The sequence below is a fragment of the Gossypium arboreum genome, chromosome 8, assembly GCF_025698485.1.
Source record: "Gossypium arboreum isolate Shixiya-1 chromosome 8, ASM2569848v2, whole genome shotgun sequence".
NCBI lineage: Eukaryota > Viridiplantae > Streptophyta > Magnoliopsida > Malvales > Malvaceae > Gossypium > Gossypium arboreum.
This window is the reverse complement of record NC_069077.1, coordinates 127659797-127803975: the sequence shown is the minus strand read 5'-3', so window position 1 is coordinate 127803975 and position 144179 is coordinate 127659797. Positions and strand designations below refer to the sequence as shown.

General features: G+C 34.0%; 5 protein-coding genes, 4 long non-coding RNA genes and 9 other non-coding genes across 21 annotated transcripts; 5 read left to right on the top strand and 13 right to left on the bottom strand.

Annotated features, from left to right (window-relative positions):
• The first annotated feature begins 18967 nt into the window (after positions 1-18967).
• LOC108453245 (transcription termination factor MTERF4, chloroplastic) lies at positions 18968-22206 on the top strand. Of its 2 annotated transcripts, XR_001866522.2 has the most exons (3): positions 18968-19308; positions 19755-21432; positions 21892-22206. XR_001866522.2 is itself a non-coding variant. In XM_017751245.2 (2 exons), the coding sequence occupies exon 2, from the start codon at positions 19785-19787 to the stop codon at positions 21357-21359; it is 1575 nt and encodes a 524-aa protein (XP_017606734.1). In that variant the 5' UTR covers positions 18971-19308; positions 19755-19784; the 3' UTR covers positions 21360-22206. The 2 variants fall into 2 exon arrangements, 1 of the variants encoding a protein (XP_017606734.1); XM_017751245.2 differs by having other exon boundaries at positions 18971-19308; positions 19755-22206.
• Positions 22207-22479: 273 nt separating this feature from the next.
• Positions 22480-24084, bottom strand: LOC108453247 (protein RESISTANCE TO PHYTOPHTHORA 1, chloroplastic). The gene is made up of 4 exons (XM_017751247.2): positions 23571-24084; positions 23264-23474; positions 22964-23133; positions 22480-22859 (listed from the first exon to the last, which is right to left on the bottom strand). The coding sequence occupies exons 1-4, from the start codon at positions 23841-23843 to the stop codon at positions 22833-22835; spliced, it is 681 nt and encodes a 226-aa protein (XP_017606736.1). The 5' UTR covers positions 23844-24084; the 3' UTR covers positions 22480-22832.
• Positions 24085-24761: 677 nt separating this feature from the next.
• LOC108453246 (sugar transporter ERD6-like 7) lies at positions 24762-28166 on the bottom strand. Its single transcript, XM_017751246.2, has 19 exons — positions 27971-28166; positions 27673-27882; positions 27525-27587; positions 27364-27453; positions 27226-27285; positions 27038-27103; positions 26895-26960; positions 26729-26804; positions 26542-26606; positions 26366-26458; positions 26181-26261; positions 26009-26093; positions 25889-25932; positions 25748-25810; positions 25601-25660; positions 25456-25509; positions 25310-25369; positions 25125-25239; positions 24762-25001 (listed from the first exon to the last, which is right to left on the bottom strand). Exons 2-19 carry the CDS (start codon positions 27856-27858, stop codon positions 24886-24888), a joined length of 1443 nt encoding a protein of 480 aa, XP_017606735.1. The 5' UTR covers positions 27859-27882; positions 27971-28166; the 3' UTR covers positions 24762-24885.
• Positions 28167-28756: 590 nt separating this feature from the next.
• On the bottom strand, positions 28757-31180 carry LOC128279499 (uncharacterized). Its single transcript, XR_008269697.1, has 2 exons — positions 30887-31180; positions 28757-29666 (listed from the first exon to the last, which is right to left on the bottom strand). It is a non-coding gene; the product is annotated as an uncharacterized LOC128279499 (long non-coding RNA).
• On the bottom strand, positions 30953-31171 carry LOC128279891 (small nucleolar RNA U3). Its single transcript, XR_008270083.1, has one exon. It is a non-coding gene; the product is annotated as a small nucleolar RNA U3 (small nucleolar RNA).
• A 19802-nt stretch (positions 31181-50982) lies between the features above and the next one.
• On the top strand, positions 50983-51089 carry LOC128280153 (small nucleolar RNA R71). Its single transcript, XR_008270333.1, has one exon. It is a non-coding gene; the product is annotated as a small nucleolar RNA R71 (small nucleolar RNA).
• A 21841-nt stretch (positions 51090-72930) lies between these two features.
• LOC128280303 (small nucleolar RNA R71) lies at positions 72931-73037 on the top strand. The gene has a single exon (XR_008270483.1). It is a non-coding gene; the product is annotated as a small nucleolar RNA R71 (small nucleolar RNA).
• Positions 73038-81143: 8106 nt separating this feature from the next.
• On the bottom strand, positions 81144-81362 carry LOC128279887 (small nucleolar RNA U3). The gene has a single exon (XR_008270079.1). It is a non-coding gene; the product is annotated as a small nucleolar RNA U3 (small nucleolar RNA).
• Positions 81363-82332: 970 nt separating this feature from the next.
• On the bottom strand, positions 82333-82458 carry LOC128280004 (small nucleolar RNA U3). Its single transcript, XR_008270186.1, has one exon. It is a non-coding gene; the product is annotated as a small nucleolar RNA U3 (small nucleolar RNA).
• Positions 82459-91473: 9015 nt separating this feature from the next.
• LOC108453818 (uncharacterized) lies at positions 91474-92611 on the bottom strand. Its single transcript, XR_001866636.2, has 3 exons — positions 92437-92611; positions 91815-92238; positions 91474-91732 (listed from the first exon to the last, which is right to left on the bottom strand). It is a non-coding gene; the product is annotated as an uncharacterized LOC108453818 (long non-coding RNA).
• A 4902-nt stretch (positions 92612-97513) lies between these two features.
• Positions 97514-97733, bottom strand: LOC128279890 (small nucleolar RNA U3). The gene has a single exon (XR_008270082.1). It is a non-coding gene; the product is annotated as a small nucleolar RNA U3 (small nucleolar RNA).
• A 552-nt stretch (positions 97734-98285) lies between these two features.
• Positions 98286-99433, top strand: LOC128279519 (uncharacterized). The gene is made up of 2 exons (XR_008269721.1): positions 98286-98740; positions 99120-99433. It is a non-coding gene; the product is annotated as an uncharacterized LOC128279519 (long non-coding RNA).
• Positions 98562-98780, bottom strand: LOC128279895 (small nucleolar RNA U3). Its single transcript, XR_008270086.1, has one exon. It is a non-coding gene; the product is annotated as a small nucleolar RNA U3 (small nucleolar RNA).
• Positions 99434-99594: 161 nt separating the features above from the next.
• On the bottom strand, positions 99595-99811 carry LOC128279893 (small nucleolar RNA U3). The gene has a single exon (XR_008270084.1). It is a non-coding gene; the product is annotated as a small nucleolar RNA U3 (small nucleolar RNA).
• Positions 99812-100158: 347 nt separating this feature from the next.
• Positions 100159-100376, bottom strand: LOC128279896 (small nucleolar RNA U3). Its single transcript, XR_008270087.1, has one exon. It is a non-coding gene; the product is annotated as a small nucleolar RNA U3 (small nucleolar RNA).
• A 3769-nt stretch (positions 100377-104145) lies between these two features.
• LOC128296436 (uncharacterized) lies at positions 104146-105136 on the bottom strand. The gene is made up of 2 exons (XR_008287054.1): positions 105059-105136; positions 104146-104370 (listed from the first exon to the last, which is right to left on the bottom strand). It is a non-coding gene; the product is annotated as an uncharacterized LOC128296436 (long non-coding RNA).
• A 10503-nt stretch (positions 105137-115639) lies between these two features.
• Positions 115640-117578, top strand: LOC108450681 (LRR receptor-like serine/threonine-protein kinase SIK1). Its single transcript, XM_017748409.2, has one exon. It carries the CDS (start codon positions 116135-116137, stop codon positions 117338-117340), a length of 1206 nt encoding a protein of 401 aa, XP_017603898.1. The 5' UTR covers positions 115640-116134; the 3' UTR covers positions 117341-117578.
• Positions 117579-120259: 2681 nt separating this feature from the next.
• Positions 120260-129006, bottom strand: LOC108453373 (LEC14B homolog). Of its 3 annotated transcripts, none has more exons than XM_053018004.1 (10): positions 128799-129006; positions 127696-128068; positions 127468-127587; positions 126351-126428; positions 125967-126140; positions 122461-122538; positions 121848-122023; positions 121362-121520; positions 121163-121223; positions 120260-120776 (listed from the first exon to the last, which is right to left on the bottom strand). In XM_053018004.1, the coding sequence occupies exons 2-10, from the start codon at positions 127912-127914 to the stop codon at positions 120585-120587; spliced, it is 1257 nt and encodes a 418-aa protein (XP_052873964.1). In that variant the 5' UTR covers positions 127915-128068; positions 128799-129006; the 3' UTR covers positions 120260-120584. The 3 variants fall into 3 exon arrangements, with proteins under 3 accessions (XP_052873964.1, XP_017606929.1, XP_017606931.1); XM_017751440.2 differs by having other exon boundaries at positions 127696-128110; positions 128799-129000; XM_017751442.2 differs by having other exon boundaries at positions 127696-128110; positions 128680-128800.
• Between the last annotated feature and the right edge of the window lie 15173 nt (positions 129007-144179).

Here is a 144179-nt window from a genome sequence, read left to right as displayed (position 1 = left end):
TCAAAAGATTACAAGTGATCAGGAGAAGAAACAAAATTCAAAATTCAGTTATATGTCAAAGCTGTTATTGCATTATGTATACATGCAATGATAACATAGCAAAGAGAGCCAGAACAATGGGCCTAAGCTAAATGAAGATCAAAAGGAATAGCAAATTAGCAAAATCCTGAGTGAATTAAGTAATTTTCTTTTCGTTCTTCTAAAATGATCAAAGCTTTTACCGGAGGAGGATTTGCTGAGTTGCCATGGCGAGTTTCATACACGATTGGTGAGGAACTTGGAATGGGCCTTGGAATTTGATTAGGATCAATCTTCGTAGGTGGTTGTGGCATTCCAAACATTCTTGGAGGTTGTGCTTGAGTAGATCCAAGAATAGGAGGAGCCTGGGCTCCTTAAAACAATTCAAAACATTCAGAATCTAATTAGTGATGGGAGTGAACAACTTCTAAACACCACTTACCATTTTAGGAGCAATGCCTTTATCAACACGATATTCACCATTAATGAGGTAATCAGGTTCCTTGATTACAGGGAAGACTCCACCTCCGATTCTCACCATCCACAAAAATTTATTTCCCAATATGTAATTAGAATACGATAATTGCACTTAGCAAATTCAGGACAGATTAAAAATGGAACTCAGGAAACCCAAAACAAAAGAATATAGCGACTGCATTAGCATAGAGACAGTAGAAGACCACTTTTATACACTCAAAACAAGTATGATTTCCTATTTCTTTTTTCTCCTCTTCATTTTGCTCTTGTTGGGAGGATTGGCAAGGGTTACATGTAAAAGTAAGGCATACAACTGTGATTTGCAAATAATGATTAAGTACACCTATTGATCAAAGTCCAAAAATGCATCCTCCTTCATACTTTAAAGAAAAAGAAGCTATAATCATTAAATGCTAGAGCTAGATTTTCATACAATTTATTATGTTTGCATACCATGCATACACAGAATGAGCCTCCCTTAATTACCATACTTTAAAGGTACAGATGAACTTTAACGCTTGAGATGCCATATAAACAAACAAAAGAAAAGAATATGAGGGTTCTAGAGAGAGAGGGAGAGCTTAAAAAAGCCCTGCGATTTGAAGAGAGAAGAAAAAATTAGAGGAAACTAAAAGCCGACACTTCGTTTCTATTTATAGAGATGTTAAATATTGATTTTGTTTCTTTTCTGTCAACTAAATATTTAATAAAATGATAATCTAATTTCTATATTCAGTCCATTATTTCGATTTTTAGGATTCATTAACTCAAATACTATCTTCACTTTAAATTTTATTATATTTACTACTAATATATAATAAAAGAGTTTAAATGAACAGTTTGAATCAACAGAAAAGAAAAGCTATGATAATTTTGAAGACTTTCATGCCTAGATGAATTAAGTTGAGAAAATATAATTTCAAGGCAAAGCATTTCAAAGATTACTACAAAGCATATCCTGTAACAACAAATGTTTCATCCAAAATAGTAAATCAAAAGAATAAAGCACCAAACTTGTATACTGCCCACCATTATAAGTCACTAAACGCAAGAAAAACAAAATGACTTAATTCATGGAATTCACGAATGTTAAAATCAGACATGAGTTTAAAACTTTACCTTCAAAAGGATGTTTAAAACTAGAATCCACAATAGATCAAAGCAGCTCCATTTTCAGTAGAAAGTCTCTGAATCCCGAACTGTGAATTCCAACATACCCCCTACACCACATAAAAAAGAAATGAAACAAATTAAAATCAAATTGCTTTACATTAAAACTAGCAGATTATATTAGAACATTGTTTTCCTTAAAAATATGTATAAATTAAAATGACTAACTTCTTAGCAAAATCAGCAGCCTTAGTGGAGGCAGAGTCAGGGGCTTTTTCATCTTCTTCTTCGCAATCGAGAAACTCTTCCTCGTAGGCGTTGTTGGCCTTTATCTCTCCCATTCTAATTAACCAATAAAATGAAACAAAAAATAATCAAGCTGATGCGTCATTGAGAGCACCAAAAATATCATATTCTTTGTAAAATAGGAAAAATAACAGTAAAGAGGAGGTAGGGTCGAATCCTCAAGGACCAAATTGTATGAATGCTCATTTCTTGAAATCCTGGACAATTTCCTGGCCAAGAAAACTTGTGTTCCTGAAAAATTAAAAAAATAGAATTAAGAATCTGGAAAAATAAAAACAGAATTTAAAGTGAATTAAAATTGCAAAATTAAATAAATTGCAGAAATTAAAATGAGGAATATAAAAATAGATAGAGTTGGGAAAAGAGAAAGTTTCTTATGTGGCAAGATTCCAGCCTCTGGTTGTCTCAATTCGCCTTGGGTTCAATCCTTGGCTTTTAAGTAACCCTTCTCGAGCAGGATAAGCCAGTTATAGTGGAAGAGGACGCCTACGACCACCAGCTCCAAGGATTAGACTTACGATTTTTAGGGAACCTGACTCTAGCTAATAATCGCTTTTGTCGGACTATCTTCTGCTAGATCACCTCTTCCCAACGGCGAATACCGCGTTGTTTTGTCTCTTGGATTCGCTGACTTCTGACGTAGAAAGCCAACGAACCGACTGTGCAACTTTCCCAAAACATACAAAGCGGTCGTTCCTTGCATAGGTTGAAAAGATCACCTATTAAGGGACATGGACGGAAGCATCAGCCCCGTAATGCGGAGAAGCAATGAATATCTTGTTGAGAAGGCTAAGCGCGAGTTCTAAGAGTCATGAACCTTTTTTGGGGGAATTTTGACAACCTTCGGTTAGATTGGTTTAGTGGCTCATGATTTTTGGGAAAGAAATAAAAATAATGGAAATGAAATTTTTATTGAAGAAAATATGGAGAGAACAAAAGATAGAGTTTTTGGGAGATGGAATGTTTCAGGAAAAAGATATATCAAATATGTGCCACTTCATCCCCTATTTATAGTACTAGAAAACCTAGTCTATTCCTAATAAAATTCTAAAAGATAAATACAAATAAATAAAGATAATTAAAGATAATTAAAGATAAATGAAAATAAATCATAAAATTTAAATCTAAATAAAAATCCTTAATAATTATCCTAATATAATTAAAATTAAAATAGAGTCTTGTGCTATAAAATCTCTTCTTTTGCATTGTAGTCCTTGGGTCTTCCATGTTTGCATTTTTGGCACCACTTTTCTCTTTTTTTACATGTTGGCCCATTATATCTTCAAATTGACACTTTTTACCCTTAAATTTTCTCTTGCCTCCAATTTAGTCCCTAAAAGATAAAAGACCATAAATAGCCCAAATTAGTAGCATCATACTCAAAATAAATATATAATTAGCACATAAAATATGACGTTCTAGAGTATTATCAAATTCCCCCTACTTAGCCCATGCTTGCCCTCAAGTATAGTTCCTGTCCACTGTGAAAATTAAATCCTGCCATGAAAGAAATTCTACTCCAAAGTTTTATAAAAATATGTCAAAATGCATACAAAAAATAAAGAGAACCTTTAGCTTGATTTAAGTAAAATTGAAAAAGTGTTCCAATTAACACACACAAAATTAAGATCGACTTGGGTTATTTCATGAAAATTAGGTAATTTACCGAACCTATCAAGACACCTAATTTATTTCTCCCTTTAGTCCCCAATTTTATTAATGCATATTTATTTTTTTCTTTTTTTTTCTTTTACTTTAATTTCAAATTTTTTTATTTACTTTTACTTAGGGAAAAATATTGAACCTTTTGACGTGAAGAGAGATGACAGCCAAGCACCTTACCTCGGTTACTCAGCCCAACACATTCTTAGAAATTAATTCCGGTTAGTGGAGTTTTACGTAACATGTCACACAACTTTTTGACGCGAAATAAGATGACAACCCAAGCGCCCTACCCCGCTTACTCAGCTAGTCACGTCTTAAGCTACACTCATAATCATGGAAACATTATTATTATTAAACGAAATTTTAATTTTGGAGGACTTAGGAAAAACAATCAAGTGTCAAAAATAAGTTTCAGTAACCACCTTAATAGTCATGAACATATTTTAAGCATGCAATTATATTAAGTGTCCTCTTTGTATTTAGACTTTATCAAATTTACCAAAATCAAGATAAGGTTAACTCCATTAATCATAATTACTTAAACTAAAAGAAATAAAACAGTAGAGATGAAATCTATCAAGCAAAATCATAATTAACTCAGTAGATAAGAATAATGCATGTGGGTCAAACAGTGGGCAAGTCGTAGTCAAATTCTTGGGCAAGAAAAGAGGCAAAATATGCTTAAAAAAATTATATGAGCAGCAACAACCAAATCAGCAGTTAAAATGACAGAAATAAAATCAACAGTTAAAATGACAGAAATAATGAGGAATGTCTCCCCCTACTTAAAACACATAGTCCTCGATGTGGAATAAATAAAATAGGAGAAAAGGTGTAGAGGAACTCCCCTGTTATTACTGCTGCTCACAGATGATGGCAATGAGATTCGCTAGTTGTGGCCAAAAGTGTCGAGTAGTAAATTTGTTTGATCAGAGATTTGTCATTCTCCTTTCTTCCTATCTTCGTTTCAGTTTACCTAGAAGAAGAGAATTTTATTAATATCTGAAAATAATAAATAATAAGATAATAAGATAAAATAAAATAAAATAAAAATAATTGGGTTGACTCCCAATAAGCGCTTGTTTAACGCCGCTAGCTTGACGCCCCAACTAGTATTGGGGCGGTTCCAGCTAAATTCTTTCGTTCTTATAAGCTTGGAAATTCTCATTTTTTAACACGTCTACCATATTTGGGTTTAATCGTCCTTGCGCCTCTTTCTTTGGTTCCGTATTTTCCTCCAAGGGGTTGATCCCTTTTAAGTCGGCAATGGTCTCATATTTCTCCAAAAATGTGCATTTGAGATGTTTGGGAAGTGGTTTTAATTTCAGATCTGGTGCCTGCACAACAGAAGGTAGAAGTTTAGTATTCATGGGAGCCAATAATTTATTAACAGATTCAAAATCATCAAACATCATTTTAGATTTATCTCCATAAGATGACTCAAAAGTTTTTTCTACTGATGAGTCAATTATGTCGACACGGTTTACGTCCAAAACTTCACTTGGGTGACTAATAATGCCATAAACGCTAAACTTCACGATCTCCCCGTCAAACTCCATCGTGAGGGTTCCGCTTCGTACATCAATCTTAGTATTTGTAATACTAAGGAAAGGTCGCCCCAACAAGATGTCTGAAGACCCAGAAGCATTATCCTCCTCCATTTTTATCACATAAAAATCTATAGGGAAGATAAGCCCATTGACTTTGACTAATACGTCCTCAAGGACTCCTTCAGGATGCACAATGGACCTGTCTGCCAACTGAATGATAACACCTGTCTTTGTCAAAAAACTCGCATTAAGTGATTCATAAACAGAAAAAGGCATGACGTTTATGGAGGCCTCTAAATCACATATAGCCTTCTTAATTCCTAAAAGGCCTATTTTGCAAGGTATTGCAAACATGCCCCTATCTTTACATTTCGCTGGCATTTTCCGCTATAACACTATAGATACATTCTCACCAACACTTACCCTTGCATTACCTGTTAATTTTCGTTTGTTGGTGCAGAGTTCTTTAAGGAACTTGGCATACCGCGGAATTTTTCTGATGGCATCCAATAGTGGTAAATTGATCTCGACATTTCTGAATGTTTCGAGGATCTCATTGTCTTCCTTACTTTTTCGACACTGGTTTAATTGTCCTTGGAATAGAGGTTGGATTTTTGGCAGTGGGGGTTTTGCTCGAACCTGTTCGTCACTTTCGAGATTTTCTGGGTGATTTTTTGGCCAAGATTCCTATCAGGAATTGGTTTTAGTACCTTTGCACTTCACAGCATCACTGCATTAGCGTTTTGCCTCGGGTTTGGTTCTGTTTGTGACGGCAGCTTCCCTTGAGAACTCATCTTCTCAATTGATGTGGTCAATTCTCTTATAGACACTTCGGTTTTTTGTTGAAAATCAAGTATGTTAGCCGCTAATTTATTGACCAAAGTTTCTAGAGAATTACCTGAATCTCATGGTTGTTGTGGAACTCAGTTCTGGTATAGTTGGTTGTATCGTGGGTTTGCCCCATAACTTAAGTTAGGGTGATCCCTCCATCCTGGGTTGTAGGTATTTGCGTAAGGGTCGTATCGCCTTTATGGTGGCCTAGGAAAATTTCCCACAGCATCTAAATGAGCCATAGTATCATCATTCAAACTAGGACATGCATCAGTTGTATGTTCAGGAGTAGCACATATTCTGCATAACCGGGCTGTCTTTGCTTTTTCTGCAACAAGAGAATTCAAAATATTAGCAATTCTATCTACTTTATCTTCTAAGGTTGAATTACTTAGCTGATGAACCCTTCTAGAGGGTTCAGGATTGGCTCGAAATTACTGAGAATTTGCAGCCATTGTGGAGATTAAATCTCTTGTTTGTTGTGGAGTCATGTTGACTAACGCTTCTCCACTCGCGGTATCTACCATATTCATCTCTATGGGTTTCATGCCTTCATAAAAGTACTGGAGCAAAGACTGTTCCGTTATACCGTGTTGTGGGCAACTTACACACAACTTTTTAAATCGCTCTCAATAGTCATACAGAGTCTCTACATCTTTTTGCCTTATGCCCACGATTTCTCTTCTTAACTCAGCTGCACGCGACGTTGGAAAAAACCTGTTGAGAAATAAACGAGACAGATCAGCCCAAGTCGTTACAGATCCAGAAGTTAAATAAAATAACCATTCTCTAGCAGAATCTGCTAAGGAAAAAGGGAAAGCGCATAGTTTAATTTGATCCTCAGTTACTCCCTGAGGTTTCATACTAAGGCAAACCATATGGAATTCTTTCAAATGCTTATGAGGATTTTCATTCTGTAACCTCCAAAAAGTTGGCAGTAGCTGGATCAAGCCTAACTTTAATTCAAAATCAGTATCCATAGTAGGATACGTAATGCATAGTGGCGGTTGTTCTGTCGGTGCTTTGGCCAGTTGCTGAATTGTTTGAGCCATAGGTTGAGGTGCTAAATTAGAGTTTACGTCAACCCTAGTGTTAAGCACTTCTTCTGCGAAATCGACTTCTAATTTTTCGCCTTCAAAAGTTTGAGTAGGGTTTTCGTTAACCCTAGACTCTGCTTCGTCGTCGATTCTGATTCCTGGCGGTGGATTACGCTGACTGCTTTTTCTTTAGCTTTGTTTCCTTGCGATTAGCTCTTGCAGTCTTTTCAATCTCCAAATCAAACGCAAGAGTTCCTGGAGCAGATCTGGTTATAAGAAACAAAAAATAAGAATAGTACGTTACCGATCCCCGGCAACGGCGCCAAAATTTGATGCTTCGTTGAGAGCACCAAAAATATCCTATTGCTTGTAAAATAGTAAAAATAACAGTAGAAGGGAAGTAGGGTTGAATCATCAATGACCAGATTGTACGAATGCTCATTTCTTAAAATCCTAGACAATTTCTTGGCCAAGAAAACTTGCGTTCCTGAAAAATAAAAAAAATAGAATTAAGAATCTGGAAAAATAAAAACAGAATTTAAAGTGAATTAAAATTGCAAAATTAAATAAATTACAGAAATTAAAATGAGGAATATAAAAATAGAGTTGGGAAAAGAGAAAGTTTCTTATGTGGCAAGATTCCAGCCTCCGGTTGTCTCAATTCGCCTTGGGTTCAATCCTTGGCTTTTAGGTAACCCTTCTCGAGCAGGATAAGCCAGTTATAGTGGAAAAGGACGCCTACGACCACCAGCTCCAAGGATTAGACTTACGATTTTTAGGGAACCTGACTCTAGCCAATAATCACTTTTGTCGGACTATCTTCTGCTAGATCACCTCTTCCCAATGGCAAATACCATGCCGTTTTGTCTCTTGGATTTGCCGACCTCTGACGCAGAAAACCAACGAACCGACTGTGCAACCTTCCCAAAACATACAAAGCGGTCGTTCCTTGCACAAGTTGAAAAGATCACCTATTAAGGGACATGGACGGAAGCGTCAACCCCGTAATGCGGAGAAGTGATGAATACCTTATTGAGAAGACTAAGCGCGAGTTCTAAGCCTCATGAACCTTTTTTAGGGGAATTTCGACAACCTTCGGTTAGATTGGTTTAGTGGCTCATGATTTTTGGGAAAGAAATAAAAATAATGGAAATGAAATTTTTATTGAAGAAAATATGGAGAGAACAAAAGACAGAGTTTTTGGGAGATGGAGTGTTTCAGGAAAAAGATATATCAAATATGTGCCACTCCATCCCTTATTTATAGTACTAGAAAACCTAGTCTATTCCTAATGAAATTCTAAAAGATAAATACAAATAAATAAAGCTAAATAAAGATAAATAAAGATAAATGAAAATAAATCCTAAAATTTAAATCTAAATAAAAATCCTTAATAATTATCCTAATATAATTGAAATTAAAATAGAGTCTTGTGCTATAAAATCTCTTCTTTTGCATTGTAGTCCTTGGGTCTTCCATGTTTGCATTTTTGGCACCAATTTTCCCTTTCTTTGCATGTTGGCCCATTATATCTTCAAATTGACACTTTTTACCCTTAAATTTCCTCTTGCCTCCATTTTAGTCCCTAAAAGATAAAAGACCATAAATAGTCTAAATTAGTAGCATCATACTCAAAATAAATATATAATTAGCACATAAAAATATGACGTTCTAGAGTATTATCGCAAGCTTTATTTCAAAAACTAAAATAACAACGAATTCATAGTTGGGTTTTTGAAATATTGTAGGAGAAAGAAACAGAAATGTAGAAGAATCCGTACCTCTGAGATTCGAGAAAAGATGAGATTTTCTTTTTTTACACTTGTGATTTTGATAAAGTCAAAAAACACTAAAACAGGGCAAAAAAATGAAAATTTTGGAAAGGGAGGGGGAAAATAAAGAGGGAGAAGATAAATCAAAACCCCAGATTTAGGGTTTGAAGAGGAAATAATTTGTTGAAGGACAGGATCGGGGGAGAGAAATAGAAGAACAGGATGAGAATGGGTGAGAAAGAAAAGAAAATCAGGAAAGAAGAGGAAATTGGGGGGAGAGAAACAAAATGACGTCATTTCAATCAAAACTAAAAATTAGCGGCGTGTATACCAAAACGGCACCATTTTCTTTAAAATAAATTGATTTTTTGTGGCGTTTTTATCATAAATGCCGCTATTGATTGCCTTTTTATAATTTTAAAATAAATTTGAAATTTTTATATAATTTTATATTTAATAAAACAAAAACTTAAACAAAAAATTTGAAAATATGAAAAAAAAACAAAAAAGATTTTTAAAAAATTCTCTTTTATAATTATATATTCTTTCAATATTTTAGGAAATTTATCTATTATCTCTTAAATAATTTAAATTATATTGATAATTTTAATACATTAAAATTAGTATTATCTCTTTTACAATTATATAAGAAATTATTTAACATGTAAAATTCAAAACAATCAGTCATATACTAAAAAAAACTTTAAAACTATTTTAAATAATAGTATTTTAATTGTTTTCACTCTTAACATATATATGAAATGGTTTAGATTAAATATTTTAAATATTAAAGCATTAATTGATTGTGTAAAATTTCATCATTTAACAAATCTCCAAGAAACCTTAAATCCTAAACCATTTAATATATATAAAGTTTATCTATTATCTCTTAAATAATTTAAACGGTAATCATAATTTTAATATATTAAAATTAATATTATCTCTTTACAATTATATAAGAAATTATTTAATATATAAATTAAAAAACTAATTAATCTAAACCCTAAATCTTTAACATCTATCCCTTAAACCCTAAATCATAAAACATAAACCCTAAACTCTTAACCCCTAACCCCTAACCCCAACCCTTAAACCATAAACCATAAACCATAATCTCTAAACCCATAATCCATAACCTTAAACTGGTAACTCCTAAAGCTTAAACCCTAAATTATAAACCCTAAACTATAATGATAATTAATTCAATATTTTAAAATTAATACTATCTCTTTTACGATTATATAAGAAATTATTTAATATATAAATTAAAAAATCAGTCATATACCCAAAAAACTTTAAAATTATTTTAAATAATAGTATTTTCATTTTTTCATTTTTAACAAATATTTTTCTATGTTTTTACTTTCAAATTTTTTCTACGTGTCATTATTTTTTGAAGAATTTAAATATTCAATTAAAATAAATTTTATTTTAATTAATATAAATAAACCAGTTAAATAATAAATAAAAAGATAAAATATTTTTTACGGCGTTTTTGATAAAGTGCCACTAAAGTTCAATTTATAGCAGCGATTTTCAAAAAGCGCCGCTAATGGTTGACCTATAGCGGCGTTTTTTAAAAAGCGTCGCTAATACCACTAAAGCTCAACATAAAACGACGACGTTGTGCTTAATTTTTTTGTGGCGTTTCACGAAAAGTGCCGCTAATCGTCTACCTATAGCGGCGTTTTTTAAAAAGTGCAGCTAATGCTCGATCTATATCGGAGTTTTTTTAAAAGCGACGCTAATGCCACTAAAGCTCAACATAAAAAGATGGCATTGTGCTTAATTTTTTTGCGGCATTTTTTAAAAAGCGTCGCTAATGCTCGATCTATAGCGTCGTTTTTTATCCAAACGCCACTAAAAACTTATTTTCTTGTAGTAAATTATTTGTTTAGTTTAATGTGTATTGTGATTTGTTATAATGTAATTTCATTTGTTTTTATTTATTTGACAATTTTATTGATTTATTGAAATGTTGATTAAATTTGTTTTTATATAATTGTTTTTAGGTTGTTTGAAAGAAACTAAATAGGTATGTCTCTATTTTATTTTTGTTGTCTCTATTTTATTTTTGTTGATCCGTTTGTTTTTTTATGTTTAAATAGTTTATGTTTATTTTAATTATATTATTATTGTAAACTAATATAATTTTTATGTAGGTAAAATATGGGAAATTATGATATATTTTTATTATGTCTTTTGTTACTCATGTATTTATTGTATTTTTACTATGTTTTTTGTTTCTCAAATTCCAAATTATTTATCGTGCTTTTTGCAAAAAAACTAAACAAATTCTTTTTTTTATAATTGCAAATTTACAAACAAATGAGTTCTTTGATTAATAATGATGATCACATAGCAAGTACTATTAATGATATGGTAATAAAATTATTATTTGTTACTCACGTCATTTACGGAATTAAATTAGATTATATTAACTATTTTTGCTAATTTAATAATGTCAGGGCCCGTACGGCGCATTGAGGGGTCGTGTTAATAGTGTAGGTTATCTTCTAGATGAACGCCTAATGTCATACTTGGAGTTAGCCGGATTCAGATCAGCGGCATTGATCTAGACCTTTGATCTGTGATGCGACTTAATATTCGCTTTGGTTGAGTGATAACGTCTATAGACCCATACATTTCATTTGTTGTGTGAGGATTGCACCATCACTCTACAGGATGTTACACTGTAGCTCGGGCTCCCCATCGACGAGAATACAGTCACGGGCATAAGTTCGATCTTTAGGCTGGTCACCCTTTGCTATAACTTACTTGGACATTCACCCAGTAAAGGAAAATTTACGGATTTGAGGTTTTTATGGCTAAAGGCCAACTTCGAGCATTTACAGAGTACTGCCAGTGAATGAGAGGTGATGTACACCGTTCGAGCTTACATTATGCACATTATAGGGGGGTGTACTCATGCCGGATGCAAACGACAGCAAGGTCCACTTGATGTACTTGCCCCTATTATCTGATTTGCATAACATCCGTTCATACAGTTTGGGGTCCATAGTGTTAGCTATGTTGTATCTCGAACTTTGTCGGACGACAAATCCTTCTACAGTAGACATAGGTGGATACCTCATATTGCTGCAGTCTTGGGTGCTTTACCGGATGTCACTCTTGGCATCGATTAGTCATCAATTATATGTATTTCCACTCGTGAATATGTGATGAATTTATACTCATTATAACTTGTCTCTACCAGTTTGCATTCTTATAATCTTAGTGGAAGTTAGCCGCGATGTGCCGAATGCAGTAAACGAATCTCCATGGCACACCAGAACACCTAATGGCATAAATTAATCCTTTCCCTCTATTGGAGATGATGCAAATATTATTACTAATAACATACCTTCGCAGGTTCGTAAGGAAGAATTCTCATGATTTTATGTTTTTCTTATCTAAGATGGCAAACGCTATCGGGGGCACGTTCTTGTTCTCGTCTTGAGAAACCGCAAGAAGTAAGATCTGTGTATATTTACCATATAGCCAGGTCTCATCTACTTGCACAAACGGCTTGCAGTGAGGAAATGCGCGCATGTATGGATCAAAAGTCCAAAACATCCGTTGGAAAATTCTTTTTCCCGGTTGTAGTTGGTCACCTAAACTGTAATAAGGTCGTGTCTGCAACTCAATGATAGTCCCCAGCACGGACTCTTACATAGTGGCTATCCATCCATATAGCTCATTATACGACCCATCGAAAAATCTCCGTACAATTGCTCTATTGCCATCTGTTTAGCTATCCATGCGTTCCAGTATGATACTCGATACTGGAATTATGTCTGCATTTCAGCAATCAGTACCAAAACTTTAATGGTCGGCATGTCCTTCACCACTAGCATGATGCACGTACAAATAGTTTTGGAATCAAGTTTTTGATGATCTTTTGTCATACGTGTTGAAGTGTATGTGTGAGGCCCAAAGAATTTTTGTATCTCCCATATTTGTGACTTCTGGATAAATACGGCTCGTACCCGCCAATTGCAGCCTTCACCAACCTCCAACACTCCCCAATATATAATGTCAGTTTAGACATGGTGAATATGTAGTCCACTGATATATTTATCCTATACCGCTTAATGGAAAATACGCACTCTTCCTTACTTTCAAATCTTTGGCCCACGAACAGCTCCTTAGGATCAGAATCTATGACCAACCAGTGAGCAACTAGTATTTTAAGGTACTCTGGAAACTCGACTGTATGCGACGCATTGGGGTCTATGAGCGACATGCGTGCCCCAGGATTATTGTGTATCACAATACGTCAAATCTGGTTCCCAACTAAAGACGCTTAACATTTCCATCGTCATTCATGCCTTCGTCATCAATATTATCCCGGACCTTGTCCATATTAGAACCACTATCACTATCGACATCGTTATCAGAAGGATCACTATTATCGTATACATCATCACCAACCACATCAGTCTTGGGTGCAGCATTAAGATCAATGTCGATCCCGCGTACAGTTGATTGACTATCAACATACGATATCAGAACCACCATACATGGCTCTTGAGCTCCATGTTCTTCACCTAATAGAGTGGGATTTTTAGTTGGCACCAAACCAGCTAACTCAGTAAATAACTGAATCGGTGCATTTTGATCGCTCCGATCCCCACAATAAAGAGTGACCATTGTCTCTATGTCTTCATTGTCTATAAGTTCCATTTCGATGAATTTTATGGGATCTGTCGAAACTGGAAACTTGTAGAAAAATTTCAATATCTTTCTCCCACAACGTATTACAATTTTTGCACTAATCATTTCCTTCATATCATCAAATGAAACATTTTTATTAAATCTCATTGTTATTTGTTAGTGAACATTCAAATATACATTCCACGGTTGTTGTCAAAATTACTCCATCAAAATAAACACATACGAAAAACTGATTATCCATCTTCAATACTAAATCTGTTAAAAAATAAATAAAAATTCTCAAAACAATTTTGAACAGAAAAAGAAATACTTACATAAAAAATGTAACAACCCGATTTTGGCCCTAGTCGGGACAGTGGTTTCGGAACCATTATTCTGAGGCTGAAGAAATTATTTTTAATATTATTTTATGTGTCATAGTATGATAATACAAGTGCATGAAAATTTTGGTTAATTAATTTTAGGGATTGTGAGCTTAATTACAAAAAAGGACTAAATCGCATAAGGGGCAAAAGTTTTGTTTTGCTAGCCAAATGTGTTAAATAGCTAGAGAACCATAATTGGGGGTCTTTAAAGTACAAATAGGCCTTTAAATTAGTCATAGTTAGTAATGGTTTGGTATTTGATGACAAAAGCAAATACTAATAAAATAAAACAAGTGGTCATTTCTCTTCTCCATTTCCTTTGTTTGCCGAAATATTGAAGGAGAAACCTCCATGGAAGCTTGAAATTTTCAGCCACTTGCAACCCTTACTAGTAAGTCATTTTGATGGTCATTTTTGTTGATTTTTATGTTTTGGGGACCCTTGTAGCATGAGCTAGCTAATGGGGGGATTATGTTGCAAAATGGTTGAAAGTCCAGGGTTTTTTCATGTGAATATTTATGTTATTTTCTGAATTTTTATGGAAGAAAATGAGTTATGGTTTTGTAATAAACAACTTTTGTGAAAGGATTTTCATGAAAACACCCAAAATGGACCATTTTGTAAAGATGGCAAAATGAGTGATAAGTATGAGTAATAATGAGAATTGTGGGCTTCTCTTATTATAAAAAGAATTCAGCTAGGCTTGGGTATTGAGGAAATTCGATAAAAATTGATTTACGAGCCTATGGGTAAAATAGTAAATTTGTGAAAGTATAGGGGCAAAATGGTCATTTTTTCAAAGCATAAATTATGAAATGTATTGGTTAATATGATGATTAAAATAGTGGATTTTATCATTATAGATCAAGAAAATTGAGATCCGAGCTTAAATCGGAAAGCACGAGGTTATGGGCTAAAATGGAATAATTGGCCGAAATTTTCATGTGAGGTAAGTTCGTGTGATAATAATAATGTAATGTTATAATTTAATATTAAATGCTTTATTGTTATTATTACATAAATTGTATGATTGATTATACGGATATTCTTGATGAAGATTCGACAAGAAAGTACATAAGTAAATAATGTGATGTTGTAGCATATTTTAATGCTTTGATAATATGTACATTTAAATGTCTTATTACTATCATGAAAGTATGAAATGTATGATGGAAGAATAAATGACACTATGAGCAAGTGCGACAACATTGACTTAGACAAGAAATCTCGTTTGAACTTCAAGAATAGTATAGGATACACGAGATATGTCATGAGAAATAATGTGGTCTGAACTCATGAGTTGTGTCTGAGTTTATGAGACAAGTGATATATGTAATGTGGGTCCGGGTGCTGACTATATGATCAGACCTGCGAGTAACTTGCTGAGCGAGCATATCATGTTGATGCTTTGGGGTCTGGGTGCTGACCTTGTGTACAGACCCGTGAATAGCTCAAATGCGAGCATTACATAGTATGTGGTAGCTTTAGCTACATACTTTACGCGCTATAAGTTGGTTCTAGCTACGCATATGGCACTATGTGCAAGTTTCCGTGTATCCATTAGTATTCCTAGTGTTCAACAGGTAATTTAAGGAATGATTTGATGATGGCCCCAATAAGGTATGTCATTGGTGAGAACGAACTTGAGTTATGTTACGAATGAGTACAGGTATGTACAAAAACTCAATTGAATATGAAATCCACGAATGGTAAGTCCATGAGTATTGTGAAATGATGTGTTAATTTGGTGAATTATGATATATGTTTATAAATGCACAGATTTCTAATTTAAAAGAAGTGAAGGTGTGATGAACTTAATCATCATCATTTTTGTACTAAAACTGTTTTGGACAGTAGCTGTAGTACAACTTTGAAAATTCACCAAAAATTGTGAAAATTGAATTTGAGGCTGAATAAAATATGAAATTAAAGCATATTGATCCTAGTTTCACATAGAAGAAACAGGTGCAAGAACATGAATATCATATTATGAGATATTTAAATTATTGTGAGACAGAGCCAGAATGATTTTGAAATCTCCTGTTATGATTTGAGAAAATCATTGAAAGTTGTAAAAAAATATTTATGGGTTATAATTTATATTCTTAGAATTCTTAATGAGTCTATTTCAAAAGAAATAGACAGGAATATCATCCGAGTTTCGTATTATGAGATAATTAATTTTTAGTGAAGAGGAGTCGGAACTGTTAGATAGCAAAAAATAGGTAATTTTAAAGAATAAAATATATTTATTGGCTAGACTAAAAATTCTAAAAATTTTATGGTAAGAAGATATATAAGTCTAGTTTTAGGGAAAATTAACATATCTTAATTTGGAGTTCCTTAGCTCTAGATATAAATAAATTAGTAACTATGACTCGAGAAAATAGCATAACCAAAAAAAATATAAGTAAAAGTGTAATTATAGTTTTATTACCTTGAAAAACATGTTGGAATATTTCTTATTATTTTCATATGGACTTACTAAGCGTAAAACTTACTCCCTCCTTTTCATTTCTTTAGTGTTGTCAGGTAGGCTCGGGGTTGGAAATCGTCGGAGGTAGCATCACACTATCAAGCTATTACCGTTGGGGTATTGATAAACCTTAAGTGTATTTGAGTGAGTGGCATGTATAAGGACTTATTTATTATGATATGCATTCTTCTGATTTGGCCAAGATTTTGGCTAAAATTGATTTGTTGTGTTTAGCCATGAGACGTGGCTTATTTAGGTGATGGCTTGTAAGCCTATTTATCCAAGCTATGTATTGATGCCTTGTGATGTGGTCATGTGATTATATTTGTTTAATGTGAATGGTTAGTGTTACGGTATGTATGCTTTATGAATGTCTTATGACCAAACGAAGTGGTCATAATCAGAGAATAAAAGTGTGATATGGCAATAAGTCAATAATACTGGAAAATGAAATTGGTGTGGAATGACTTAGGCAAGCATGTCGTTTGTGAATGTGAAATATTGTCAAGCATAGTATAAATGTATAAGTGATAATCAAAATGACATGTTCAATTGATTGTAAATTGGTCTGTTTAGACTTGGTATAAAATGAGTAAGCAAAACATATGTATGATGACATATGAATATTACAATTGAGTCTTAATGGAGGATGTTTAATTATCTACTTGATGCTACATTATATGTGTCTATAATGTATTTAAGTATGTGAGGTATTAATGGTAACAAAAGGCTTGGAAAAATAGCCTAAGTGTTGGCCATACGGGCAAAGACACGGCCATGTGTCTCAGTCGTGTAGAGGACATGGCCTAGCACACGGGCGTGTGGCCTGGCTGTATGGTTCAAATTATTTGTTGAAGTTACAAACAGAGAGTTACACGAGCTAAGGACATGATCGTGTCCCAAGCCACACGGGCATGTGTGACGACACGGCCCAACCCACACGGGCGTGTGACTCTCCAGAGCAAGAAAATTTGTTAAGTTATCCAAAGTTTATTGAAGGTTCCCAGTTTAGTCCCGAACCACCCCGATGTATGTTTTAGGCCTCGAAGGCCCGTATAAGAGACGATATGCATGTGTTTGAAAAGTTTTAATTTGGACGAAATTTTGTGGCCCGATTTTGTATGTTTGTGAATGTTTAAGTCCGGTAACGCCTCGAACCCTATCCCAGCGTCGGATATAGGTAAGGGGTGTTACAAAAAATTTAATGAATAAAAAAAGACTAAAATTATAACAATATGCAAAATTTTTCATTCATAAGCTTAGACTTTTTTAGTTCTCATTTCGTACATGTACAACCATAATTACTCTTTTTTTTCACATTCTCTACTCTCTAACATTTAACCACTTAAACTCATTTCTACGTTTTCTTCCATCTTCGATTCTGTATCTTCTTCTGGGAAATTCTTTTATATTAAATTCTGAATTCTCTTCAAATTCATCTTCTACAATCCAATTTGGAAATTCCTCAAGATCTTCTTCCTCTTCAACTTTATAACGGGTATTGAATTGATAAATTCTCTTGATAATTTCCTAACAACTAATTTATCCATCCATGGCATGTCAAAAACATTTTGCTTCCTAGTCAATTTTCGCAAACCTAAATTTTATCTTACTATTTTCCTTGCTACATAAAAGATTATAAACTTCACGAAGTATATAACTATATTCCAATAGGTTCGTGGTACCAATGTCTTCCAAAGTTGGTCTAAAATAATTTGATGCTCTCGTTCTATTAATGCCTCTCTAAGGGTCAAATATTGCACTTTATTCTTTCTAATCAGTTCATGACCCTTACGTAACACTTCTTGCATCTTTTGATTTACGGTAATAAGGTGTTGAACGATGTCTTCTTCTGGGTTCATTCTGTAATCTTGCAATTCTCTCATCATCTTATCAACTTTCTCTCTTTGTGCTAAAGTTGTTATCTCATCAGACAATATCATATTTATTACCATTTCTACCAATATCTGTGACACAAAATAATCTTTGGTGTCATCACTAACTAATAATTAATTTATAATAGTTACTAACAAAATAACTTTCAAATAAATTAAAAAAATAAAGATTACATTCATAACCTAACAAATCATAATAAACTCTAAACAAGCAATTAACCTAATCACAAAACTTACTAACAAAATTAATAAAATTTACATTCATAACCTAACAAATCACAATAAACATTAAACTAAACAAATAATTTATAATAGTAACTAACAAAATAATTTTAAAATAAATTAAAAACATAAAAATAACCATAAAAAACTACACAATACTAACAAAATAATTTATCCTCATCATAATCTATTCTATTTTAAAAAAAATAAAAATACTTTATCATTCCTTCTCTTCTGCTATTTTATTTTTAACCCTCATTCTCTTCTTTACTTTGGGACCATTAAATAGGGCCCTAAAAATTAGACCACTGGTGCCGCCTATCATATAGGCACTATCTCCTTGTACTAATTTTATATTTGTATACGGGCGCATACTAAATTCAAAAATTTTCTACAAGTTAGCCGCTTATGTAAATGGTACCACTAATAAAATAATATTTAAAAAAAATTAAAAAATAAATTTTAGTAAAAAAATGATAGTGCTGCCTATAAGAAAGGCACCGCTCTAAATATACTATTTTGATATTTAATCATACTGACATACTGATTTGGTATTAATTTTTTTTAATAGTATTCACGTGAAAAAGCCTAAAAATCACGATGAAAACCCAGTTCAATGCAGATTGAAGTAATCAGACCAAAAAGGCCTACAATAAATCCAAAATAGATTTTCAGAGAAATAAAAGCCTAATCCAAAAATTTTAGAAAGAAACCCACAACGTAGATAAAGGCAAATAGATAAATGTTAGAGGAAAAAATCTACTAGTAGCACCTGCCTTGCTTCCAAGTTCGCAACCCAGGGCCTTACTTTGGCTGCAGCCACACCGTTCCTCCCTTCTTCGGCCACCGGAGACCGACAACTCTCGTCTCCTTCTAAAGCTCTGAGTCGGTTACTCTTCCTTTCCTGGTAATTTTTGTTTCACTGTTTGTTAATTCTTCGGATATTGGAGTAAGATCTTTACTGAAAGTGGGAAAACAAATTGATATTGCAGTAAGAGAATTAATGAATTGTGAAATTTGGGTGATTATCTAATTTTCAGAATCCTTAATTCGAGAAAAGTATCTTCTTTAGCTTCTACTTCTTCTTCTTGGGTTTACTTTACCTTTATCTTTGATATTGGAGTCTGGGTACTGAAATGCGCCTAATTGCCATTTTAGCGTTTTAGCGTCTGAGCATCACCTTATTCTAGCTCTGAAAGTACAGATTTTGTTTAATTTTTTTCTAGTAAAAATGCTTCCTTTTTAGAGTTCTCATTATATAAGGTCATTTTCTTCTAAACATCTAAAAGACCTTTTCCGGAAATGATTGCTTCTTACAACCTTTAATTCATTTGGTCTGCGGTTTTTTTGTAGAATATTTCATATCCTGAGAACTGTGAGATTATGAAGATCAGAAGCTGTGTTGGCATTACAAAACCAAGTCTTCTGCTTGTACATTCTGAGTTACCCGCACTTACCTTCCATAAAACCAAGTTAACATGGACATCAACCCTTAGATTCCCAAGTAACTATGAGAGGACTTCTGGATCGGTTACTAGGTTTCATTGCAGTGTTGCTGGTAGAACTGGTGCTTCTACATCTGTGTGTTCATCTTCATCGAAGTCAAATACTGTTCATTTGAGCCGGAAACAAGTCAAACCCTCATCCTTGTATAGTCGTCCTAGTTTGTCGAACATGAAGAAAGAGAGGATAGCAAATCGCGCTAAGGTTTATGAGTTTTTGAGGGTACTTGGTATTATTCCTGATGAGCTAGATGGGTTAGAACTTCCTGTAACGGTTGAGGTTATGCAGGAACGGATTGATTTTCTTCATAAGTTGGGGCTTACTATTGAAGACATCAACAATTATCCACTGGTCCTCGGTTGTAGTGTGAAAAAGAACATGATTCCCGTGCTTGATTATTTGGGGAAATTGGGTGTTAGAAAATCCACTTTCACCGAGTTTTTGAGAAGATATCCACAAGTTCTCCATGCAAGTGTTGTGGTTGACCTTGCCCCAGTTGTAAAGTATCTTCAAGGGTTGGATATTAAGCCTAATGATATTCCTCGGGTCCTTGAGAAATATCCAGAAGTACTGGGATTCAAGCTTGAGGGGACAATGAGCACATCAGTGGCTTATTTAGTCGGCATTGGAGTGTCAAGAAGGGAAGTTGGAGGGGTCTTAACCAAATACCCTGAGATTCTTGGGATGCGAGTGGGCCGCGTGATAAAGCCATTTGTTGAGTATCTTGAAGGTTTGGGTATTCCTAGGTTAGCTATAGCTAGATTGATAGAGAAGCGACCTCACATCCTTGGGTTTGGATTGGAGGAGAGGGTCAAACCAAATCTTGCATCCCTTCTAGAGTTCAATGTCAGAAAAGCATCTCTTCCATCTATAGTAGCACAATATCCTGAAATTATAGGAATTGATCTAAAGCCGAAGCTTCTTGGTCAAAGGAGTTTGATTCAATCAATTATTGATTTGGAACCTGAGGATTTTGGGACCGTTGTGGAGAAAATGCCTCAGATTGTGAGCCTTAGCAACACTTCTATGGTGAAACATGCAGATTTCCTAAAGGGTTGTGGATTTTCCTTGCAACAGGTGAGGTCCATGGTTGTGGAATGTCCCCAGATCCTTGCTTTGAATCTTGACATCATGAAACTTAGCTTTGATTACTTTCAAATGGAGATGCAGAGGCCTCTTGATGATTTGGTTGCTTTCCCAGCATTCTTTACTTATGGTCTTGAATCTACTATAAAGCCTAGAGACAAGATTGTAGCGAAGAAAGGTTTTAAATGTTCTCTTTCATGGCTTCTTAACTGCTCTGATGAGAAGTTTAAGGAGCGGTTGAACTATGACACAATTGAGATGGAGGAAATGGAGACAATGCCTTCATTTGACATGAATTCACTGATGGAACCGAGGAGTGACGAGTCTGATTCTGACTATGAGGAGGATAGTGACGACGAGTATGCATAAATCCATTAGAAAATGCTTGGCTTTTTTCAGATAAGATGATTTTATGTGGGGAGCACGATCCAAATATAGAAAGGTAAACTTTTCTGTTAAGTTGAAACGCATTGATGAACCATCTTTGCAATTCTTAAATGAACATCACAGACCGTCTTAATCAAGTTGCCTCATATTTTACGTAGCCATACATAACATGTGAAATGGTTTCTGTAGGTCCCAGTATTTGTATTTGGAGAATTTGACAATTTCCATACCATTTATTTAATCACATAAACATTCGTGTACATTCTGCTAGTCTAAGAACGTTGTTGCTGACTTTCCCCAATTCATCATCAAGGTTGAATCTCTTAAATCCTTTGCAGCAAATAATATCTCTAGGTGTTGGCTGTATTATGGTGTGCATCACTGCCATAGTTGCATTTTCTCCTCCCCCTTCTATCTTTCTTATAATGTGTTCCTTTTATTCCGAGTGTTAAGTTTATCATTAGCTTTATATGTGCATTACTACCACTTACAAGAATCCACCATCATTTTTCAGCCATACCCTTACTGGAGACTGATGTTCTGTCTGCTGTAATGCATCGCTCATCCGGGCATCAGAGTTTTGTATCTGATTTTTTAGTAGATCTAGATACCTATAAGTAGAGGCTATACGTAGGCACCATAGTTTTAATGCATGATGTTTCAATTCTCCAATATGTTCCCAATTATTTTCATTTTGAGTTGTGATTTTTACCACAGAAGGAAATCAAGGTTTTTGTATTTTAGAGGTCAACTTCAGCAGTCAAATACGAAACATCTTGCAAGTTGTAGCTACTGGCTTAAATTATATTAAAACCATTTTTAGCAGAAATGATGTTCATTTCATCCTTTTCTTCTGATGCTTTTCATGAATCCTTTACAAGGAATGCTTGGTAAAAGGTAATTCTTTATTCGATGAATTAACTGGGTTTAACAAGTTGTCCAACATTAATACCTCGGTGTAGGTTCGGGATAACCAGTGGCCGGTTAATAATTGAGTCCATGAAACTCATTGCAGACTATTAGTTTTGGCTCATGGTAAAAGGTCCTCCCTATTTGTTTGATGCTGAGTAGAGAACTAGCTGCCCTAAAACGACATATAATGTTCTCCTATGAAGTTTATTCAAATACAAGCTAAAAATACACCATGATAATTTCAGGGATTCATCGATTTACATGACAGATAAAACATGTGTGGAAATTCAGAAACTTCAATCGTTAGATTCTCCAAAAGGACTTCTGAGTGTGCACATATATATCCTGGGAAACAACTAGATTCCAAGAATATCGATTAATTGATATCGGTTTGTAATTACATTTCTCAAGTGATATTCATCCATGTCTTGCCTCATTAATCATGTATATAATCTTCATCCTGGTTGCGAGTTGCTGCAGTGTCTCACATCCATCATGAGTATAATAGCACCGTTGATCCAAAGGTCACAGTGCACGTAGTTCCTACTCTATTTTCTGTAGCCATCCAAGCTGAAGGAAGCAACAAATATGTATTCAATAAGCAAAATGCTCAGAGAAAGAAACAACAATGATAGCAGTAAATAAAGGAGATGATGAAAGGGTAAAGTAAGTACCTTCCAGGCATACATGGCAAAGAAGGCTACGATGTCTGCAGACCAGACAACTGCAAAAGACTTCCAAAAGAAAGGGATTATAACATTGAGCAAAGGGACGATGAGGAAAAGATAATTAAGAGCTTCTTTTTCGTTCTTCGAACAGTCTCGAGCTCGAAGCGAAGGGATTGCTGCAAAGAAATAGGCATTAGTAAGTTAACTCTGTTGCTTGTAGAACATGCAATAACTGCAATTTGACACTTTTGAACCAGCAATAATGTTTGATAAAAGGTTCAAGACCCAGATAAGGTATTAACTCACTGAACATCCAAATGGACCACATCCCCATCAATCTCCAAATATCAGGTTCATTAGATGGAAATATGAGATTGAAAGACAAAGCTCCACCTAACAGCAATGAGACATAGCCTTGAACTTCGAAAACAGTATACAAGGTAGTTCCAGGCACAGCAGGGTTTTTAGTAGCAGTAGAAGCCCTTGGTGCAAAGGTTGCAGCAGTTTTCTGAACCACCTGTTGTCATATCACAAATAAAAAACATCCTCAAAATCAGTCCAAAACTTCAAAAAACCAGACAATAAAGCATCTAAAAGAAAAAAAAAATTGAACCTTTTTGAGGTCCTTGTCAAGGGGTGTAGTGGAAGTAGCACTGGAGATGCTTTTGCTTTCTTTTCTGGGTTCAGATTCTAAATTTTCTTCTTTGGGTTCTTCCTCAACTGTTCCTGTCTGAGCATCGACTTCATTTGTCGCATTAACATGTATTTGCAAGGCTTTTCTGCAACTGAGAAACTTGGGGTAGTTGTGTTTTAAGTTGAAAGAAGGTGGTAAAGGGAGCTTTGAAACGCCATAGTTGCAGAGAGGCGTTGACATCAACGAGTACATGTTGAATGTTCAAAACCCTCTCAATGTATTCTCATTGGAATCCAGAAATTCTTCAAGTTGGAACCCAAAAATAAACATAAAAAATAAAATGAGAGCATGGGATTGGGAGGGAAAGAGATAAGGAACACGAGGCTGATCTTTGCCGTTAAAACCGGTTCGATTCTCAAGCTTTTAAACGACCCAGTTCCCTCTCGGTCTACCCAAACCCGGACCGACCCTAGTTCATTTCCTGTTTAACCCGCAACACTATCTTATACCATAATAGCGTCATATCAATAGCAATTCCTCAGCTTTTGGTGAAAATCCTATCCAGTCCCTCTCAATTTCAATATTGAGCAAATTGATCCCTCTCTAAGAAAATTAGAGCATCTTAATCTCTTTCAATTTTGAAGGTGAGTGACAATTGATCACAACAATTAATGTTTTCCATCTATTGTACATAATTTTAATTGATATAATAACAAATTAAGCTTTCAATGTTTACATATTCTATCAATTTGATCTAGAAAAATTATTTGAAAAAATGAATACAATCTTATAAAATCTAAAAATTCAAAAAGAATATATAAAAGAAATTTAGCTTTAATAAACAAAATGTGTAAACTTCAAGGGCTAAATTTATTATTATACTAATTAAAATTATATAAAATTTGTAAGAAATTGTCCTTAAATGTTTATTTTGGAATTGAGAGGGATTAAATTGCTTTTGAGTTTTTTTTATCCCAACACATTACATAATAATTGCAAGAATTTATAATTAGTATGTTAGCAATCTAATTTTGCTGGACTGCAGTTCTAGTATTCCATAAGTTAGCAGACTCATATTTGTTTGACTTTGTTGCTTTAGATTTTGCTGAAACATATTTATTTCTTATTAGCAAAATCATCTTATGGTAAAGAAAATATAGCTCAATCTCATTTTCATTCTGCTATAACTTTTATTTGCCTCAAATGTAACATCCATTTTCGCTTGATCTTTGAAAAAGAATCCAGAAATGTGCTCCACTGAAGAATGAAATACCTGCTGCATTTTCTTGTTTCTCTATGCATTAATGGCTGCTTGAATTTGTTCCAGGGTTCTCCCCTTTGTTTCAGGAACCACTGTAATTACAAACACTATAGCCACTGCATTGATTGCAGCATAAATGATGAAGGTACCTGAAAAAGCCACCAGTTGCAGATATTATTCACAATTATCTTTCTGGATTGAGTCAATTACTGCATTTACTATAAGGAATTTAAAGATAAAAGGGGGGGGGGATAATTTTTTATTCTATTTACCATAGGAGCTCCAACTCATGAGGAAGTTGAATGTATATGACACTGCCCATGCACCAAACCAGTTCACAAGTGTTGCTAAGCTTCCTGCTATTCCTTTAATATTTATCGGAAATATCTGCGACCCAATCCAGATATGTGTTGGACATGAATATATACAAATACTTAACTCGGGTAGATTTTATTACCTCAGACATTACAACCCAAGGAACTGCACCCATTCCAGCTGAAAAAGATCCTATGTACATCTGATCAAGAAGAAAACGGTAAGCCATACGCTGCCATTGAACAAATTGAATGGATATATGGTTCAATAAAAGTTTTTGACATTTACCAATATGCCTGTTACGGCAAGAATGGGAACTGAACTTGGTGCCAAATTATGGTCCTGGTTGGCAACGATTATAAATATTTATTATATTAGAAATTGACAAGGACAAAGGGGAAATTATAGTTTAGAAGATAGTTAAAATTTTAACCTTAAGATAGAATGAAGTCCCAGATAGTATACAGGCAAGGACCAATCCTGTTGAAGAAACCTGTAATGAATTTTGATCCATGAAAAGGATTTGGCTCAGCAATTTAAGGACTTGAGTTACTATGAAATGTTCTAAATATTTGCTTACCAGTAATAGAGGCTTTCTACCAGCTTTATCAATCACAGTTGTGTTAAGTGCTGTAATTGGAACCTGGATAAATATGATTGTTTGTTACATCAATTTGTTGGAAAAATTATTTGTATGTCAAGGAAAAGGTGGAGATGAAACCTGAATAATAGCGTATGTTATCGTCGCTATACTCGGAGAAACACCTGAGACATTTGAATTACGATGTTAGATGATAGAAGACTCTTTTATTTGATGCACTGAGAGCTATAATTTTATTACCTGCTGACTCGAAAATATTGCTCAGATAAAAGCAGATTCCATTGATTCCCCCGAATTGTTGAAACACCATTAAACCAACTCCTATCTGATAAAACAGCAATGAAATAACACATTGATTAAGACACAATTTTGAAAACCTGTGATGGCTAATGTTTAAAGTTGGTATTGTTACAATGACTGATCGTAAGTATCTTCGTTGAAACAAATCGAGCATCTTGGCTTTCGGGAGCCGTTCGAGAGTCTCTATGTAGTCCTGTCAAGCGAGAAAATAAAGTTTGTTTTCTTAAACATTTTCACTATAATTGCTCCAACTCTTTTTTAATGTTAGTTAAGATGATAAGAGTTCAGATTAAGAACCCGAATCTCGGCTGCCTCCTCCGATATATCAGCACCCTTTCCACGAAGATCTTGTAGTGCAGCTTCAAATTCTTTTTCATGTCCTATCTTTGCCTGCATTGCCGTTTAATGTCACTAACTCACTATAATTCAAGGTAAAAATGGGATTTTCATCCTCTTTTCAGTGCTTATCATACCAGCCACCTAGGAGACTCTGGAATGAAAAATAGTCCAAATAGCAGAATTGCACAAGGAATGAGTCCTGAAATAACACCACGTATGAGTTCGACTTGTGTCATCTAGCATTACCAACACGCACGCATGGTTTTCCCGAAGAATGTTTGGTATCACTGTAGTTCGAATAGATGGATAAAGCAGTTTTACCAGTTAGTGCTAACGTCCTCCAAGTTAGAACCGTCCCTATTATGAATGCAACCGACACGGCACAGCAGATCATAAGCTATAGAAATAAGAAATAATCAGACAATCTTTGTCATCCATTTGTATTGGACATTCAGACAATGGATAAGATGTATTAAGATAATGTTACCTGGTTTGCAGTTGTTAGCGCTCCTCGAAGATTCTTTGGTGCGATTTCGGCTATAAACACGGGGACCTTGTCAAGAAAGTAATCATGGTCATTTAATGAAGAATGGTTTAGGAGGGAAATGTAGATGAGCTTCAGAAACTCACAACATATGAAAAGACTCCCATTCCATATCCTGTTGCCAATCTTCCAATGTCCAAAGACAAAGCCCCCTTTTTTGTTTTAACCGGAGAAATCGGAAAAAAGGTAATCAATGTATTTCTGCATAATTGGTTAATTCGTAGCTTAAGCAAATGATAAATTCAGGGGGTGAAGCAGTTTCAGAAAGTACAACCTTAGCAAAGAAAATAGCAAGCCACCCTGCAACACAGAAGCCAGTAGCTGTTCTCATTGCCTGCACATGTTTAGCTATGAACATGATACCACATCAACAAAATCTATGCCAAAGAACAAAAAAATTTCTAAAACTTACCCCTTTCCGACCGATAAAATCAGCAATCAGTCCACTCGTGATTGCACCAATCATTGCACCGAAAGTCAGTATAGAACCAAACACTGAATACTGCCGATTCAAAGATCAAATGAATCAGTTTTTAAGTTGCCTCTATTAGCGATTGCAATACATATATATACCTCTGCTAGACTAAGTGAAAGATCTTTCGTGATGGCAGTCTGAGTCGGCGAGGAATAGCCTGCCTGAAAATGATTTCAACATTTTATTACAACTAACATTACAAGCAAAGCTAGTTTTCCGGTGTAGAGAGCGGTGAGGGAGGCTTACACAGGATCCAAAGGCAAAGGAACCGCAGACCGCAACAAATGTGCTGAGGTAAACCATCCATAGACTAGGTTTGCCGCTTGTCTTTTCATCAGTGTATCCATTTTCTTCATCACCTATATTCTTCCCTTCTTCCAATAGAGGTATGGTTACATCTCCATGCACATTGCAATTGTCTTCGATGGCCATTGTCTCTTTCTCTAACTTAGAAACCTGGATTTTGATACAAATGGAGAAGAGAATAAGGTTGAAGCAATATCCTCAAGATGAAGAAGATGAGGAAGTTCCCTCATGGCAGTACCTTTTTATAATGAAAGCTCGCAAAATCCACGTCCCTTTTCTTTCTTATACGTATGAAGAAGGTACATAAATGGATGATGCAAAATGAATGAAAGCAGTGCAACAACTCTGTTTAGTATCCTCCATTAGACAATTTGAACTCTGTTTCTTTGTGGCTCACGTGGTTTGCTAGTTGTTTCGTTGGAATAATTATTCCTTATTACACAATTTGGTTTACCGGATGGAATATTAAAGCTGGTTGGGGTAAAATGATGTTATATAAGTATAAAATTATATTATTAATCCTTTAACTAAATAAGTGATCTTTTATTTATATTTTTAAGTTTAAATTTATTATATTTAATAATAAATAATTTTTATTAATATATTATGATAAAATTATTATTGTTTTTCTTGCAAATAAAGAAATGTAGCTTTATTCACATACTTCTTATTGTGTCAAGTTGCTTTCATATGGAAATTTGTTAAGTTTTATTAAATTTAATTAAAAAAATCCTAAATGTTAGGTTTTTAATTTATAAAATTTATAATTAATTTTATTTGCATATATTATAAAAGTTACAATTAATTTTATGAAAAATCAAGTAATTTCTAAATATTGTTTTAAATCTTGTTGGGAAAATTCTTATTAAGCCCCTCAATTGTTTGAAATTTTTTAGTTAAACCCTCAATTTTCTTTAAAATTCTTATTAAGCCATCTAAAAGTTTTAAAAATTTTAATAAACCCCAATTTAACACCAACATCCGCCACTGGTTTGACTAAATATGTATGAAAGATATAAAGATATTTACAGGCAACATAGCTGTTATCCTCTAACAAAAGCAGAATCATTTTACAAACAAACTTATGTCTTGTACATTTTCTTGGTTCAAATCTAGGCAACAAATTGGCTGCTGTTATCTTGGAACTGAGGATGAAAAAGTTGAAGGGAAAAGGCACTTGCTTCATGACATTCTCTTACCCCTTCAGTCCCTGCTATATGCAGAAAGTGGAGATGGGTCGTTATTATCAAAGAATCAGACACAACACAATATAATTAATAAATGGAGCTTAGGGTTACAGCAGTTGGGAAATGGTTTCTTTCCTTCTATCAAAACTCTTGTGTTCCAAGTCCAAGATCAATGGACCATGCTTGACGACAAGCACTTTCTTAAAATAACAACAACATGAACTAAAAATAAGACAAATTGAGCCGTTTCTCTCCACATGCATTGTGTTTTGTTTCATGGATGCACATAAAGACGTACCCATATTATTAAAAAGGGAAATAAGCACATGGTAGCGCTGACAACTAACTCTGTTTAATGCAATGCAGATTAAACCAATTTGTTTCAAGAGTTGTTTGAAGCCACTAACAAATATCACAAGAAACAAAAACAAGAGTGTTCAGTAGCAACAAACAGATCTTGCAAGCTGCAAAGCCTCACGGACCAATTTCTTTAAGGAAATATTGTGTCCTGAATTTAAAAAAAAGAAAAGAAAAGAAATTATGACATGAACAGAACACGTAGATGCATACATAGAATATTTTTATTTGAAAATAAAAGTTTTTTTTTAGTACAAATCAATAAGATAAAATAAAACAAACTACAAAGGGAGAATGAAGAGTTTAGGTTGCAGGGCGCTTAGCTGATTGCCCTTCTACAATCTCAGAGGCTGTAATGGAATAATCCCCCAAGTTTTGCTCCACAGGACACTGCAAATTAGGGAAGTAACAATATCAGATTTTGTAATAATAAGCGTGAAAATTCTAAAAAGAATGAAAAAAAAAACAAGAGGAATAGTCTGTCCGACAACTGTGTGACCATCCCAACCAGACAAGATAAGCTGAGAACGATCCTCTTCTGTGTAGGTGAACCAGCAAGGCATAACCGCACCAAATTCGTGGTTCATCAACCAGACTTGAAATCCTGTCTCCTTTGAACTTAAGAACACAAATGTAGGAGCCTATAAGTGCTTCGCTTTGGCCTAAATACTACTCTTTTAACATTTCCTTTCCAATGTGTTATTTTGTCCTCCACAATACAATTCATAAATTCTTTTTAAGGAAGAATTCATAGAACTAAGTTATAGATAAAACTATGATATTTATGAAATGATGTTCGGCCTTTAAACTTTATTAAAAAATTATTTTAACTTTCTATTTAAATTTTTTAATTTTTAGTTATAAAATTTATTTTTTATCAAATTACCTTAACATTAATGGAAAAATAAAAAAAACTTAAAAAATTAAATAAAAGTCTAAAATAAATTTTCTTATAATTAAAGGAAAAAAGTAATTAATTTAATTTATAAAACATATAAACATAAATTAGGTTTACATAACCCAAGTAGAGATTTTCAAAATCTTGGCACCCTATTGCTCCCATTACCATTCACCTATGCCTATACCCATAAATTTTTATTTGTATGTGGTGTGAATTTTAAGGTTAGTATAAAACACATATAACGAATAAAAATATATTTGGATTTGATCTATAATATATATGCTAAAAGTGAAATGCATATATTATGAATAAATTGATTTTAATTTAATATAATATATATTTAAAAATATAAAAAAATTGAATTTGTTAAATTCAAAAATAGTTTAAGAATTTCAAAATTCACTGCTAAATAAACATCTAATAAATCTATCAATTTACTCTATTTTTAAAATCCCAACTTCAAATTCTGAAAAATTAAATTTAGAAAATATTGGTGGACAGAAATAGAAGACATGAATAAATTAGATTGATAGAATGTTTTTCAGAATATGTGGAAGGAGTTAAGAGCTTTTTCCAGTGCTAATCCTTGATTGTTTCAAATAAAAGCTTTAAAAGGTCTTTGATAGAACAAAAGACAAAAGGGAGAAGGAACAGTTGATGTTAAGTTATGCAGATTTAAATCGTAACATTATTTGAGGATTTTGCTTACATTTCTACTGAAGCTTGAAAAATGGCAGGAATAATCCCCCAAACGGAGAAAGCAAAAAGGCTAGTTAGTCTGTCTGACAACTGCGCGACCTTCCTATCCGCACAAGACACGCCGAGAACGATCCTCTGCGGTCGAAGTGGAACCAGAATGGGTATCACCAGACCAGTAATCACGCTCAGATCACACAGTCGTGGTTCATCAACCAGACTCGGAATTCTGTCTCCTTCGAACTTTAGGACACAAAGGTACGAGCCTAAAAAACAGAGCCTGTTCAAGTAAGGTCGTGCCCATTCAAGCCTTGATTCTATTTTAAATACCACTGGACTTTGTCTTCCCTTTCCAATGTGGGATACTGATCAGCTTCTGACAAAACCAATCCGTGTTTTGTCTCTTCCGTAATTTCTCGCGGCTATCCATTCAACAAAGTTGGATATATCTATTCAGCCCTAAATACAATATAGTTTACCCAGCTATTACATTAACTTGAGTTACTGGAGTCTATTCATGGTTCATTAGCCTGTTTCATTCTTTCTTCATAGTTTTCTCTTTAGAAAATGCTTGTTTATCGACTAAGCTAATAAAATAATTTACTTGGAGCAAATAGAAATAAATTTCAAGGATGTAGTTGTTAGCAATGTGTAGGCCTTCACTCAACTGATGGGAAGTGAATACAGTCGATGATGATGGTAATTTGCTGTGGTTTGGTTATTGGAAGGTAGAATTATAGTCTTTGTTTTATGTATTATTCTCTTTTTAAAATATGAAATTCAATTTAATAATATAAATAGTAGACAAAAATTCGAAAAAGAAAATTTAGAGTTTGGACAAGTAAAAGTTTTGGAGAGAAAGTAAAAAGACAAAAGTTTGGAGGGTTTGGGGGAAAGTAAAATTTTTTAGAAGTAAAAGTTTTGGAGAGAAAATAATAGGAAAAGAAATTTGAGGGTTTGGGGGAAAGTAAAAAGGTTTGAGTGGGATGGGGGATTGGGAAGGGAAGTAAAATAGTTTGGTATTTGGTTTTTTCGAATTAATTAAGTTATTTTAATTCAAAAATTCAACTCGATTGGAATTCAAAATTTGAAAAAATTTAAATTGATTCGATTAACTTGATTTCGATTCGAATAATTCGAAATTCAAACTTTTTTATTTTTTTGAGTTGAATCGAATTTTGCTCACCCCTAATGAAAAAATACTGATATTTGAGTATAGGCCATCTATGAGGCTTGCAACTAATGTGTCACGAAACTAACTAAAACTTCGACTAAGGCAAGTACCCCTATCAATTAATAGTATAGTTATAGTAAGTAAAGATATTGTTCCCACGAAAACTAAAAGTACTAGTAATTATTGTCTTTCTATTATTTAACCGAATAATTCTAGTGATCAATAAAAAACTAAATTTAAGCAATTTAATTAACTAACAAACACGACAAAGAACAAATTAGGAAAATAATCGATAATGTGGTCTCAACATGTATAACTGAAGTAAGTTTTAAAATAACAAATCAAGGTGACATACTCGCAACCAAAAATAAAATGAGCACGAAAGAAATATATGATCTATAGGCTCAAAAGCTCACAAAAAATTATGGTTTTGATGTTAAATTTATGAATTTAAAATTTCAAGATAATGCTTCAGTTCAGGGAGACAGTCTAAAATAATAGTTTTTGAAAAAAAACTTATCATACTTGACACTCTCATGTTTTAAAGTGTAAATAGAAAAATGCACAAAAATCCACAAATTAATACCAAATAGAATCAATAAAAACTCCAAATTAAAAAAAAATGTTAGGTTTGAGAAAGTTACTTAAACACAAACAACAATTCAGGAAATATATCGCTTAAACATATAAAATCCTCCCCATACTTAAGATGTACATTGCCTTTAATATATAAACAATATAAACAAAATATCAAAAGAGAGGAAGAGAACTAAAATTGTCTTGAATTTGAATGATTTTGCTAAAATAGTGAAATTTGGAAATGTAAGAGATCCTAAATTAAGTACATGGTTCCAAGCACACTAATAAGAAAATAGAAAAAAAATAAAGAAGGCAAGGAGATAACAGAACAAATAGAAAAACAGTTGAAAAGCATAACAATAAAGTGCATAATAAAATAATATAAAACATATAAATCAGGAAAATAAAATAAAAGAAATAAAAAATAAAAAATAAAGTAGATGAATTGAAAGGGGAAACAATGAGTAGGGTTTGGGGTAGAAAGGAACAAAAATAAAAACTCTAACTTTAAAAAAGGGTGCACAGCCATGTGTCAGGCCGTGTGAGCTACAGAGGCGGGTGGTCACTGCCATGTGCCAAGCCATGTGAGCTACAGGGACGAGTGGTCAGGCTATGTATCTCTCTAAGGCTATGTGGCCTATTAGAAAATTTTCTCCAGTATTCACACAGTCTGTGACACGCCCGTGTGATACACAAGGCCAGGTTGCCAAGCCGTGTATAATCACATAGCCTTGTGTTGTTTTCGTTCACTTCTCCCACAGTCGTGTAGGTCACAAGACCGTGTCGCCATGCCGTGTGACTTCACTCAGACCGTGTGTGTCAATTTTTTTTACAAGATTGACTCCAATATTCACACGGCCTACGACACACCTGTGTAGTAACATACCATTTTTCAGTGATGTCGAAAACAATAGTTTCGGGACCATATCTCTAACGTGTCAATTTATAAATATTAATTATTTAATATTACATGGTCATTAGTGTCGTATTAAAATTTGCTTAAGAAATTTTATCGTTTGGATAGTTAATTAAGTAAAAAGAACTAAATCATAAAAAGTAGAAAAGTAATTGAAATTAGTTAAAGTTATCAAATAGCTATAGAAAAGTAAATTAAAGGATTAGGATGGTAATTAAACCATTTCTTTCCATAGTGGACAGTAATTAATGAAATTTGAATGAAATAATAAAGGGTATAATAGTAATTTAATTAATAAATAAATTTATAACAAAATCAAATAGGAAAAACAACTCCATCCTCTTCATTTTTTTCTTTCAAAAGCCGAAAACCTTAGAAACTTTGGATGTAACGACCCAAAATTCGTGAGCACCGGAAAAGTGTGTTATCGGGCCTCCATCTTAGTGAAATAAGTTCGAAAATAATTATTAAAAATATTTATGAGCCTAGTGGTGTGTCTAATTAGGTTTTAATTAAGTAAATTTAGCTTAATTTAGAGTAATTAGTGAAAATGATTAAATTGAATAAGAGGTAAAAGTTTAATTTTAAAACAATAGAAAGTAAAAGGGTCAAAATGGAAATATGCTATTAAGTAATGGTTGAGGCGGCATAAATGTATAAAAAAAATCTAAGATTTTATTTAGATTATATATATATATATATATATTATAATATTGTATAATTGATTATTATAATTATTAATTGTTATGGTTTTATATTATTATTAGTATTATTATTAAATAAATTAAATAGTAGAGAATTGTATGGTAATAAAAATATTGATATATTTGTAATAAATAGATACATGTGTACTTGTTATAAAATAATTTGTTTACTTAATATTAAAGTAATAGATAATTAGATTAAATTAAATTATTGATAATTAAATAACTATATCATAAGATTTTTTTATATGTTAAATAAAGTATGATTATGACAAGTGTAAGGTGATAAAAATATACATATGTAATGATAATATTTATACAATTATAATATTTTATTTAAATTAATAGATATTTATTATTTATTATTATTATAATTAAGAGATATTTATTAATTAAATAATTATAAAATAAGATTTTTATGTGATAATTAAATAAAATTATGACAAATGTAGGGTGGTGATATTGGACAAATGTAAAACTTGTGTGTGTACAATTGTTATATATATAATTGCTATTAAATAGATATTTATTAATTAAATATAATATAAATTAAATAAAGTAAAAAAAAGATAAAGCATAAAATAAATAGAAACTAAACAAGCAGATAGAAAAGCGAAACATTCGAAAACAGGGGAGAAAAAGAAAAAGAAAAAGAAAAAGGAAAAACTAGAGATTTGAAGCTCGAAACTTTGATTGCTAATATCGAGCCTGAAGCATCGGCCCAAAAAGGAAAAGGAAAGATCGTCGAGGATTAAATCCGAAGAAAATCTGGTTTCTATCACTATAACTCAAGCTTTATAATTAATATGTGTTTAATTTAATATGAATGTGTGGTAAGTATTTTTAAGGTAAGTATTTAATGAACTGATAAAATTTGTGATTGGGTATTAAAATTGATATTGATACTGAACTGAATTATGGGATCTGTATATTGTTTTGAATACCGAATTGAACTGTGAAATTCTTGAATAATGTTACGATATTGCATTGAACTGTAAAATTTCTAATGAAGTGAATTCTTGAATTCTTGTGAAAATTGATCAAAATAATAAATTATAATTAATATTGAATCAAAATGGAAATTGTACTCAAAAATGATTTAAATAACCTATTAACTAGTCGGGCTAGTCGGATATAGTTGGCATGCCATAGGATATAGAAGAGTACGGGTTTTTGCCGACATCGATCGAGCACTTATGTGCCGACTCATCATATCTTATCACGTTTCTTATCGATTCGACACTTTGTGTGTCGAATCTCATTATCATTCTTATTCTGATTCAAGACTTTGTGTGTTGAATCTTTATCATTATCGCTCTCGCTACATTCGATTCTTGATTAGGTACTGTGTACCGTTAAGGCACATTGTGTCGTACTAGTGTGTTGGTTGGAATCCGTGTATCCGCCGAGTCCGAGTCAAGTTAATAGGGACAAATGAAATAAATCTACTGATAAAACTAAATTTGAATGATATAGTATATGTGAAAGTTGAGATTTGAAATAAAGAAATAAGAATGATATACATATAATCGAATGATAATATAAAAACATTGAATTGTTCATTAAGTGATGATAATTGTAATGTAAAAGTATGTGTGTGATTTAATGTATTTAATTATAAACTGAATTATAGTGATACCACTGAGTATATGCATACTCGGCGTAAGGTTGTTTCCGTGCGCAGGTTGTAGAAGTCAAGTACTGAACCAGCATCCAAAGCCAGACCCGACTTCAGCGAACTTTTGGTGATGTATATTTTCTTTTGGTAATGTGGCATGTACATAGGATGTATATAAAGGTTATTATGTTTTGAATATAAATGGTTTAAAATATTAGTATTGCAAGTCTAAGAATTATAATGAAAAAGTCTATCCATTTCAATTTAATTAGTACAATGATAATTTTAAATTGATATTATATTGATTAAGTTGATTAGAAGGCATTTAGAATTGAAAATGAATGTGTGAAATAAATTGGTTGAATTGGTTATGTTTGAAATGAATATGGTTTAATTGCGGGGGTTTTATGTAAAAATAAGTACAAATCTTGTCAAAATTTATAAAATAATAATAATAATAATAATAATAATAATAATAATAATAATAATAATAATAATAATAATAAAATTGGAGTACTTAAACGAGTCCCATTTTACTTAAATGTATGATTTAGATTTGAATAGTTCAATATAGGGATTTAGTAATTAAATTATGCTATGAATATTATTTTATTTGTGAATTATTCATTAGTTGTCTGATACGTCTGGTAATGCCTCGTAACTTTGTTCCGGCTACAGTTCGAGGTTAGGGGGTGTTACATTGGAGGAAGCTTTGATTGAGCTTTAGTCCTTTGATTTGGTGAGCAAATCCCGCTCGTTTTTAGTAATTTTTATGTTTTTGAGCTTGTATTAGCTTGATTTAGCTAACTAGAGGACTAATTTGTAAATCTGTTAAATGTTTTGGATTATGTCATTGTTGAATTTGAGTTATTCTTGAAGCTTTATGGAAGAAAATTGAGTTTGGCTATTAGTTAGGACTATTTTGTAAAGTAGTTTTTATTATTATTTTAATGTAAAGGATTAAATTGTTAAAATGATAAAAATTCCAAGGACTTGTATGAATTAAATAGAAATATAGGTTTTAATGAGGTCCTATAAGATTCAGCTAGGTTGGGTTTTAAATAAAATTGGTTAAAAATTACATGTTTGGGGCCTAGGGACTAAATTGCATAAATGTAAAATGTTGGGGGTAATTTTGTGAAAATGCCTAAAAGGACTTAATTGCATAAAATTATTTAAATTTTCTGTTAGGATTAGTTAATTGAATGGAATTATTATTCTAGATCAAGGACGAGTTCATAATCGTGGAAAAAATAAAGTTGCAGAATAGTCACTGTACTTTTGGCATCGTTGTAGTTTAGTATGGTAAGTTCGTTCAGTTTAATCGTAAAAACATTTTAAATGCTTGTTATATAGACTTAGTTATTGAATGTTGATTAATAAATTAATGCTTGCACATGGAAATAGAATTAATGAGTTATTATCGCTTGATCACTGATGAAATGCCCTCAGCTAGATGAATGTAGGATAGAGTACGATTACCATGCCAACAGGTTATTTACGAGCGGTACGAGATTGGTATGAGGTGTGATGATGATTTCTAAATATCCTCTGTTCACTGAATATACTGAGGTCCTACATTTTTTGTGGACTATCTGTAACACCCCCTACCCGTATTCCGAGCCTAGAATAGGGTACGAGGCATTACCAAACTTAATATGATCAATCATGTAAAAATCAGCCATAAAATTTCTTCTAAATTAAAAACTTTTATACATATGTTTAACGTCCCTTATATGGGCCTATGGGGCTCAAAACATACATTCAGAGTGGTTCGAGACCAAACCGAAAACATATGAAACTTTTGCAACACTTAGAAAATTTTCACACTTTGGAGAGTCACACGCCTGTGTTTTCAACCCGTGTAACTCTCTGTTTATAACTTCATCACCTTGTCAGTCGTACACTTCATATAAATAACAAGAAACGTGTATGGGCTCATTTCTCATAAATTTCTCATATATATACACAATTTCACGTTATGTAATCATACAACATATATCAGCCATATCTCTTTAATCTAAATATATTTTTATAACAACTTATCTTGATTTCATCTTGTTTCATATTTAAGCTTAAATAACCAAAGTATTTGAAATATCATCTTTATGCAAATAGTACACATGAGGTATATAAATCCATAATTATGAATAAACACATTTATCAAACTTTTTCCATATTCATATACCAATGTCTTATGTCTCCATATATCAATAACCATCATTTTCATGAATTCCGAGTTCAATTTCATAATTATTTGTCTCGTGTTCAATTTATTCCATGTTGAAACTTTATTCATTAATACGTTTGAATTATCAATACATATGGACAGTACATTCAAGATGAACAATTATATAATCACAAATGAATTCATTTATCAACCAAGTTCTATACTCATATCTTATCATCTCGTACTTTCTGTATCACATAATTCCATGTAACACTTACCAAACTTTGTCAAATTAGTGAACGTCTTACGGAATTGAGTACTTCGTTTACTAGATGCCATAGTTCAACTATGGTCTTACACATCTTCATATATCGATGTCATAGCCCAGCTATGGTCTTACACGTAATCACATATCACATATCGATGCCATAGCCCAGCTATGGTCTTACACGAATCACATATCTCACTAATGCCATATCCTAGATATGGTCTTATACAGTAGCATATATCACACCGATGCCATATCCCAAATATGGTTTTATACGGAAATCACTTGTCACTTGTAGCCGAAGCTACCACTATTCACTGATCAGGTAGCCGGAGCTACCATTTTTCACTGATCAGGTAGTCGGAGCTACCATTTTCATCGATCGTGCGAAGCTACCACTTTTCACTGATCAGGTAGCCGAAGCTACCACTTTTCACTTGTCATTTGTCCTTGATCAGATAAGTGTAGCCGAAGCTATTACTTATCACTTTCACTTATCCATGATCAGATAAGTGTAGCCGAAGCTATCACTTATCACTTGTTGCCATGGTCCAACCATGGTCTTTTCCTTCAATTCATCTTGTCACTGAACTGAAATGCTCAATTTGATCATTTATTCAATTTTCATGCTTTTACATTATTCACGATTTTATCATCAATACATATGAAATAACACATCATGAAATTCATAAAATTAACAAATAATCACTAAAATTTAGCCATATAAACTCACAAGTTCAAATTTTGTATTATAACAATAATCATAATTTCATAATAAATATTCTAAATAATATCATTTCTAATACAATACTTATCGATTATAATCGGGCATGTGTTTAATTTATACACGAGTCATTCATATATTTTTTCTCCTCCTCCTCTCCATCCACATCCTTGGTATAAATAACACACTTGTAAGTAACCTTATCCATAATTTTCACTAATTACTTATGTGAATATTCAGACTATCCACCCGTGTTGTAGTCACTAAATTATTTATATCTGGAGATACAAAACTCAAAATTAAGATCCTATAATTTTCCCTGAAACTAGACTCATATATCTTCTTACCATTAAAATTTTATAATTTTTGGTTGGGCCAATTAATACAGTTTATTCATTGAAGTCTCCCCTATTCTGCTGTCTGACAGTTCCGACCCTTCTTCACTAAAAATTAATTATCTCCTCGTAAAGGATTCAAATGATGTTCCCGTTTGTTTCTCTTAAAAATAGACTAATTCAGGATTCTGAAAATATAAATTTAAGCCCCTAATTATTTTTATCAAATTTTTTATGATTTTACAAAGTCAGAATAGGGGAACCCGAAATCATTCTGACCTTGTCTCACAAAATTTATCATATCTCATGATTTACAATCCTATTGCTTACATAATTTCTTCTATAAGAAACTAGACTCAATAATATTTAATTTCATATTTTATTAATCCTCTAATTCCATTTCTACAATTTTTGGTGATTTTTTAAAGTTAGACTACTGCTGCTGTCCAAAACAGTTTTAGTGCAAAATGTTGATTTCCATTTTGCCCCAAATTTCACAATTCATACAATTTAGTCCTTGCTCAATTAACCCCTCAATTAAGATAATTTTCTCAATTAATACTTTTCCTAGACATTATAAGTTATTTCATAACTATTGAAATTCAGAATTTCTACATAAAACTCTAACTTCAAACTCTTTTACAATTACGTCCCAAACATTCACTTTCTATTCAATTCTTTTAATAAAATAAGCATATAAACAACTTAAAGCTCTAATTCCATGCCAAATCATCATATACTTCCGGAAAATATTCATAGCAACTTTCAATTTCTTTCATATAATCAAAAACTAATGAATTTAACAAGTGGACCTAGTTGTAACAGTCACAAAAACACAAAAAATTCAAGAAATAATCAAGAATTGAACTTACTTGAAGTAAAAATATGAAAAAAAAAAAAAGCTTAAGGGAACTCTTCCATGGTGTTTTTTCTGATGAGAATGCAGAAAAATAAAGAGAAATCTAGATAATTCCACTTTAGTCCTAGCTTTATTAAGTAAATTTTGCAATTTTTCAATTTTGCCCTTAATTCTCCTTATTTTCTTGCTGATTTCATGCCATTGCCGTCCAGCCCAAAGAGACCTTGGGTCTATTTGCCTTTTAAACCCTCTTTGTTTTATCATTTAAGCTATTTAATCATTTTCCACAATTTTGCATTTAATACAATCTAGTCCTTTTTGTTCAATTAACTATCAAAACTTTAAAATTTCTTGACGAAACTTTAATACTGACTTATTAACACTCCATAAATATTTATAAAAATATTTATGGCTCGATTTAAAATTCTCGAGGTCTCGATACCTCGTTTTCGATTCTAATTATTTTAATATTAATTTTTAGTACACTATTCACTACTTCAAAATTTTTTCTAACTTCACATTTAAATTATACTCACTAAATTAATAATATTTCCTACTCATTTTTCGGATTTAGTGATTTCGAATCACTGTTCCGACACCACTGAAAATTAGGCTGTTACACTATCGAGTTATATTACAGTGTTTATCTGGTGAGTTACATAGGTGGGCACACGAGCGTGTGGGGTAGTCATACAGGCGTGTGGGATAACCACACGACCATGTCTAGAGCCATATAGTCTGGGCTTTTTCATACGGCCATGTGACCCCTATTTTGGATTTTTTTATATTTTTTCCCAAATCTCTTGTTTTGTTTCGAATTGGTCCTTGATTGTTCCAAAACTATTTTAAGGCCATGTATGTAATATCCCGAATTAAGGCCTAATCGGAATAGTGGTTTCGTGACCACAAATCTGAGATAGAAATAATTATTTTATAATTATTTTGAGGTTTATGATATGATTGCATAATTGTGTGAAAATTTTGTGAAGAAATTTTTGGCATAACGAGTTTAATTTAAAGTTAGGGACTAAATCGAATAAGTTGCAAAACTTGCATTCTAGAAGTTTTTAGTATGAAATTGCTTTGAAATATTAATTAGGAGGTCTTAAATGGTACTTTGACCAATTTTAAGTTCATGGACAAAATTAGGACATGGAAGGAATTTTTTTTAAAGTTTATTAAGGAGGGGCATTTTGGTCATTTGGATATTAAATGAAATAAAAAGGGAAAAATAACACAAAATTGGTTATCATCTTCCTTAGTTGCTGCCGAATGCTCCCCCTCTCCATAGCTAGGGTTTCTTCAACTTTCAAGCTTCATAGTAAGTGATTCCAAGCCCGTTTTAATGATTTTTACGTTTTGAAATCCGTTAACTTCGGTATAGCTTATGATGGTAATATTTTGAGTTAGAGTTCATATTTGGAAAAATATCCATAGGTGAAATTTGTGAATTTTGATGTTTTATGATAGAATATGAGGTTTTAAATTATGTTAGACAACTTGTGCTACTCGGTTTTGAGTGAAAACGAGTAAAAGAGCTTAATCAGCAAAAATACCTAATAGTCATAAGTACATGTTAGAGTGAGAATTTGATGTTGCCATAGAAGGGAAAAGTGATCAGTATGTTATAAAACATAAGAATAAGGAATTAAGTTTAACTCTCGAGATTTGGGGAAAAAGTGTAAATATGCAAAAGTTTAAGGGTAAAATTGTAATTTTGCTAAAATTTGAATTAAAGAATAATTTGATAATGTGAGTATTAAATAAGCTAAATGTGTTATTTTAGATAAAGAAATACATGGAATCGAGCCCAATCGAGGAAAAGAAAAGATTGTGGACTAAATTGCAAAATCATTATATTTTGGTACCAAGGTAAGTTCATGTGTGAATAATGTAGCATAATTGTTATTTATAAGTTATTGATGTTAATTATATGATATGCTGATTTTTATTATGAAATATATGCTTTGTGGTTATTTTTGAATAAAATGCAAATTATGTGTATTATTTGTTAAATATAAAGTGCTACCGAGTATTGGTTTCGGTATTTTACGGAAGATGGCAAGGATATGTGTTCGATGAAAATCCCGTTTGAACCTTAGGAATAGATTAGGATACAAGTGACATGTCACTAGGATGGTTGACCATCCGAACTCGTTGAGTTGAGTCCGAGTTCACTTACGGGTGCGAATGTTCGAACTCGTTGAGTTGAGTCCGAGTTCGTGAGATGTAACTAGGCATCCAAACTTGTTGAGTTGAGTCCGAGTTCACTTATGGATGCGAACGCCCAAGCTCGTTGAGTTGAGTCCGAGTTCACTTAGGGGCGGGTTACATGATTTCTTGATTACATATGTGGCACTTATGTGCAAATTATCCATGTATCCGAGTTATATTCCGATGTGTTCAATGGGTAAAATTTCTAGTGAAATGGAAGAACACTTAAGATGCAAGTGACGTTTTGGTAAGTGTTGTGAAATGGACACTTTGGACAGGTATGTACTTAACCCTCGTGTTGAGAATAGATACAACAACGATAAGGTGGTAAGATGATGAATGATGTTTAGAAATGTGATATATGTTTTGGTGATACTATGCTAAGGTTGTTTGGTATAATTGTATTGTTATGTTACTTGTTATTTGCATATGAACTTACTAAGCATTTATGCTTACTCCCTCCTTTTTATTCACTGTAGTTTTGAACAAGTCGGCTTGGGAATCGGGGCAGGTCGAAGGTTCGATCACACTATCCGAAGGACACTTTTTGGTAAATGGCTTGTAAAACTTAAGTATGGCATGTATAGCAATATACCTATTTCGTGTAAATAATTTTGTGATATGGTGGTGATTTGGTTGAGAAAATTCTTGATAATGATAGGTCATGGAAATGACTAATTTAGACCATGTTTGATGTCATGGAAAGTTAATAGGTTATCTAGTCCATAAAAACTCATGAAAAGATGAAATTTGCCATAAATGACCATTGCAAAGAACAACGACGAGAGTTTGAAAATTTACTAAAAATCATAGAAATCGAATTTGGTTATGGATTAAATATGAAATTGAAGCCCAATATATCTATTTTCACATAAAGCAAACGAAACAGGTAAAGGAATTATATGTTAGAAGATATTTGAATTTTTGTGAGCCAGAGTGATTTCTAGATCCCCTGTTCCAACTTTAGGAATTCACCATAAATTGTACAAAAATAATTAGGTGTTTTATTTTATATTCCTGGAATCCTTATTGAGTCTAGTTTCAGGATAAACAAACGGCACAGTCATATAAATTTTTCACAGAGAGATATATGGTTCGTAGTAAACAGAGGTCAGTCCAGCCAAGTCCTGAAACAAGGGTAACTTTAACTAATAAACTGTACTAATTGACCCAACCAAAAATTCTAGAAAAAAATTATTAAATAGGTATATGAGTCTAGATTTAGGAAAAATTTACGATCTTGATTTCGAGTTTCTTAACTCGATATATGATTTTTCTTGTAACTGTGACGCAGGTAACTAGAAAGCTGTGAATATAGAAACAAATGATTCGAAGTTCTTAATTTGATAAATTATGTTCAGTAACACCTCAAGCTCGACTCCGGTGACGGTCTCAAGCGTGGGGGCGTTACAATGTAGGCTCGATTTAAGGCCTATAGATGTATGATTTATTCTAATCTTAATTATTTATGAATTGTGAAAAATAATTAGATAAACTTGATGCTACTGATTATTGATTCTTTTAAATTGTACGTTAATATGTCATAACCCTAATTTGACGACGGGCACGGGTTATGGGTGTTACATTTAGTGGTATCAAAGTTACAATTTAGTTGGTTCTTGGCTATACGTAGCGTAAAGGAGGTCTAGAAATTACATGCCATATAAACCTGTGATAGAGTGATAATAATTGATCCGATCTAACCTCTGTTTTCTTATAGATTTTAAAGATGTCATCTGATTTTGATCGTGATGAAAATAATAAAGTTAACAGTAACATTTTGACTGTTGATTTTGGAGCTAGCCATAGCATACCGATTCTACAAATGTCTGAAAACGGGGTTTAAAATATGTTCTTCATTTTGATAGGTTAGTGGTTCACTAAATTTATGAGAAATAATCTTATGGCTTAGCAACCTCCACCACCAGTAGTACCCTCTGTTGTACCTTTTGTGATATCTCTACGCCCTCCGATAGCTGAAATGAGTCGATGGGTCTCAATTGACAAAGTAAGAAAATATGGAGCTGAGGAATTTCGAGATAAGACTGAAGATGATCCGGCTAAAGTTGAGTATTAGCTGGAGAATATTCAACGAGTTTTTCGTGAGATGGCTTGTTCTCTTGATATTATCTCAGATGTGTTGTATCATTGTTGAAAGACAAAGCTTACAGTTGGTGGTCAATGTTAACAGTGGTAGTACCGAGAGATAACATCAGTTGGGAATTCTTCAAAATAGAATTTAAAAAGAAATATGTCAGCAAAAGATACCTGGAATGGAAAAAGAAAGAATTCCTAGAATTAAAACAGGGAAACAAATCAGTAGCTGAGTGATTGCGTGATTCGTAACAAGTAATAAATATTTATAATGAAGATCAAACCTAGACAAACTATTATCAAGACGAAAAGGCAAGCGCACCTATCGAACAATAGTATAATAATGGCAAGACCGGGATATCGTACCCAAGGGAACCAAAAGTACTAGTAATAACTATCTTTTTATTATTTAACCTAGAAATAAAGAGGGGTTGTTTATTAAACTAATTAACTAATTAAACTAAAGCAAAGAGAAAATTTGGAAAAAGACTTGAAGAAAAGTAATTGATAGAGACGACACCCAAGGAGGAATCCACCTAGATTTCACTTGTTATCTGACTCTGAACCAGACGATTTATTCACTTGACCTAATCCGTGAGACTCCCTAACCTATATTATTATCTCTTTCGAGACTAATAACGTCTAACCCTCAGTTGAATTAATTGAAATATCTTTCTTAATTAAAACCGCTAGGGAAGCAGTAAATCGATCTATGGACTCCTATATTAGGTTTCACCCTAATCTGGCAAAATCTCGTAACCTTATTTCTAGGTGTTCGATCAACTCCGCTTAATTATGCCAAATTTACTCTTAGACAGGGACTTTTTCTCCTCTGCATAAGCACATCAAATCATGAATCAATACCCGGAATATTAACTCAAGCATTAAGAACAAATCAAGTATTTATCATACAGTTCAGATAATAATAACAAGATCCATCATAGGTTTCAACCCCCTTAGGTATCTAAGGGGTTTAGTCCATAATAAAATAAGAGTACATCTCAAAATTATGAAAATAACAAAACATAAAGAAAACTCTAAAACCCCTGAAGGAATTCTGAGAGAGATCTTCAGTCTTGGAGTAGCTCCGGCTTTTGGGATGGATCGTCTGACTTCCTTCAAGTAATTCCCAGCGTGTGGTTTTATACTCTAGAAAAGTTCTGGAGGGAGGCCCCATTTCTAAGTCATACTTAGGGTATTTATATAGGCTTTGGATTGGCTTTCTTCCTCCCTAAGTATCATTTTCTGTGTAAAATAAAGCTTCTTGAAAAAGGGACACGCCGGTGTGCCACGGCCGTGTGACGTGATTGCCAAGCCGTGTTCGATCCGTTAAATTGCACACGGCTGTGTGGGTCAGTGGCCAGGCCATGTGAATCGTGAAAGCCTTGGTCGACACCCTCGAAAGACACGGGCGTGTAAGCTGCCCGTGTGGCAAGGCTTAGGCAGTGTCATCTTCTCAATTAGGTCCGTTTTGTCCCTTTTTTGCTCGTTTTTTGCTCCTTTTGACTCTTGGTGCTCTCCTGAGTACAAAACATGAAATAACCGGATTAAGAGCACCAAAATCCACAAATCTAGTAATAAACATCCATAAATATGCTAAGTATTTGGGGTAAAAATATGTAAAATTTGGCGTTTATCAAATACCCCCACACTTAAGCATTTGCTTGTCCTTAAGCAAAACTTTCATTTACTGCTAGAATTCATTCCTTTCAATCACATAATCATTATTGATAATGTTACAAATTATTCCACGGAAAATCATACAGTGAGAATTCAACTATAAGGGCATTAAAAGCTTCAAACAATCTAAGTCGAATATTTTGATAATAAAATCATAGGTAATCTCCTCCCTCTAAGTAATTAACTTTAGTCCTAAATATCCAAGAGTTGACATCCTCACTAAAGATTTACTCAAATCACTCAACGTGTTTAAGGTTCAAGATTAAGCACTCGATTGTCTAACATGAGAAGTTATTACCATAGGCTTGCATGAAAATCAAATCTCCACCACTTGTAAATGATATGATACACAAATCAAAAGGTCTTTGCATGGTTGTAAGGGGGTTTAGGTTACGGGTATGGATACAAGCTGAAAATAAAAAGGTTAGAATCAAGATAATTTCAATATATTACCCCACTATCAAAAACTTAATTACTGAGTCACAAACAAATATTTAGAACTATATTACATTAGCTCTTTTTTTTCTCATGACAATTTTAGCTTGCTGAGGATTACAATAATAATACTGAGTTTTTTTTTTAGGAACAAATCAAGTTAACACAATATAGAAATTATACTTCATGATTCAGTAACAAAAAATGGTGAACATAGTGAGGTAACAATATTAAAATTAATCTCGATAAAAAAAATTAAGTAAGAGGATTTCAACAATAATGGGTTAATGGGTTAATGATGAGGGTTACTCAATAAAAAGGGTTAGTAGGTTTAAGGGGGTTCACTAAGGGTTTAATTATGTGGGACGGCTTTTTATGGAGTAAGTGGGTTAAATCCTAAGTGCCTTTATCATCTCAGTATATCAAATCATACGTGTGATCTCGACATGTATAATCGAAGCAAGTTCTAGAATAACAATTCAATATTGACATACTCAAACTACAAAAGAAGTGAGCAAGAAAGAAAGCTATAAGCTCAAAAGGCTAAAAAATCTCACCAAAAATTTGGGTTTGTGATGTCATTCCTGTATACTTAAGATTTCAAGATAATACCTCAATTTAGGAAAATAATCTAAAAATTTTAGTTCTCAAAATATCAATTTATCATGCTAGATTCTCTAATGTCCTATAATCAAGTAATCATACATAATTCCCATGATCTAATTCATGACATATCAACAATAATCATAGATCAATCAAAATTCATTCGATCAATATTATGAGAAAATCACTTAAGCACAAGACAAAATTCAGGGATTTGAGAATAATGCAAAAATTTAGGCATTATGTTCATGTTCACCCCCCCACACTTAAGATGTACATTGCCCTCAATGTACAAAGATAGAATATTCAAAATAAAGAAAATCATAAGAGGGAAAGAGGTGAAACTTCCTGTTATATGGATGCGGAGCTTGATTCTAAAGCTGGAGGGTTTGGGGAAAGTGGTAACTACCACTGTTCTTGGCTAGATGAAGAAATTAGGTCGTTGAACATGGCACTCGTGGGGTATTGTTCCCTATTTGTTTCCTCATTCCGTAAAATATTCCTAGCAGCTTTGATTAGAAGTCTGTAGAATCATGAAGAGCTTATTAAGAGTGGGTGTGGAAGAGAGTGTAGTGGGATTACTTGTTAGAAATACCAGAAAAATGAAGAAAGTAAAATTTACTAATATAGATATGTCTTTCAAAAGAAAATAATAAAATTGAAATGAGAATAAAAATAAAAATAAAAAAATAGGAGGATTCAATGATCCTCATCAGCGGGGCCCTCAGGTGGTGGCATGGAGTGGCGATGTGAAAGTGTTGGCATAGCTGCTGCATCATGGCCTGCATGTCGTCCATCTGTCTATGACGTCGCCGATCTTGCTCGTGAATCATCTCGAACTATGTAGTGCAATACTGCTCGAAGTGAGCGAGTCGGTCGGAAAGGTGTGCCAATGAAGCAGCCGCATGAATTGGTCGCTCCCTAGGTGGCGTGGTAGAAGGCTCCTCGGGCGTGTGGCGTGGGGGTACGGCCGTGTGGAGGGAAAATAGAGGGAAAAGGGATGGGAAAGTGAGGATTAATGCAGGGGGAGTGGATTTTAGGATGGTTTGGGGGTTAGGGAAATGAGAATCTGGGGAATGGTGGCCGGAATAAGGATTAAGGAGTGGAGAAGGGGAGATTCCGGCTAGGGTTTTGAAAGGGGAAGAAGATGAACAGTGGTTTTCTTATATAGGGGAGGGTCATACGACCTAGGGCCACACCCGTGTACTCTGAAGGTGAGCCCGTGTTTTTCGAATTTTACAATTTAGGTCGTGCCCGGCTACTATCCCACGCCCATGTGTCTTGGGCGTGTGTGGTACACGGCCATGTAGCACAGTCGTGCCTAGTTTTGTTCGCTTCTCCTACGCCCGTGTATTAGGGTACCACGCCCGTGTATTGTTGTTCACGGCTTAACGGCACGGGCGTGTCTCACGCCCGTGTCGAAGAAACAGAATCGAGCCTTGCCCCTGACATGGCCGTGTTTTTCTATTCCCACACCTGTGTTCACCTATCAAGTTCACCCACGGCCATGTCGCACAGCCATGAGGATTTATCGCATCCCGGTTTTTGGGGAAATCATGCCCTACTTTCACACGATCGTATCGCACGGCCATGTCTCTTCCCCTATTTGCCCACGGCTTTAGGCACGCTCCTATACCTGGCCGTGTATGCTAAAAAACTATGCAATTCAAAGATAAAGTTAATGATTTAAAGTGCTAGAAATTAAAAATAAAGAAATGAAAATATGTTAGTGCTCGGGTTGCCTCCCAAGAAGCATTTATTTATAATCTAAGCTCGACTTACCTCTCTAGTAATAGTCAGGGTGGTTCGAGGAGTTTATACTCCTCATTCTTGCTATCAATCTCATCAAAATAGGGTTTTAATCGGGTGTTGTTTACCTTAAAAGTGCCGAACTTGAGGTGACTCACTTCCACCGTACCGAATGGAAAAATATTGAGTACTGTAAGAGGGATTTCCTCATTCGGTGTGGTAGTGACAATGTGAGGATCTGTGGCATCTAGTAAGACTTTATCGCCAACCTTAAGTTGATTTGGAGAGGTATCGGCCTTGTTTTGGCGTAGTTTCAGTCTATCATGTGTTCTCAGTTTGTGTGCTCGCCATTCGTCTAGCTCCTCTATCCGTAGCCTTCGTTCTTCATGAGTGTCTCCACTATCATTGCTGGAACATGGCTCGTGAACTTCTTTGAAACTCAATTTCTGCAAAGTAGGTTGTGTCATATTGTCAGTTTTAGTAGACTGGTGCGGACCATTACCTTCACTGTTTGATGTGATGCCAGAAGTACGAGCTTGAAGGGTGATCGTTTCGTCTCCCACACGAAGTGTAAGCTCACCTGTGCCAACATCAATAACTGTTTTAGCAGTTGCTAAAAAGGGCCTCCCTAAAATCAAAAAGGTGTTATTATCCTCTTCTATGTCTAGAACAACGAAATCAACGGGAAATATGAACTTATCTACTTTCACTAGTACATCTTCAATAATACCCCTAGGAAATCTTATAGTTTTATCTGCCAATTGAATGCTCATCCTAGTTTGTTTAGGTTTCCTAAGACTTAGTTGCTTAAACATTTTGTAAGGCATGATGTTAATACTAGCTTCTAAATCAGCTAATGCATGACTTATATCTAAACTACCGACTAAGCAAGGGATTGGAAAACTCCCTGGATCTTTCAATTTGTGGGGTAGCTTATTCTATAGAATAGCTGAGCAGACTGCGTTTAGCTCCACATGTGACGCTTAGTCCAACTTCCGCTTATTTACTAAAAGCTCTTTTAAAAATTTCATTGCATTTGGCATCTGCGACAAAGCTTCAATAAATGGTAAGTTAATATGTAATTTTTTTCAAAAGTTTGAGGAATTTACCAAATTGTTCATCTGAGCGGTCTTTCCTTGTCGCGTTAGGATATGGGACACGAGGTTTATATTTTTTATTCACCGTTTTGTTATAACTTACCTTACTTTTACCTTTGCTCACCACAGTTTCTTGCATCAATTCTGGCTCAGGCGCAATGAATCCTTCCTTATCTTGAGTACTAATTGCGTTGAGGTGTTCCCTTTGGTAGGTTCAGTATTACTTGGTAAGCTACCTTGTGGTTGTTCAGAGATTAGTTAGGCTAGCTGGCCTATCTGAGTTTCGAGTCTTTGGATCGATGCTTGTTGATTTTTAAGTGCTGTCTCTGTATTTTGGAAACGGGTTTCTGACATTGATATGAATTTTGAGAGCATCTCCTCAAGGTTCGGTTTCTTCTCTTGTTGATAAGGTGGCTATTGAAAACCCTAAGGATTTTGTGGCTTTTGATTCCCTTGACCATCCTAGGAGAAATTTGGGTGGTTCCTCTAACCTGTATTATAAGTATTACTGTATGGGTTATTTTGAGATCTAAAGTTATTGTGTGGGATTGAAGGATTGATATTCTGTATGCACACCTCCTCCACTTGAGTCACACCTCATTACTGGATGTACTTGTGTAGAACCAAGTAAACCATCAATCTTTTTATTAAGAAGTTCTACCTGATTTGATAGCATAGTAACTGAGTCGACGTTATAAATGTCGACTATTTTTGTTGGCTTAGTCCTCATGACTTGCCACTGATAGTTATTAAGTAACATTCCTTCAATGAATTCATAAGTCTCTTCAGGTGTTTTGTTGTTGATGGTTCCATCAGCAGCTGCGTCAACCATTTGCTGAGTTGAGGGATTCAGACCATTGTGGAATGTTTGTACTTGAAGCCAAAGTGGTAACCCATGGTGAGGGCACCTTCTCAATAAATCCTTGTATCTCTCCTATGCATCGTAAAGTGTTTCTAAATCCATCTGCACAAAAGAAGAGATATCATTACGTAATTTAGCCGTTTTAGCCGGCGAAAAGTATTTTAGTAAAAAAATTTCGGTCATTTGTTCCCAAGTAGTAATTGACCCTCGTGGTAACGAGTTCAACCACTGTTTAGCTTTGTTCCTCAATGAAAAAGGAAATAACCAAAGACGAATGGCATCATCATAAACGCCATTGATTTTAAATGTATCGCAAAATTCTAGAAAGTTTCCTAAGTGAGCGTTGGGATCTTCATCCTGCAAACCATCAAACTGAACAAACTACTGTATCATTTGAATTGTCTTAAGTTTCAGTTCAAGTATTTGCAGCTACAGCCGGTCTAACTATACTAGATTCAGTTCCTGTTAAAGAAGGTTTAGCATAATCATACATAGTACGTGGAACAGGATTTTGATTAAGCGTAATTGCAAGAGCTAGCTGATTGCCTTAGTTTTCAGCCATCTCTTCAGTTGGGGGTTGAGTATCGTCTTCTTGCTCGTTTTCTGTGTATCTTAAGCTGTGCCTTATTTCTCTTTGGTTTCTACGAACTATGCGATCGATTTCTTCGTCAAAAAGTAATGGTCCCGACGGGTTTCTTCTAGTCATAAACTATAAAAACCTGCCAAGAGAAAGAAAAAGTAAATTAATTAGTAATAATAATAATAATAAAATTAAATTGTAAGAAAAATAAATGGCTAAAGTAGTAAAAATTTAGCGTTTCTAATATTTTAGTTCCCCGACAACGGCGTCAAAAACTTGATCGCGTGATTAGTAACAAGTAATAAATATTTATAATGAAGATCAAACATAAACTAACTATTATCACGACGAAAAGGTAAGAGCACCTATCGAACAATAGTATAGTAATGGCAAGACCGAAATATCATACCCAAAGGAACCAAAAGTACTAGTAATAACTATCTTTTTATTATTTAACCTAGAAATAAAGAGGGGTTGTTTAATAAACTAATTAACTAATTAAACTAAAGCAAAGGGAAAATTTGGAAAAAAGACTTGAAGAAAAGTAATTGATAGGGACGACACCCAAGAAGGAATCCACCTAGATTTCACTTGTTATCTGACTCTAAACCAGACGATTTATTCATTTGACTTGATCCGTGAGACTCCCTAACCTATATTATTATCTCTTTCGAGACTAATAACGTCTAACCCTCAGTTGAATTAATTGAAATATCTTTCTTAATTAAAACCCCTAGGGAAGCAGTAAATCAATCTATGGACTCCCATATTAGGTTTCATCCTAATCTGGAAAAATCTCGTAACCCTATTTCTAGGCGTTCGATCAACTCCACTTAATTATGCCAAATCTACTCTTAGATAGGGACTTTTGCTCCTCTGCATAAGCACATCAAATCATGAATCAATACCTGGAATATTAACTCAAGCATTAAGAACACATAATTAAGAATAAATTAAGTATTTATCATACAGTTCAGATAATAATAACAAGATCCATCATAGGTTTCAACCCCCTTAAGTATCTACGGGGTCTAGTTCATAATAAAATAAGAGTACATCTCAAAAGTATGAAAATAACAAAACATAAAGAAAACTCTAAAACCCTCAAGGAATTACGAGAGAGATCTTGATCTTGGAGTAACTCGGCTTTTGGGATGGATCGTCTGGCTTCCTTCAAGTTATTCCCGGCGTGTGGTTTTATACTCCAGAAAAGTTCTGGAGGGAGGCCCCCTTTCTAAGTCATACTTAGGGTGTTTATATAGTTTTGGATTGGCTTTCTTCCTCCCTAAGTATCATTTTTTGTGTAAAATAAAGCTTCTTGAAAAAGGGACACGCCCGTGTACCACTGCCGTGTGACATGATTGCCAGGCTGTGTTTGATCCGTTAAATTGCACACGGCTGTGTGAATCGTGAAAGCCTTGGCCGACACCCTCGAAAGACATGGGCGTGTGAACTGCTCGTGTGGCAAAGCTTAGGTCGTGTCATCTTCTTGATTTGGTCCGTTTTGTCCCTTTTTTGCTCGTTTTTGGCTCCTTTTGACTCTTGGTGCTCTTCTGAGTACAAAACATGAAATAATCGGATTAAGGGCACCAAAATACACAAATCTAGTAATAAACATCCATAAATATGCTAAGTATTTGGGGTAAAAATATGTATAATTTGGCATTTATCACTGAGTACGAGAGAGAATTTGTGAATCTTAGTAAGTATGCTCGAGAAATTATGCCGAATGAGGAAGAAATGTGTATCCGTTTTGAAGATGAGTTAAATGATGAAATCAAGATGACAATTCATGAGACTGAGATACGACTTTTTGTAGTTCTATCTGACTGATCTGAAAAGATGGAAAAAACTTATAATCATGAGAGGTAGAGAGAAAAGAAGGCCCAGGAATTCAGCAAAATAAACTTTTCTAAGTCATTTTCTGCACCACTAATGAAGAAAGCAAAAGAAAATGATAACCGCATCACTGTGTCATCCGGGTTTTGTGAGCATAAATAAAATGAGACAGTATGATTCCAAGTTCCAGAATAAACCTGTTGATAGTATGGTCAGTGTCTGCAATGCTTCGAGACCGGTGTGCGAACACTGTAGTAAACCACATACTGGTACTCACTATATACTGTGTAGGGCCAAATTGGGTGCTTGTTTTAGGTGCAGGTCAACTGATCATTTTGTACCCAATTGTATGAAAATAGAGGGAAAGACTGATGATCGGAATGAGAAACTTGTGACCACGCCGCAGAAGAGCAAATGTCTTGGTTAGAGTAGCAATGTAAGGGTGAACTGTAGTGGCACTAGAAATATAATAGCCAGATTTGAAATTAAAGCACCTGCGCGAACTTATGCTATTTGAACAAGAGAAGAGGTTGTCACGCCTGATGTCATTACTAGTATATTTTGTCTTTTTGATGTTACTGTATATGCTTTGATTGACCCTGAGTAAAAATATTCGTATTTTTGCACTTCTTTGGGTACGGATAAAAATTTACCTGTTGAGTCAACTGAATTTGATGTTCAAGTTACAAATCCACTAGATCAAAGTGTAATAGTTAATTTAATATGTCGTAAGTGTCTACTAAGAGTTCAGGGCTGTGAATTTCTCGCTGATTTAATGTTGCTACCCTTTCATGAATTTGATATAATTCTGGGAATGGACTGGTTAACGTTACATGATACTGTGGTAAACTATAAACTGAAACGGGTTGATTTGAGATGTTCGGAGGGCGAATTGATTACAGTTGAGTCTGACAAAGCAAACAGTGTTAGAAGAGTTGTTTAAACTATTTCTGCACAAAAAATTATTCGTAAGGGTTGTGAGGCATTTCTGGCTTATATATTGGATACTTGAGATTTTGGGTCTAAGCTACATCAGGTACCTATTATTAATGAATTTACAGATGTATTTCCTGAAGAGTTATCAGGATTGCCACCAAACTTGAAGTTGAATTTGTTATCGATTTGATACCCGAGATTACACCTATATCCATTCCACCGTATAGAATGACGCCAACCAAGTTGAAAGAACCTAAAACACAATTGCAAGAATTGTTAGACAGAGGTTTTATCCGGCCGAATGTATCTCCACGGGGTGCACTAGTGTTGTTGTGAAAAAGAAAGACTGTTCGTTGAGATCATGCATCGATTACATGTAGCTGAATAAAGTGACAAAAAATAATAAATATCCTTTACCTTGTATTGGTGAGTTATTTGATCAGTTGAAATGTACAACTGTATTTTCTAAGATAGATCTCTGATCAGGATATTACCAAATACGAGTAAAAGACTATGATGTGCCAAAAACTGCTTTCCAAACTTGATATGGCCACTATGAATTTTTGGTAATGTCTTTCGGATTAACTAATGCTCCGGCTGCTTTTATGGATCTGATGAATCGGGTTTTTTAGCCTCAGTTGGATAAATTTACGGTTGTAATTATTGATGATATATTGATTTACTCTAAAATAGAATCTGAGCATGCTCAGCATTTGAGAATTGTATTATAGATTCTGCGCAAGAAATAGTTGTATGCAAAATTCAGCAAATGTGAGCTTTGGCTTCAAAAGGTTGGATTTCTTAGACATGTGGTTTCTGTAGATATGATACGTGTTGATCCGAGCAAGATTTCTATCATTCTTAATTGAAAAGCTCCAAAAAAATATTTCAAAGGTACGAAGTTTTCTGGGATTAGTAAGTTATTATCGTCGCTTTGTTAAAAACTTTTTTATAATAGCTTCACTGATGACTAAGTTGCTATAGAAGAATGTTTTTTTTTTTTGTTTGGTTAGATGAGTACTAGTAGAGTTTTGTTTGGGTAGTTCCTCTCATGTGGCTTTAACTGATAAGAAGCATAAATTATTACTTTCTCGGCTTGCATTAATACATAACCTAGTCCGCTAAGTGAAGCATCACTGTATACAATAAATTGTTTTGTTTATAATAGCTCCAGTACTAACACAACCTAAATCTGGGAAAGAATTTATTGTATATAGTGATGCTTCACTTAGCGGATTGGGTTATGTGTTAGTGCAAGCCGGGAAAGTAATAACTTATGCTTCTTGTCAGTTAAAGCCACATGAGAGGAACTACCCAACTCATGACTTAGAGTTAGCTGTTATTATTTTTTTCTCTAAAGATTTAGTGTCACTACCTTTACGGTGAAAATGTCACATATTTACAAATCATAAAAGTCTAAAATACTTGATGACTCAAAAAGTGTTGAATTTGAGACAGCAACGGTGGCTAAAGCTATTAAAAGATTATGATATTACGATTGACTATCATCCCAGGAAAGCTAATGCTGTTGCAGATGCATTAAGCCGGAAGCCGTTATTTTTCTTGAGAGCATTGAATACGCATTTGAAACTAGAGGGTGATGGTTCTATTTTAGCTAAATTGAGGGCTCAACCGTTATTTCTTCAATGAATTCAAAAGTTACAGGATGACGACCCGAAGTTATTAGCTAAACGAGAGAAAATCTAGAATGACTCGACTACGGGATGCACTGTAGATGCTGATGGTATGATGTATTTCCATAACAGGTTGTGTGTTCCAAATAATCCAAAGCTAAAACAAATATTTTATCAGAAGCTCACACGCTCGTGTGTATGAACCGTGTAACTCTCTAATTTGGATCACACAATTGTGCCGCAGGCCGTGTGCCAGTCCGTGTAACATTAGAATTACCCTCACATGGTCATGTCACAGGCTGTGTGTTTGCCTATGTGAAAATAACACCTATACTATTTTTTTTAAACACGCTTCAAACACAAACCCATGTGGGCTGCCGTGTGCTTCACATGGCAATGTGACAGCCTGTGTCCTAGGCCGTGTGATCCCAAAAATGTCCTACTTCAAGCTCAAACTTCACTCAATTGCATAGGTACCTAAACCAAATGATCACAAGGCTTCAAACACATACAAGAACATCCAAAACATGCTAATTCAATCCATTTAAGACCTAACCAATGGGTCAATAATGAAATTTCATCTCAATTATCCAACATTTCACTACTTTAGTTTCATCACACTAGTCTCAATATACTCATATTCAACTTACCTTCAATTCACTTATATTATACCTAATTCAAGTCACACTTACACTTCCATGATTGTTCACTTATACTATAACATGAAATTAAACGTACATACCACATTTAAACTATCATATCACAACATCAAAATACATCATCAAACACAATACATGTACTTATGACCATTACAAAACATAATCAGATTTCCTATTACATGCTATATAAGCCAAGATAGATTCAAAAGTTACCAATAATTCCCTAGATAGTGTGATTTCTTCGTGCTAATCTGGTCACCCGATCCACAAAATGTATCTACAATTAAACAAGACAAACACATAAGTAAGCTTTTCTAAAGCTTAGTAAGTTTGTTGATTGAACAATAAATCTTACTATATTACGTATAATAATTCAATTAATAAAATTTATAAACAATGTTTTTGACAACAAAGTCCTTAACAGAGTTCTAGGCGATAAGGTTCTTAATAGAGTCCCTGTCAATCACAACTCACAATAGGTGAGTAATGCTCAAAACACTAGTACAAATTAATTTCCACATTTCAATAACATTCAGAGATCATTAAAACATAGCCCAATGAACGATAAATAGATACGAGTACACAGTTAACCATCCAACACACTAGAAGTTCGTATAAGCCAAACCAACCAACACAAATCAATATATGAATAATTCACTATCTCATATTCCATATACATGCATTAGTTCATCAACCAAACATTTATCAGCTCAGAATATCTCGTTAGTGCTCAATTTTATAACGATCTATTACTTCATTACTCATATACTTAACATCATTATAATGTTCAATCCAAAAAAAATTAATTAATTCAATATACATTTAAATGCATTAGAATTAAACCGAATAAACTTACAGGACTGATTTGCAGTAACAATCCAAAGTAGCTCAATTCAATTCTCAATATCAATTTCTGAAAAGCATAAATGTCCACAAGGAAATCACTTCAAGATACCAAGTACAAAACATACCATTCGAAGTCTTTAAATAAGCAATTAATCCAATAATTATGACCTAATGAACGACTAACAGTACGAGTACATAAGTAGTCCAACCGAAACACACCAAATGTTCACAAGAGCTAATCCAACCAATAATACACCTCAAAACTGAGTGCCTAGCCCGTAGGCCAACATCCCTCCAAAACACACCTCGACACTAAGTGACTAGCCCGTAGGCCAACATCCCTCCAAAACACACCCCGGCACTAAGTGCCAACCCGAAGGCTTTACATCCTACCCCAATAACATGCCAGAATCAGGGAGTAATACACGATGGCTCAAAACAAATGCTGAACCTCGGTATACTCAAAAAATATATATAATTCATGTAACATCTCCTCTTCTTCAATCCCTATATAACACACCATGTAATTAGTTGTACTTTATCCCGCGTTCATCCGGGCCAAACCTAGTAATTTCACATCATTAATATAAAATTAATATCCATTATTCCATAGCATATCATTGTACAATTCATATAGATATTAAATTACAAGTCGAACGAACTTACTAGACTAAACTGCAGAACGACCAAGTACAGGGGCTATTTGGTAAATTTCCTTTTTCCTTAGTTTTTCACTCGTTTAAGATCTAAAATAATAATACCATTCAATTTAGTAATTCTAATAGAAAAACTAAATCATTTTATGCAATTAAGTCTTTTTGAAATTTTTAAAAAATTGCCCCTAACGTTTTACTTTTAAACAATTTAGTCCCTAAGCCCAAAACATGCAATTTAACTATTTTTATTCAGTTTCAAGTTTAGAAAAATTGTTTAGAACCTTATTAAAGCCCATATTTGCTGTTATTTCACATCAAGTCCTTATACTTTTACTAATTTCACATTTTAGTCCTTAAACATTAAAATTACGAAAAATTACTTTACAAAATAGTCCTATCTAGAAACCAAGCTTAAAAATTCTACCATAAAATTTCAAGAACATCTGAAATTCATCAATGACACAATCCATTACATTTGACAGTTTTACAAATTAATCCCTAGGTTAGCTAGATTAAGCTAATACAAGCTCAAAAACATAAAAAATACTAAAAAGGGACGAGGTTTACCTCCTAAATTGAAGACCCCTAGTTGGCGAAGGTTTCTTCCTTCTTCCCCCATGGCTAAAAACAATTTTGAAAAGAAAAAAAATAAGAAGATGATAGCTTCAATTTAGCATTATTTTAATTTTAACCTTTTATTTTCTTAATTTATAAATTTAACTTTTATAATATACCTATAAAAGTCCAGATTTGTCCATCGATCGAAAATATGGTATAATTACCATCTAAGGAGGGTTTAATTCACAATTGATCCTTCAATTAAATTAAATTCCAACTAAATAAACTTAATTACAATTTAATCCTAAACTAATTAGGACTAAAAGAGGAAATAGCCCAAAAGCCATTAGATTAATCTCCACCACCGCTTGGAATTTTTTACCGTGGTTTAATTACCATTTTGGTCCCTTTTGTATTTTAAATCTATAGCGATCAACTTTTACCTCTTTTACAATTTAGTCCTTTTGCCTAAATTAAGCAATCAATCGTAAAAATTACTAGACCAAACTTCAATTCACCTATAATACAACTGTATAAATATTTAATAAAAATATTTGTGACTTTAAAATACGAAAATGAGGTCCTAATACCTCATTTTCAAAAACCTCTTGACTTTTGAACAAAACCACTTACACTAACTTTTAATTCAATAGTTTAAAATCATCAAATCATAATTCAATATAAAAATAATTATCGACTCTTATAATTTAAATACTAATTATACGAACTTACTCGTCGGATTTTTTGTAACAGCCCGATTTTGGGGCTAGTCGGAATAGTGGTCTCGGGACCACAAATTCAAAGTCAGAAAAATCATTTTATTATTGATATAGGGTCATAGCATGTTTATATTAGTTCATGAATAATTTGGTGAGCTAATTTTAACGTTTGTGAGTTCAATTGCGAAAAAGAACTAAATCGCATAAAGTGCAAAAGTCCTAATTTGATAGCTAAAGGTGTTATTTTATTAGAGAATCAAAATTGGGGGATTTTAAAGGGAAATTAGACCCTTTTAAATGAGCATAGCTGGCCATAGAGTCAAAGAGGAGACAAAATTTTAAAATTTGGTGGGTTAGGTAGCTTATTTTGACTAAAATAGAAATAGATAAAAGAAGAATGACATCATCCCTTTTTATCTTCTTCCTCCACCGAAATTTTCATCAAAGAATGGGGTTTTAAGAGCTTGAAATTTTAGCAACTTTAAGTCTTCACAAGTAAGTGATCCTAATGCCTTTTCTTAAATATTTTTGTACTTTTGAGACCCTTAAAGCATGAGCTTTCAAATGAGGGTACTATTTTGCAAAATGATTAATAGTATAGGGTTTTTCCATAAAAGGATTTGTGATGCTTTCTAATTTTTCATGAAAGAAAATAAGTCTTGGGTGTATTTCAAACAACTTTTGTGAAATGTGCTAGTATAAAAACACCTAAAAGGGACTAATGTGAATAAGTTGTAAAATAGATAATAAATGTGTGAAATAGTGGGAATTTAGAGTTGCTATAAGACTAAAAGAGGTCCAGTTAGTCTTGAGAAATAAAGAAATTCGATAAAAATCGATTTTTGAGCCTAAGGGTAAAATGGTCATTTTGTTAAGGTCTAGGGGCAAAATGGTCATTTTACCAAAGAAGTGAATTTTCGATTGTCTAATTTTATTTAGTGATTAAATAAGTGTATTTTGCTATTATAGTCAAGAAATACCGAATCCGAACCTAGACCGAGGGATAGCCAAGCAAATCGACTAAATCAACTAGTCGCCACATTTTATAATCCGATATAAGTTGTATGTAAATAATACAACTACTTTGATAATATATGTGTTTGAATTGTATTGAAATTATTATAGCATAAATTGCTTGACTTGTAGAAATGAGAAAATGTGATGAGAGTAGAGATAGTAAAATTCCATTGGAACCCTAGGGAAATAAATTGGATATTCATGCCATAATGCTGGGGTCATTTGTGAGAGCTAGTGTAAGACCATGTCTAGGACATGGCATCGACATTGAGACAAGTGCTAGTGTAAGACATGTTTAGGACATGTATCGACCTCGAGATGTAAGCCAGTGTAAGACATGTCTAGGACATGCATCGGCTACGAGATGATAGTCAGTGTAAGACCATGTCTGGAACATGGCTTCGACTTGAGATATAAGCCAGTGTAAGACTGTGCCTAGGACACAATATCGGTATCTTACCCCGCGTTTGAGGCTATGGTATATCCGATAGCATTCCGAATGGTTCAATGGTAGAAATTCTGATTTCTAGTTAATGAGGAAAGTATAACCGTGATGTGAGTGATACAGGTACCTATTGGGTATGTATAAAATGTAAGCCACATTATATGCTATATGATGTGTCTTGAGTATTGATGAGTAAGTTTTGCTTATGCCCACTTGTGTATTATGATACTTGTTGATGAATGGCAAAGTATTGTTGTATAATTATTTATATGCAACTTACTAAGTTTTATGCTTACTCCTTCTCCTTTCCTTTTCCTTATAGTGTTGTCTATCTAGCTCAAGGATCAACGAAAGTTAGAGATATCGATCACACTATCAATCGAAGCATTCGGTATAGTTTGATTTATACTTTTGAATATGGCATGTATAGGGGACTAGACTTGAGTTTTGTGTTCTTATTAATTTGGCCACATGTGTTGGCTTGGGATGAATTCCTCATTTTGTATTAAGCCTTGAATGATGGCTAATATTCAATTTGATATATGCAAATAAAGCTATGTTCATGGATGAGTAGGATGCACAAATGAAATGTTGTCTATTGTGGCTGATTTTATTGCATGAAATAGTTTGGTACTGGTTTTGGTTGCTTTTGTGTAAGTAAGGGTGGCAAAGAGGCTTGGTAAATAGCCTGATTTTGTTCACACGGGTAGACACACGGATGTATGACTAGGCCTTGTGTGACACATGGCCAGCATCATAGGCATGTTGTCCAACCGTGTGTCCCCTGCACGTAAAATTTACTAGTCAGTATGCATGATAGTAAACACACGGGCAGAGACACGACCGTGTGTCTCAGTCGTATAAAGGGCACGGTCTAGCACACAAGCATGTGCCTTAGTCGTGTGTCTCAGCCGTGTGAAGGGCACGGTCTAGCACACAAGCATGTGTCTTAGCCGTGTGACCCTTATGAAATGCTGATGTCAGAAGCAGAATGTCGAGGTTTTTGCACACGGGCTAGGACACGGACGTGTCATGGCTGTGTGAAGGACATGGGCCAGGGACACGGGTGTGTGACGGGCCGTGTGAAAACCCCTGTAGGTGTGCATTTAGAATTAATTCCATGCGGGTGATGGACACGGGTGTGTCCCTATTTTGATTAGGCCGTGTGAGACATACGGGCCATTAGCACGGCCATGTTGGAATGGTCACATGGGCCTGTTGCCCCTCTCATGTAGGCGTGTGCCCCTATGTCAAGTGATATTTTTCTATAGTTGTCAAAAGGACTCAGATTGGTATCGAATGATTTCCGATGTGTGTTTTGGTCCTCGTAAGCCCATATTAAGAATATATTCATAAGTTTAACAAAGTTTTAAATTTTCCAAGTTATGAAAATTCAGAATTGGTGGTAAGTATGAGTTCAAGTTAGGTAATGCCTCGTATTCCGTCTCGGCATAGGATACGGGTATGGGGTGTTACATTTAGTGATATCGGAGCATGGTTTAGTCAGTTCTAGGACTAACCTAGCGAGAGTACGAGTCTAGCTATACTTGCCACAACTGTATACTGATAGTGTGATAATCTCTGACGATTATATATTATGTTTTTATATAGTAAATGGATCCTGATAGAGCCACGGCGGATGACGTAGAGAGTAATTCACCAGCTCTCGCTGAAGGGACCGCGCCAGATAAGAGTGAGCCCGTGACTATAGGCCAAGGCAGAGGGGCTAGAGAAGCCTACCTCCGAATGATGGATGCTTGGTACACGGAGTTTGTTCATGCGAACCCGAACACTTCACCTCCCCCACCTCCTCCGATTCCTCAGTATGCTTTAGTAGCTCTGCAAGGTACGGACATAATTAGGAGAGAGAAGCTTCCGGTAGACAAGATCCGGAAACAATGGGAAGAATAATTTCGTGCAAATCTCGATAACAACTCGGAGAAAGCAGAGTTTTGGCTAGAGAATACCATTAGGGTATTCGATGAATTGTTATGCACGCCTGAGGAGTGCGTGAAATGTGTCGTATCACACTTGTGAGATTCAGCTTGCTAGTGGTGGAGCAAACTCGTGTCTGTGGTACCAAGAGAGAAAATAACGTGGGAATTCTTCCAAGAAGAGTCATATTAGCCAGAGGTTCATAGACTAGAAAAGGAAAGAATTCTTAGAGTTGAAGTAAGAAAGTAGGACAGTGACAGAGTACAAATGAGAATTTGTGAAACTCAGCAAATACGTGCGGGAGTACGTGTCTTCAGAAGCCGCCATGTGTAAGAGGTTCGAGGATGGCCTTAATGAAGATATCCGAGTGCTTGTTGGTATTTTAGAGATAAGAGAGTTTGTAGTGCTCATCGAGAGAGCATGCAAGGCAGAGGAGCTAGTAAAAGAAAAGAGGAAAGCGGCTATTGAGTCACGGGATTCAAAGAAGAGACAGATGGGGAAATCACATCAGTCTTCATCTAAAAGATCAAGAGAGTTCGCTACCCAATAGAATGCTTCAGTGGGGCTTTCGAATAGAATCAAGAACTGGTAAAACGTAACTTCTAGAGCTCAGACCACTTCTGTTGCGAGCGTCGGTAATGCTCGGCCAATTAGGCCAGAATGTTTGCAATGTGATAGACGTTATTTTGGTGAGTGACAAGTTAAAGAAAAGGGGTGTTTTAAATGCAGTTCACTGGATCATTTCATCCGAGACTGTCCCGATATAGGAGAGGGAGAGAAAAAGCAAGAAGTGAATGCAAGTAGTGCTCCATTGAGAAGTAGACCGCAAAGGAACCCTGAAAGCGGGGCTTCTAGCAGAGGTGCACCCAGAGATGCTACAGTGAGGTCCGAGGGCAGAGCACCTATAAGGACTTAGGCTATTTGTGCCCGGGAAGAGACAGAGTCTTCCGACGTGATTAGGGATACCTTTTCTATCCATGAAATATCTGTTGTTGCTTTAGTTGACCCGGGGTCGACCCACTCCTATATTTGTATGGAATTGGTACCTCGTATGAAGATGTTAGTAGAGCCCACAAAATTTGTGATAAAAGTGTCTAACCCTTTAAATAAACATGTGATTCTTGGGATGGATTGGTTGACTTCTCATAATGTTGTAGTGGACTGTGGGAGAAAAGTTATTGAGTTGAAATGTGAAGACGGGAATGTCCTTTGGGTTGGACCAATTGAACCAAATAAACCACCTGTGGTGATATCGTCCTTGGTTGTCGAAAAATATTTGAGGAAAAGATATGAGACTTATCTCGCTTTTGTGTTGAATTCTCAAGTGTCTGAGCCGAAGATTGAATCGGTACCAGTGGTTTTTGAGTTTATAGATGTGTTCCCGAAAGAGTTACCAGGATTACCACCAGCTATGGAAGTTGAGTTCGGTATCGAGTTGGTCCCTGGTACAGCACCTATCTTGATCGCTCCTTATAGAATGGCCCTAATAGAGTTGAAAGAGTTGAAAGTACAACTACAAGAGTTAACAGATAAAGGTTTTGTGAGATCTAGTTCTTAACCGTGGGGCGCACCAGTGCTATTTGTGAAAAAAAAGACAGGTTGATGAGGTTATGTATCGACTATAGAAAGCTTAATAAGGTAACTGTGAAGAATAAGTATCATTTGTCAAGGATTGATGATTTATTCGATCAATTAAAGGGAGCCACGACATTTCCCAAGATAGACTTGAGGTCTGGTTATTATCAGTTGAGAGTTAAAGAGCAAGATGTACCGAAGACTGCTTTTCAGACGAGATACAGGCATTATGAGTTCCTCGTCATGCCCTTTGCTTTGACTAATGCCCCGGCGGTGTTTATAGATTTGATGAACTGTATTTTTCGACTGTATCTGGATAAGTTTGTAGTCATTTTTATTGATGAGATATTGATTTACTCGTGTGATGAGGGTGAACACGCAGAGCATTTGAGAACTGTGTTACAAACCCTGGGAGACAAGAAATTGTACGCCAAGTTCAGTAATAGTGAATTTTGGGTTAAGGAGGTCGGATTTTTAGGAGACATTATGTCGGGTGATGGGATTAGAGTTTACCCAAGCAAGATCTCGGCTATTACTAAATGGAAACTGCCAAAGAATATGACTGAGGTTCGAAGCTTCTTGGACTTGGTCGGGTACTATAGAAGGTTTGTTCAAGGGTTTTCTATGATCGCTACTCCAATGACGAGGCTATTACAGAAAGATGTCAAGTTTGAATGGATAGAAAAGTGCCAACAAAGTTTCGAGAAGTTAAAGGCTTTGTTGACCGAAGCACCAATGTTAGTGCAACTGGAGTCAGGTAAGGAATTTGTGATATATAACGACACCTCCTTGAATGGTTTGGGGTGTGTGCTCATGGCAATGTTATAGCCTATGCCTCAAGACAACTAAAACCACACGAGAGAAATTACCCGACCCATGACTTGGAACTAGCAGCTATAGTGTTCACATTAAAGATTTGGAGACACCATATGTATGATGAGAAATGCCGAGTATTTACCGATAATAAAAATCTTAAGTACTTGATGACTCAAAAGGAGTTGAACTTACGGCAATGATAATGGTTAGAGCTATTAAAGGATTATGAGTTGATTATCGACTACCACCCGGGAAAGGCGAACGTGGTCGCCAATGCATTGAGTAGAAAATAATTATTTTGTGTTGAGAGCATTGAACGCTAATTTAACGTTGTTAGATGATGGTTCAGTTCTAGTATAGTTGAGAGCTAGACTGATGTTTTTGAAAGAAATCCGTGAAGCTCAGAACAGTGACAAAGATTTGTAGGTTAAGAGAACTCAGTGTGAGTCGGGGATTGAATCAGATTTTCGAATTGGCTCCAATGGATGTCTAATGTTCAAAGATAGAGTTTGTGTACCCCAAAGATAATGAGCTTATTCAGAAGATTCTTTGAGAAGCACATAGTGGTTGTTTGTCCGTCCACCTGGGTAGTGTGAAAATATGTAATGACTTGAGGAAAATGTACTGATGGTCGGGAATGAAAAGAGACATTTTAGAATTCGTTTCCAAGTGCCTTGTGTGTCAGAAAGTGAAAGCTGAACACCAAGTACCTTCAGGTCTACTTTAGCCTATCACGATCCCCGAGAGAAAGTGGGATCGGATTACAATGGATTTCGTGGCGGATTTGCCATTAACCCCGAAGAAAAAAGATGTTGTTTGGGTTATTGTGGATAGGCTAACAAAGTTAACATTTCATACTGGTGCGTACTGACTATTCCATTGAGAGATTGGCTGATTGTATATTTTCGAGATTGTGAGACTACACGGTGTACCCTTGTCGATTGTTTCAGATAGGGATCCAAGATTTACTTTGAGATTTTAGAAAAAGTTAAAAGAGGCCCTGGGAACAAAGTTGAGTTTTAGCATGGCATTTCACCCGCAAACCGACGGTCAATCAGAAAAAGTGATTCAGATCTTAGAGAACAAGTTACAGTGTTGTGTTCTGGAATTTTAAGGTAGTTGGGAAAGGTACATACCATTGGTTGAATTCGCCTACAACAATAGCTATCAGTCAAGTTTGAAGATGGTGTTTTATGAGCCTTTATATGGACGAAGGTGTCGAACGCCCTTATATTGGACTGAACTCAGAGAGAGTCAGATTCACGGGGTCAATTTAGTCAAGGAGACTGAAGAAAAAGTTAAAGTGATTCGTGACTTTGAAGGCTGCCTCAGATAGGCAGAAATCCTATATGAATTTGAAATGGAAGGAGATCGAATTTCAAGTTGGTGATCAAGTGTTTTTAAAAGTATCCCCGTGGAGAAAACTTCTCAGATTTAGTAGAAGAGGCAAGTTGAGTCCTCGTTTCATAGGACCTTATGAGGTTATCGAGAGAGTACGACCAGTTGCCTATCGATTGGCCTTACCACCAGAAATGGAAAAAATTCATGATGTGTTTCATGTGTCCAGGTTACATCGATATATCAGACCTTTCGCATGTGATCACGCCATCAGAGGTTGAGATTCATCCAGACATGACTTATGACGAAGAGCCGGTCAAGATATTGACTCGTGAAGTCAAACAGTTGACGAATAAGAGTATAGCACTTGTGAAAGTTTTGTGGCATAGACATGGAGTCAAGGAAGCCACATGGAAACCTGAGGAAACTATGGGAGATCAGCACCCGAACTTATTCGCCGGTAAGATTTTAGAGGACGAAAATCCCTAAGGGAGAAGAAATGTAACAACCCAATTTTGGGGCTAGTCAAAATATTGGTCTCGGGACCACAAATTTGAAGTCATAAAAATTATTTTATTATTAATATAGGGTCATAGCATGTTTATATTAGTGCATGAATAATTTGGTGAGCTAATTTTAACGTTTGTGAGTTCAATTGAGAAAAAGGACTAAATCGCATAAAGTGCAAAAGTCTTAATTTGATAGCTAAAGGTGTTATTTTATTACAGAATCAAAATTGGGGGATTTTAAATGGCAATTAGACCCTTTTCAAGGAGCATAGCCAGCCATAGAGTCAAAGAGAAGACAAAATTTTAAAATTTGGTGGGTTAGGTAGTTTATTTTGACTAAAATAGAAATAGATAAAAGAAGGAGGATATCATCCCTTTTCATTTCTTCCTCCACCAAAAAAATTTTCAGCAAAGAATGGGGTTTTAAGAGCTTGAAATTTCAGCAACTTTAAGCATTCACAAGTAACTGATCCTCATGGCTTTTCTTAAATATTTTTGTACGTTTGAGACCCTTGAAGCATGAGCTTTCAAATGAAGGTATTATTTTTCAAAAATGATTAAGAGTATAGGGTTTTTATATGAAAGGATTTGTGAATGTTTGCTGAGTTTTCATGAAAGAAAATTGAGTATTGGGTGTCTTATAAACAACTTTTGTGAAAGGTGTTAGTATGAAAACACCTAAAAGGGACTAATGTGCATAAGTTGTAAAATAGATAATAAATGTGTGAAATAGTGGTAATTTGGAGTTACTATAAGATTCAAAGAGGTTCGGTTAGTCTTGAGAAATAAATAAATTCGATAAAAATTGATTTTCGAGCCTAAGGGTAAAATGGCCATTTTGTCAAAGTTTAGGGGCAAAATGGTCATTTTACCAAAGAAGTGAATTTTCAATTGCCTGATTTTACTTAGTGATTAAATAAGTGTATTTTTCTATAATAGATCAAGAAATATCAAATCCGAACCTAGACCGAGGGAAAGCCAAGCAAATCGACTAAATCGACTAGTCGCCACTTTTTGTAATCCGAAGTAAGTTGTATGTAAATAATACAACTACTTTGATAATATATGTGTTTGAATTGTATCAAAATTATTATAGCATAAATTGCTTAACTTTTGGAAATGAGAAAATGTGATGAGAGTAGAGATAGTAAAATTCCCGTTGGAACTCTAAGGAAATAAATCGGATATTCATGCCACAACGATGGGGTCATTTGTGAGAGCTAGGGTAAGGCCATGTTTGGGACACGGCATTGGCATTGAGACGAGAGCTAGTGTAAGACATATCTGGGACATGCATCGGCCTCGAGACGTAAGCCAGTGTAAAACATGTCTAGGACATGCGTCGGCTACGAGATGATAGTCAATGTACGACCATGTCAGGGACATGGCTCCGACTTGAGATATAAGCCAATGTAAGATCGTGTCTGGGACATAGCATCGGCATCTTACCGCACATTTGAGGCTATGGTATATCTGATAGCATTCTGAATGGTTCAATGGTAAAAGTTCTGATTTCTAGTTAATGAGGAAAGTATAACCGTGTTGTGAGTGATACAAGTACCTATTGGGTATGTATAAAATGTGAGCCACATTATATGCTATATGATGTCTATTGAGTATTGATGAGGAAGTTTTGCTTATGCCCACTTGTGTATTATGATACTTGTTGATGAATGGCAAAGTATTGTTGTATAATTATTTATATGCAACTTACTAAGCTTTATGCTTACTCCTTCTCCTTTCCTTTTTCTTATAGTTCTGTCTATCTAGCTCAAGGATCAACGGAAGTCAGAGATATCGATCACACTATCAATCAAAGCATTCGGTATAGTTTGAGTTATATTTTTGAATATGGCATGTATAAGGGACTAGACTTAAGTTTTGTGTTGTTATTAATATGGCCAAATGTGTTGGCTTGGGATAAATTCCTTATTTTCTATTAAGCCTCGAATAATGGCTAATATTCATTTTGATATATGCAAATGGAGTAGATGGCTAATATTCATTTTGATATATGCAAATGGAGTTATGTTCATGGATGAGTAGAAGGCACAAATGAAATGTTGTCTATTGTGGCTGATTTTATTGCCTGAAATAGTTTGGTACTGGTTTTGGTCGCTTTTTTGTAAGTAAGGGTGGCAAAGAGGCTTGGTAAATAGCCTGATTTTGACCATATGGGTAAACACACGGGCGTGTTTCACAGCATCATGGGTGTGTTGTCCAGCCGTGTGTCCCCTGCACGTAAAAATTTTGAAGTCAGTATGCATGATAGTAAACACATAGGCAGAGACACGGCCATATGTCTCAGCCATGTGAAAGGCACGATCTAGCACACGGACGTGTGCCTTGGCCTATGACCCTTATGAAATGCTGACGTCAGAAATAGAATCTCCAGGTTTTTACACACGGGTGTGTCATGGCAGTGTGAAGGACATGGGCCAGGGGCACGGGTGTGTAACAGGCCGTGTAAAAACTCTTGTAGGTGTGCATTTAGAATTAATTCCACACGGGTGAAGGACACGGGCGTGTCCCTGTTTTGATTAGGCCATGTGAGACATACAGGCTATTAGCACGGCCATGTTGGAATGGTCACACGGGAGTGTTTCCCCTCACACACAGGCGTGTGCCCCTGTGTCAAGTGACATTTTTCTATAGTTGTCAAAAGGACCCGGATTGGTCCTGAATGATTTTCGATGTGTGTTTTGAGCCTCGTAAGCCCATATTAAGAATATATTGATAAGTTTAAGAAAGTTTTAAATTTTCCAAGTTATGAAAATTTGGAATTGGTGGTAAGTATGATTTCAAGTTAGGTAACGCCTCGTATTCCGCCCCAACATAGGATACGGGTATGGGGTGTTACATTTGTGGTTCCGAAACTATTGTTTCTGACACCACTGAAAAACGAGATGTTACAAGAATTAATTAATTGAATGAAATTATTATTCTAGATTAAGAACGAGTTGATAATTGTAGAAAATAGAAAGTTACAAAATAGTCTCTATACTTTTGACATCGATATAATTTAGTCTGGTAAGTTCATTCGGGTTAATTTTAAAAACAATTTAACTGCTTGTTATATGGACTTAGGTATTGAATGTTGATTAATGAATTAATGCTTATATGTGGAAATAGAATTAATGAGTTATTATCGTTTGATCACTGATGAAATGTCCTGAGCCAGATGACGTAGGATAGAGTACGATTAGCATGCCAATAGGTTATTTGCGCGTGGTACGAGACTGGTATGAGATGTGACGATTATTTTTGTATATCCTTTGTTCACTGAGTATACTAAGGTCCTGCATTTGTTGCGGACTATCGAGTTATATTACAGTGTTTATCTAGTGAGTTACACGGGTGGACACACGGGTGACCATATGGGCATGTGGGGTAGTCACACGGGCGTGTTGGATATCCATACGGCCATGTCTGGAGCCATATGGTCTGGGCTCTGCCACATGGCCATGTGACCCATGTTTTGAATTTTTTTTTATTTTCGTCCCAAATCTCCTGTTTTGTTTCTAATTGGTCTCTGATTGTTCCAAAACCATTTTTAAGGCCACGTAGGTTCAATTTAAAGCCCATAGATGTATGATTTATTCTAATCTTAATTATTTATGATTTATGATATTTAATATGATAAACTTAATGCTACCGATTATTGATTCTTCTAAATTATATGGTAATATGTCGTAACTCTAATCTGACGACGGGTATGGTTTATAAGTGTTACATGTGTCGCCAAGCTGTGCGAATTATCCCAGACCATGTGGTCCCTTTTTTTTATATTTTTCTCTCCCTTTTTTCAAGTAATAAAAATAAAAGCATTAGCATGCAACATAAAAAATGAAATAATAATAACAACTAAAAAAATAAAAACACTCGGGGTTTCCTCCCAAAAAGTGCTTATTTAGAGTCTAAGCTCGACTTCTCTTTTTAAGCTCACAGTTAATTCAGATTTTGGAGCTGGAGCTCCTCTTTCTTATTATCAATATCACCACCAAGATAAAGATTGAGTCGATAATCATTTACCTTGAATGTGTTGTAATCAGGGTGTGTTACCTCAATGGTATTTTGTACCACAAATGGATTCGACCATCTTGACTTGAGCTCTTCAGGGAACATTCATGGCTCTAAATTGTCCAGTAGCACTTTGTCTCCAAATTTGAATTACTTTCTCCTCTTTAAATGCTCATTATGGTTTTGTTTTCTTACTCATTTGTAAGTTCTTGGGTTTTTATCGTCCTTTATTCGTCATTTATTTAATTTATCGAGCTATACCATTCTTTCTTCACTTGTCCCTTGACTTCTATCACCTTGAACAGGATACGGTTCTAACACGTCGTCTTTAGTGGTTTCCTAAAAAGAATGTTGAGTTGCATGATTACTAACTTTATCAAAATAACGAGTATCATTTCGCTCACTAGAAACTCTCACAACATCAGGTGCTTGAAGAGTAACCTCTTTATCACCTACCCTTAGCACAAGTTCACTATAACCCACATTAATAACAGTTCTAGCAGTGGCTAAAAAGGGTTGACCTCTCAATATCCTCATCCATGTCTAATAATGAGATCAATAGGGAATATAAATTTATCGATTTTAACAAATACATCCTCAGTAATACCCTTAGGATACTTATTTGACCTAACAGTTAATTGAATACTCATCCTAGTGGATTTTGGTTTCTTGAGACCAAGTTTTTTGAACATTTTATAAGGCATTAGATTTATACTAGCACCCAAATCAGCCAATTTTTTTTTTTTTACATTTAAGCTACCAATAAAACAATGAATAGTAAAACTCTCTGAATATTTAAGCTTGGTAGGTAGTTTGTTTGGAGAATGGTTGACCACTCCTCATTGATCTCCACAATGAACAGTTTGTCTAACTTCCTTTTATTTGTTAACAACTCTTTTAAAAAAATTTATTCTTTGCCATCTGCTAATGGACTTCAACAAAAGGTAAGTTTATATGCAAATTTTTCAAAAGTTTAAGAAATTTACCATATTGTTCATTAATGTGGTATTTCTTCAACATTGTCATATATGGAATTGGTGGTTTGTATTCTCTAACCATTGACTTGTGTCATTTCTTGCATTCCTCAACCCCATCATTTTTCTCATAGCTTCTAGATTCAACTTATTTTTAGACTCGACTAACACTTTTCCACTTCATAAAGTGATTGAGTGGACTTGCTCTTTTGGGTTGGCTTCAATGTTACTAGGTAAACCTCTTTGTTAACTCTTCGAAACCAATTTAAAGAACTGGTTAATTTTATTCTCGAGGCCCTAAATAGATGTCTGTTGATTCTTTAAAGTCGTTTAAGTGTCTTGGAATCTTGTTTCTGACACTGAAATGAATTTCGTTAACATCTCTTCCAGATTTGGCTTCTTTTCTTGTTGATAAGGTTGCTAAAAACCCAAAGGGGTTGTGACCTTTGATTTTCTTGACCATCCTAAGAGAAATTCGGATGATTCCTCCATCCTAGATTATAATTATTGTTATAGGGTTATTCTGAAGTCTAGAATTGTTACCCATAAAGTCGACCTGCTCATGCTCCATGTTAGAATCGAAGGGTAAACATTCCAGATTGATCTCCACTCCAATTGCATCATATCACATTACCGAATTCATCTGCTTACCCATACACAAACCATCAATTTTCTTACTGAAAACTTCTACCTAACTCGTTAACATAGCAATTGCATCTCTATTAAAAATATTGGTTGCCTTAGTCGATTTTGTTATTATGGCTTGCCATTAATAGTTATTCAATGTCATCTCCTTAATAAATTATTGGGCTGCCTCAAGTGTCTATTATTCAATGTTCCACCAGCTATTGCATCAATTATCTGCCTAGTCGAGGGATTCAAATTGTTGTAAAAGGTTTGAACTTGTAACAAAAAAAGGTAACCCATGATGAGGGCACCTTATTAGAAGATCCTTAAATCTCTCATATACATCATATAATTTCTTAAGCTCAATTTGGGTAAAAGAAGAGATATTATTCCTCAACTTGGTTGTTTTGGCTGGTGGAAAATGCTTCAACAGAAAATTTTTAATCATTTGAGCCCAAGTTGTGATGGAACCCCATGGAAGTGAATTCAACCACTATTTTGTCTTGTTCCTCAAAGAGAATAGGAACAACCATAAGTGTATAACATCATTAGTAATGCCATTAATCTTAAATATATAGCGGATCTCCAAAAAGTTATCCAAATGAGCATTCAAATCTTCATTTTGCAACCCATCAAACTGAACAAATTGTTGGCTTAATCTCAAAATTGTTTGCAGCAATAGTCAGTCTGACAATACTAGATTCAGCCCCAACCAGAGTGGGCTTAGCATAGTCATACATAGCCCGAGGAGTAAGACGTACTGGAAGTTGCGAATTGACAAGATTATTATCCATCTCCATAGTAATGTCATTTTGCTCTTGATAGTCTACTAAAATCTGCTGTTGACATTGCCTTGCTTCTCTAAATTCTCTCTGATTTCTGCGAGTAGCCTTCTCAATTTGATTGTAAAAATTTAATGGTTCCAATAGGTTACCTCTAGTCATAAACCAAGGGAACATATAGGAATTAAACAAAATAAAAAAATAGAATTTAAAAATTAAATTAAAAACAAAAATATTAAAATTAAAATAAAAAAGTAACAGATTAATAGAAATAAACTTTTCCTAATATTCTAGTCATCGAAAATGGCGCCAAAAACTTGATGTGTCTCGAAACTAACTAAAAATTTGACTAAGGCAAGTGCACCCATCCATTAATAGTATAGTTACGGTGAGCAAAGATATCGTTTCCATGAAGAATAAAAGTAATAGTAATTATCGTCTTTCTATTATTTAACCGAATAGTTCGAGTGATCAATTAAAAACTAAAATTAACTAGTTTAGATAATTAATGAATACGAAAAAGAACAAGTCAAGAAAATAATCGATTAACAATCAATAAGCAAAACAATACTCGGGAAAGACTTCACCTAGATTTCATTTGTCACATCAATCTAAATGTAACACCCCAAAATTGGGCCTAGAAGTTTCGAATGTAATTTAGGAAATTTATCTTATATATGCTCAGAATTTCATAAGTTTGGTAATCTGAGAGTTTTATGAAGTAATTTACCCAGAATTTTAAAATCAACTTAAAACCCCCATTCCTCAAATTGTTTTCACGATAGAAACTCTACTCTTGTGTTCTTGTCGTCCCTTCATCTCATTTTGCTCTTTCAATCACTTTTGATAACCAAACCCTAATCTCTTTTGATTTCCAACATCCCTTGAACTTTAAATCTTCATTAAAATCGAGAAAACACCCAAAAACCTTACTAATTTCATCATCTTCTTTAAGAGTGGGTTTTCCCAGATTTACATAAAAGCTCATGTTTCCTCTATTGATGGTAACCATTCATCCTCATATTGGTTTTAAATGATATCTAATCTCTAAAACATGTTTTAAATAAAAACCGAAAAGTTGGTTGTTAATGGTGAATTTTGAGATTGCGAATTAAAATGTGATTTTAAAGTGTTTTTCAACTTTTTTTAACATGATTACAAGGTTTCTAAAGTTACATTGACGTTTTGTTAAGAATTTCTTGATTTTAATGGATTTTTGTCACAATGGCCAAAACTTGTCGAAAAATGGTGATACCTTAAAACGTGTAGTGTTGTGTAGTTTAAAGGTTGAGAAATAGTCGTAGATGAATATGCAGGTGAACAGAATTCATTTTGTGTGAAAATATTAAGTGTGGGCCAATACACTCGAATTTAAAGTTTTCTAGAATTTAAAGTTTTCTATGTCAAAGGTTTTGATTAATAGTAAACGTAGTTTAGGTTATTTTTTTATTGTCTAAGGTGAGTCGATGATTGATTGTTGATGGTGTATTTGTTTGGTTTATCTTATTGAAGTGTTGGAGTCAATAGGACCTTCAACAAGTAGAGACAAAGGCAAAGGAAAGCTTGTCTAAGCTTTTGGCTTTCTGGCAAAAGTGTATTTCTGGTGAGTATTTTGGAATAGCTGTTCGTAGTTGATTCATTATACAATTAGGAATTTAGAGGTAGCCTAAACCCCTACTCTAAATTCAGAGAGTAAGTGTTTTTACACCTATGATAAAATGTGATATATGTATGCTTGTGAAATTGTGAAATTATGAACATATATGAAATGCTATGACATGCTAAAAGGTTATGATGACTAATGTGAAAGTGAATATAAGGGTGTGTTGTTCATGCCATTTGACAGTAAATATGTAGGTATGTTATTCATGCCATGTGACAGTGATTATATTGTGCTACTAATATGAATATGAGTGAAGATGTCCAGAAAATCAGTAAGTAAATATGTGATAATAATGTGGATATTTTAGCCTTGTGATCTTATGAGACCGTTGGATATAATTGGCATGTCATAAGATTGTGAGTACTCACATTTGTGTTGTGATATATGGAGCGTCGAGGCCTAGGGACAGTTTTCGGAGAAACAAGGGAATGTGAGTTAAGCTTCATTCACCAAGATATGTGTGTTTGGTGTGTTGGAGAGTGTTAGCTATATGCTTCACTTATGGGACATGATCGATTCTATGAGTCATTTTGGTGTGTTGTAGATTCGTGTATCCGATAAGTGGTGATAGAGTCCACTTTATGTTTCATATCCTCAAGAGCCAAACTATCTTATAATATGACTGAATGTGATTAAATATGGTTTATATGTGCCATAATATATGCTTAGATAATCATGTGGCAGAAGTGCTAAATGCATAATGGTATAAATGAAAGATGAATAAATGTGTGAAATATGATACTAGAGTTAAATATGTTATGAATATGTTACATGTTTACTTAGTCTATGCATGGTGTCTTGTTTGTGTAGCGGTTGTTCTAAGCATTCAGTAAGCTTGTTAAGCTTACCCACTCTTTTTAACCATTGCAAATAAGTAGTGCCGGTGCGAGCAGTGTGATCTCGATGGGTGATCGAAGCCAGAACTTTAGTTGCTATTAGTAGGTGTTTTTTTAATTATTTGTGTTTTTGGGAATAAAAGGCAATGTGGTAGATTTTATGTCAGTTTTGATATGAACTTTATTTGATTGCATGCCTATTAAGCTTGATGATTTGTGAACTTAAAATATGATAATTGGGACTTCTATTTGGAACATTTTGGTGTTTATTTTATGAGGTAATTGATGCATGTCGTTTGTAACTATTTTGGTATGACTTATATGCTGATATATGTTGTGTTTTTAAGGTTTGAAATAGAGATATCGATATTTGGGTTTTAAAAATGATACCTTTGAAATTTTCGAAGTGTAGGAAGTCAGTTTTGCTAGTTGGTATTGATATTTTATTACGAGTATTAATACTCAGGGTAAAATTATCGATACATGTTCTGTAGTATTGATATTTTCTGATAGATGAGTTTTTAGTACGAGAAACAGTAAGCTAGTTTGGTATCGATTTTCCAAGCGGTAACAATGCCACTTGAGAGAATTATCGATACTTCCTTCAATACCTACGTAATAATTTTAGGAAATTTACTAAGTGGTCCTAATGCAAGTTTAGTACTTATTTATGTTTATTTATTGTAAGCTTGGCATGTTTTATCAATAAAAAGTAAATGTATGACTTACAATTCATGTGAATTCTATGTTAATTAAGGAAAAAAAATATGCATGCGTAATAACATGACGATTTGAGATGAACATGATGGGAGACGGTGTTGTAGCGTCCTAGTATTCAAGCTCAGCGACCTGGATGATTATAGGTGTTGGAAAAACTAGTTTGGAAAACACAGAGGAGAATAAATTTAGGGAAAAACCAATTTTAATTCTTTTTCCAAAATAAGATCTTGATTATGATATCTAAAGTAATAAACACTTAATCAAAATTGTACCTTTTTTATTAGTCTAGGATGAGCGCTTTGACCTAGTAGTCTTCTCTGCTATCCTCAAGCTCAAGTTTGCCGAGTATGGGCTTTCGTCGAATCAGAAAATTTAGATAAAAATTACCAGTAGGGTAATTTTATAATTTTTTTAAACTTTTGGGTCAAATTGTAAATCAGAAAATATCTCTAGAAATTTTCTAGAATAATCTCTTCAGAGAATTTTCTTTCTACAACTTTCTCTTGAATTCAAGTGTGTGTAAATAATAACCCAAGGCTCTCTTTATATAGGAGAGTTTAGAAAGTTCAATTATAAGTAAACTTAATCACTTTAATATTGAATTAATATAATATTTATTAATATAAATATTAAATTAAATTTAACATTAAATCTGATTAAAATAATAGAATATTTATCTACAAGATAAAGTTTAAATTAAATTTAATATTAACATAATCACTTTAATATTATATTAATAAAATACTATTAAGATAAGTATTAAATTGAATTTAATATTAAACTATTAAAATAAAAATATTTTTTGGAATAATTAATAAGAAATTAATTTCTCTGGTAAAATCCCAGTAGGAGTGTAACCCTTCCACTGCTTAACCATCGACAACCAACCGTCACTGGCCACTGATACACCGCCGTCACAGCCACCGACATCGCCGTGTCCAGTGGTGCAGGTGCGACACCCTTATGGCAACCCGAACCAATTCAATTCGGGGCAATGACGACCCAACCGATCTAGTCTAGCCATCGGTTGGACCGTAGGCCTGGTTTCACATATCGAGCCTAGTTTAACCAGTTTTTGGGTCTTAGTCTTGGTTTTGAGCTCCCGTGCCCAATTTACGATTTCAGGTCCAATTTTCAAGTTCAATTACTTATTGAGCCAATTATCTAACTTGAAAATTAATTTCCAAAAATATCATATTAATTTTAATTAATTTGATTAATTTAATTTTACTTAATCAAAATTAATTTTTCCAAAAATAACTTAGATTTTGTAAATTAATTTTTCAAGAAAATTCTTTAATCAAATTCTCTAGTTGAATAATTCTCTAGCTGAGCTGGCAGAGGGACCAATCAAATATATACAATTAGGCTCTAATGATTGCAATTATGTCCAGAAGCATCGTTCCAATAATTCGCAATTACTTAATCATGGAGTCAGTCCACAAGAAGTATCATAATTAAAAACTCCTTATTGTATACTCTTTATAAAAGCAATTCATCCAACTACTTTGTCCAATGACCTCGTCAAGTGTGTTTTATCCTCATATGATATCCTTGATTCCTTTGAGTTAAATTTGTTCAATCAATACAATCCTATTTTATCTCATTGTCATTGTGTCTTCTTAATGATTAATATGATCACTGTTAATAAATTACTGCGATAAATTGTTCATTCGAGAACAAGCAACCCGTGGTCACGTTCCATATTTATCTATCCACACAATGCCAACGAGAGGATATCATTAACTCTTTAATTGAGTTATGAATTCCACTATTGTTAGTAAAGCCATGCCATACACAAATCATATACCCAACATACGGGCTATGGGCTTGATTATCTTTAGAGCATAAGCTTCCAATTATATCAAAGCACATGAGTTACATGCGCATGGTCAATAACTAACTCAAGATTTAGGTAAATCACACCATGAAGTCACAAGTGAATTAATTTATAAACGGATTCAGAATTAATTCATCTTGGGTCTAGCTCAACATATCATTCTATCAATGAATACATCTATATCTCTACTCGTGATGTCAACTATTCTGATAGTTAAGACTAGTCATCTCCCCAATTGAAATTGTAGACGGCATAATAATCCTTCTTAGTATTTAAATTAAATGCTCGTTTTGATTCTTTTACGGGATTACGGACTCATTTATATTCTCTTCAGTTTGAAATTTGGACAATCAATGAGCTAATATTTGCTTGTCACAATTTTGCTATGCATGCAAAATATGAAAAACAAAAAAAATAAAAAATAAAAGACATAATAGTGAAATGTAAAATTAACTTTATTTTTTTATTCATCATTCAAATAAATAGAAAACAGTTACATGTTTACTACAATATGGGCACATTTCCCAACAATCTCCTATTTGCCCTAGTGAAATTAATGTGTCATGTTTCGCATTCCAATATCGTCAACGTGTTTGTTAAAACTCCTAGTCACAAGTGTCTTAATAAACGAATCCACAAGGTTATTTTCAGAAGCTACTTTCATTACATCTACAATTCCTTTGACTACTACCTCTCGTATCAAGTGATACTTTCGATCAATGTGTTTCGTCCTCTTGTGACTTCTCATTTCCTTGGTATTTGCTATTGCAGCACTGTTATCACAATACAGTGTTATAGCTTTTTTCATACGATGAATAACTTTAAGTTTGGTTAAGAACTTTCGAAGCCATATTACTTCTTTCGTTGCCTCAGAAGTAGCCACATACTCGGCCTCCATAGTAGTGCAAGTTTGTTTTACACTTCTCCATACTATGGCTCCATGGCCTAGAATGAATACATTTCCCGACGTCGATTTCCTTAAATCTTTATAGGTTTGGAAGTATAAGTTTGTGTATCCAACAGGAGTAAGGTCCTCCCCAGAATACATAAGCATATAATCCCTAGTTCTTTTAAGATACCTTAATATATGCTTTATAGCTTGTCAATGCTTGAGACCTAGATTTACCTAATATCGACTAACAATTTCTATTGCGAAACAGATATCTGAACGTGTACAAAGCATCGCATACATAAGGCATCCTAATATTAGGGCTAGGCGACCGGGCCGAGTATAGGATGTTACACTAAATTACGCAATTTCTTTACTTAGCAACTTGATCCACAGAAATTTCTAAATTATATTAATATCTCTTTCGAGCATAAAAGCAACTGACTATAGGTTGATTAATTGAAATTTCTTTCTAATTAAAACCTCTATTATCTCATCAACTCGAGCTATGGATTCTCCTATTAAATTTGACTCTAATATAGTATATTTATATCGTTCTATATCTAGTACTGCATGCAACTCCACTCAATTACGTAAGATCTACTCTTAAATAGAGTCTATTCAACCACAGATTTAAGTACATCAAATATGGATTAATAATCTAAAAGTATTAAACCAAGAATTAAGCACACATAATTAACAATAATAAACTAAGTATTTATTGTGTAAAATTAAAATTAAAAGACAAAGTCCATCATAGGGTTTATCTCCTTTACGTGTTTAGAAAATTAGTTCACGCTCAAAAATAAAAACATCTAAGATACAGTATAATCGAAAAAAATAAAGAAACTCATTACAACTTCTTAAGAAATCAACTGGGAATTTTCAATCTTGAAAAAAATCTGCTTCAAAGTCGACTTCATTGGTGTTTTCCGAATTGTTTTCTTGAATATTCTATAACGACTCTCTTCTATCTCTTTTTTTGTCATATATGTCTTAAAATGCTTGAAAAACTTAAAATTGCGATTTTTCGAAGTTTGGTGTGAAATCTCATAAAATTGACGCGTCCTACCACACACCTGTGTGGGTCACACGACCATGTAGTCTGGCCATGTGAAATTGGTTAGCTCATGTGACACCTGTAGCTTGCTTCGACACTCCGATTTTCTCTCAAGTACTCTATTAAGCATAAAAAGAAGAATTTAAAAGGATTAGAAGCATAAAATTCAAAGTTAACATCGAATAATTATCAAAAACACGTTAAGAATGAAGTTAAAACATATTACTTTTAGCATTTATCAACAACTTACAAGATCTGAATTGGGCTTAGACTCTAGGCATCAACTTCTTATAAATACAATTTGAAAACGAAAAATATCAGGCTATTTGATACAACAAACTGCAAAGCGAGAATGAGCAGTTGATGTTGCAGATATAATTTTCTTACGAGGCATTATTGTAGTTTTAAATAGTAACAATCTTATGATTGGGGTATTGGTTAGATTTGTGCAGTAAAGCATTGCCGAGGATGACCAATGACCTGAAAAAACATTTTTAGCATTTTTGTTTTATATATATAAGAATAGATATGGGAGTTTTATTTGCTGTTAATCTGGTGAAAGTGAGTTCATCTAAGAATGGGAGGATTGCAAATTCTAAACTCGTATACTATCTCTGCAGGGCTTGCCTTCTAAAATCCCCCAAATTTTGCTTCAATCCACCGGATATTGCAATAAGCCTGCAAATTCAAATGGAAAAAGCAAAAAAAAAGTGAGGAGTCTGTCAGACAACTGCGTGACCTTCCCAGCCGCACAAGGCACGCTGAGAACGATCCTCTGCGGTCGAAGTGAAACCAGCAAGGGTAACACCCGACCAGTAATCACGCTCAGATCACACAGTCGTAAATCATCAACCAGACTTGGTATCCTGTCTCCTTTGGACTTAAGGACACAGAGGTACGAGCCTATAGAACAGATCCTGTTCAAGTAAGGTCGTGCCCAGTTTAGCCTTGATTCTATTTTAAATACCACCAGACTTTGTCTTTCCTTTCGGATGTGGGATACTGATCAGCTTCTGACAAAACCAATCCTTGTTTTGTCTCTTCAGTAATTTCTCGCCGCCATCCATTCAACAAAGTTGGATATATCTATTCAGCCCTAAATACAATATAGTTTACATAAATATCATCCCAGCTATTACATTAACTTGAGTTACTGGAGTCTATTCATGGCTCATTAGCCTGTTTCATGCTTTCTTCATAGTTTTCTCTTTAGAAAATGCTTGTCTATGGACTAAGCTAATAAAATAATTTTCTTGGAGCAAATAGAAATAAATTTCAAGGACTCTGCAGCAGAGGATGTAGTTGTTAGCAATGTGTAGGTCTTTACTCAACTGATAGGAAGTGAATACAGTCGATGATGATGGTAATTTGCTGTGTTGGTTTGGTGATAATTTCTGTTTTATGTATTAATCTAAAACTTAGTTGACAATCAATCAAACACCTTATCTGCCACTCTTCAATTAAGATAATGCTTCGAGCTTTTTCTTTTACCTGTATTGTAGGAGTAGGAAAACAGGGAAAGCGTAATTGAGTTTTGGGATTTGCATTTGCAGTATTTGTGACTCATTCGCTGATTATAAATATTCTTTATTTATTTTTTTATAATAAATAATGTTTACAAACTGTAATTTTAATTTTGCTTCAAACAACTCTGCCTAGTAACTAACAATCTCTGTCGAATAAGACTGCAAATTCAAATGGAAAAAGCAAAAAGAAAAAGTGAGGAGTCTGTCAGACAACTGCGTGACCTTCCCAGCCGCACAAGGCAAGCTGAGAACGATCCTCTGCGGTCGAAGTGAAACCAGCAACGGTATCACCAGGCCAGTAATCACGCTAGGAACTAACAATCTCTGTCGAATAAATGCAAATTCAAATGGAAAAAGCAAAAAAAAATTGAGGAGTCTGTCAGACAACTGCGTGACCTTCCCAGCCGCACAAGGCAAGCTGAGAACGATCCTCTGCGGTCGAAGTAAAACCAACAAGGGTATCACCAGGCCAGCAATCACGCTCAGATCACACAGATCCTGTTCAAGTAAGGTCGTACTGTTTCAAGCCTTGATTCTATTTAAATACCATCCGGCTGGGATATCTGTTCAGCTTCTGACAAAAAAATCAGTGTTTGTCCTACACGTGTCTTTCATGATCTCTGGCCGCCGCAAGGATTGGGATCCATTCAACATAATTAAACATATCTATTTAGGCCTGGATAGAATAATTTTGATTACTCATGGATCATTGGCCTTGTCTAATGCTTTCTTCAGTCTATAGCCTTAAACTTGAATTCATTCTTTAAAACCATTATGTATCCATGTGATTAAACTAATAAAAGAAAATATTTCAATTAACTGATAGGAAGTGAATGCGGCTGCAGTAGTCATTGGTGATGGTAATTTGCTGCGTTCTTGCACTATGGTTAGGTGATTGGAAGGTGGTTTGATAAGTTCTGAAGAAATTGTGGTCCAGACCAGAGATCCCGGAGGCAGTACAAGTTGTTGAAGTTTATAACTCTAACATGCTCTTATAACTCTCAGGGTGCCATGTTCTTGTCATTGGATCATATTATTAATGCCTTCGGTTTCGCCTTTACCATGTTCTTGGCTTTTGAATGTTGACTTTGATTTCTAGACAGAAAAAAAATAAAAATAAAAACCCATAGGGAAAGATAAGGTGAGAGGGACGTGTGTACATGTTGAGTCGTTGTATGTCCGAAAGAGGTCTTGGGACATTTATTGGCTTGGGTTAGAAGGGAAAGGAATATCAAATTATTGTTTTTGTCTTACTTAGCCATGAATTTTGTATTATGTAAGTAGCCTTCTTTTTCATCATTAAATGATTCATACTTAACAGTCCCACTAATATCTATTCTATGTATTAATCTTGTTATACAAATAGGGATAAATATATTTTTCTTAAAAGAAAATAAAGATAAATATGTTAATTGTCAAGTATCACTAATTTAATTTGGTATAATATGAGGCCTCTCCTTAAATTGATAACCATTAAGAAGTAAACTCGTGAGGCAAGCACGTATTAAGTTAAATGTGGGTCTTCAAATAACAGCGGGTTAAATATCTGTAAAATTTAGATTATTTGAATCCGTGAATCTACCTAAAAATTCAAAACCACAAATTATTCAACTTTTAATATCCAAACTCAATTCAAATTAAATATCATTATCTATCAAATATCCAAATCCACATTCATTACAAAATATATAAAATTTTACTTCATATAAGATTTGAGCACACATTATAATTATAATCATGAAAGATAGTCCTTTACTTTAGTTAGAATTTAAACAAACTAATAAATAGTGTATAAATATTAATAAAAATTTAAAAATTAAATAGAATAATCATTAATAAAAATAAATATAATATTTAATAATAAATTTAAATATGTTTTAAAAATCATCAAAAATATATTTTTCATTTGAAATCTTATGATCAAAAATATTCAATATTAATATTTTAATAATAAATTTATATTACAATTATTAATATATTAATAATAAATATTTTGTAGTATAAAGGTTAAAATATTCCATAAGTCTATTTACTCTTCAAAAATTTGGAATTTAGTCTCGAATTTTTATTCTCAATAATTTAGTCCTTCTACTTTTCAAATTTGAAAATCAAGTTCAATTGTTAACATTGTTAAATTTTCATCAATTTTGTTGATGTCATTTTTATAAATAAAACATACTCGGTATTCATGTAACTAAAAATGATATTATAATGAACATAAATTTAACAAAATATTTTAATAATGCTAAAAGCTGAACCTGAATTTTGATATCAAAAAAGTAGGACTAACCCAAAAATAAAAGCATATTGTCTCAGTTTCAAATTTACGAAGAATACAAGGACTTATGACATAGTTTAACCTAGTATAAAAATATGAATATTTTAATTATATAAATATGAGTATTTGTTTAAATAATGCTTAGATTCATTTATCCTTGCAACTCTAATGTGTCAATTAGTACTCTTTTATATGTAATATATACAATTTAAATTAAGCATTATTTATTATTAAGTATGACATTGATTATTACAAAATATTTTCTTATTATAAAATAAATTCTGATTGTTAAAAGAAAATTCAACTATAATATTTTATAACAAATATATTTATGTTGTGTTTGTTTTACAAAGAACAATATAAAATATAAATTTATATATATAAAATAAACTCAATTAAACAATGAAAAAATCTCACATGTATGTTTGTTTCATTGAAAATAGATTTTATGAATTATTTTTAAGAAATCATCAAATAACAAAAATTAAATTATGAATATAAAATAATTGTTATAACATTATGATATTATAATGTGTATTCTTCTATTAACGATATGCAACCTAAACCTTAAATATGTAAATTGTATATAGGTTAAGCTCCTCCGTTGCATCAACTAGACTCACTCTTACAAAAAAAAGAATTTTTTACTGATCAATCTTAATTTCAAATAATTCACTCTTCCTCATTAGTTTCCCTTTTCTTATCTTCTTTATTAGTAAAGGGGACCCTCAATAAAACTTTTTCTCCAATCCAGTAAATTTGACATATGGCCGTGTTATTTCCAACTGACATGCCAAATAAAATTTGATATGTAAGTCTATATACAATTATGTTATTATAATATACATAACTAATATACCTTAATTATATAATACTAATTGTATATATTATAGTATACCATAAAATTAATTACATGTTTAAGGTTTAAGTTGTACATCATTAGTAGAAGAGTGCACATTGTAATATCATAATGTTAAAATAATTATTATACATTCACAACTTAATTATATAGCAACCGATATATTATATGTCATTTAAATTGTATGTATACTATTTTTATATACAATATGTACTAAAGATAATAATTATGTCAATTACATAATAAATTCATATTATAATATTTATTTTAATTATATAAATAGTAGTTAATTCTTTGTTTAAAATAATTTAACTAATTGAGTTGATAAAATAATAAAAGTGATAATCACAAATTTAGAAATTCGATGATTTCATCTCATTGCTCAATTAGGTTTAGGAATGCAAAATAATAAGATTTAAGAGAAGTTACATAACATTTAAGAGAACAAGATGTTAAATAAGATATATTTTCTAATAATTTTTAAACATTTTTAAATTTATTATAATTATTTTTAATTATTATATTTAATTTTATTATAAATTAAAATATTTAATTTTAGAAAATATTTTATTCATATTTATATGATATTTATTAATTTGTGTAAATTTTAGTTAAGTTGAAGGTTAGTTTTAATGATTAAAGCATGATATTATTTGTTAAAGGTTTGGGTCTAAACCTTATTGGAAGCAAAATTTTAAATATTTTGTAACTCTCAAATATTCAAATTTGCAATCCAAACTGACATCCTTATTTAGACCTCATATTTAATGCCAATTGCTGGAAATCATTTTAGAGAAAACATGATTAGGTAGCAAAATGGATCTTTAAAATTTTTCTAAAATCGAATTAATTTAATACAACAAATTTGATCGAATAAAATACAATAATGCAAGGAAGATGGTAGAAATCACAAACTATCTTTTAAAATCTCTTCGATTTTTTCAATCAATCCAAACTAAAGTATGATAATTTCAATCTTTCAACCAAACAATCTTCTCTACTATTATTGAACTCGTAAGCAAATGGAGAGCAGGCTCTTATGAAAACTTAAACACAAATTAAGGTTTGACATAATCTTTGTCTAGAACCGACACCATCTTGCAAAAACTATTATATCTTGAATTATAATTACTAAATAATTGTAATTATAATCTCTCACCAATCTACGAAAGTAACTCAGAAAATTTTGGTAGAATAATCCCAAGATGAATTCTTGTCTAAGGTGCCCAATCACTATGCAAGAGTAAAATTTTAGTTCAGAGATTAAAAACTATCAAGCAGGAAAAGTCTAAGTCCTATTAGGACTCTAGAGAGGCCAACGGTTTCCCTAGGGTGAAGCAACCCATTGTGCCACCTATCTAGGTCGATCTGGACCATTTTGGTCTACCATTAACCATGCCCATTATATCGGTTTGTCCTCTCTTAAATTTGATCAAAATACAAGCCCGTGAATTAAATTAGATTTCCAATTAATTTTAATAATTAAATATTTTACAGAGCCTTATTTTATTTGCGTTAAAATTATCTCAATTTTATCTGGTTAAATTTTAAGGATAATTTTTATACTTATCGAGATATGCAAATTTAGTCTTTCTACTTTTTGATTTGCTCATTTTTAGTCCCTCTTTTAACTTTTTCTTTTAACTCTATTAACAACCTTTACAACTTTTGTCAATTTGGCCCCTACTCTTTTTATTTTTTCTTTGGTTATTAAAAATTTTAAAAAAAAGTATATCACTAAATAATTTAAAATTAAGGAAAAAGATGTTTGCTCTCCTTGCACGCATCTGTTTGTTGTTTCTTACACGTTATTGGTTTTATTTTAGGTTCTCGATTGTTTTTCTTTCTTTAGTTCATGTGGTGGCGCTGGTTTTGTGGGGCGATTTTTCTACTTTTGTTTTATTTTTCTGATTACTTTGCTGAGGGTGTTTGGTTATGGAAAGGGAGTTCGTTGATCTATCACTGGATGACGGGGAGAAAGAGATTCTGCAGGCACAAACAAACCCTGGTTCTGAAATAGAGGAAGATGAGTTTTGACTAGTGGGTTATTTTCTAACAGCAAGTGTTATTCACTTCCTCGCTACGAGAAGCATGATGGCGAATTTATGGCATCTTGTTAGAGGGGTACAGGTTTCAGATCTGGGTGAGAAGAGATTTCTGTTTAGGTTCTTTCATAAGATGGATTTAAAAAGGGTGGTAAATGGGACTTATTGGACTTTTAATAACCATCTTTTAATAATACACCGGTTGGTAAAGGAAGAGAATCCACTGAAGGTTCCATTAGTCTTTGTGAATTTTTGGATACAAGTCCATGAGGTTTCTCCAATTTTTTTAATAAGGCATTGGCAAGGCAATTGGGTGATTTCCTTGGAACATATCTGGAGTATGATGGTACTAGTTTGGGGAAGGGTTTGAGGAGTTATTTAGGTATAAGAGTCCAATTAGATATCAGACATCCTTTCAAAAGGAAGAAATAAGTTATGTTTTCATCATAACAGGCTGATCTTCCCCAAGAGCTCACATCGACGGAAAGGTTCGGCACCTCAGGTGGTTTGGCCAATAGTGGGCCAAGAAATCTTGAATGGCGATGTAGGTGGGGTTTCCGAGGAATACAGATAACCTCTGGTATTTTCAACTCCCCAAAGCATTTCGTCGCTTACTACGCCCTTCCTCGTCTCTGGGTGCCTAGGTATCCACCGTAAGCCTTTCCTCGTTTGATGGTACTAGTTTGAGGAGTTATTTAGGTATAAGAGTCCAATTAGATATCAGACATTCTTTCAAAAGGAAGAAATAAGTTATGTTTTCATCCAGGACATGTTATTATGTTTCCTTTAAGTATGAACATTTGACATTCTTTGTTTCTACCGTAGAGGATTAGGACATAGTGAATCGCTCTACCAAGAAAAAATGGCATTAGGAGTAAAAATTGTAGAGTTGGGATGAGATCTATCGCTGAAAGCTCAATCCAAGAGAACTCGTGTGATAAGTAGTGTGTGACTAAGGGAGGAGGGTAGCAACATTAATAAGGGAAACAATTTTGGCCGTTTTGAATCTGGAGATTGGAGTTGGGATGGTGAGGAAAGGGTCCATGAGGAGAATCGTATTGATTCCATCTTGGGTATCAATCTAGAAAGGGATTTATCACTAGGACATCGTCTACAGAAGGATTCATAAAAAATATAGAGTTAGTCGAATATGAAACTTGATTTGAAAGATTATGCAATAGATGGGGTTGATAGCAAGAAGAAACCCATAAGGGACAGTGATACTCCTGAAGTTAGGAAGGAGTCAGGTTCGTTGACAATTTGGGGTAGGAGAGTGTTGAGAATTAATTACTTTTTATCAACAATTACCAATGGGCAAGCTGATCGATCGCAATGAAAATTATAAGTTGGAATGCCCGTAGTTTAGGGAGCCCATGAGTAATTAAAAGGCTTCAGCATACGCAAAAGATGTATAATCCCTAAGTGGTCTTCTTTATGGAGACTAAGCTAAGTAGTGTTCGAATGGAAAATATAAGGAGAAAATGCGATTTTTAAAATGGTATTGACGTACTAGTAGATGGTATAAAAGGTGGTCTTTGTTTGGCATGGAAGCGAAATGTTTCTATTAGCCTTAGGTTTTTCGAGAAATCACATCGATATTGAAGTTTGGGATGATGATGTGAGAAAATAGTGGTGGTTTACGGGATTTTATGGGACTCCATACTAGTGTAATTGAGATGACTCATGAAGCTTGTTGCATAATCTGGGCCATGTTCAGGTTTTACCTTGGTTAGTTTGTGGCAACTTAAATGAGATTATGTATGGCTATGAAAAATAATAGGGGATGCCACAAAATGAAAGAAGAATGGAAGCTTTTAGAAGAGTTTTGAATAATTTTCAGTTAATGAATGTTGGATATTATGGGACATGATTTACATGGGAAAGGGGAAGTTTACCGAAAACAAACATTAGGGAGCGCTTAGATAGGGGAGTGGCGAACAATAGTTAGATGAATATGTTCTCCAGTTCGACGATTCAACATCTTCCACATTTGTATTATGATCATTGCCCATTACTTTTTCATGTCGAATAAGAAAAGGACAAAGTTGATAGAATGAGATTTTATTTTGAGGTATGGTGGGTAATGGATGATGCATTTGAGGACGACGTCAAGAGGTTATGGTTGTCCTTCACAGGTGATTTGTTAAACAAATTAGAAGCCTTAAAAAATGGTTTGTCTACGTGGGCTAGTTTAACTAGACGAAAAAATGGGTGCATTAAGAGGGAGTTGACAAGGAAACTGAAGAAGTTGATGTCAAGAGAGAGATGATGAAAACCTCGCAGAATTTATTGATACAAAGGTTCAATTGAATTTGGAAATCGAAGAGGATGAAAGGCATTGGGAGTAGAGAGCTCGTGTGAATTGGTTAAAGGTAGGGGATAAAAACACGGCCTTCTTCCGTAATTATGCATCCCAACGTAGACGTAGGAATTCTATTAGAAGTTTAAAGTATGAGGATGGGAGGGAAACTAGTGATAAGAAAGAAATAGAGGGAATTGCTCGTTGTTATTTCCAAGAGTTATTCTCTTTGGGAGATGTTGGCAATTTGGATCATATCTTTTTCGAAATTGAAAAATGCGTCTCAGTCGAGGACAATTTGAAGATAATGGAAAAGTATACGGAGGAGGAGGTTTAGACAGCCTTAAAAGAGATAGACCAACCAAGGCGTCTAGAGAAGATGAGTTTTCAACATTATTCTTTCAAAAATTCTAGCATATTGTTGAGGTTGATGTCATGAGATTTTGCTTGGATGTCCTTAACGAATGTATAAATTTCGGATCATTAAATGTTACAAATATTGTGTTAATTCCAAAAATTCCCCACCCAATAAATTTAGGGAATTTCAGGTTAATTAGCTTATGCAATGTCCTTTATAAAGTGGTAGCTAAAATGGTAATCAATCATTTCAATGATGTTTTGGATAGGTGTATTGATAGTGATCAAAGTGCTTTTGTTTCGGGAAGATTGATTTCTGATAACTGTTGTTAGCCTATGAAATTTTGCATACTTTCCATCATAAGAGAGTGGGGAAGAAAGGGTTTATGGTAATAAAACTTGACAAGAGTAAAGCATACAATAGAGTTGAGTAAGGTTTTCTTCGAGAGATGATATTAAGCATGAGGTTCGATTTGGGGTGGGTTTAGATTATAATGAGATGTGTCATGTCTACTTCTTATTCAGTTATAGTAAACGAAAAAGTGATGGAGATCTTTTGACCCACTAGGAGACTTCGTTAAGGGGGTCCGTTGAGTCTATTTCTCTTTTTTATTTGCAATGAAGGGCTTTAAGCTCTGATAAGGTTAGTAGTGAAAAAAAGTTTGATGATAGGGGTAAAGGCAAGTCGAAATGGCCCTCAGATTTCACACTTGCTATTTAGTTATGATTGCATTCCCTTCGGAGAAGCAAATGTTAATGGGGTAGAAACGTTTAGAACGATTCTAACGGAATATGAAAGTTGTTCTGGTCAACGTGTCAACTACGATAAATTTATTGTTTTCTATAGTTCAAATACTTCAAAAAGAGATAGAAGAACAATTTCTGGTATTTTAAGAGTGAGATACTCAAATGATCCAGAATCATATTCGGGCCTACCTAATATGGTTGGGAGAAATAAGAAGCTCTCTTTTCAGATTCTTAAAGATAGGTTTCGACAAATGATTGAAAATTGGAGTGTGAGATACTTATCTCAAGGGGGAAAGAAAGTTTTTATCAAAGTTGTTTTACAGGCCATTCCCACATACTCAATGGCTTGTTTCTTGCTCCCTAAGTTTTTATATGGTAAACTAGAGAGCATCATGGCCAAGTTTTGGTGGCAAAAAAGGTACGGTAAAAAAGGTATTCATCGGTGTGGGTGGGATCAATTATGCGAACTTAAGGAAAATGGGGTTTTGGGATTTAAGAGTCTTCCCAAATTTAATGTTGCTTTATTGGCAAAACAAGGTTGGTGTATTCTTTATTATCCGAATTTGTTATTAGTTTGAGTTTTAAAAGAAAAATATTTTCTGAGTTTTGATTTTCTTAATACAAGGTTAGGAAATTTACCTTCATATGCTTGGAAAAGCGTGTGGTAGCGAAGGGGCTTTTACAGAAAGGACTACGTTTGAGGGTTGGTTTTGGTGAGAAGATTTGGATAAGGGAAGACCTTTGGCTACCAGGGTCTGTCAGTTTGAGTTTATTAAACAACATCAGTAATTCTGAGGTCAACTTTGTTTCGGATTTAACTGATCCACAATCAAGGGAATAGAGAAAGGATATAACTTTTATTACCTTTCCAAAGGATGTCGCGAAGAGAATACTGATGATCCCATTGGCTAAGGATGCTTTTGATGATATGCAGGTTTAGAGGGGTGAGCCATCAGCTGAATTCTCTATAAGGAGTGCCTACAAACTATTACAATAGGGTATACTACCCGCTAATGAAAATTATACACAACAGGGCCTTAAACCCTTCAAAAATTAAAATTATAGTTTGGAGAGCTTTGTGGAATTTCCTTCCTATGTTACTCAATCTAAACTACAAAAGGGTAGCTGCAAATTACTTGTGTCCCAAATGTCTTGGAGCAATGGAGTCAATCGAACATATCTTGCGGGTAAGCCCTACATCAACAGAGATATGAGTGAATTTAAATCTATCTTGGATTTTACAAGACTTAGTTCAGCGTTTCTAGGATTGGATTACCTGCATTTTCATAAGTAGTGCTAACGAGCAGTACAAGGTGTTCTATTGTGGTCTTTGGGGTATTTGGTTTAACAGGAATCAATCAGTGTATGAAGGGAAAAAGCTTTCTAGTAAAGATATTGCAGATTGGACTACAAGCTGTTTGTATGAACTTGATACGATAGAGGAGAAATCACATTCCAGATCTAATGTTTTTGCGATGTGGAGTCCCCCATTCGACGCAGAAGTGAAGGTTAACTTCGATGCAGCTTTCAATCTGATTCAAATCAGATCTGGAAAAGGTGTCGTGACCAGAAACGTTTCGGGCGAGATTCTGGCCTTGAAGATGGTTTTACATTAAGGGGTCCCTACCTTGTTTGCAGTGGAGGCCCGTGCCTGCAGGCAGTAATGTTGGGGTTGCAACTGGGGGTCGATTCAGTGGTGACTGAAGGGGATTCAAAGACAATAATAAACAAATGCAAGTTAGACTCTCTTGATAAATAAACTATCGAAGCCATAATCAGAGATGTCCAACAATATAAAGGCCATTTTTGGAAGATCCTTTAAACGTACTTCTAAATCAGCGAACAACAGTGCTCATACCATAGCTACTGAAGATTTAAAGAAGGGGAAGGAATTTTACCTTGAGGAAGGGTTGCCTGAGTTCGTCAGACGAGCGTTGGAGAGGAAACGGCAGAGGGAACCAGATTAAAGGAGTTTTTGCCTGGAAGGGGGGCTAGAAAAGGAACGGACAACAGACAGAAAGTAAAGATACTGGTAACTACTGTTTTTGGAAGCTAGAATCGCCTAATAAGGTTTTGGATGAGGATTAAATGGAGTGGATGTTAGCTGGTGTTGGACTGGATTAGGATTTTAGTTTTTGGGCCTTATTTTTTGTTTGTCGGTTGGGGCTCTTTTTTAGTCTGTTTTTTTTTTGGGTTTCTATTTTGTTTATGTACATTTTGTTTTTGATTATTTATCCAGTCTGATATTTGTCAAAAAATTAAAAAATTATAGAAATAAAAAAAAAACACACCAAAACTTAATATTAGCCACCACTAGATTAAAAATCATTATTCAATTAATAATGAGTTTATTCTTACACAATTGAAAAACTAATTTTCTTAATAGTAGACTTTGAAAAAAAAAATCTCTCTTTCAACTCTTTCAACTCTTCTTATTTATTTTTTCATGTTCCCTCAACTCTCATAGCTTCCCGTAGTAACTAACACTAACAATCCCTTTTTCTACAAAAAAAAAAAAAAATATGAAACCTAAAAGAATAAAGGAAAGAATGTCTTCAAGTCCTTTTTGTTTTTTGGGGGCTAAAAAGTGTATATAAGCACCTAAATTTTAATAAAAGATAATTAGTTTTTTTCAAAAAAAAAAACATACACCCTTAATTAAGTCTTCAAACTCTTAAATTACATCAATTAAGTCATTTGATCAACGTCTTTCATCTTTGATTATTACAATATTGATGTGACTATTAATAGTACTGTTCATTGATATGAAAATATATATATATATATATATATATATATATATATATATATATATAGAATTCATTGGCAATTGGGAAAGTATAAAACATTAATTGATTTTGCAAACAGCCATAAAAATATAAAACCAATCTCAAAAAAGATAGATGGTAGATATGAACTATCATTTCCTTCACTGGTATTTTAATTAAACTTTCACCTTGTTGTATTCTATTTTATTGAAAACATTATAATTAAGAAATAATTAAAAATATGTAAGTAAAATACATTAATTAAAGAAATAGAACGCGATAAGCTGCAGCAAAGACATAACAAAAATAAGGGCGAAAGTATTTAGGCTAATTTTTTAAGTTTGAGTTTGGCTCGAAAAATAAATTTATTTTTTTTGTTTAAATTCAACTTAATTTAGAAAAGATAAATGTTGGCCCAACTCGATCTCATCGTATTTTATTTTTTTAAATTACTTTTTATTTAAAATAATTTTTTAAAAATAAAATATACTAAATACATTAAAAATTACAAAAATAAAATGCATTAAAAAACTCTAAAACAGTAATAAATATAATAAATATTTTTATATTAAATATAATTTTATATTTTTATATTTTGGGTTAGGTTATTTAATTTGGTAAGTTTATTTTTATGTTTTGGGTAATAAATTTAACTGTTATTAAATTAGTGATTTAATATAATTATTTTTACAACATAATATCTTCGGTCGAACTAGGCTAAAATCGAGTCAAAAACTTGCCCAAAGCCCGGGCTGCATAGAAAGTGAGCCATAAATTTTACCAAAATTTATTTTTCGGATAAACCTTTTAGCTTGATCAAACAACCGAATCCATGATTTTAAGAAATAAGACAAAATTAATTCGCCAAAGAGGAAGCATATTTGAAATGGCATCCTTGACCTAAAACCAATATTTATTTTAATTTATTTGTATTAAAAGATTAGAAAACTAATATTACAGCTAATTTTGGTTATCACTTATAATAAAAATATATTATTCAGTGATTAAATTTAAGGGATGAAAATTATGGGTAAAATATTATACTATGATTAAATGTATGGAATTTCGAAATTTCTTCTGCAATTTAATATGTAAAGTAAACTATGCAAACATGTCAGGTGTCATCGTGTATATATCACCAAGTGCTGTAAAACCTGGCATGTGTATATATTGCCAGGTGTCGTAAAAAGAGAATATACACAGCAGATTGTGGCCAACAAAGCCTAGATTCCATATTTGCTTAAGAACGTGACATTGACACTGATATCTTAAGTTGGTTGTTGCTTGCCTTCCATGACCTGCTTGTTTCGAGCATGCCAAGCAATATTATTTAAGGGCTAGTTTAGTAATATTTTATTTAAAAAGTATTGTGAAAAAGTATTTTTAAAATATTTAATTTAAGATTTGAGTGTTTAGTATTACTATCAAAAATAATTTTAAAAAATCAAATGTTTATTTTAGACATGTTATTATCAAGTAATAAATATGCATTTAAATAATATTTAAATTAATTAATATTATTATATTTTAGTAAGAATATAAAATAAATTATTATAACTTTTTGTTAATATTTTAATATATGAAATATAAATTTTAAATATTTTTAAGCAATAAATATTATTTTTTATAAAATTTAACTAGAATATATAAACTATATTTTAAATATTTAAATATAACCATTAAATATTTGTAATTAGATATTAACACATTTGAATTATTTTAAAAATATTTTTATTTTTAATTAATAATTTTAACACATTTGTAATTAAGCACTAAGAAAATAAATAGAAAGTATTATGTTATTAGAGTGGTGAAAAGTAATTAAACACCAAATGTGCTTTTAAAACAGGAAAAGCTGAAAATTTTATCTTCTCCTTTTTAAAAATATTTTTCAACTTTTGAAAAACCAAAAATTTCAACAAAAAGCAACTTGTTTAGCTCGGTTTTTGTTCCAAAAGTACTTTTGGAACAAAAAATACTTTTTTCAGCACTACTAAACAAGCCCTAAAACCCATACCTTTTTTAATAGGGCCACACCTTCTGATGATATGCATCGATGTTTCAGGCTCACCACCACATCTAAGACATATCGAGGAGGCCGTAATTCGAAAAAAAATCATAATGATAAAAATGTAACTTTTTTTCCGGTAAAATAAAACAGCATGAAGTGAAACTAATGAATAGGCTCATTCGCCCTTGTAAATCTAAAATAATCCGCTTGAACTAAGTCTTGCACAGAATGGGGTGAGACCTTAAAAGCTTGGATTTCAGTGAGTTTTGTTGCCATAACATTTATCATATGATCAGCGACAGCATTGTAAGTTCTTGGAACGTGGCGAAAACAAACCTTTCGCCCTCAACACACCATTTGATGAATCTCGAGTAATTTCATTATCTGACTATTAGCTGCACCTCCCTTTACAATAGTCTCTATCAAAAGAGTATTATCACATTCAACTTCTAAATGACGAATCCCCTTCTTCCATGCTAAACGAAGCCCCTCCAAAATAGCTCTCGATTCAATCTTTAAAATTGCTTTCTTACCCAGCAACCTTGAGATTCCCCAGAGCCAATTAGCATCAGCATCTCTAAACACTCCCAATCCCAATATAAGATTCATTTGGCAAAACTGCTCCATCTTCAAAATGTAACTTTTAAGTGAATATATTAAAATAATGATATAAAAATTTTAAATTAAGAGCAATTTATGTTTAACAAAACATAATAAAATTCATTTGATCTAATATAATTTTAAATGAGAGGCATTTAGGGGAAGTAATGCAAAGTTGTAAATTTAATTAATTCTCATTTAATCAAATTTAAAGAATAAAGCAAACAATAATTATAAAAACAAATAAATAGAATGGTATTTGATGGAACGGAGAATCAACAATTGATGTTGCAGACACATATTTCTTAAGAGGCATTGTGGTTTTAAATTGTAATAACAATCTTAAATTAGTTGAATAATGCTCGTCACAATAGGAGTTTCAATGAAGCGAGTTTAATCATTAGTCAAGTCGCAGTAAATGAGGGAACTACTCTGAAAAGACTAAAACCTCGAGCTCGAGGACGGAGTTATCTGATAAAAAGACCCACTTGTCATATAATTATTGCATTGAAAGATCTTGAATTTGAACCAGTTGACAGATATATGTTGCGCCCAAAACCAAAAAACACCGGATGGCTAGGATGGCTAAAAAAGGGATAAATAAGAACACAAATATGACATATCCTAATATATAAGTAGTGGAGGATTATGGGACAAAAAATAAATCCACTTGGTTTCAGACTTGGTACAACCCAAAGTCATCATTCTCTTTGGTTTGCACAACCGAAAAAGTATTTCAAGGGTCTACAAGAAGATAAAAAAATGAGACTATATCAAGAATTATGTACAAAAAAAATATGAGACTATCTTCTGGTGTTGAGGGAATTGCACGTATAGAGATTCAAAAAAGACTGGATCTAATTCAGGTGATAATCTATATGAGATTTCCTAAATTATTAATTGAAGATAAGCAACGAAAACACGAAGAACTACAGATGAATGTGCAAAAAGAACTTAATTGTATGAACCTAAAACTCAACATTGCTATTATAAGAATTGGAAATCCTTATGGGCACCCTAATATTCTTGCCGAATTTATAGCCAGACAATTAAAGAATCGAGTTTCATTTCGAAAGGCAATGAAAAAGGCTATTGAATCAACTGAGCAAGCAGATACAAAAGGAATTCAAATACAAATTGCAGGGCGTATCGACGGAAAAGAAATCGCACGTGTCGAATGGATCCGAGAAGGTAGGGTTCCTCTACAAACCATTGGAGCGAAAATTGAGTATTGCTCTTATAGAGTTCGAACTATCTATGAGGTATTAGGAATCAAAATTTGGATATTTATTGACGAAGAATAATAAGAATAAGACTCTACTTGTCTTTACGTTCTATTCTGCGATAGAACAAAAAATGACATTCTTTAATTTTTTGATTGAACATAAAAATTAAAAAATGAGCAATTCTAAATTCTATAAAGTTAAATAAAAATTTAATTGATCATTTGATATAATTGTTATGCTTAGTGTGCGACTCGGTGGGGTTTTTAGGCTTAGGATTCAAAAAAAATAAGCTAATAACTATAGATTTGTGTGTAAAGCATGACCGAGGATGATTAATGCTTTTACTCAACATTTTAAAAAAAAAGTGAGGAGCCTGTCAGACAACTGCGTAACCTTCCCAGCCGCTCAAGGCAAGCTAAGAACGATCCTCTGCGGTCGAAGTGAAACCAGCGAGGGCATACCCCAAACCAGTAATCACGCTCAGATCACACAGTCGTGATTCATCAACCAGACTTGAAATCCTGTCTCTTTTGAACTTAAGGACACAGAGGTACGAGCCTATAGAACAGATCCTGTTCAAGTAAGGTCGTATAAAATGACTCCTTGATTCTATTTTAAATACCACTGGACTTTATCTTTCCTTTCCTATGTGGGATAGTGATCAGCTTCTGACAAAACCAATCCTTGTTTTGTCTTTTCCTTAATTTCTCGCCGCCATCCATTCAACAAAGTTGGATATATCTATTCAGCCCTAAATACAATATAGTTTACATAAATATCATCCCAGCTATTACATTAACTTGAGTTACTGGAGTCTATTCATGGCTCATTAGCCTGTTTCATGCTTTCTTCATAGTTTTCTCTTTAGAAAATGCTTGTTTATCGACTAAGCTAATAAAAAAATTTACTCGGAGCAAATAGAAATAAATTTCAAGGACTCTGCAGCAGAGGATGTAGTTGTTAGCAATGTGTAGGTCTTCACTCAACTGATGGGAAGTGAATACAGTCGATGATGATGGTAATTTGCTGTGTTGGTTTGGTGATAATTTCTGTTTTATGTATTAATCTAAAACTTAGTTGACAATCAATCAAACACCTTATCTGCCACTCTTCAATTAAGATAATGCTTCGGGCTTTTTCTTTTTCCTGCATTTTAGGAGTAGGAAAACAGGGGAAGCGTAATTGAGTTTTTGGTTTGCATTTGCAGTATTTGTGACTCATTCACTGATTTAAATTGCGTATATTAGTCATCTTGTGTTTCCATCATGATAAATATTCTTTATTTATTTATTTATAATAATTAATGTTTACAAACTGTAATTTTAATTTTGCTTCAAACAACTCTGCAAAGGAACTAACAATCTCTGTCGAACAAGACTGCATATTCAAATGGAAAAAGCATAAAAAAATAAAGGTGAAATCTGTCAGACAACTGTGTGACCTTTACAGTCGCACAAGGCAAGCTTGGAACGATCCTCTGCGGTCGAAGTGAAACCAGTGAGGAAACCACAAGACCAATAATCACGCTCAGATCACACAGTCGTGGTTCATCAACGAGACTTGGAACCCTATCTTCTTCGAGCTTAAGGACAAAGAGGTACGAGCCTATAGAAAAGATCCTGTTCACGTAAGGTTGTGCCCATTCAAGCCTTCATTCTATTTTAAATACCACTTGACTTTATCTTTTCTTTTGGATGAGGGATACTGATCAGCTTCTCATCCCATAATCTGTGGTCGCCGCAATGATTGAGATCCATTCGACATTTTTTTTTAGAGTTATAAACACAATTAAATATATCTATTAAGGCCTGAATAGAATATTTATTTACCGTATCACCCAGCTATTATAATAATTTTGATTACCCATGGATCATTAACCTCTGTAATGCTTTCTTCACAGTTTATAGCCTAACTTGAATTCGTTCTTTTAAATCATTATGTATCCATGTGATTAAACTAATGGGAAGTGAATGCAGATGCAGCAGTCAATGGTGGTGGTAATTTGCTGCTTTTGTACACTATGTATTAGGTGATTGGAAGGTGGTTTCGTAAGTTCTGAAGAACGGTGGTCCAGACCAGAGATCCCAGAGGCAGTACAAGTTGTTGAAGTTTATTACTCTCGCAAGTTCTTAGAACGCTTAGAATGCCATGTTCTTGTCATGGGATCGCTTCATTAATGCCTTCAGTTTTGCCTTTGCCTGAAGAACTATGTAACAGCTAAGATTAATCCCAGGTTTGTATTGACAAACGAACTCCGTTTTCCTCTCCTGCAATCAGTTTCACTACGGCACTTATGGCTCCAGCTAATTATCAACTTCTATATATTTTTTGCAACTTTCAAAGCATTCTAGTGATTGCCATCTTCAATCCCAGAAGCAGTAGTGGGAACTGACAACTATATATATCAAATTTTGTAATAAGCATGCAAAAAAAGAAAGAAAAAATAAGACGGGTCTGTCAGACAACTGTGTGACCATCCCCAGCTAGACAAGGCCAGCTGATGACGATCCTCTGCGGTTAAGGTAGACCAGCAAGGAATCACCTCACCATTAATCACGCTCTGATCACAGTCTCGATTCGTCAACCAGATTAGAAATCCTGTCTCCTTTGAACTTATGGATACATAAGATACGAGCCTATAGAACAGATCCTGTTCAAGTAAGGTCATAACCTTTCAAGCCTTGGTTCTATTTTAAATACCATCCGGCTTTGACATTTCTTTTTCAATGGGGGATATATGTTCAGCTTCTGACAAAAACAATCTACACGTGTCTTTCATAATCTCTGGCCGCCGCAAGGATTGGAATCCATTCAATATAATTAAATGTGTGTTCATCTAAGAATGGCAGAGCATTGCAAATTCTAAACTCATATTTGGTAAGGCTCCAGCCATTCAACTCTCAGTAACTCCCTCTGCAGGGCTTGCCTTCTAAAATACCCCGCTTCAAACAACACTGCAAAGGAACTAACAATCTCGTAATAAGACTGGCAAATTCAAATGTAAAAGCAAAAGGAAGTCCGTCAGACAACTGCGTGACCTTTCCAGCGGCACAAGGCTAACTGAGAACGACCTTCTGTGGTCGAGGTGAACCTGCAAGGGCTCCACCAGACTAGTAATCACGCTAAGATCACACAATCGTATTTCATCAACCAGATAAGAAAACCTGTCTCCTTTTAACTTAAAGATACAAAGGTACGAGCCTATAAAATAGTTCCTTTTCAAGTAAGCTCGAACTCTTGTGGCCCTTAGTTCTATTTTAAATACCACTAAACATTATCTTTCCTTTCCGATGTGGGATTTGGTTCCGTGTTTTATCCTACACGTGCCTTCCATATTGTCTGGCTGGCACAATGATTGGGATCCAATGAACATGGTTTAATATATCTATTTAACCCTAAACAGAACATTGTTCATTATATCATCCTCACTATTACAATATTTCTTAAAATGATTGCCTACAGATTAAACTAATAAAAGAAACTATCTGAAGCAGTTTATTCTTCAGACAACCGATGGGAGGTGAATGCAGACGCAGCAGTCAATGATGATGGTAATTTGGTATGTTCTTATACTATCGTTAGGTGATTGGAAGATGGTATGATAAGTTTGTGAAAGAAATTGTGGCCTAAAGATCCCAAAGGCAATACAAGTTGTTGAAGTTCATAACTCAGAAACAACTAGCCCAGGATGGTCCGTTATTACACTAGAATTCCATGTTCTCCTTGTCATGGGATATCACTATTAAAGAGTTAAGTTTGCCTTTTACCTGCAGAATTATGTGATATATATTGCTGGATTAAACCAGGTTTTCCTAATTATCAACCCCTTTTCCAAGTTCGATTTTGCATATTATGTAAATATAGAGGAAACCGTAGGGAGATTCATGTTTATAGAAAAAGATAAGGTGAGAGGTACATGTATGAATGCTGAGATTCAAGACAGAATTTAATTCGTTGTAGGCCCCCAAAGTGTTTTTGGGATATTTATTGCCTTGGGCTAGATAGGAAGGGATTATATACTGTTTTTGTCAATATATAGGGAAGAAAATCGTATTGTATATAAGTAGATTTTTTTTCTTTATTAAATGATTGAGTATTTGATTGACCCATAAATTATAAATATCCATTTTATGAATTAATTAAAGACTTGGTTATCAATCAATCAAGCACTTATCTGCTACTTAACCAGCCATCAATCAAGTTTGTTTGTGTAATCGAAGTTAAGAATCTTTTTCAAATGGAACCAAAGGTAATTGAGATATGGATTGCATTTTCAGTTTTGTTATTCAATACAATAACCAATCTATACTTTATTCAATCAAAGACGATTGCAACATAATTAATAGGTCAGATGATAGATTTGGTCCCTGTACTATGCTTAAATTTAAAATTTAATCTCTATGTTTTAATTTTATACAATTCAATTCCTCTATATCTATATAATATCATTAATAATTAATTCAAATAATTAATACCGTTAATCCTTTCATTAAAAAAAAATAACTACTTCAATTCATCTTGTTGACATAGTTTTTTGTGTTAGAGGAATGTTTTAAAATACAATTTACGTAAACATTTTACTCATAATAGTTAAGCAAATAACATGATATTATAAAAGTAACATGACCAAATTTTGTCAAATTTAACAAGAGGGACTAAATCCAAAATTTGAGAATTGTAGAAGAACCAAAACTATAATTTGACCTAATAAATACTATTTTTTTACACAACTTACTGCAATCATGAAATATCTTCATAAATTTTCAAATAACTTCTAACATTTTCTAATCTATTTCTTATAAAACAAGAAAGAGAATGAGAGGAGGTTGTTATGTAAAAAAAAAAAAAAAAAGAGGGAAGGAAATGATGTATAGCCATTAATAAAAGGGGTGAAAAGGGGGTTAAAAATGAGATGCAATGGAAAAGGGCATATAGGTAGCTAGATGAAAGAGACGACATTTAGAACAATAGTTATGTAAACGTGCAAAAGCAAACAGCAAGAGCTGGTTGCTTGCCTGAGAAATGGAATGGCCACATGATGATGATTGATGCACCTGCACTTTGGGTTGTTGGTTTGGGTGCATTCCTTGCACACATCCCCATTTATAATTAAAGCCTGTCTTTAGGACCAACATTGATGCTGGGGGAGTCGGACAGTTGTGTTTGGTTTTCATTTTCACCATTGTCTGCAAGTTGATGAGAGTTTAAAGATATTGGGGACATTGATTTTTGAATATTATTGCCTGCAAATCTCACTAACTTCACTAAATGCTTCTTAGCTTCTTTGTTGTTGTACCACATTTATTTTCCTTTATGAATTTACCCTTTTTTCCCCTCATGGGGCTAAATCTTCATTATGTTACTATTGTTAGCAAACATTTTTAAAGATTAATCTTAAAGAAAAATAATATTAAGAGTAGGTTTCCTATTTTGGCCACGACAAAATCATTGAAACTTCAATTTTGAACAATAGTATATATATTGAACTATGAAAAGTTTGAGAAATGGTGGCTTTTAGAAAAGCTTCATTAAATGGTATACCACACTGCTATAGTTAAGAGTCGATAATTGCATTAGAATGATCACAAGCAATAAGGAAAGAAAATTAAAAACACGTAGATTTTAGGTGAAAATTTTTTTCGGGAAAAATCATGGACAAAGGAGGAGAAAATTCACTAATATTGAAAATCAAATGATAAAAGAGGAGTTTCGACTACATCTATTTAAGGGTTGAAAAATCTTGTTTTAATCAAAGTCCAATAGTAGAAGTATAGTTCTATACGACCATCGGCCTCTCGCCCCCACAGATCCTCTTATTTTGTCACTGTATTTATTTATTCAACAAGTCACGTAATCCGGATCATACAAACTTTAAGACACACTAAAAGTGCATAGGGCATACCCAATCCCAAGGCAAATTTTAAAGGGTAAATTATATTGATAGTCACTCAATTGTTGATGAGTTTTTTTTTTGGTCACTCAATTATGAAAAGTTACAAAATGATCACCCAACTATTCAAATTTTTTTTTAAAGTGCACATCCAATAGCTAACATGAAGATGATGCGTTAGCTTTTAAAACTGGCATAAAAGCAACTTTAACACTAAACATTTACACATTTTGTCTATCTAGTATTGATTCTAAAAATTCAACCCTTAACATTTATATATTGTGTAATTTAGTCTTTTTATCGTTTTGTTTTTCTTTGTGACATTTTCACCTAAAAATCGAAAAAAAAAATTAGCTAACCTTGATAAAAAATATACCAAAAATAGAAACACCCAAAATTTTAAGATAATAATTTTTATCTTTTCTCATTTTTTTAAAATTAACTGTGACAATCCTAATTTGACCCTAGTCGGAAAGTGGCTTCGGGATCACAAAACCGAGTCACAATGTAACGCCCCCTTTACCCGAGACCATCGCCGGAGTCGAGCACGAGGCATTACTAAACTTATTTGAGCACTTAAACAAATTCAAACAATTTATATCATACTTTCCAGACAAGCTGTCCAACTGCATTACAGACGCAAAAAAAATCATATCTCGAGTTACAAAACTCGAAATCTAAATCCATAAATTTTCCCCGAATCTAGGCTCATATATCTACTTACTAATTTTTTTCTATAATTTTTGGTTGGGACAATTAGTACAGTTTATTAGTTGAAGTCTCCCCTGTTTCAGGGTTCTGCTGCTCTGACCCCTGTGCACTACGAACCAAATTTCTCCATGTACAGAATTCAAATAACCAATCCATTTGTTTCTCTTAAAAATAGACTCAATAAGGAATATATAAATATATAGTATGACTCCTAATTAATTTTTTTACAATTTTTAATGATTTTTACAAATCAGAACAGGGGAGTTCAAAATCACTCTGACCTTGTCTCACAAAAATTCAAATATCTCCTGATATGAAAGCCTTTTGCTTACACTGTTTCTTCTATGTGAAACTAGATTCAATAAGATTTAATTTCATATTTTATTCAACCTCTAATTAGATTTTCATGATTTATAGTAAATTTTCAAACTCAAACTACCGCTACTAACCAAAAACTGTTTTAGTACAAAATGTTGTTAACTAGTTTATAACATCTTTACTTCATTTCATTTAAACTCTATACATGCCATATAAATCTTCAAACATAAAACAAAAGCTACCGGAATTGATCTGGATAGTGTGCTTTGTTGTGTTGATCCGATCTACCCACTTCACTTCAAGTCAATCTACATAAAAATATTAAACACGCACAAGTAAGCTTATTGAAGCTTAGTAAGTTCATAGGTTTAAAAGTAATGCTTACCAAACATAATATTTCCAAACAATACCAAAACATTTACTAAAGTTTCCTGCGATTCACAACCATTGTTATAATAATTCACATAGTTGAGCTCAACAAGAATAACTACTCAATCTCTTTCATTTGGATCACTTCTCTTTATTTCTTATAATCAAATTAGGAAAAGGCTTACGAAATTGAGTACGCCGTTGCTCAATGCCACGATTCACAACTCAGTATGGTTTTCCTCATTGAAATACCATATCTACATTTTTCAACTCGGTATGGGAAATGCCATACCTACATTTCTTATCTCAGTATGGATTTGATAATACCATACCTACATTTCACAGCTCAGTATGGATAATACCATACCTACATTTCACAACTCAGTATGGATGATACCATACCTACATTTCACACTTTTCCATGGAACAACCATGGTCTTATCCGTCAATTCATCACATGTCACGATACGAACGTACTCAATCTTGTGTTTTTCCTAATTTGCATTTCCACATTTATTCTTTCATTAACAAAATCTACAAAATCCCACAACAAATTCGTATATAATAACACATTATATACTTCAATCATTCACAAATAAACATCTAAATTCAACCATATGAACTTACCCGGCTAATTTGTAGAAGATATTGAAATTTCGGGACTATTCTGCAACTTTTTCTTTTCCTCGTTCTTCTTTGGATTCTTGATCTATAATATAAAATATTTCTACTCATTAGCATTTATTTGATTTCTATTTCACTTCACAATTTATGCTGTTTAAATTTCGAAATTGCACTTTTACCCCAAAATTTACAGTTTTCACAATTTAGTCCCTGCTCAATTCACCCATCAATTGAACTAATTTTTCTCAATTAACACTTTATTTTATCATTATAAACTATTTCAAAACCTTTTATATTCTGAATTTCAACAGCAACCTTCAATTCACAACTTTTTAACAATTAGGTCCTAAATATCATTTCCTATCAAAATCACTTAATAAAACCACCTTAATATGAAATTAGAACTTAATTTTCATAATAATTCATCATAAAATTCCCTTATCCATCCAGGGTAACTTCCAATTTCACCCATAAAATCAAAAACTAATGAATTCTATAAGTGGACCTAATTGTAAAAGTCATAAAAACATAAAAATTATCAAGAAAAATCAAGAATTAAACTCACATGATGTAAAAATATGAAAAACTAGCTTTATCCAGACCTTCTATGGCGTTTTGGCTGAGAAAATATGAAGAAATGTCTAGATTTTTCAATTACATCATTATTTAACTATTAACTTTTATGCTATTTCCAATTTTACCCCTTGTTCACATTGTTTTCTTGCTTATTTCATACCCAAACCGTCCAGCCATTAACCTTTGGGTCTAATTGCTCTTTAAATCCATCTTTTTAAATACTTAAGCTATTTACTCACAATTTAACAAATTTTGTGCTATTTTCAATTTAGTCCTTTTTAATTAATTAGCCATCCAAACGTTAAAATTTTCTAACGAAACTTTAATGCTAACTCAATGACACTCCATAAATATTTATAAAAATATTTATAGCTCGATTTTTAATTTTTAGGTCTCGATACCTCGTTTTTGATCCGTTTGACCTAATAAATTCTTTTAATTCACTAATTTCACCATTTCACAAATTCTTCTAAATTCTTCCTTGACTCATAAATATTAAATTACTATCTTGTTCAATATTATTTGTCGAATTTAGTGATCTCAAATCACCATTTTCGACACCACTGAAAATTAGGCCGTTACACACAAAAATAATTAGATGTTATATTCTATGTTTATTTCATGTGAAAGTACATGTGTGAAAATTTCATGCTTTGATTTTGCCATTTGTGAGTGAAATTATGAAATAGGACTCATGTGAAAATTTTTGAAAATGCTATAGGCTAATTTGTAGTGGCCAAATAACTTATAGTATGAAATAGGTGGATTTGCATGTCAAATTTCCCACCTTAAAACATAGTGGCCGGCCATGATGGGCATGATAAGCATTTGTGCAATTTTTTTTATTGAAATTATGGCATAAGTATGGCACAAATAATATATGTTATTTTGTGTCATAAAATGTTAGTAATAAAATAACAAAAGGAAGTAAAAGACAAGGTTTTTTGTTCATCCTTGTTCTTCATAGCCGAAAATAGGAGAGCAAGAGGGGAAAAAGCTCTTGAAAAATTCAGTCACTAGGGGAAGAAAAATCCAAGGTAAGTTCATGGTAGTTTACTTCTATCTTGATTTTCATGAGTTCTTCTTAATTCTACCTTAACTCATGAAGCATATTTTTTGTTTTTGGTTGTGTTGTGAGCATTCGGTCATGAATGAAAATGAAGGAAATTGTTGTTGTTTCATGTTCTTTTGATGAATAATGGAAGATAGGTGAAGTTGAGCCAAACAAATGAGCATGCATGTGCCTTAGATGCTAAGGGGGAAAATCTGCTAACATGTTGTGTGTATTATGGCCGAATGTGAACTTGGATAACATTGAGTAATGTTTGTGCTTTAAAATGATGAAATGGAGATTATGCTTAAGTGAAATCATAGGTATGTGATGATTGATTTATGATATGCATGTTTGAATAACATGCATGCAAGTTATGTGTGAAAGAGTGAATTGGTAATAAATCTGCTTAGGACAGCAGCAGTAACATGATTTTGGAAAATCACCATAAATTGTGGGAGATGAGTTAGAAGCTGAATAAATTATGTAATTAAATATTAATGAGTCTAGTTTCTTATAAAAGAAACCATGTAAGCAAAAGAATTTTCGATAATGAGATATTTGAAGTGATGTGGGACAGGGTCAGAATGACTTCTAGATCCTCTGTTCTGTTTTTATAAAATCATTATAAATTGTACAAAAATGATCATAAGATTAAATTTATATTATTAGACTCCTTAATGAGTCTAGTTTCAAATGAAATAAACGAGAACATATTTTGAATTCTGTACAATGAGAAAATTGATTCGTAGTGAGGAGTGGTCAGATTAGTCAAACAGTGAAATAGGGTAAACTTTAAGAAAAATATGGTATTGATTGGCCAAACCAAAAATTATGAAAATTTTATGGATAAAATATATATGAGTCTATTTTCATGGAAAATTAACGGTACTTGATTTGGAGTTTTTTAGCTCCAGTTATAAATGATTTAGTGACTGTTGCTCAGGAAGACAGCTTGCAGTGAAATTATGATTATGTGGTAAACATTGACAAAAATTTGTTAATGAGTTGCTTATTGATTTCTTATAAGCTTACTATGATCAGTAGGTGTGAAATTCGAATATATATATTATATTTTGAAAGTGATGTTGGAATAGTCGAATAATGACTAGTTTAAAATCTTTGAATTTAAGCTCAAGAGCATAGAGGGGCAAATTCGGATAAGGGAAAAAAGAAAGTAATCGAATAGCCGTTGTAATCGTTCGGCAACGTTCAAGGTAACTTCTTAAGTGTTTAAGCTTGATTCCTTCTTATATGCCTAAGAGCTAAATTAATATGGCAGAGAGAATGTAAATTTTATTTAGTTAATGTGTCAAATATGTAATGATTTAAGGCTATAAGAGTTGAATTGGATTTGGAAATTTGATGCACTAAATGAGTGTTACAATGAATAAACTATGTCGTATATGTTCTGGTAGAGATATCACGATTTGTGATTTTTAAATATCTAAAGGAAACCATGATGTGTATAAAATTATTTTTATTAGTCCTTTGTGGTAGCCGAATGTGGCTTGGTACTAAAGTGATTAAATGTGAACTTCGATGAGGTAACTGTTAGTGATCGATGATATAAGTTATGCATTATACTATATATTCGGGTTTCAAACCTAGTAGGCGTAATGCCGGTGAAATGACATCGGACTTAAAGGTCTAGCAGGCTTATAGCCGGCGATGAAATCAGGTTATTACCTAGCAGGCAAATTGCCGGTAAACTATTAAAAGTGTGGTGCTATAAGACTATGAGCTAATACGATATGTGGATTCGTTCCGTAAAGTAAACTATTCAGGTACGAACAACCTAATTAAGTACATGTGAATTAAATGAATTTGATGATTGATGTGAATCGAACATATAAGAAATGGTTTCATGTTTATGTTCAACTATGAGACCTTGTGTTAAATCGACAATCGATTTCGCTCAATACATTAAGTTGGTCGTATGCGATATGTACTTATGCATGTTAAATCGATTGGAATTGAATCATGAATGTGAATTGAGAAGCATAGGTGAAAATGCCTATGTCATATATATGAGTAAGGATAAAATCATCGTAAATTATCGATAAGGATGGGCTATGTGCGAAACCATCTTATAATTGCTAATTTGAATGGTTGTGTGCAAATCAAATGAGCAAGATGTATTGTATTGAGATGATGCTTCAAAGAAAATATACATATGTTCTTTGTGTTGAATGAATATTAAATTAAAGTTATGAGCCGTATGTGACTAGCATATCTAGTCGAATTTGATACTATTAAATGATGTACTAAGATATGTGTTCCAATATGGAAATTAAACCCTATGTGGTTGAAAGGATGAAAATCTTTGTTCATAGATCTGTGTTTCAGTTATACATGATTGAAGTATAAGTTATGAAAGTGGGAAAGAACAAGTGAATTGTTTATCGAAATGTGATATTTGGGCTTCGAGCCTAGCAGGCTATAATGCCGGTGAGATGATATCGGGCTTTGAGCTTAGTAGGCTATGATGCCGGTGAAATATTATTCGAGCCTTTGAGCCTAGCAGGCTATAATGCCGATGAAATGAAATGTTATGTGAATTCAGTGTTCTTTGTAAGATAGGGATTTAGCCGAATGTTTAAGATGAAATGATAGTGTATTATATCATGCTTATATGGCCTAATGGTAAGTATAACATGTTGGTAAATATGCAATGTGCTTTTATAATCGATTGATAAGTTTGAAATGAATGTGAGTAAAATGTTATGCATAAGCTATCAAATGCTAAGTGTGAAAATGAGATGAAAGAAAAGTGTTGAAATGTGTTAATATATGATTAAATATGCATGATATTTGTATCCGCTTAAAGACCGCAGCTATATCTTGGAATTATATCCGGTTAAATCCATGAGCTATATCTTGGAATTATATCCGGTTAAATCCCGCAGCTTCATCTTTGGTAATATATCCGGTTAATTCATAAAGCTTCGTCTTTGGTATTATATCCGGTTAAATCCCGCAGCTTAGTCTTTGGTATTATATTCGCCTTTGAGCCTAGCAGCTATTATGCCGATGAGACACTATTCGCCTTTGGGCCTAGCAGCTATAATGCCGGTGAGATACTATTCGGCTTTCGAGCCTAGCAGGCTATAATGCCGATGAAATGATAATCGGGCCTCGATCCTAGCAAAGTAAATGCTGGTGATTTGAGAAAAGTCTAAGACTAAGGTACCTCGTGTTAGATTGACAAATGAATACATTCAATACGTTAAGTGGGCCAGGTACACATTATGTACTCATATGTGAGTTTGATTTGAAGTGAATCATTAGTGTGTAATGTGATACATACGTGAATAAATGTTATAACTATATCTATGATCATGATACATCGGGTCAGGGTGTGAAAGTATGTGAAAGTATTTGAGTTAATTATGTTATATGAATTCAGATTAAGTATGATAAGAATGCTGAACGTGCATTATGTGTTTGTGTGTATTCGGCCAGATGGCAATATACCTAGAATATGGCCTTTTGAGAAATTGAATAATCGAAGTATAATTGCGTTTATTTGTTTGCATTGCTTAAAACTTACTAAGCTTATGAAAGCTTACTCCGTTGTTACATTCCTCTGTTTTGTAGATTGTTGGCTCCAGTTATTTGCTCGGGTTGGAGTTCGCCGGAGATATTATCACACTATCGAGCTCACATTATTGGTGTAAGTAAATCCTAGTATTTCGAGTCTATGGCATGTATAGGGTTTTAATGTTGAATATGGGATACTATAAGTTAGCCAAATGTGGTGGCTTGTATTGATAAAGTGTTTTGGCCATGTGAATTGGCCTATGTTGGCTAGTGATGTTTTGGGCCTCGTAAGCCCATATATGGGACAGATTGCATGTGAAAAGAAAAGATTTAAATTGATTGAAATTTTTTGGCACGGTTTTTGTGTGATTGACTGAGTTTAAGTCGGGTAACACCTCAAACCCTGTTCCGGCGAGGGGTGTTACATTAACCCTCAATATAACAAAGAAAAGCTAAAGTGGACAAAAAAAATCAAATTACATCATATGTATATGTTGAGAGTTAAATTTTTTAGAATCAAAATTAAATTGGCACATGTATAAATATCAAGGGTTAAAGTTACTATTATGCTAATTTTATAAAAAATCGAATAATTGAGTGACTATGACAAAAAAGAAATTTAATAATAATTGGATGACTATTAATGTAATTTCCCCAATTCTAATCTGTCAAAAAAAAATTCACCCCTGTGGTTGTTGAATTATTGTTGGAAACATCAAACTTTGAATGCATTAATCAGATAAATTGTCAGCAAAGTTGTATCTGTTCCAAGAGGCATTTACACTGTTAGGAACCAAATTCACCTTATACTTTGTTTATATATATGTATCTGAATCTTACAATGGGGTTTCTTGTTTCAAGAAAGAATTTGTGTTTTTGCAGCTGTGATCCGTTCTATGGGCGATCCAGTTAGAACCCCAAACCAGACAGAAAACAAAAGTACAAATTGCAGTTGAGACAAGGGACTTTATTAGGAAATTACAGATTGAACTTTCATATTAATGTTTGGATCTCGAATTTATTGCATCCCCCAATTTCGAGTGTTATTCCTTTGGGACCAAGAAAATGTCGGTGTCATTTGCCATGTGACTTGGGGACCAAGAATGTTAAAATTTTTCTTTCTTTTTTACTTCTCAATGTTTTGCAATGACAAAATGTAGCTAAATTTGTTTATATAATTTAATTGAATACTTTATAAGATAAAATAAACCACTTATAATTGATTGCAACATATGTACAATTATATTAATACGTGAGTGAACTAAATTAGAAATTTCTAACAAAATTTTATTCAATCATTACTTTTTAAAAAAAAAAGAAATAAAGAAATTATGAGTAAATTCAAGTAATTTCTTTTTTTTTTAAATCTAAGCAATCTTTTGTAGATGTTTTTGCCATTCGATCCAATTAAGGGATCAAATTAATTATAGAAACATGAGTTTAATTAATCGATTTATTAGAGAATAAGAAAATTATTATCTAGGCAAGTAAATAGATTGATCTTTAAACAATAACGATGAATTACTATTGCTATAAAACAAGCTCGTATTTTATCTTTGTTACCCTTTATTAATAATAAGAAATAATTTGAAATAAGTGAGTTAACCACTAAAACTATTGCTCTTAAAACCAAAAATAAATAGATTTACCCCTTCAATTGATTCAAAATTATTAAACGTAGATTGATGTTTTAGTCAAAAAAATCTTATAATCAAAATTGTCATATCCAAAGAATAAATAAATAAGTTTACACCTCTCTTCACTCATCTTGTTTTGACCTTATAAAAAATGTTTACCATTTTAATTTCTGTTCTACCTTCCCTAAGTCCATTTTCGAAAGAACCCGTTTCATTTAAACAATTTTATCAGATACATTTCAATCTCTTTATTACCTAATTTCATTGAAAATCATAAAAAGACAATATTTATTTGAGCCATGCAATATTTATATCTCTACAAGGAACCTAAAAATTTGCACATGTTTCATTTATTTATGTTTGAATAATTATTTTAAATACAACTTATAGATATGTGTCACCATTTTAACTCACTTATGAAATTAAAATTTCCTAGTACCACTATATCAATTAATTATTATTTCTACATATTCTTTTAGATTAAAATTTTAAGTAATATGTTATTTGATAAATCAAAAGTTTAGTAATAAATTTAAATTACAAAATATTTTTATTAATTTAATTAAACTCAATTAAAAATATAATTTCACTAATGAATGTAATTTTAAATTATGAAAAAGTTATTTCATGTTTTAACCTTAATTTTAAATAGTTCACATTATTATAAATAAAGTCAAATTTTATGATTAGACTGTTTTATAACCCTTAAATTTTAAATTATAAAAAATTATTTCACATTTTCCTTATTTTTGAAACATTAGTTTAAACAAAATCTAATTTTAAACGTAAAATCTTTAAAGAATAAGGTTGGGATTCACTTATACTAATATAAAACTAAAAGTTAAATTAGGTCATTAGTTCATGTATTACATGTAAGTTATGTGTTTAGTTCTTATACTTTAATTTGGTCATTTTAAATCTTTAAACTTTTCACATTTTAAAATTCTAGTCCTGACCAAATGATAGGTAGTAAATTCATTAAGTTAAATTTTATTATTTTCAAAATCAGATATTGCAAATTTATTATCGTATATGTAATGTTATATTAGTTTGCTACTTTCACATATTACTCAAAAAAGCTACTTAATCGATTTAACGATTGTCAATTGCACTAAAGATTAAAATTTCAAAATTTGAAAAGTATATGACTAAAAATGCCTCTGTTGGGGATCGACACGATTAAGCAACAAACAAGTAAAAATAGTAGAAGAAATCGAGAAATTGAACACACAAATTTAACGTGAAAAAACCCCTTCAAAGAGGATAAAAAATCACGGGCAAAGATAATTTTATTATAACGGAAAAAGAATGAAGAGTACAAAAGATGAAGATAAAAACTAAACCCCGAAACTCGAAAACAAAGAACCCTCAAAACACAAACACAAAATTCTCCAAAAGTGTTGTGAGTTCAAATCTTTGATGAGTGTTTTTCTAAAGTTGTAAAAGAGCATATTTATAGGTTAAATTCATAGATCAAATAAATTATGCTAATAAATACTAAATCTTCTAGAAAGAAAATATATTTTTGTTTAACTTGACTTGCAAGCAATCTCTTAATTTATTTGACAATAATTTAAGTCACATAACTCTAACAGCTTCAATTGGAGAATATAGACTAAATCTACAACTTTACACATTGTATAAGACTAATAACAAGATTTTAACCAAACAAATTTAATTGCTACTATTTCTGTTAGACTAAAATTCTATAATTCAAAAAGCACAACGACTAAAATTGATCAATTCAAAAAGTATAGGAACCTAAATTAGCCAAATTAAAGTATAGGGACTAAATCCATAACTCACATAAAATATAAGGACTAATATCAAAATTTAACCAAAACTAAAGAGGTGCACTCGTTCTTCCGCCCTTGGATCAAGATTCAATGTACGGGTCAGATTAAAACATTTTTTTCACTTATCTTGCTGTCCACGTTTCTATTTGCCTTGTTCAAACCTTTCAGCTATCTTTGTCTCTAATAACAGTTATTTTTTATTATTTAAATCTACCAGTCAAAGAATTGACCTATTTGGTATTTTATTTATTGAAAATTTTGCAATCTAACATCCTATTTTTACATCTTCCTTCAATGGCAATATTCACTACTTCTAACATCCATGACACTGAAGCTGTACTTGTATTTTGTTTATTATTTTTATTCAATAAAAATGGAAGTATCACAAGTTCACAGCTCCTTTTTTTGGATTACAATTGAATGAAAGAAAATATAATAATATTTTTGTGCCTACTCATTCTATTGTGAATGATTATTGAGGTTTTAAGTTAAAAATATAGATTATTTGGGGATTTAGATTTCTTTTAAGTGTTTAACAACATTCATCTAAAATTCAATAAATAAATCATTGATAAAAGAAATCAAGATTTGTTGAAGGATTGGTTTCTCTCATACAAGTTTTTGAAGTGTTGCTCTCAAGAATGTTGATCCAGTCCTTCAACAATAGAATATATTATTTTCTGAAAGAGGATTTTGTCCTCCACTCTGTGGAGAGCCATGTACAGTAAACGCGAAGTGGCACCTCAACCGTACGTGGATGTACAATCACCCAACAATAGATGACCCACCAAGAAGCGGTGTCCACAAAAATAGTACTTCAAAGATTTCTCTCGAAAGAATTGATCCCTTCAACAAGAATTTCATTAGAATTTCTCATAATTGAAGTGAGGAGAAAAGAATTAATCAAAGAAATGATGACTTCGAAAGATAAAAAGTGATTTTTTTAACGAAAATGATTTATTTTCGGTTGAATATTGATCAAAGTAGACCTGTCAATGGATTAGGCGGTGCGGGTAAAAATATAAGTTTGAAAAATGGACTTGGGAAAAAATAATGCCCATTTAGAAAACGAGTCAAGCCTCGCGTAAGGCTTTTTTGGCATGGGTCTATCCAAGCCTGGGCCGAATTTGTAAAAAAAATAAAATCTATTGTTTTCTTGCTATTTTCTCACTGTTTTGTTGTCATTTTACTATTATGTTGTTATTAATTTGTTGTTATTGTTTGGATATTGTATTACTCTTATTTTATTGTTAAATTTGCTACTATTTTAAAGGTAGTTGCTTGTTAAGTTGTACCTATATTAGTGTTATTTAAGTATAATAAATTTTTAATTTATTTTTAATTTATTAAAAAATATTTTAATATTTTTAGTGTTGTTGATAAATTATATTTTTTTAAAATTATTATAAAAAATAATACTGCAGAGCCGAGCTTAGATTTTAATATTTTTATCCAAGTTTGATTTGGATAAAATTTTAAACTATTTTTTGAGTCGGATTGAGTTCAAGTCTATTAAACATGCCTAAACGTTTGTCAAAACTTGATCAGGCATGACTTGTGAACATATCTAGATCCGCGTAATAAAAAAAAAAGTTCTTTTTTATAGAGATAAATATTAGTTAACAATTAAAGTAAAATCCACTTTCATAAAAAAAAATAATAGTTAAAGTAAAATCCTAAATTGACCGAAACAAAAAAAAGAGAGTAAAATCCTAAAGTGAGACCTCAGCCAGTCAGCTTCCAGGCTCGTGGCTCATGGGTGTCCTTAATTGCATCTTCCCTCTTTACCTGGGGATGGTCACCGGTATGGTCACGTGATGTCTGCTTCGAACAACAGCCCTTATCTGCTGACATGTCTCCCTTTCCTAGCTCCCTGTATTCCACGTAGGCTCGGACAACCGTTTATTACCGAACCTACCAACAATAAAGAAAACAAAATCAGAACAGTAAATAATAACAATAAAGAATAAAACCAGACTAATTAAATAATAATGATTAATAAAAAAAAAAAAAGGGAGACATAGGTACACACACGCCTTTTTTTAGTTTGCCAGTTCCATTCATTAGTGTTAGAAGTAAGCCGTCAATGCTCTGCATCTTCTCTTTGAAGCCAAAATAATGAAAAAGTAAACCAGCCCCATCATCAAGAAGAGAAAACAGAGAAAGCAAGCAATAAAGGGAGGAAGATTCAGAAGCAAGAATCCCACCAAAAAAAAAAATTAAGTCTTCTGTTCTTTCTTTCTCTTTGGTCTTTTGCTTCTTTTTCAAGCCAAATCTTTGTTTGCTTTTTATATATAATGTGTATATAATCTTTATATGCTGATTCTTTCGCCATTAAAAGCTTTCACGGTTTTGTCCCACGAGAAACTGGTAGTCTTCTCTCACAAAAATCCACCTTCTCCAACCCAAAAGCGTTCTCTTTTTGTACTTATATAAACCCTTTTCTTTTTGTTTTTTGTTTTGTTTTTTTCTATCAATGGGTAAACAAGGAAGGAGAAGAATGGGTTCTCATGCTCTGTTTTTGATTGCTTTCTTTCTATGTAAATTCTTAGCTGTTGGAATTTTGGACCCACTTGATTTTTTAGCTTTACAGTCCATCAGGAAGTCTCTGCATGATTTGCCTGGCTCTAATTTTTTTGCTTCATGGGATTTTACCTCCGATCCTTGTAACTTCGCCGGAGTTTACTGTGATTCCGATAAAGTGATAGCTCTTAATCTGGGTGACCCGCGTGCTGGTTCTCCGGGTTTAACTGGAAGAATAGACCCTGCCATTGGCAAACTATATGCTCTTGCAGAGTTATCTATAGTTCCGGGTCGGATCTATGGTTCGTTGCCGCAGTCAATCTCACAGTTAAAGGACCTTCGGTTTTTAGCGATCAGCCGGAATTTTATCTCCGGGGATATTCCGGCGACTCTTGGCCAATTGAGAAGTCTTAAGACACTTGATCTCAGCTACAATCAGCTCACCGGAGAAATCCCTCGCTCAATCGGAACCTTGCCGGAGCTCACCAATGTTATTCTCTGCCACAACCATCTCTCCGGTTCGGTCCCCCCGTTTCTCTCCCAAGTCCTAACCCGGGTGGACCTCAAACACAATGCACTCACCGGCTCGCTCGCTCCGGACTCCCTCCCTCCTTCGCTCCAGTCCCTCTCTCTCGCCTGGAACAAGTTGACTGGGCCGGTTGACAGGCTTCTATCCCGGCTCGACCAGTTAAACTACCTAGACTTGAGTTTGAACCAGTTCACCGGTCCCATCCCCAGCCAGCTGTTCTCATTCCCCATTACGAACCTCCAGTTGGAAAGAAATTTGTTTACCAGTTCAGTCCAACCAGCTGATCAAGTGACAATCTCGACCGTTGATCTAAGTCACAACAGACTGTGGGGTCAGATATCACCAATGTTCTCAACCGTGCAGAATCTTTACCTGAATAACAACCGTTTCACCGGTCAGGTCCCGGCCAGCTTCGTGGACCGGCTATTATCCGGCAGCATACAAATACTATATTTGCAGCATAACTATTTGACAGGGATCGAGATTAAACCGACGGCCGAGATCCCTGTAAGCAGTTCGCTGTGTCTACAGTATAATTGCATGGTGCCGCCCGTACAGACGCTGTGCCCATTGAAGGCCGGCAATGAGAAGACTAGGCCTACTGCCCAGTGCAACGAATGGAAAGGGTAGATTGGTAACTTTGAAGAACTTGTGAGGGGCAGAAGAAAAGATTATACAAGAGATAAAAAAAACTGGAATTTTTGGGATTCATTGATTTATTATTGTGGTTCATATAATTTGTGTTGTGGGCTTTTGATACTTAAAAAAGTGTAATTGTCATCGCCTGCCTTAATATGTTCTTTATGTAATAAGACATTATATTAAATTAATGCTCTCAATTATGAATTCTGGATGATTGTAAATATAACTATGGTTCATTTCATTACATTGAAATTTTAAATATGATATTTATTTTATTACTACATTTATAGTTGATTCACACACGTTACAGATTCGAACCCTCAAAATGAGTTTTGGGGATACTACAAAACTCGAGGTTAAAAGAAATTAGCCCAAAGATTAAGGGGTGTTATCTTATGCTGACGTTGTGAGTTTATTTGGTGAGAATTACTTATTATAAAAATTTTATAATACATCCTTTTGAAGATAAATATTAGATATATAATGGGAAACCGGTAAGTATAGGAATCCATCAAAATATAAATAAAATAAATAATTAGTACATAAAATTATATAAAATTTTGACAATAACTATTATAAAAATATTATATTATAGGTATCAGAAATTAGAATCGATATAATGTTAAAGTTATAAAGAAAGGAAAATAACACAATTAGAAATACATAAATGTTTGTTGTTTTCCATTTTCTTGATTTCATTTTCCATCACATCGCAAATCAGTTACAATGACTATATTAACCTAAAAAACAAATCATTGTCTCCTCACCAATGAATTGGGGGATATAGATATGCATTTATAACCCTTTTTCCTTTTTAATGAATATCACTTTCTACCAAACCCAAAAGTTTTCCATGCATAAACAACATAAGAAATTCATGGCTCACATCTTATCAAGTAGGGATCAATAGATACTAAATACAATAAAACTGCTGTGATATTTTGTCACTCTGGGTTTTTTAAGGTTTAGGGTACTAATATTTGTATGACATATTTTACAAAATTTTCTAGAATTTTGATGTGAATATTATTGGTAAAACTCATCAATTTTTAAGTGATTGATTAAGGTCAAGTCGAGTTGAATTTTAAATAAAAAAACAAGACTCTTTACAACATTATTTTTCTAATCACTAAATTTAAACCTGGACCTCTATTTTAAGAAATATTAACCTCATTATCTTTAAATTCAGTATACTAATTTTTTTTACCCTAAAATAAAAATGAAAAAAATGATCACCGTATGCTAATCCTATTGCTCTCTTTTTTTCCCTGGTAAGATCTAGACCTCGAATTCGCTTCTTGCGTCAACCTAATCAAAGTGGTGGCCCTCATGTTCTTTATTCCCCCACAAATGATGTTTTTTCATGGTGTAATTTTCAAACTCTTTGATTATGTTATTGTCATCAATCTGCCTAAGTAGGGACCCCTTTTATCATTTCTAACATGTTTCCCTCATCATTTTAAGGTCCCCTAATGATTTTTTAAACCACACGAGAGAACTCATGAGAATATAAAAGGAATACTGCTGAAAATGATGGACAATGTTGCCTTGTAAACACAAAGAAATTGAGTACCCATTGCTACGTTGTTGCTTTCAAACTAAATTAAGATAGCTAAGACAAACTATTTAAACGGGTATTGGGAAATTTTTAATAATGTGTTGCGTCCCTCTATTCAACGAGATAGACACAAATGAGTCAAGTATGTGTATTACAATTTATGAAAAGGGACTTAAACTTTAAATTTTAAAATGCTAACATAGAACTTGTTCTTTTAGATTATCGACAATACATATTAATTGAAAATTTAGTTTTTAGTAACCCAACTCTTCGTTGAAAAGAGTGAGGGGTGACTTTAGAATTAGATTTTTTTTTTTTTTTAGCCAAAAGAATTTAGATTATTATATATCCACTAAATGTTGATGAATGATGATGAACTGTTGTTAATATATATATATATATATATATATATAAATTATGATAAGGATTGTACCAAATAAGGAATGATGAGACATTACTTCCAATGAACCAACACGTGCCTCTCTAATATGCAAGAGAATAAAGAAATGAAAAACCTTTTTACAATATTAAATGAAGACATATGGAATAAAATCAAGTTTATATTAATTAGACTGTTGTCTGATAAATTCTTTCATCTCAAAGAAACGATTGTGAGCATAGTTTAACAACAAATTTTTATTTCTTTTGAAGAATTATAGATGATTTGGTTGGTGGGACAGAGCGTCCATTGTTAGGTTTCCTATATACGCATGGTACCCACCGTATCAATTTGTATAAACCGTTTCACTCTTAAAATGCTACTAATTAATATATGTTTTGTTTCATATTTTGGACGTCCCAAAAACAATGGTGAATACAGAGTAGTAACAAGAGGAGAAATAAAATTGTGGTATAAATTCAATTCCCACTGATGTTTCCATTTTTAGTACGTTATCTGTCAGCCTTTGTGAAGTTCACCCTAAATCCTTGAAACTTCTATTTTAGTACTAATACATGGGGTGTTACACTAGACGTTAAAACAGGTGAGAATAAGCCCAACTTAATGGGGCCAAGAGGCTGGAATCCATTGACATTAGTTGGCCAGTGGCCACTACAGTTTCTTTCACAAGGAAGGAGCATCAAATGTCTCTTCTCTCAGCTCAGGCCAAGGCTGACTCTGAGACACATGCACGTCAAAGATATACCTCGAGAAAATTGAGTGGCAGACAGGCAGGCCAGCAAAGGCCCCTTACACCATGACACAACAAATACTAACAGCTAGCACTTCAACGGATGCACAGACAATATCGTTCCACTTTATACCTTTCTTTTCCCTCTCTCTCTTGGCCTCATTGGCTTCAGTTACCACGAAAGTTCCATCTTTTCAAACAATCCCATAAACCCACAAATTTATCATCATTGTCACACCAAGTCAATTCTGATTGAAACTATGTAATGGTGCATGTTCTGCGTCCCAGAACAAGCTCCCCGCATTCAGAATCACTATATATGTATGTATGCGATCTTCATACGGGATCAAGGATGAAGCCCTTGACTAAACGTTGAGGATTACATTGTTTATTTATGTACAACGAAAAATATATATGCATGGAAGTATGTTTATTTTGTTCAAACAATTTATCATTATTGGAGCTGATATATATTTAAACAACATATATAGAATAGTATATATATGATTTACAACTTACAGATGTTACGGTTGGCCTTAACCCTTCAGTAGTAATATCTCCTTCGGATTCTTTTCTTGCTCACAGGGGTTGGTGCTTCTCCACTACCAGGGAATTCCCACTTAACCACATCTCCATCCCAAGAAGAGCTGACCAGCATCGGGTAGTATGGGTGCCAACTACAGTCTCTTACCGGTGATGTATGGTGCTTGAGTACTGCAACTTGGGCTCCGGTTACCTGTACCAACTGACCATGTTATCCTCGATAAAGAAAATTTGGTAATTTGGTTGCATAGCACAGAGGCCACACTGTTTTGGTGTTCATGCAATGGCTTGGAAGTTGGAACATTAACCCACAGTCTTTTAATTTACATTCATTTGCCGGCCTGGCATTATCAATTACTGCATGGCATCTCATAAAATGCATAATTACACTTTCTTCTTATAGTTCAAGATAATGCACCTCGTAACTACAGCTATTAAGCACAAAACTCAACAATTTTGAATCCAACAGGAAGTATCATCATAATTCATATACTAGTTATCTACACAATGTAATGGTGTATGCAATAGTGGGGCTAAATGCAACTTATAGGAAAAGCAACAAGGAATTTGATTACTTACCACATCATAGATATAAACCCTAGAGTCATGAGATCCAGTGTAAATGTACTTCTGACCCGTACTGCGATATAAGGTACAAGAAATTGAGATAACGATATAAATACTTCAAACCAGACCCTATAGTGAGAATGAGAAACACAAAATAGCTCACTAAACAAAAAGGAGAATTAAATACCACTGGATCTATAGTAGCACTCACCTGTATTCTGGGGAAAAGTAACAGCGAATAAGAGTTCGCAAGACCGAGTGACCTTTATAAGTAGCAATGGATTGGTCAGATGGGTGCTTCAAATCTCTAGCCTGTGGCGGGTAGTCCATCCATCTGTAATCCCAGTCATAATTCCTAAACCCTAAATTGCTGCAATAACATAATAAAGAAGTCTTTAACTTAATCTGCTTTATTCTATTCAATATGGGATGATGTTAAAGTACCGACTTCCATAAACTCAATCCATTGTATTTGACTTGAAATTGCTTTAACCAAAATCAATCTGGTAAATTAAACTAAAAACCAAACTAAGCATGGTTAAAACTGATGTTGAAATTCAAATTTAAAGTTCCACGAATCAGCACGAACATGACATAGATATGCAGAGAAATCTAAACCATGCTGCAGTTTCATTTTGAATAACGTAAAAGGTTGCAACTCCCAGGGGTAACATTAGATGCCATAGAATAATCATACCAAGAGGTATTGGAGGACATCTTTCTGGTATCCCAAAGCTTGATAGTCTGATCTTTACCATTTGATATAAAATAGCGACCATCTCCTCGACTGTCAATAAATGTCACACCTTCCAGGTGTCCCATCAAGACACCTGCTGGCTTATCTTTTGCAACAAAGCAACGCCTATCCCACACCTAAACAAACATTACTGCCAATTGCTTAATCAAAAGGGAAAGTAAAGCAGATTTATGCTTCTCATGCTTTCAGTAACATCTTTTTGTGGCAAACATTTTTGGTAACATGTTGAGGTATATTCAAAGATACTTTCTAATGGTTTTGCCTTTGAAAGTGTTGGTAAATGGGAACTTACTAAAATATAGAAAGCAAGCAACAAATTCTTTGCAACACAGCATAGCATTTTCAAACTACAGTGTCACCACACAAAATTATGAACTAAAACTAAACAACTATGCATAATGTCAGTCAAGGATTAACAGAACCCTTCCATATAAAAGATAATGGCCTCGGAAAAGGTATTATTCATCTGGTGAAAATTACAATAAAAAATATAAGTATTTCAGGAAAAAAAGGATAATAATAGAATGCCTATGCATAAGAGACCTGAGCTTACCTTGCAGAGATTATCATCACTTCCTGAATATATCAGATTACCACTTTCATCAGCAAAGGTTACAGTATTAACATCAGCCTGAAAGACGAAACGCAGATCAATTCTAGAACCCCAAAAATTATAGAACCAAATAGGGAAATGGTAACCACATTACATGAAACCAATATTTGATCAAAAACAATATGTGAGGATAAATCTTTTCGAGGAAACAAGAAATGATACATACGCGGAATGGGTGAAATTTATTAAAGTCAATTCAACCAAGCTGTCAATTTTCAAACTGAAAAGATTAGTCAACTTGTTACGAATTTTTAGAGGGTATCCAGGTATTTATGGGCTTAGATGTCTGCATAGCATTTTAAGATATATCTCCTAGCTTTAAAACGCAATTTGAATAACTCGATTTCGAGAGCTCAAGTTATGACCGTTTTAATGAAACTGCACAAGCAGAATTTCTGAACAGGATTATGACAGAAATTACGAGTTTTGGGCTTTTAATTCGAGTTTAAATCATATTGAATTCGATTTTTAGGCTCAATTTTTATTATATATGAGCTCAATATTGTGTTTATTAGGTTTTATTATTTTATTATTTATTATTATGATTTTTGGATATTTTTAAATATTTTAAGTTATCTAAGAGTTTTTGTTTCTTAGTCAAATAAGAAAGATTAGTTTAAAATTACTTGTTGTTTAGATTAATTAAAGTTTCAGTATACTTAATTGTTTTTTAATAAATTTCAACCTTCTTTTTTTGTGATTTTTAAAAGTAATTTTCTTCTCGATTGTTTTAAGGGGTCGTGAGAATTCATTCTTCACGCTTCAATTTGTCAAGGAGTTTGTTGGGATTTTGATAAGGATGCTTTTATTGCAATAAGAGTTCTAGTTTTATTTATTTATTATATAAGGTTTTATTAAGAGTTTTAGTTTTACTTATTTTCTTTATTATATTAGGTTTTTATTTCCTTTATAAAATCTAAGTTAGACTTTCCTTTGTTAACCGTATATAAAAGGCTGCCAATATGAAATAAAGAGATAAGCAATTATTCTATAAAAAAGAAACGTTATCTTTGGAGGGGGTTTAGTCAAGGACGAATCTGCCTCTTTGAGAAACCATAGGTCGGAGCAAGAATTTTTTCTCGTCTAGACCTATGACTAGATTCTACGCCAAGACGCATAACAACTTGGCATTAGAGTCTTCTGTCATGGGTGACGAAGAGACTTTGGCAGCCAAACTGGAGGCTTTCATGATACAAATGGCTACAAAGCAACAAGCATTAGAGGAGAAGATGGCGGTGTTATCTCTTTTGGTCCAAAAAACAGCGAAAGGGTATTCAGAGAAAAATCGTGAGAAACAAGAAAACAACGAAGGCAGAAAAAGGAATTCAGACTTGCAAAAAGGGGGGTGCAAGGTGCCACGATACTCTAAGATGGAATTTCCCATTTATTATGATGTTGGAGATTCTTTAGGATAGCTGAAAAGATGCAAAATTTTTTTTGGCAATCAACGGACTAATGAAGAAAACAAAATAGGCTTAACTTTATTCCATCTCTTAGGAGAGGCACAATTGTTGTTTGATCAAATGGAAGAAGAGGGGGCAAATCTTGATTGGGGCGCTTCAAAGAGTGTTGTCATGTAAGGTTTAGGCCACTTATAAGTAATAATCCCTTTGGGGAACTTGCCAACCTGAGACAAACTGGGATTGTAAAGGAATATCAACCCCAATTTCAATCACTATTGGCCAAGATTGTTGATTTTAAACCTCAACAACAAGTAAACCTTTTTACTGCCAGGTTGGTACTGCCAGGTTGGTAAAGGAACTTAGAATTGATATTGAGATGCAACAACTGGAAAACCTTGGAGTTGCAATGAATATGCCTAGAACATTGGAACATAAATAAAATGTCTCTTCCAAACTGCCGCCTCGAGCCATCTTGAACTGGCCAACTTCCCAAACCATTGGCAGCAATTCAATCAATCCATCAATTAGGAGCATTGCAAAGGGAGGGGGACAAACAACGGAACCAACAAGGAATAACGACAAAATAGGTTCTTTTGCACCATTTATTAATAGATTGAAACGGACAGAAATAGTGGAAAAAAGGGCTAAAGGGCTGTGTTATAATTGTGACGAGTTTATTCCATGGGACACAAATGTAAAAGGTTATTTTGGATAGAAGTACTAGATGTTGAAGGCAAACAAGATGAAGATGAAACAGATGATTTTGGATAAGTTCTGAAGCTTATTCTGAATTTGAGCTTGAGGACAAGCTCAACTCCGAGAAGGGAAGTAATGATATGGATGCTTTTATTGTAATAAGAGTTTTAGTTTTATTTATTTATTATATCAAGTTTTACTTATTTTCTCTATTATATTACGTTTTTATTTCCTTTATCAACTCTAAATTAGGAATTCTATTTTATGTCAATTAGGACTCTTTCCTTTTATTAACAGTCTATAAAAGACTGCCAATATGAAATAAATAGGTAAGCAATTATTCTATCAAAAAGAAACGTTATCTTCAGAGGGGGTTTAGTCAAGGACGAATCTACCTCTTTGAGTAACCATAGGTCAGAGAAAAAATTCTTTTTTGTCTAGAACCGTGACTAGATCTTACGCCAAGGCGCATAACAGATTCATATCTCAAAGGGTTCAATTAGACGTTTATCCTTCTGTCCATCATATCCATCAGTCTATCATTCCATCTTCCACTTTGCTTTAATCTATCTTTTCTTTATGTAGTTATTATTTTGAATACTTACTCTTTATTTTTAATTTTCTTATTTTTGTTATTTTATTTGTTTCTTTTCTTTTCTAAATTTATTTGGTTTCTTCCTTTCAGGTCACATCAAATCTTTGTTTCTCGAGTCGAACAACTTGAATTCGATCATTTTTCCACTTCCTCCGCTTCAATTTCTTATTAAAGGTTACACAAATTAAATTACAATCCTAAAACAAAGCATACCATACTTGATGGATCTTTAAAACATACATTTGTTCCTAAGATAAAGTCCCTTTATTTTCCTAATCATGAAACATTCATGCACTTCAATTCTGATATAGATGAGACAAGAACTTTTCAAATATATAATAAAGGAAGGAGGTAAGACAAGCAGCTGTATGACTAAGATGCACCTAATTGGGGCACAGGCAATTGATAGAAGAGCAAAATACTTGCATATCACTATTTGATTCTCAAGGAAGCCAAATGTTTCAACTTTGGGACATTTATTCTATCTAAACACATTTAAATTAGTTGATGACAACGACTTCCATTGCATGCATAACAGCAAGATAATCTTTAAAAACAGTAAGACATAATGACATAAAAGCGGTTGATTGATTAAATTGGTATATGTATTACTCTCCCGTAATTTAAGATATGGTTTCAGTCATAAACCAGTCCTTATAACACTGGTATAGATAAAATTCAACAAAATTCCTGCAATAAAATACTCATTAAAAATGCTTATCAAATCAAGAATACACAGAAAGTGAACCTACCATGTGTGCCGCAATTCGAAGGGAAAGCTTGTTTGCTTCAAGATCATAAACATATATCGAATCATCACTGCTTCCAGCAACAAGTTCTCGTCCATCGGTTGAAAATTTCACAGAGAATATTCCAAAAGAATACCCTCCATCAGCAGCAGAGAAGTCCAATCCTTCATGGACCTCCTGAAAAAACATAGAACTCCAAAAACGTGACCAAAAGCATTGTTGGAAAAAAAATGTTTCAAGGAATATACAAAAACATCTTCAAATCATAATATCTCATGTTGTTCAACCTCAAACGACAAAGTTACTATAGTCAATCTCCCTTTTAAGATATACATGTATCTAATAGTTAATTACTCAAATTTAAAGACTAAAAAGTAGAGCATTTACTGTTATATTTGCAAGGGATTCCGTGGTAGCAGACCCAACATTAACAATATGGACTATGGGTGACATACTGGTATAAACCTGAAACAAGGAATAGATATTTGATTAAGATATCCGCACCAAACATGAAATTTGAGGCCATTGAGAAACAAACATTTGACTCATTGAGTGCCAACAATATTAACGTGTAATAAAATAAACAATGGCGAGATAGAAAATAAAAATCCACATGTACAAAGACATTCCTTTATTTGTAGTTTGAAGAAATTAGTCCAAGTTCATGTCCTTTAAACCCAGATTCTGGTGATTTACTCAACTAGCATTTCTCACTTTTCATTTAAGTCTTTTTCCATCTTTTTTCCTTTAATTTTTAATCTTCCCCATTTTATGTACTTCGTAGGTTGCATTAGGTGAGCAAATGAAAAAGGAGTAGTCTGGTTGCCACACACTACCAACCTAGTTATCAGTGCATAAAACCATTATACGAGAACTTGAACATTAAAGCAACAGATGAGAAGACAATTCAGGCATGAACAGGGGCACATGCAGAGAAGCAGAAAAGTGATTTATTTGTGGTTTCATTCTTCCGCATAAGGTCATATAATTTTTCACTTATAGAATGCAAAAGAAAGGATCAGGAAACCAGAGAATAACGTTTTATCAGGAATTATTTTGTCATGTCATGCAGAGAGTGAGACCACGACAGCCTGTATGATACCATGAATCTTTGTAACAAAACCTAAAGTGATATCAGAATCCTCAAAAATTTAAGCATAGTGCGACATGAAGTGGGATGATTTTAAATCCCCTTACTGCACGAAGGAGGATGATTTTAATCCATTTAATGCTTGAAAAGTGTTATCTTATAAAAAAATATCCATTTCATATTTTGCAATGACAGTCTCGCCATGTCAAATATAGTTGCTATAAAAAAAAATTCACGTTGACATGAAGGAAAACACTGAGCACATGTTAAAACTAGACCCAGGGGGAGGGGGTTCATTCCAGTAGTAAATTCCATTCACATCACAAAGTTTGTTTAAATTAAAAACATGATTGGATATCACTGAATCATCTCATATATGCAAATATTAATTAACCATATCCAGTAAGAACTCACAAGATGGCGCTGATCAGGGGAAAGGGATGTGTCAGTAACAGTCCAACGCAAACTTTTGGCAAGAATGTTCTTCTGAACTTTCCAGCCTCTATCCACATTGTATATTCTAATATCGCTTCCCTGAAACCAAAATTCACAATCAAATCAAATCAAGCCAATTACTAGCTACAGTCCAATGAATTCAATGTCAATCCGATCAATGATCAGATATAAGACAAGCAACACTACCTGAAACCCAGCAACGAATAGAGAACCATCAGCTGAAAATTGAGAAACATAGGCTCGGCTGGTCATCTGGTCCGCAAGCCAAGGACCATTTACCGGCAAATATCGGCTAATCATGTGACAACGATCTGCTGATGAGAATCCTCCTCTTCTTGAATAATTACCTTCTCGACCTGCCAACATTTTCACTGGGGAAACAGGTAATTTTTTCTTTCCTGGCATGAGTTGATGCAATCGTTCATTAGGCACTGATTTAAGGTTTGTAAGCTGGGCAATCTCGTGGTCTACTTTACAGAATGGTTTGTCGGACCTGTTACTGCAACCAGCTTCACTGGTGACATTACCGCCTTCAAACAACTCAGATTCTATCTCCAGCCTACTCATGGCATACCCCATTTCAACAATGGCAACCCACAGGCTGTAACAAACATTTTCAATATAAAAGCACTACAGAAACTTTTACATGTGCATAAACACTCATACATATATGTACATATCTAGTAAACCTTCATATCAAAGGATATTTTGTTCAGTTCTTAATATTTCAAACCTGAAAAGAAAAAGAAAAAACATGTAGAAAAACAAAAAGAGATTTGTAATTGACAAATCATGTTAACTGACCCGGTTGAAATCACATGCATACCAATAAAAAGAGTAGAAAAAGCCCAAAATTAAGACAACTGTTAATTGACTCTGGTTAGGATCATAACTAAATATAACATCTTTGTGTCCTCTATCACGTTGAATTGAGTGATAAGCATAAGCTAGGAATTAAACCAAACCCAATTCGTTTATTAATAAAAAAAAAAAAAACCAATTCTAAATACAAAACAAAAGGCAAACTTTCATCTATACTGACTTAGAATTTGTCACAATTACGAGCACCAATTCAAATTGTCAGGAAAGAACAGAATACATGCAAAACAAAAAGAGCATCCAATGATTCGACCGTCAAACAAAGGAAAACCCAAAATTTCTTGAACATACAAGTAACAACTAAGAAGGCAGCTGCATGGTAAAAGGAATGATTATAAAAAAATAAATAAAAATTAAAAGAAAACTTAAGACAAAGTGGATAAGAGTGAAGTGTGAAGGCTTAGCTTTACCTAATAATTGTGTTACGGAGTGTTGAAGCCTTGGATTTTGCTGAGATTCAGTCAGACTGAGATTAACAGTTAGCCCGTAATGTTTATATTTTATTTGTTTTCTTATTGGGGGAAAATTACATATATTCTGAGTCACGAGTTAGGGTGGTTGATGATTTGAGCGGCCGCAATGTGCACACCTAATCCCTTTACATCTTCACACGTGTTCATTTGTAATGGCCTTTTGTAATGTATTTATTTCTCTTAAAAGTTAAATCTGCATCTCGTATGTGGCTAAACAAGGCCTATACGCCAATTTTATTTTTTAATCGCGGATTTTAACTTTAATTAGAGAAATATGTTGTTTCTAAGAAAGAGTTTAAAAGCGTGTTTAGTTTAGCGTATTTTTACATAATTTACAAGAATGTACGTCTAACTGAATGCGTTTTTCTTTTAAGGGTATATTCTTCATTGCTTTTGGGATGAATTTTTTAAAAAAAAAGTAATTTTCTCTTAAAAATAATGAAGAACACATATCATTGGGGCAACTTTTTTAACTTTTGGGATGAGCTTTTTTAGAGATGAAAAAGCAGTAAATTTTAACTTTTTCAGCCAAAAAGCACTTTTGGCTATTATTTTACCTTTTTAACCTTACTTTTTGATTTAAAATGTGTTTAATGCTATTATTTTGTGTTTTAAAATGTGTTTGATGCTATTATTTTGTGTTTTCTTTCTTGGTTATTTAATATGATTTTTACAAATGTGTTAAAAGCATTAATTAAAAATAAAAATATTTTTAAAATAATATAATTGTGTCAATATCTAATTACAAATATTTAATTATTATATTTAAATATTTAAATATAGTTTATATATTCTAATTAAATTTAATAAATAATTAATATTAATTACTTAGAAATATTTAAAATTAATATTATATATTAAAATATTAACAATAAGTTATAATAAATTATTTTTTATATTTTTACTAAAATATCATAATATTAACTAATTTGAACATTATTTAAATACATATTTGTTACTTTATAATATCATGTCTAAAATGGACATTTTACTTTTCAAAAGACTTTTTGACAAAGAATATCAAACACTTAAATTTTTCTAAAACACTTCTCAAAAGTACTTCTCAAAAGCACTTTTCTACAGCACTTTTCAAAAGTACTTTTCAAAAGCAATGAAGAACTGGCCCTAAGTAGCAATTTTTAACTTTTTTATTATTAGTATCTTTGATTAGATGTTTAAATGTTAGATGGTTTTGTTCTTAGGTCTCAAGTTCTATTCCTCTCCCATTTATATTTATATTTTTTATTTCATGTTATTTTAAGCTTTTTCTTCTTTTTTAATGAATGTTTTTAACATGTTAGCTTCTTCGGTTGAATGGTTAAATAATAATGCTTTCATCATTAAGCTTCTTCGGTTGAATGGTTAAATAATAATGCTTTCATCATTGAGACTCAAGTTCAATTCTCATTTTCTAAACACATTTTTAATTTTTATTTCATATCGTTTCAAGTTTTTTATTTTATTTTAATTTATCTTTTTAATTAATAACTTTTTTATTCATAAAATCAAATAATTATTACAAATATAATTATTTTAGTAAATATTGTTAGATTTGTAAAATAAATCTAAAATAAAACCTGAATAAACTAGGATCTATCATGTCAAATCATCAAGAATAAATCAAGAATAAAACTATACGCGAAAACATACTTGAATCCATGAATTCCTTAAAGTTTTACTGGATCTTGAGGATTTGATCTTTCAAATTAGCACACAAGAAATTTAGAGAATATCTGCTCTCTCTTTCTTAATAATGAGATATTAGAAAAGATATCTTGTTGTGTAATTTGGGGACCATAACCCTAATATTTATAACCTTGGCATATTAGTTCTAGTTCCTAATTAGCCTATCATTAATTAAAATTTGATTAGAATTCAATTATTAGAGTATCTACACATATTTAACACATACTTTATTTAATAATTAAAGCCCAATAAAATTCTAACCAAATTAGATCACTTTTAATTTGGGCTAACTTATCATGATAGTAAATAATAACATGTAATTACCTTTATTATATATGTGATGCCCATATTTTCCAACGATCTCTCACTTGGACCACATATATATACTAATTACTCTATAATTACATGTCATTATACAACCTTATGAGTTCAAAATTTTACTATCATATCCAAAAGGCATTCCGAACAATCTTGTCCATTAATTATGTTAACATAGAACCAATGCGACTTTTGTTACATATATCGTAACTAAATCCATCCATGATCACGTATATTAACACAATCAAATGACATAGATCAAGTATGGATGTGTAGCATGGAAATTACATGCAATATGATTTAAACATGTCTATTTCTAACTGGTCCTCCTGTAACACCCCACACCCGTACCTTACGTCGGGACGGAATACGAGGCGTTACTTAAACTTGAACACATACATTCTCACGTTTCCGAGTCACCAAGAAATGGTCAAATTTAAAACTTTTCCAAACTTTACCAAAAACTCCTTAATGTGGGTTTACGAGGCCCAAATCATTCATTTAAATCCATTCGGGACCAATTCGGGTCATTTAAAGAACTCTAAAAAATAACACATGACATAGGGGCACATGCCCGTGTGAGAAAGGCAACACGCCCGTATGACCTTTTCAACATGGTCGTGTTGATGGCCCGTATGGTTCATATGGCCAAAGCACTTAGGTACACGCCCGTGTCATTCACCCGTGTGGAATTAATTTCCACTTCGAACCTATAGGGGTTTTCACACGGTCTGATACACGCCCGTGCACGGGCCCGTGTCCCTCACACGGCCATGACACGCCCATGTCCTAGCCCGTGTGCAAAAACCTAGACATTCTATTTCTGACGTCAGTAACTCTTAAGGGCCACATGGCCAAAGCACACGCTCGTGTGCTAAGCCGTGCGCTTCACACGGCTGAGACACATTGCCGTGTCTTCGTTCACGTGTTTACTACCATGCATACTGACTTGCGAATTTTACTTGCAGGGGACACATGGCTGGACAACACGCCCATGGGGCTGGCCGTGTGTCACATACGGCCTAGACACACGCCCGTGTATCTACCTATGTGGACAATATAGTTATGACAATATCCATTCAAAAATACAAGGTAGAAATCAGCCACACAAGGCAATATCTCATTCATGAAAATATCATCATTTGCATACATCAATCATGAACCCTAGCCATCATTCCAAGGCTTAATACATGAAGGGATTCATCCCAAGCCAACACATTTGGCCCATATAACAAGACACAAACATCAAAGTCTAAGTCCTATACATGCCATACTTCAAACAATAAAACCAACTATACCAAGTACTTCGGTTGATAGTGTGATCAATGCCTCCAATGTCCGATGATCCTCGAGCTAATTAGTCGGAACTATAAGAAAATGGGAAGGAGAAGGAGTAAGCATTAAGGTTAGTAAGTTGCATGCAATTAAATATAACAACAACTCTACCATTCATCAACATGTTCATAATACAAAAGAAGGCACAAACACAACTTACTCATCACTATCCAATACAATTCACATAGTATACATTGAGCTCATATCTCAACATTTCAAATAGGCACCTGTACCACTCACAACATGGTTATACTTTTCTCATTTAACTTAAACTATAACTCTCACTGTTGAACCATTTGGAATACTATTGGATATTCTCTAAGCCTCAAACATAGGGTATAATGCCGATGCCATGTGTAACACCCCGTACCCGAGTCCGTTACCGGAGTCGAACACAAGGTGCACACAAACTTGACTTAATCATTTTCACAGTCTATTTAAAAATTTCCAGACAAGCTGGATACTGCGTCACTGTCGCTTTAAAAATCATATCTTGAGTTTCAAAGCTCGAAAATCAGTTTCGTAATTTTTCCCTGAAATTAGACTCACATTTCCATCTACATATTTTTTTCTAGAATTTTTGGTTGGGCCAATTAGTACAGTTTATTAGTTAAAGTCTCCCATGTGACAAGGGTCGACTACACTGACCTTCGCACGTTACAACTTGAATATCTCTCTGTACAGGGCTTCAATACTGATGCCGTTTGTTTCTATAGAAACTAGACTCAAAGAGGAATCTATAAATATATGGCATGACTCCTAATTATCCCTGGTTAATTTACAATGAATTTACAAAGTCGGAACAGGGGGTCCAGAAACCGTTCTGGCCCTGTCTCACGAAAACCTAAATATCTCTTAACATACAACTCATATGACCGTTTCGTTTCTTCCATATGAAAGTAGATTCATCAAGGTTCATTTAAATAATTTATTCACTAATTTATTCCATTCCTGCTATTTTTAGTGATTTTTCACATCCACACTACTGCTGCTGACAGCATCTACCTTTAAGGTAGACTTTACCTATTTCATAATTTCCATGATTCAATTGGCCCTTTTTGCATACATAGCACAAAGTGTGATCATGATTAACCATTCCAATGGCTAATCGTTTCAAAACAATTCCATACCTCATAATGATCAACATACAAATGATTATAGTACTATGCTAAAAACGTATATAAGCCATTTTCGCATGGCTATCTAAGTTTACACAAAACCGAAAGGTACATGACCTACAACAAAAGGGTAGTCCTATACATGCCATTTCAAAGTTCAACCAAAATTTGTACCAAAAAGGGGGCTTTGATAGTGTGGATGACTTCGACTTCAATGATCCCGAATCCGATAGCTAACAAGCAAAATCTATAAAACAAAGAGCCAAAGCAACGGGGTAAGCATTTTAATGCTTAGTAAGTCTCAAGTAATAAAATCAGCTTTGACTAAAGTATTACATTCACATAGCTAAATGAATCATTTTAGTAATACACATTCTCATAATCATATACACACACAAGGTATCAACCTATCTAAGAGCCGAAAGTTCGTTAGTCGATCGAACGAACACTATTTCAAACGAATCGACTTTTCCGATGCACATGTAAACATACCTTATCATATGGGTTTTTTCGAGCGTATTAATTGAATTTATTACCGCACCAAAACGCTCACCTTCAAACCGAGCTTCTTCGGAATTTAGCCGGATATAACCACAAGCACAATTGCCTTGGTCTTAACCCGGATTTGGTATCTTGCACAAATGCCTTGGTCTTAGCCCGGATATGACAACTTCATACGAATGCCTTGGTCTTAGCCGGATATAATCACTAGCATAAATGCCTTCGGGACTTAGCCCGGATATATTCACTAGCATAAATGCCTTCGGGACTTAGCTCGGGTATCATTCAAATGCTCATGTATACATATATCAATAATCACGACACATCCATATTTCATTTTCCGTTACTAAGGCTCAAACACAAAATATTTATCAAACCTTTCCAATTTCTACTCAATAGCCACACACAAAGAGCATGATTTCAATTAACTTTATAACTTAGTCCCTACGCACATTCGGCTGTCCGCCATAATATGACAAATCATTTCAATATAATTCAAGTAGGGTCATTACTCGAAGACTTACTTCGGACGTGGTCGAGCGATTTCGACGGCTACTCGACTACCTTTTCCTTCTCTTTATCGGATTTAGCTCCCCTTTGCTCTTGAGCTTAATTTAACAAATAAATTGATTTAATCATTTGAGCATCGAAAGAGGAATTCAAGGTACTTAGCCAATATATATACTCATTAGGCATCAAAGTCACATATGTACGAAATCATGAATCGAACTCAACACATTAGTTAATATTCCTCTTAGCTGAATTTTCTAAGCCAAGAATAGGCATCAATATGCTTGCCTCTAACCGAATGCATGCACACCAATTCCCCTCATGTGGCTGAATATGCATGTCCATGTTGAGGCCAATTATACACTTAATACCACACAAAAACAGCATACATTTTACTAACTAACGCATTCCATATTGTAACTCAATACGCATCAATCATTTGTAATTATATGCCTTGAGATAGTATATATGTCATACCAATACATCATGTGCAAACATATATATATATATATACATGCAAGAGCCGAATCATAAGGCTGATTATGACTATTTCATATATCTTCATTATGGCCGAATGCTCCTTCTACACCATTTACCTTCACAAAGCATGAATTTCATCATCCAACTTACAAGCTTACAATGTCATGAAGTTTAACCTCATAGTATCTATCAAACTCTCACTCAAAATTGCTAAAAAGAATATTCAATAATCATTAATCCACCATCACATGCACCATTGCAAAGCTTCACTTTTAGCATGCAAATGATATCAACACAATCTCACCTTAGCCGAATATCATCTCCATGACATAGTAAGGATTTGAACCATGGCTAGTTAGAATTCAAGCTAACTACTAAAATATACATGAATCTCATGGCAAAACATCAAACTTACCTTAATAGTGACCTAGGATAGCCGAATGCTTCACTCCCTTCTTCCCTTTTTCCTTCAATTTTCGCCAAAAGATGTTCAAGGATGAACACACACATTTCTTTTTCTTCTTTGTATTTTCTTCCTAGTTTTGGCTCAAAGAAAAGATGAACAAATTTTTTTCTTTCTTTTCCTTCAACTCACAAAGAATGGGGGATTACACCTTTTTCCCTTTTTTTTCAATTCTTTATTCCTCACCTTAGTTTAATTTTTTCCTCCCATATTGCACCAACAAAACATGTCTATGACATGTTTTGCCCATCCTCCCTTGTCATGGCCGGCCACCACTTATAAAAGGGGGTATTTGACATGCAAGACCATTGTTTTGCATGCATGCTTTAATTAGTCATCACATATTTCCCTATCCTACTTTCAAAGTTCACTACTAGGTCCTTTTTAGTGAAATTCACATTTATGACCCTAAATCAAATCATCAAAAATGTCGCACACAAATTAACACATATCATAGGCATCAAAATGAATATTAAATTATTTTATGCCTCGGTTTTGTGGTCCCGAAACCACTTCCGACTAGGGTCAATTTTGGTCATCACAACTCTCCCCACTTAAGAAATTTTCGTCCCGAAAATCTTACCTAAATAGGTTCGTAACGCTCTTTCATAGAGTTCTCGGTTTCCCAAGTAGCTTCTTCCATCCCGTGTTTGAGCCATAACACTTTTACTAACGGAACCCTTTTGTTTCGCAACTCCTTCACTTCACGAGCTAGGATATGAATCGGTTCTTCTTCATAACTCATATCGGCTTGAATTTTAACCTCTGATGGACTAATTACGTGCGACGGATCAGATCTATAGTGTCGAAGCATCGAAACATGAAAGACATCGTGAATCCTTTCAAGTTCAGGGGGCAAAATCAAACGATACGCAACTGGACTGACTCATTCAGATATCTCATATGGCCCGATGAACCTCGGACTCAATTTGCCCTTACGCCCAAATCTGAGTATCTTTTTCCAAGGTGAAACTTTAAGAAACACTTTATCTCCCACCTGATACTCAATGTCTTTTCGTTTCAGATCCGCGTACGACTTCTGACGATCGGAGGCTATCTTGATTTTCACGGATTACTTTTACTTTCATTCAAAGATCTTTAATCAAATCAACTCGAAAATTTTACTTTCACCGAGCTCGGTCCAAAACAATGGTGTACGGCATTTACGAATCGTACAAAGCCTCGTAAGGTGCCATCTTAATACTTGATTGAAAACTATTGTTGTAAGCGAATTCAATCAAAGGTAAATACCGTTCCCATGAACCACTGAACTCGAGGATGCAACATCTCAACATATCCTCAAGTATCTGAATTATCCGCTCGGATTGACCATCGGTTTGGGGGTGAAAAGCGGTGCTAAAATGCAACTTGGTGCCCAAGGCTTCTTGCAATTTCTTCCAAAATCGCGAGGTGAATCTCGGATCTCTATCCGATACAATAGAAATAGGTACCCCGTGTAATCTCACAATCTGAGAAACATACAATTCAGCAAGTTTATCCAATGAAGAGTCCGTACGTACGGGGATAAAGTGAGCCGACTTAGTCAGTCTATCAACAACAACCCAAATCGCATCCTTTTTACTTGCTGACAATGGCAGTCCGGACACAAAGTCCATTGTGACTCGATCCCATTTCCACTCGGGTATCGTAATCGGCTGAAGTAATCCTGAAGGCACTTGATGTTCCGCTTTCACTTGTTGACATATTAAACATCTCGAAACAAAGTCGGAGATGTCTCGTTTCATACCATGCCACCAAAACCGACGTTTCAAATCGTTGTACATCTTCGTACTTCCCGGGTGGATTGCCATTCGGCTACAATGGGCTTCGTTCAGAATTATCGAAATAAGTTCTGAATTTCTTGGAATACACAAACGATTTCGAACCTCAAACAATCGTCATCATCAACTTGAAACTCGATTCCACATTCGAACACATTCAAATTTCGTCTTGCAACCAACTTATCGTCGACTTTACGAGCTTGAATTTGATGAATCAATGATGGTTTGGCCTTTAATTGGCTACTAACACATTGTCGGGTAGAATAGACAAGTGTACATTCATCGCTCAATAAAGCAAACAAAGTGATTTCGGCTTAAGGCGTCCGCAACCATATTAGCCTTTCCTGGGTGATAATCAATGATAAGCTCATAATCTTTTAACAACTCGAGCCAATGTCTTTGTCGTAGATTTAAGTCTCTTTGAGTCATCAAATATTTGAGACTTTTGTGATCCGAATACACATGGCACTTCTCACCAAATAAGTAATGTCGCCATATCTTTAAGGCGAATACGATGGCGGCTAATTCGAGATCATGGTTCGGATAATTTTTCTCATGTGGCTTTAATTGTCTCGACGCATAGGCCATAACTCGACCTTCTTGCATCAATACGCAACCCAACCCAAGTAGGGAGGCGTCACTATAGATGACAAACTCTTTGCCAGATTCGGGCTGCACTAATACTGGAGCTTCCGTCAAATGAGTTTTCAATTGATCGAAACTTTTCTGACACTTTTCCGTCCATTCGAACTTGACATCTTTCTGAAGCAATTTCGTCATGGGTGTGGCTATCATCGAGAATCCTTTTACAAACCGTCGGTAATGTAACCAAAGTCCCAAAAACTCGAACCTCGAATATTTCTGAGGCTTCCGGTTAAGTATGGCTGAAATTTTACTCGGGTCGACTCGAATACCCGATGCAGATACCACATGACCCAAGAAGCTAACCTCTCTTAACCAGAACTCACACTTGCCGAACTTAGCATATAACTGCTTATCCCGCAAAATTTGCAACACTAATCTCAGGTGCTCCGCATGTTCGGTCTCATCTCTTGAATAGACCAAGATGTCGTCAATGAACAAAACTACGAACCGATCCAAATACGGTGCGAAGATCCGATTCATCAAATCCATAAATACCGCAGGGCATTAGTGAGCCCAAGCGGCATCACTAAGAACTCGTAGTGACCATATCTCGCTTACAAGGCGGTTTTGGGTATGTCCAAATCTCGGATTCATGAATCGATAATAGCTCGATCTCAAATCTATTTTTGAGAACACCGAGGCTCCTTCAGTTGATCGAACAAATCATCGATCTGCTGATAGCGGATATTTGTTCTTTATTGTCACTTTGTTAAGGCGACGATAGTCGATGCACAACCTCATGGTTCCGTCCTTCTTTTCACAAACAACACCGGTGCACCCCAAGGTGAAAAACTCGGGTGAGCAAAACCTCTATCCACCAACTCTTGCAATCGAGCTTTCAACTCCTTTAATTCCGTTGGTGCCATACGATACGGAGCTATCGAAATCGGTGTGGTCCTGTACAAGCTCAATACCAAACTCTATCTCCGAGCAGTGGCAAACCCGGTAATTCTTCGGAAAAACATCCGGTATTCACAAACCACCCAGCACAGATTCGGGTTTTATTTCTAACTCCTTATCATCAAGTACATACGCAAGGTATGCTTCGCACCCTTTTCTTACATATTTCGGGCCAACATTGATGATATTACGGTGGCAACCTCTTCAAGTCCGTAGACTCAACTCGGATCATTTCGTTATTTGCGCACCTCAAATCAATAGTCTTGCTTTTGCAATTCACAACCGCATCATGCACGGTCAACCAATCCAAACCAAGAATAACATCAAATTCATCGAGCGGCAAAAGCATCAAGTCCGGGAAAACAAGAACCTCGAATTACTAGGGGCATTTCTTGCACACTTTGTCGACAAGCACGTAACGACCCAAGGGATTTGACACCGAATTACGAACTCGATGAACTCAATAGGTAAAGTCTTCTTGGATGCTAAGGTTTCGCATATATAAGAATGAGTAGAACCGGGGTCAATCAAAGCAATCACATTAGTATCAAAGAGAGTGAAAGTACAGGTAATAACATCTGGCGAGGAAGCATCCTCACGTCTTGGCGTATAGCATAAGCCCTAGCAGGGCGCGAGCCTCGGATCTGGTCGTAGCATCTCTAGATCCTCTCGACCACCACTAGCATTGCCGTATTTCTAGATGGTCTCCCTCGGCGGTGGTAGCACCCGATTTACCACTCGATCTACATTCTGCTCGAGACAACCTCGGGCAATCTTTAATGAAGTGGTCAAGCGATCCGCACTTGTAACAGAGCGGTCACGGAATCTACAACTTCGAATGCCATTTGCCACAATCTCGACACTCAGATTCGTCTCAACGTTCATTCCCAACACTGGCGGCAAAGTGCCTCGTGTACCCATTGAGGTCGATCACGATCTCGTCTAAAAGGCCGGAGTGCCTCTAGACCGCCCACATCATCACGAAATTTCTTTGCTGCATGTAAAAGAGACTTTCCGAGGATCTTTACGAAACTCTCCAGTTCCCACATCAACTTTTTGTTTTTCTTTTCTAAGCTCTTTGGCTTTACAAGCTCGCTCGACAAGTACTACGAACTCTCGTATTTCAAGAATGCCAACGAACATTTTTATATCTTCATTCAGCCCATCCTCGAAGCGTTTACACATGGTAGCCTCGGACGAAATACATTCCGGCGTATCTACTAAGTCTAACAAATTTTCGCTTGTATGTCGATGGCGACATAGAACCTTGCTTAAGCTCAAGAAATTCCTTCCGCTTTTGATCAACAAATCTCTGACTGATATACTTTTTCCGAAACTCAGTTTGGAAAAACTCCCAAATTACTTGCTCTCGAGGCACAACAGAAGTCAGAGTGCTCCACCAATAGTAGGCAGAATCACGTAGCAAGGAGATAGTACACTTTAGGCATTCATCGGGTGTACAAGATAGCTCGTCGAGTACCCGGATAGTGTTGTCCAACCAAAATTTAGCTTGCTCGGCATCGTCGCTATCCGTAGCTTTAAATTCAGTAGCCCCATGTTTTGGATTCATCAACTGGGGCTTATTCGACCTTATTTGGCCGATTCTGGAGGCATTGTAGGTGCGGGGGTTGTATTAGCCGTAATGGAGGTTTTGGAGCAGTAGTGTTAGTTCGAATGTATTGGTTGAACCAATCATTCATCACGCTATAAAGCTTGCCTAGCCTCATCATTCGGATTGCTAGCAACAGGTTGAGAGTCCGCCGCCGTTGTCCCTTGTCTTGGGAGCAGCGCCACACTCTCCACATCATCGCTATCGCTTCGGTTAGGATCGGGATCCATTACTATAAATAAACACAAATTCAAACGTCAGAAATCACCACACTATCAAATAATCACATAAAATGGCATGTATAGCTAGACCCAAACGCATTACGGTAGTCCTAGAATCGACTAAACCTGGCTCTGATACCAATAGAATTGTAACACCCCGTGCACCGAGTCCGTTCGGAGTCGAACACAAGGTGCACATAAACTTGACTTAATCATTTTCACATCCATTTAAAAATTTCCGACAAAGTTGGTTCTTTGCGTCACTTGTCGCTTTAAAAATCATATCTTGAGTTTCAAAGCTCGAAAATCAGTTTCGTAATTTTTCCTGAAATTAGACTCACATTTCCATCTACATATTTTTTCTAGAATTTTTGGTTGGGCCAATTAGTAAAGTTTATTAGTTAAAGTCTCCCATGTGACAAGGGTCGACTACACTGACCTTCGCGCGTTACAACTTGAATATCTCTCTGTACAGGGCTTCAATACTGATGCCGTTTGTTTCTATAGAAACTAGACTCAAAGAGGAATCTATAAATATATGGCATGACTCCTAATTATCCCTGGTTAATTTACAATGAATTTCCAAAATCGGAACAGGGGGTCCAGAAACCGTTCTGGCTCTGTCTCACGAAAACCTAAATATCTCTTAACATACAACTCATATGACCGTTTCGTTTCTTCCATATGAAAGTAGATTCATCAAGGTTCATTTAAATAATTTATTCACTAATTTATTCCATTCCTGCTATTTTTAGTGATTTTCACATCCACACCACTGCTGCGACAGATCGCCTTTAAGGTAGACTTTACCTATTTCATAATTTCCATGATTCAATTGGCCCTTTTTGCATACATAGCACAAAGTGTGATCATGATTAACCATTCCAATGGCTAATCGTTTCAAAACAATTGCATACCTCATAATGATCAACATACAAACGATTATAGTACTATGCTAAAAACGTATATAAGCCATTTTCGCATGGCTATCTAAGTTTACACAAAACCGAAAGGTACATGACCTACAACAAAAGGGTAGTCCTATACATGCCATTTCAAAGTTCAACCAAAATTTGTACCAAAAAGGGGGCTTTGATAGTGTGGATGACTTCGACTTCAATGATCCCGAATCCGATAGCTAACAAGCAAAATCTATAAAACAAAGAGCCAAAGCAGCGGGTAAGCATTTTAATGCTTAGTAAGTCTCAAGTAATGAAATCAGCTTTGACTAAAGTATTACATTCACATAGCTAAATGAATCACTTTAGTAATACACATTCTCATAATCATATACACACACAAGGTATCAACCTATCTAAGAGCCGAAAGTTCGTTAGTCGATCGAGCGAACACTATTTCAAACGAATCGACTTTTCCGATGCACATGTAAACATACCTTATCATATGGGTTTTTTCGCGTATTAATTGAATTTATTACCGCACCAAAACGCTCACCTTCAAACCGAGCTTCTTGAATTTAGCGGATATAACCACAAGCACAATTGCCTTGGTCTTAACCCGGTTTGGTATCTTGCACAAATGCCTTGGTCTTAGCGGATATGACAACTTCATACGAATGCCTTGGTCTTAGCGGATATAATCACTAGCATAAATGCCTTGGGACTTAGCCGGATATATTCACTAGCATAAATACCTTCGGGACTTAGCCGGGTATCATTCAAATGCTCATGTATACATATATCAATAATCACGACACATCCATATTTCATTTTCGTTACTAAGGCTCAAACACAAAATATTTATCAAACCTTTCCAATTTCTACTCAATAGCCACACACAAAGAGCATGATTTCAATTAACTTTATAACTTAGTCCCTACGCACATTCTACATGCGCCATAATATGACAAATCATTTCAATATAATTCAAGTAGGGTCATTACTCAAGACTTACTTGGACGTGGTCGAGCGATTTAAATGACTACTCGACTACCTTTTCCTTCTCTTTATCGGATTTAGCTCCCTTTGCTCTTGAGCTTAATTTAACAAATAAATTGATTTAATCATTTGAGCATCGAAGAGGAATTCAAGGTACTTAGCCAATATATATACTCATTAGGCATCAAAGTCACATATGTACGAAATCATGAATCGAACTCAACACATTAGTTAATATTCCTCTTAGCCAATTTTCTAAGCCAAGAATAGGCATCAATATGCTTGCCTCTAACCGAATGCATGCACACCAATTCCCCTCATGTGGCTGAATATGCATGTCCATGTTGAGGCCAATTATACACTTAATACCACACAAAAACAAAGATACATTTTACTAACTAACGATTCCATATTGTAACTCAATACGCATCAATCATTTGTAATTATATGCCTTGAGATAGTATATATGTCATACCAATACATCATGTGCAAACATATATATATATATATATACATGCAAGAGCCGAATCATAAGGCTGATTATGACTATCTCATATATCTTCATTATGGCCGAATGCTCCTTCTACACCATTTACCTTCACAAAGCATGAATTTCATCATCCAACTTACAAGCTTACAATGTCATGAAGTTTAACCTCATAGTATCTATCAAACTCTCACTCAAAATTGCTAAAAAGAATATTCAATAATCATTAATCCACCATCACATGCACCATTGCAAAGCTTCACTTTTAGCATGCAAATGATATCAACACAATCTCACCTTAGCCGAATATCATCTCCATGACATAGTAAGGATTTGAACCATGGCTAGTTAGAACTCAAGCTAACTACTAAAATATATAGGAATCTCATGGCAAAACATCAAACTTACCTTAATAGTGACCTAGGATAGCCGGATGTTTCACTCCCTTCTTCCCCTTTTCCTTCAATTTTCGGCCAAAAGATGTTCAAGGATGAACACACACATTTCTTTTTCTTTTTTGTATTTTCTTCCTAGTTTTGGCTCAAAGAAAAGATGAACAAATTTTTTTTCTTTCTTTTCCTTCAACTCACGGCAATGGGGGGGATTACACCTTCTCTCCCTTTTTTTTTTCAATTCTTTATTCCTCACCTTAGTTTAATTTTTTCCTCACATATTGCACCAACAAAACATGTCTATGACATGTTTTGCCCATCCTCCCTTGTCATGGCCGGCCACCACTTATAAAAGGGGGGTATTTGACATGCAAGACCATTATTTTGCATGCATGCTTTAATTAGTCATCACACATTTCCCTATCCTACTTTCAAAGTTCACTACTAGGTCCTTTTTAGTGAAATTCACATTTATGACCCTAAATCAAATCATCAAAAATGTCGCACACAAATTAACACATATCATAGGCATCAAAATGAATATTAAATTATTTTATGCCTCGATTTTGTGGTCCCGAAACCACTTCCCGACTAGGGTCAATTTTGGGCGGTCACACCATGTCCCAGACATGGTCTTACACTGACTCATGTCTCAAGTCGATGCCATGTCCTGGATATGGTCTTACACTGACTATCGTCATTGAGGCTGACGCCATGTCCCAGACATAGTCTTACACTAGCTCTCGCATATTCGTGTCGATGCCATGTCCCAGAGATGGTCTTACACTGACACATCTTATAGCAGATGCATGTCCCAGACATGCCTTACACTAGCTTACCTTACGAGACCAATGCATGTCCCAGACATGTCTTACACTAGCTCTCGTCTCAATGCCGATGTCATGTCTCAGACATGGTCTTACACTGGCTTTCATAATGTGGCCGATGCATGTTCTAGACATGTCTTACACTAG

Excerpts from the sequence above, each read along its gene's own strand:
- LOC108453245 (XM_017751245.2), top strand. The coding sequence starts at position 19,785 with ATGAAGATCAGAAGCTGTGTTGGCATTACAAAACCAAGTCTTCTGCTT.
- LOC108453247 (XM_017751247.2), bottom strand. The coding sequence starts at position 23,843 with ATGTACTCGTTGATGTCAACGCCTCTCTGCAACTATGGCGTTTCAAAG. Across the intron at positions 23,134-23,263 it reads GTGGTCCATTTGGATGTTCA|CAATCCCTTCGCTTCGAGCT; the intron begins GTGAGTTAATAC and ends ATTTCTTTGCAG. Across the intron at positions 22,860-22,963 it reads TTGCCATGTATGCCTGGAAG|CTTGGATGGCTACAGAAAAT; the intron begins GTACTTACTTTA and ends TGCTTCCTTCAG.
- LOC108453246 (XM_017751246.2), bottom strand. The coding sequence starts at position 27,858 with ATGGCCATCGAAGACAATTGCAATGTGCATGGAGATGTAACCATACCT. Across the intron at positions 27,454-27,524 it reads TTTCACTTAGTCTAGCAGAG|TATTCAGTGTTTGGTTCTAT; the intron begins GTATATATATGT and ends TTGAATCGGCAG. Across the intron at positions 25,933-26,008 it reads CAATATTTTCGAGTCAGCAG|GTGTTTCTCCGAGTATAGCG; the intron begins GTAATAAAATTA and ends CAAATGTCTCAG.
- LOC108450681 (XM_017748409.2), top strand. The coding sequence starts at position 116,135 with ATGGGTAAACAAGGAAGGAGAAGAATGGGTTCTCATGCTCTGTTTTTG.
- LOC108453373 (XM_017751440.2), bottom strand. The coding sequence starts at position 128,088 with ATGGGGTATGCCATGAGTAGGCTGGAGATAGAATCTGAGTTGTTTGAA. Across the intron at positions 122,024-122,460 it reads GTGATGATAATCTCTGCAAG|GTGTGGGATAGGCGTTGCTT; the intron begins GTAAGCTCAGGT and ends ATGTTTGTTTAG. Across the intron at positions 120,777-121,162 it reads GGGTTTATATCTATGATGTG|GTAACCGGAGCCCAAGTTGC; the intron begins GTAAGTAATCAA and ends CAGTTGGTACAG.